The sequence below is a fragment of the Hetaerina americana genome, unplaced genomic scaffold (assembly GCF_022747635.1).
Source record: "Hetaerina americana unplaced genomic scaffold, ioHetAmer1.1.p SCAF_112, whole genome shotgun sequence".
Classification (NCBI taxonomy): Eukaryota; Metazoa; Arthropoda; class Insecta; order Odonata; family Calopterygidae; genus Hetaerina; species Hetaerina americana.
The window spans coordinates 508,786-652,964 of record NW_027286204.1 but is presented as its reverse complement, the minus strand read 5'-3'; the positions used below and the strand labels follow the sequence as shown (position 1 = coordinate 652,964).

Sequence of the window (144,179 nt, the reverse complement as noted above, 5' to 3'; positions counted from 1 at the left end):
GTGGACAGAGTGAGGACACTGCAGAACACAGACCGACGCTTAACCAGTGAAGAAATTGCAGACCAGTTGGGTCTGTCTGCATCCAACGTCCAACGCATTATTTCACAGGATTTGGCCATGCGCAAGGTGTGCGCCAAGATGGTGCCGAAAATTCTGAGTGTCGACCAACAGGCAACGGCCAAATACGGCGTTGCCACGTTGCCGCACCCGCCCTATTCCCCCGATCTGGCACCACCGGGCTTCTTCTTCTTCCCCCTGATGAAAAGACAGCTCAAGGGACGACGTTTTGACTCGATAAAGGCCGTTCAAGAGGCTTTGACGAGGGTCATCAACGGCATCCCCAAAGAAAATTTCCAGCGGGCGTACGAGGAATGGGAGCAACGTTATACTAAGTGTGTAGCAGCTCAAGGAGCATACTTTGAAGATTATTAAGTCGATGTAAGTATATCGTCAATAAAATTCTTGTAAAAAAATCAGTTTTACCACTTTTGGGTGCGACCCTGTACATACTACCTTGATCAAAAATTTCCCGGAATTTATTCAGAAAATTAAAAATACAAGTTTATTCATCTAAATCTATATTGTCCCCTTCAAAGTAATCCCCATCGACTGCAACACACTTATGCCAGCGCTTGATCCAATCCTCGAAACATTTTTTATATTCGGTTTTCGGTATGTCCATCAGTGCTTCCTGCGATTTTTCCATTACTTCCTCTCGGCTGCTAAAACGCGTTCCCCGTAATGGTTTTTTAACTCGATTGAACAGAAAGAAGTCACAGGGAGCCAAATCAGGTGAATTCGGTGGCTGTTGGATGGTATTTGTTGCATTTTTCGTCAAAAAATTACGAATAATGATAGCACTGTGCGACGGTGCGTTATCATGGTGCAAAATCCACGAGTTTTCTGCCCACATTTCTGGTCTCTTTCGGCGAATTGCTTCACGCAAACGTCTCATAACGCCCAAATAATACTCTTTGTTTACTGTCTGGCCTTCTGGCAAAAATTCATGATGCACTACACCGTTGTAATCCATGAAAACCGTCAGCATTGCCTTCTTTTTTGACTGAAAACGACGTGGTTTTTTTGGTCTCGGCTCATTTGGTGAACGCCATTCACTTGCCTGATGTCTGGATTGCGTGTCGTACTCATAAACCCACGTCTCGTCTCCAGTAATGATCCTTTTGATGAATGTGGGATCGGATTCAGCCTCGCAAATCATGTCTTTTGCGACGTCAACACGGTCTCTTTTTTGCATGAAATTGAGGTCTTTTGGCACCAACTTTGCTGCTACACGACGGAAACCCAAATCATTAACCACAATGTCTTGGGCGGATCCATAGGCAATGTTCAAGTCCTCCGCTATTTCTGTGATGGTTAATTTGCGGTTATTGACCAACATTTCTTTTACTTTATCAATTTTTTCACCGACTTTCGATGTCGATGGTCTGCCACTGCGTTCATCATCTTCGATTGACTCACGACCACTTCTGAACCGCTCGTGCCACTGGTAAACGACCGTTTTTTTTAGAGAATCGTTGCCGAAACACTTTTCCAACATTTCCAACGTCCGTGCGCCACTAAATCCGTTTTTTACGCAAAATTTAATACAAGTTCGTTGTTGCAAATTTAAATCCATTTCTGAAATTGTAAAAAATCGCCAACACACACAGAGATAGATGTACTCTTGGCTACGTAACATTTGGAAATGTCAAGTTATGACACTAAGATTTAAAGGGAATATCAACAACAGATGTACCAATTTAACAAAAAAACAGAACTCAAATCGGAACGATGGGAGCGCCACACGGTGGTTATTCCGGGAACTTTTTGATCAAGGTAGTATGAATGTCTGTAAGTTGCAATGGGCTTTTCATGGATACATACGACTCTATGGTTGTGAGTTGACTCGCATTTGTTAGTGTTGCGTGTGGTTTTTATTCCCTTTTACGGATGGTGGACGAACACCCCACGCCACACGCCCTTGTGGGTTATTCTGTAGATGTACTCGTATATATGTAATTGCAATATTCCTTCACGCATAATTATTTCGAAGAAATAATTATGCGTGAAGGAATATTGCAATTTTTCTTCTTTCGAGGAGGTGAATTCGGAGGTGAAGCGGGTCGGGGCGCATTTTAAAGTTCCTTTAAAGTTGAGCATTTGCTCAATGGATGGAGCTACCTCCGTAGTGGTAGGCAGTTGCCAAAGTTTGAAAAGGATATAATTATGGGAACAGAGAGCTGGTTAAAGCAAGACATTTTGGGACAGGACAGGAGATTTTCCTAAAGGCTTTAAAATTTCCAGAAGGGAGAGAGAAAATAGGATTGGGGGAGGGAATTTTCATAGCTGTTAAAGATATTCACGACAGCAAAAGTGAGTCTCTCCCTTATAGCGACATAAAAAGCGTATGGTGCTCCATGGAAACCATAGCTCGAGAAGAGGATACATTTTTGCATGCTACAAAATCCCTGATCCCGAAGAAACATCGACTTCAGAACTAGAAGGAGAGGTCGCTAGTTTGAATTTCCATTTCAATGAAGGAAAAATTATAATGGGAGGGGATCTTCCATCCAGAGACAAGAAAAACTATAGCTCCATAGCAGAAGGTAAGGAGAAGTAATCATGCGAGTCGCTGCTTCGTGTGTTCACATTACATTCGTTTAACCAAGAAGTACTGACAACAACCAGATGAAGAAATATTTTTGATCTATCAGCTACAAATTTATCAGAAGACGTCCTCGAAGGACTTAGTGACCACAGAATAGTGTAAGTTAAAATTAATATGATATTTGAAAAAAAACAGAAACTCCAAAGAAAGATTTACTCATTTGCGTTGGCCGATGACGAAGGATTAAGGCGTGAGCTGTAGCAGTCTTGCGGTTTTTAATTTTCCACAGACTATATCACAGTACAAGGCGTTTCACCGCCTTTTGGCTTCATCCGCAAGTCGGTGAAACGCCTTGTACTGTGAAATACAGTCTATGGAAAATTGCAAACTCATTTAATATGGACATCAAACAATTAACGCGAAGTGAAGACTGAGAGTGCAAAGTATATATTTGTCTTACGGTTCATTTAAGGAAAGTAGTAGCAGCAGAGAGAGAGAGAGAGAGTGTTAAGATGTGGACTTGTAGACTTGTACAGCCCACACTTTACTCGGCGCCACGCGGTCTGCAATAGAAAAACACATGCGTATTAAATTGAAAAGTGACAGGACGGAACCAGGACGTCAAGCATTGAAACGGAAAGTAACATGGTATTCAAATATGAGGAGATGAAGCAAGGAATGGAACAATGCATTTGCAGGTTAATGGATTGCAAGGAAGTTGATTGGAAGGGACTGAATTGAACTCATTCTTTTGGGATTAATTCGTGGCATTTTTCTCAAGGCCTAGAGATATAAATCGCAGTGGCTCCGCCTTCGAGTAGAGCGGAGTGGCTCCTTGGTATAAACGGTAGTGATTGCGCAATTACACTCACTAAAAGTATCTACATCCACGCAATGCCTCGCAATCCACCGCAATGGCGTGTGGCCGGGGTCACAACCCGTAAAATAGAATAAAACTAACAAAATTCTGGCATTGGAATGAATGGCTCGGTACGCGAGGCCGCCAAGAACGTGCGCTCTAAGAAACGGACGTCTCGGTAGAAAAGGCGGACGAAGCTATTTTCTTTCCAATTTCAAATGATAAATACCACATTGTGATATCAGATGGACGGGAGGGCAATTGATTATTTCTGTCAAATCTTTTTGTGCTTTCATAACATTTTTCGTATTTCTGATTCTCGAGAATGACGTAAGGGCATGCGTTCACACAGATATTGCGGAGAGGAAAGTGATATGCCGTGGAGAGATGTTAATTACTAAACGTGTGATTCACTCTCTACGTCATAAACTAGTAATGGACCATTGAATAAATCAACCCTGTGGTACAATAATTAAAACCCTCCACTGACACGTTTACGGTCGCGTGGGAAACAGCGAACGGAGCAGAAAACCTTATTTGTCGATCGATTAACAAAGTTGAATTGACCTCGCATGGAAGTGAAGGCTAACCGTGCTTATGAGGTGTCGTATATTCTCCCTGCTTGTACACCAGTGGCGGGGACCGCGAGTTGCATGTCCACGAATTGTCAGAACTTCCCTTTCTTACGTTCCAGTTCTGTATGACTCGTCGTGCTATGGTGGAGGTTTGTCGTATGAGTGGTTGTGGTTCATATTTATTCCCTCAAAACTATTTTATTTGTTGAAATTAACACTTGTTTTGAACTAAGTCTTACGCTAGTATGTACGAGGGTAATCCCAGAAGTACCCGACGCAACAAAGAAAACACAAAAATTTGGAAAAAAACGTATTTATTTTTCAACGTAATCTTCTTTCAGCTCGATACACTTTTCCCAGCAATGTTCAATAAGTTCGATACACTTTTTATAATAATTGTTGGAAAATCTTTGACCACCGAGCCATTTTTTTTAATTTTGCGAACAAAAAATAATGCGAGGGGGCCAAATCTGGGGAATAGGGTGCATGAGGTAGCAATTCAAACTTTAATTCATGAATTTCGGCCATTGCAATAACGGATTTGTGAGCTGTTGCATTGTCTTGATAAAATAAAACTTTCTTCTTAGCCATATACGGCCGATTTTGCTTGATGTCTTCGCTAAAAACGTTTCAATAAGTTCGCATAATACTCGCCGTTGATGGATTTTCCTTTTTCAAGATAGTAATTGAAAATTATCCCACGCGCATCCCAAAAAAAAACCGCCACCATGACCTTGCCTGCAGATGAAACGGGCTTCGCCTTCTTCGGAAACCCTTTTGAATCCATTGTTTTGATTGTTCCTTTGGCTCGGGGGTGAAGTAATGGACCCATGTTTCATCCATGGTTATGAAACGGTGCAAAAATACTGCTTTTTTGCTGTGAAACTTTGCTAAACACTCAAATGAAACATCTTCACGGCACTGGTTTTGCTCGAGTGTGAGCACCCATTTTGCACACAGCTTTCCCATGTCCAAATTTTCAGTTAATATGCGATGTACCGCACCTTTTGAAATGCCTACTATGTCTGCTATCTTGCTCACTTTCAGACGACGATCATCCAGTATCACTTCGTGGATTTTCGTCACCGTTTCTTGAGTCGTCACCTCATTTGGTCGACCAATGCAATGCTCGTCTTGACAGCTCGTACGGCCTCGTTTAAACTCTGCTACCTCAATATTTTACTATTGTAAATGAAGGAGCAGACTCACCCAGAGTATAATATATTTCAGCCTTTATATTGGTTGGGCTGAAGCCTTTTAAATGAACGTATTCTATCAAATAACGATGACCATTTTTTTCCATTTTCACAAATTTACTGAAAACGTTCACTATTGAAGGCTGCCAAACCAATAGTATACAACGTAGCGTCTTCAAACTTGAAAAATATGCTTTATAGAGTGCATACTTTCTAATTGGGTGATATTTTTTAAAGAACTACCGCCAACTCTAGTTCAGGCCGGGTACTTCTGGGACCACCCTCGTACATACATTTTTATGTTTTTTGATGTTTTTGCTGAAAATGGGTTTCCCATTTCTTTCTCTCTATCTTATCCCCCCCTTATCCCTTACCCACCCCACCTGATGTTTAAACCCCCTGCCACACACCTTTTTGTTGAATCGCGGGATATTTATAGAGATGAGCAATCGATGATCGTATTCTTTGGCCTCGACTCAGTGGTCAATCGCCACTATCCTGGATAACCTCTACAATACTTCCGTTTATTTAGTCGCTTTGACGTCTGCTACAACTTGTTGACATTGCATCTCATATTTCTTCGGGCACCTTCCTCTCTGCAGATTTCCCAGTTGCCAACACTCGCATTTTGACGACCAACCCTCCGTTGGGGGAAACCTAGATCGATGATCCCGATGAAAACGTTATAAGTGCTGTTCATCAGTCAGAAACACGACTTATACTTTGTTCTATTCCGTCATTGCGAATCACTCTCGATGAATCAAAATCCAACGAAATAACTATAATAATCAGGCAAATTTACTTTCATAGATATGGTATCCCAGAAAATAAGTAGAATAAATTGGGGAAAACTTTATTGTAGATCCAAGTACAATTTACAGTGGCTCTTCAAAAGAGCACCACTCTTGTGCATCAACACACTCCGAAGTCAGCGCCTCTGCCACGCCTCTGGTACGCCTCCTGGAAGGGGTCGATGGGAATCTCATTCAGGCACCTCGTCACGCCTCTTTTTCACATAATCCATTGGTCCAAAATGGTACCAAAAGGAGTTGTACTTGGGTCGCACTCAAAGACCCATGTCTTGTCACCATTTACCACCTATTCTATTAAATTCGGGTCACTTTCACAGTGGTCCAAGAGGTCCAAGGCAATATTGTCACTCAAGCAGTCTTCCGAAAGCGACTTGGGGACCACCTTGGCACACCTTTCTCATGGCTAAATCTTCCGTAAGAATACAATTCCCGGTGGTTTTCTGAATACTGCACTCTTCTGTTGACATCCTGACACTTGGGGGTCAATCAGAATTGAGCAAAAATCTCACTTTTTGTACGTTTTCATCACACACTTTTGTTGATGGATGTCCACGGCATTCCTCATTCAGTCAACCTCCTCGTTACCCTCTCAGAACATCCTGTGCGGAAGCAGAAAGCAATCACTTGGGACATTTCTCCATCCATCCATAAGCATCCGTAACCATGGATATAGTCTCCGAACCCGATTTTCCAAGCTTAATGTACAATTTTATCGCCTATCATTGCTCCATGGAAAGTGCATCGTGAATTTGTGCCGCGACCCTTGAACAGGGGTTCAGCCCAGTAGCGATCCTTAGACTGTAACGGCCCGCAGACAACTGACGCGGGTCGTGTCGCTTTCCCAAGATCTCTCACCATTTTTGCCACCTCAAGTTGTCCCACTCCAGTCATCCGCTTCGCCAGGAAAAATCGTTTAACTTACTCTTTGGGACAGATCCTCTATATTTATACCCACATTCTGTACGTGAATAGCATAGAGCATAGAGCGTGAGCATAGAGTCGGTCACACACTATGCTCACATATTGGAGTATTTCAGCATGGAGGCAAAGGCTATTTTTTTCCATAAAATTAATCGCCAAAAAAATGATAGCCACGGAATATATCCGAATTTTCAGGGAAAAGGTGAAGTCGCGATGGGTAAGTCGTGTTAAATCCAGGTGAATGTTGCCTTCAGGTACTCGAACATTTAATAGACCTGGACGGACTATTTAATGTGCCATATAATGCTCAATCATTCTTCACTCAGAATATGTAGAAAGTGTAAATGAATTGATTTATAGGCACGCGATGCGAGTGAGGTTGCTCACCCTGAAAGGTACAATTGGGAAAATATTTTCAACTGACTCCTGATGCCGTTTCAATGCATCTTACATATTGACGATGGCATATTCTCAGGCGTTTCAGCTCAACATGGAGTAGAAATGGCTTCCTGAATGTATAGGGAATAGCGTGGGAATTACAGAATAAATTTGACCCCTGATTGGGACATTACGACCCGTTTCCGTTCCTCGGGTAACTTTACTTTGAAAAGGTCAAGACCAAGGAGGAAATAAAACAGAGGTCATCGGAAAGCCGTGCAATCGTCCCGTGATTTTAAGTGAAATCAGGAAGGCAGGAGCAAGAAGGGCCGTGAAAGACGTGAAGGGGAGCAGGGGCGGGGGTGGTTAAGGGGAAGCGGAAAGCGTGTGTCGAGGTAAATGGAGTGGAGGGTGTTGCTAGGCGAGAGGCGCCTAGTAACACCCTCCGTTGGCGCCTACCTTCCTCGCGCCACCGCATGACCACCACCTTCCCCGAATGTCGATTCTCCCCACCGGGGGGGGCCTCCCCTGGGGAGATGCCCCATCGCGAGCCGATTCCCTCGGAGACTTAATCTCGGACTCCCTTGCGACGATTGCGGGCGAGAATCGTTTCGTCCCATCTCTCTGCGATTATGACATCCCTTCCTCCCTCCATTCAGTGGAACGAATAGTCGACTTTCTCCCCCATACGGAAAATCGATCGACAGAGCGGCGATGGGTAACTACACGCTTCCACCTTCCATTCTCGTAGTAGTAGTATTTAGGGGAGGCGGCCGACAGATAAGGTCATTTGCGCCATAGGGGATGGGCAGGAAAGAATGAAGGGTGGGGAGAGACCCGGCGTCGTCATTAGCCTTAAGCGTCTTAACGAAAGGCGCCAAGAGGTCCGCAGCTTAACGTCCCATCCGACGGACGGCGTACTCACTCAAAGTGCTCTCCACAAAGCACCTCAAGTAGGGATCGAGATACCTCTGAAAAATATTCAACACCGTCGGGATATGAACCCGCGCCCTCTGGGTGGGAAGCCAGTACGTTAGCCCTCGCACCATCTCGATCCCCACCTTCCATTTTCTCTGCTTTTTACAGGCTCCGGAAAGTTAACCCTTCTTTCTGCATTCATAAAGCCGCTTCAATGGTTAGGATTCCCCCGTACATAACCACACGTCACTTTAAGGTTTTCACAGATCTTTTTTAGGCGTCCTCACTCAACGCCCCTCCTCCTCCTGAAAGATTCCTCGCCTTAGGCGGTTTTTTCTCTGCAATCTTGATACTTCCAATATCTTGACCGAAAACACCTCCAAGATAGGATAACTATTCTACTTGCCATAGTTTTTGCTTTTTCACATTGACGCTCAACTTAATTTTGAACTTAAACTAATTTTCTCTTAAAAAACCTCTCGACCAGTGTATTATGGTTGCGTTGAATCTCATCCCACAGCTATCGCAATGACTTTCTAATGCACCCAGCAATGAATTCGAAACCTTGGCGGACTGGCTAACCAAAAATTGGTCACCCGCAACTTGAGCATAACCCCTCCGGATGCCCCTCGGGCATCCTTTGGGAATGCGAAAACAAGAGCGACGCGACCTACCGCCGCTTCCACTTCTCCACCCACCTCCCGTCGACCTCAAAATTGTACGAGAGTCATCCGGAAAGTAGTACCCGTTCGTGCCGCATGAAGTGCTGACGACGCGAGTAGCCGCTGGACGAGGTCAGATAGCTTCAGTGGCTTGTCTGCCTTCTCTGAGCCAAGTTGCGTGACGCTAGCATTGCCTGTGTTGTTTCTGTGATTGTTTACAATGTTTAAAAAAATTGAGAACGCCGCCAGTTGTGAAGTGAGGGCAGTGATTAAATTCCTCAATGCAAGAAACGTTCGCCCATGTGATATTCATCGCCAATTAAAGGAGGTGTATGGAGACAATGTAATGGACGAGTCGTCTGTTCGGCGGTGGTGTCGCAACTTCAACATGGGGAGGGGGAACACACACGACGATGAGCGTTCGGGGAGACCGTCTGTCATTACAGACCAACTGGTGAGCTCAGTTGACGAATTCGTGAGGAACGATCGGCGCGTCACAATTGATGACATCTGTGAGCATTTTCCCAATGTTTCTCGAACAATTGTTCATGAAATTGTTAAACACCATCTGCATTATGCAAAAATTTGTGCAAGATGGGTCCCTCGCGTATCTCAATGAGCTGGCGGCGAAGGACTATGCTCGTAGTTTATGTGAAAGCATCCAAACAGACACTAAAACACGATCTCGTGGTAAAAGAAAATGCATCATGCGAAAAGCCTATACTCTTTCAAATCTAAAATGCCATGCGAATATCTTGAAGAAAATCCAAAGTCATTCTGGTGCTGCGTTAGAGAAATACAGGGTAAACGTCCAGCTGTACATTCTTTGAAGACGGAAAACGGCAAACGCATTACGGAAACCGTGAAAAAGGTAAATATTTTGAACAAGTTTTTCTAGAGCGTCTATTGTAAAGACACAAACGCACCATATGAGCTTCCACACCCAACCAGGGAACACATGAGCGACATAACAATGATCTAGAAAGGAATAGAACATCAGTTCCGTATTATCAAATACCACATAACAAAGCACCAGGACCGGAAGAAAAACCTGGTAGAATATTTAAGGAGTTAGATGAAAATATTGCCCCATTTTTAGAAATCGTCTTCCTAAAATCGATAGAAGAAGGCTCAGTGCCTCGCGACTGGAAGCTAGCCCACGTAACTCCCATCTATAAAGGCGGTGATAGGGATAGACCAACCAATTACCGACCCGTTTCTTTAACATCGATTTCATGTAAAATATTAGAACACACAATCGTAAATAACGCTATGAGAATTCTCGACAGTAGGAAGTTACCAAGCCACAACCAGCAAAGGTTTGGGAAGAGAAGAACTTGCGAAATGCAATTGGATCTTTTTACTCACGATATACTTTAATTATTTATTTATTCGGTATTAGTCCGAAAACAGCACATTTTGGCCTTTACATCGAACTTTTTAACAATGATAACAATGGTCACATTTACAAACACCCAAGCCCTAAATAGAGGGAAACTCACCCAGGCGGGAATCGATCCCACGACCCTTGGAATTGCAGACGAGGACGTTACCCCGCCGCCACCGGGGTCGGCGGCGTGGAAGGGGAGTAAAAAAAATCCGCAGGTGGAGGCAGTATTTCTGGATTTCAAGCATCATTCGATTAAGTCCCGAACAATAAACCATTACACAAACTTAGGCGCTATTGTTTTAATGAGATAGTAATAAAGTGGATTAGATACTTCTTGTCATATCGCAAACGAAAGTAGTCACCAATGGGTTGCGCTCAATGCAGGTGGATTTTATTTATTTTTTATTTAAGAATTTATCGTCGCATCTACGTGATTGTCCTGGTGGCAACGGTCAAGTGTGGTTCACTTGCCAAAATATTGCCAACCGCACCTTTATGGGCTAGGTTCACACCGTACGAGTGCATAAAACGAACGCACCGTCCATCGCCGCAGCACTCCGTCCATAATCACGCCCTCTTCCTTCAATTTCATGAACCGTTCAAAATCATGCACCGTTAACACATCATTCGCTTTTGCAATACAACTTCTAACGCCGTCCACAACACACACAAACAATATTTTAATGAGTACAATAGCATAATTCGAGGGGGGTTCAATAAGTACCCGTGTTAGAAATGAAGAAACCATTTTTTCAAAAATTTTTTTTTTATTTTCAACATAGTTCCTTTTTAGACAGATACACTTCTCCCAACGTGACGGCCATTTTTTTAAACCGTCCAAAAAATAGGATTTGTCGAACTCTCCAAAATACGCCTCTGTCTCGGCGATAACTTCCTCATTTGAGCTAAATTTTTTTTCCGCGAGTCATTTCTTCATGTTAGGGAATAAGAAAAAGTCTCAGGGAGCCAAATCGGGTGAATACGGGGGTTGTGGCAGCAATTCATAACGTAGTTCATGCAGTTTGGCGGCGACGACTCTGGATGAATGTCCTGGTGCTTGTTGTCCACCGTGAGCAATCGCGGCACTCATCGGGCCGAAAATTTTTTCATCGCCAACTTATCATGTAAAATATGAATTGCCGTTCCGGTCGACACACCCACGGCCTCTGCTACTCTGCGCACTTTCGTTCGTCGATCAGCGAGAATCATGGCGTGGACTTTTTGAATGGTTTCCTCGGTAACCACGTCTGCCGGGCGTCCTGGTCTATCCTCATCAAGAACAGATGTTCGCCCACGTTTAAATTCGTTGAACCAATATCTAACAGTGGTCATAGATGGCGAAATGTCCCCATTAACAGCATCCAACTTATCTTTTATCTACTCGCATTTCTTCCCATCCAAAAACAAAAAAGCGAATTACTAAACGATACTGCTCTTTTACCATCTTAGCGAAAATCACGACACACATCTTACTCAAATGGCGGCCAAATCCAAATTAACATTTAAATCAGTCTGGAATTGGTTCCACCGTGGTTCGATAGATGGCAGCACACGATGATAAGATAAACTTCTCTCAGGAACACCCTTTGTCGTCAAACACGGGTATAAATTGAACCGCCCTCGTAATCAGTGATGAATGAAGTTTATCACCCAGTGGCTGCCTTACACTTATTCTTAAAACTCCTAAAATTGGATGGAAAGGGCTCGAACAAACCTCCTGGAAGCTGGCTCCAATCAACAATTGTTCTGTTTAAAAAAGAGTATATTTTTCTTATTTGTTTTTCTGCATTTTTATTTTTAAATGTTTTTTCCCTTAAAATTTGGCTATACATCGCGTTTAACCTACTCATTTTTATTCTATTTTTCAAACTCTCCCATTTCAGTGTATCCAACATTTCCGTAACACTATCAGTTCTTGTGTACCTTGCAACATCGGGCATCCCACAGGGATTTTTAATTAAATACCATTGCTGATATAAATTAATTATTTAAGCTCACGCGTTAATAGCAACCTAAAGATATTTGCGAACGACATGGTGGTGAACCGGGGAATAAGGACCCCAGTGGATTGCGGGCTCTATCACCACGACAACGCGCCAGCTCATTCGTCTCTCAGAACTCTTGTGGGTTTTGAGCCAAAACCCTTTGTGCTTGAATCACGCTACTCACCAGACCTGACTCCGCGTGATTTTTCCCTGTTCCCCAAAATAAAAACCTCGCTCAAAGGAAAAAGATTTGCCGCCATTCCAGAGAGAGAGTAAAAATCGACGGAGGAGCTTATGGCATAGGGTAAACTGCAGAAAAAACTGGTCAACATTTATAAACGATGATGAATTTCGGCTCTGCTTTTGTGTATTTCTGCAACTTATGTTCAAAATAAAATAAAACACAGCTTGGGAAAAAATGTTCACTTTTTAACTATGAAACATTAATTCCATCGGTACGTAAGATTTGAATAATGTCTCCGAACATAGAGTTGCTGGATCCGCCCAGAGTTTCATCTTCCTCAATTAGCCTTCTGTACTTTATTAATAAGCAACATAAAAAATAGTATTAAGATAATAGCATGCTAAGTTTAATCAAAATTTTGGTAATGAAAAAAGTTTAAAATACATATTTCTAAAAAATAATTAGTTTTAATAAACGACGGGAGTTTCAAATCACGGAGTCATCTTGAGGTGTGTACACTGAAAGGCAGTTAGCCACGAGTTATAGTCCTATCATTGAAGAGGACTCTTGGAAGTTGACACGGACGAAACTTATGAAACTCTGAATTCCGAGGAAAAGTGCTCCATTCCTATTCTAATTCCTTTCACCACTTCAAGCTGGAAACTTTGGATCTCGCTCAACCTTTTCGTGTTTACGAGTATTCATGCATAGAGCGTCATCCTTAATGTCATTTATGGCAATCCGAAAAACTATAAACGGAAGGGGTTCGCGGAAGGCAGTCTGAATGATCACTAAGGTGGGATGTCCCACCCAAATCCCATCCTCTGAGCTTCTCAGTCGTAGTTTATGTAGATATCATTTCCGTGAGCCTAATGAATACCTACAAGGAAAGGACCTGCCCCCCCTACCCTGATGTGTGAATTTCACACGCCGTATAGGGCTGGGTGAACTCTACCATCACCTACCAAACCGACCTTCGGGTTGATTACTGTGCTTATGGCTTTTTGTAATGAATAGCTATTAGTGGTGGAAACAATTTATAAGTTTATAACTGCAGAGATTATTTCTCCCCGATACCTGAAATTATCTGCCAAAAGGCAATGCTTACATAGAGAAGCATCTTTAATACAAAAAACAGCCGAAAAAGCCTTTTCGATCAAGATACTCAAATACTTGAAGGAAGAACTTCATTGGGAAAACAAAACCAAAATAGAGTGGAAATATAGTCCGATCAAATTTAAGTGCAGAGGATTTTCGCTCACAAGTTTTCTTAATATTAATTTGCACAATATACACGTTTGTTGGTTGTCATGGGCATCACCGATAACGGAATAAAAGAAAAAAGGCATTCGATAAAGAACTGAATTCAAAAAATCATTCCTATTTTCTGGGGGAAAACTTCCCGGATGGAGATGAAAACAGTTTGCCACGGAAAAAATGGTTTGCGACAGAACCGATGGACCTTAGACACTGCCACGATCGGGAATCCGCTCTCATAACAATTCCGCATTCGGTGTTTTGTGAGTGCTTTTATAAAACCTTTCATCGGTACATCTCCTCATATTTAATCGGAATTTTGGAAATATTACCTTGGCTTGTATACTGCTTCATAAAGTATTCACATTTGATGTATTTTCTCAAATGATTGCAGTCTGCTTATTGTTATTTAACTAAAATCAACCACAGATTTAAATATTTCTTTAGGAAAACTCAAGAGAAAAACAACGTTCGATATTATATTCTTTAAATAGCTTCATAAAGAATACTCTTAAGAATTGAATAGAAAGTTAAACGCGGGCGTTAAAAGCGCATCGAATTTTAGATCCCATGAAGGTGGTTGAGGGGACGGGGGTGTGAGATGGGGGTGGGTGGGTGGGTGGGTGGGTGTAGGGGGGGGGGATTGTCGCGGAGGGACAATAGGCGCGAGAGCACAAAGAAAGAAAGAAGGGCCCTTGGCTGGCAAAAACTGAATGGCGCGACCGTCACATAAGCCGAGGAGAGGTGAAACCGAAAGGCTTTGAAAAGAGCCATTTCGCGTTGTTTTTCGCTGCATTTGCTCGTTCTAACAATTGCAATGGCACATTGGGGGCAGGCGAGAAGTGAGGGGTCATCCGCACCATTAAGGATTCTTAAGGGCGGTCGTTGTTTGGAGAGAACCATGGAGGGGTGGGGGTGAGGAGGGGAGAAAGTGATAGGAATGGCTGGAATGGGAGAGGCACCAAGGTGGCACCGAGTGCGCCGACGAGAGCAATGACGTCGCGGTTGCGGGAGCCGAGATGGAAACATCAATTGCGCATTTGGTGGAGGCACGTGGCCCGAATTGATATATTTCACGTACGGGGAAGGAAAATTACTCTCGTACTCTAATGCAGTGGGGCTGAGCACACAACAATATGGAAACGGGTTGAAAGCGGATTAATGAGAGCGGGCGTAAAAACTTCGAATCCAATAAAAGGTTATGACCATTCTTTTAGAAATGTTTTTTCTTAAATCAATCAACTTCATAAATTTACCTGCATGCCAATTTAAATAAACCATGCAAATTAAAAACAGTTCGGTACAAGAGGGAAATCGGCTTTCCGTTCATACCGACCAGTTCACCAGGCACGAGGGTTATATTTTAAGTTATCTATGTTTGTTCATAAAAAATATACTTGTTCAAAAGGTTTTGTTCACTGTACTCCCTTCAGAGGGTGTATTCAGTATTGCCTCATTTACTTTTATGAAGGTAATTTCGAACATTTCCACTGTCGTAGGTGACGATTAATGATTACATTTCCCCTGTCTCGGAATGGTCGCCCCGTTCCGTCTCGGAGGTGGAAATGTTACGCTGCTCGCCCGGAGATACCTTCGCGTGCTCAATATTTTCGCAATAATAGATGAGACCATTTGGCTCCTCAAAGTAAATACTAAACTACTCAAGGAGAGAATGTGTTATACGCTTGTTAATATAAAAGTCTCCTTGGGTCTACACAAAATCATTTGCCAATTATCAATTCTTTGGATAAATTATGTAAGGAAAATATTAGGTGTTTTGATTGAACTTATTTTTTCTGAAAGGATCTTGATAAACGTCATTGAGACTGGCTCTTTCAAAACTTAACTTTAAATTTCACGATTTTCTTTCAAGTCAGGGAAATGTTAATAAAATCATCCGTGTCACTGAATGGGCAGATTGTATTTTAGGCCTTGATGTATTCGAGGCTTGCCGGACCTGCTCCTCAAAAATACATTGCATTTTTCGTTCCATATTGGGTAGCCATAAAATGAATATTGATAACCCACGGCCAACTCTAAATAATTAATCTAATTCTATGGTATGAAGCTCTCTTGATGCTGCTAGGGAAGCTCTTTTTCCAGTCTGAGTTATTGAATTCAAATAAGATGCTTCTTACTATTTCGTTTAAAATGCTAAACCATTATTTGAAATTCATAAAAATATTCAAGTAGTAGGGCTGAGTCGATAAAAAGAAATTGCGCACCAACTCCGCATACACGTTACTCATGGCCATGTTTTCGGTTACAAGTCAATGCGCATCTCTTTGAAAGACGCCAAGCTCATCAGAAGCCATGCAAGCAATTAACCTACGATCCCTGTCCAAGAAAGCATTCGCTCATCCAAAATTTTCGTCACTTTTTGAGGTCGGATGGTGTCCTGAATATTAGGCGTCTTCAACATCTTCTCTACCCTCCTCCAAAACAACTTGGCCTACTCAAAAAAAACCCGATATACCAATGGTGCTATCACCATAAGTACCCTCGAGCATGTCGTGAATCTCTTTCCCGGTTTTGCCCAGTTTCACGCAAAATTTGATGGCGTAGCGCTCTTCCAATAACCGGTTCAAGACGGAGCGTGATGAGGTCACATTGTAGAGGTTTCGCAAACAAACGATCTGCACTCTGTAAAGGCTGTTAGCCAACTGCCACCGGCCTCCAACCTTTCCTGAGACTTCTCTCCCTCGAACACAGCCAGAGAAACCGACGCCCATCCGTCAGTCTATCCGGGAAAAATGAGTCCTACTACTTTTGGGACAGACTTTATAATTACTGGATTGATCACGCAAGAAAGTGGTCTGCAAAAATCACTACGGTGAAGATATGCATGCTTTTCGTTAAAGTCCTGCGAAAGAAAGGCTTTTCTATTCATCGGAGAGTTACCTGTTAAGCCATCAAATGTAAGATTTGGCGTTTTCCCGAGGGACGATTTCAACGAAGTCTGCTCGAGCTTTCAACCGCGTCAGGGTGCTCACTGACGACATCTCGAAGACTAACTCTCGAAGATTTTGATACCAGCCTCCATTTCTGCCGTCCTTATACATACTTTTCCCTTTCATGGACTACCACCTTAACGTGGTGGAAGGGCTTGTGCGTTCCGATGACCCCTAGGGCTGTGCTGGCGGGAGAAATGATAATTGCTCCTGGTATGGTCACCCTTGCCAGATAGGTCGAAGTGAAGGAGCGAGACGAAAGTCAAACGCCTTCCAGATGAGTGTCTGGAAAGGAAATAATGGGTCTGGGCAGGGAGCCGGGAACTATACAATAAAAATGGGAATTTATTTAGAAGGGATATTGAGGGCTTCAAACGAAACTATACGAACTGTTAACAGGAAAAAGAAAGCGTGGATTACAAACGAGATTATTAGATGTATAGATAAGAGTAGGAGATGGATGAATGTTAATGCAGCTTTGTAGAAAAAAGTACAAAGAGTTGAATAATTGATTGAAAGGGGTAACAAATAAAGCGAAAGAAGCTTGGTGGAAGAAGCAGTGCGAGGCCATGGGAAGTTTTCAGAGAAAGGGTGAAATTATGACGTTATGTAGGAAGGTTAAAACGCTATGAGGAAGTAAGGAGGAAAAAATCGTGCAAAAAATCAAATATAAGTCAGGAAAATTATTAAAAAAACAGGGAAGAACGATGGGAAGAATATCGAGAGAAACTATATAGTAGAGACATTAGACCAGCAAGCTGAGACATGACATGGATGATGATAGCTAAGGTCCGGGTTTACGCAATGGCGAGATATAAAGGGAATTGAGGGGATAGAAATGAAAAGTGGTCATCCAGCTGAACTACTTAAGGGGATAGGAAATCGTGGGAGGAAGAGTATTTTTCGGACGATTTCTGAGTATTTAAGAGGGAGGAATTAGGTGGGAATATTTCGTCAGATCGGCGTTAGTTCCCATCTCAAGAAAGGGAAAGGCTACAATGGGTGAAGACTATAGAACAATAAGTTTGATATTTCACGCATCTAAGGTGACTCTCGGGATGACCAGTTTGCGTTCAGAAAAGGGAGAGGCACGCGTGATGCCATTGCAGCAATGAGATCACTAATCGAGAGGAATGTAGAATGCAATCAGGACGTATTTTCCTGCTTCGTAGCTTTCGAAAATGTGTTCGATTCGATTGAATGACTTTCGTAGTAGTATTTAGGGGAGGCGACCTACTGCTGAGGTCATTTGCGCCATAGGGGATGGACAGAAAAGGATGAAGAGAAACCCGGCGTCGGCATTAGCCTACTCTTTACCAAAGGCGCCAAGAGGTCCGCAGCTTAACGTGCCATTCCACGGACGCTATACTCACTCAAAATGCCCTCCACAGAGCACCTCAAGTAGGGATCGAGATACCTCTGAAAAATATTCAACACCACTGGGATTTGAACCCGGGCCTTCTGGGTGGGAAGCCAGTACGATAGCCACCGCACCCCAGGAATGTCGTATAATCAATGAATGTATTGCAGAAAATAGGAGTACATCGGAGGGATAGGAGAAATATTCGCACCTGTTTCAGGCTACTCGGGTGCGAGTGGGGGGTGGAGTTTCCATTATCACCCATGATTTTCATTGGATGTTTTATGCATTCATTTTTTGGCCCCGTTGATGCGCTGTTGTCATACCAGGTTTCCAGCGAAAACGGTGAAGGCTGGTGGGCTGGAATTGTTTTAATGGAGATGTGCAAATGACAGGCGGTGAGCGTCGCTTTTCGGTCGCCGTCGTAACAATAGAGAGAGAGACGGCTGAGTTCAGTGACGACGCAATCTACTGTGAGTGACTGGTGTCCGATTGGCTGCTGCGCTGTGTGCGGTGTCGGCAATGGGCGCTTCGGACTCTTTCAGTGCATGGGAGTTATGGTAACATTTCTAAAAAAGAACTTGGTTTCATACAGACGAAATTTATTTGCCATTTATTTCCTAGAAAAAACTGATGATGATTATTTGGTGAGAGAGCTGTGAGACTAGATTCAATCAGTGGGCAAAAATTAGATTGGATAAACACCTTCATTTCATACAAACTCCTATATCTCTTTTTCCAAGAGCCTATGAATAATAAAATAGTCATTTCTCCTCTTGGAATCGAATGAAACGTTAAAAACTTCAGTCCCAACAAATCGCCAGGCTCTGATAGAGTCCTTTCCCGCGTATACAAAACGATGACATCAGAAATGGCTTCTAATTTGGAAATCATAACTAAATCGTCCCTAAATGATCACACGCTTCCCGAGGGCTGGAGTGCAGCCGAAAAAACCGAATGGCCTGTAGAAATGAGAGGAGGCAGGTCTTCCATTCGCCCAATCATAATGCTGGAATTACTTTCAAAGCTAATGAACTGCAGGAGAACGATCGAAGTTAAAAATTCAAAGAACTGCGGGAGATGCCACGACAATACCTTTCAACGGAGTTCTCGGCCGGGCATCATAGGATCCAGGTTCGAATCCCGATCAAGGCAATTAGTTTTTACAATTTGAAGTATTTCCGAAGTTAATATTGTTGGCATTTGCTTTGCCTCCGTCATCATCGCTAAATTTGAGGCTCATAGCTACTTGGGCCTGAAGTCCCACGCACAAATATAGTATAAGTTACGAACTAATGCCGAGGAAGGTTTTTGCTATCTGTTGGCGCCAACAACATTCTTTCAACAGTATGACCTAATAATGAATCTAGTTTTACTGCTGCATTACATTCGGATATACATGTATCACATGATTACATATTTTCTTAGAATTTCAAATATTTTCGCGTCGAACTCGATAATTTTTCAACATTTAAAGAGTAATAACTACAGATATTTGCTTTTCGAAATGCTCATCAAAAGAATGCCGGTACCACCGGTAAGTTTGATATCCCCCGCTACTACAGTTGTTCTCAGGATCATAAAAAAGGATAGAGAGTAAGGCAAATGATTACTTGGGGGATGATCAGTTTGGGTTTAGAAAGGGTAGAGGTACGCGTGATGCCATTGCAGTAATGAGATTATTAATCGAGAGGAATATGAAACACAACCAGGAGGTATTTGCCTGTTTCGTAGATTTCGAAAAAGCGTTTGAGTAATGAGTTTGTTGCAGAAGATAGGAATAGATTGGAGGGAGGGTCTCAGACTGCTCAGGTGCGAGTGGGGAACGGGGAGTCCGGATGGGCAGTGTTAGGAAGAGGTGCAAGGCAGGGTTGCCCATTATCACCATTGCTGTTCAACCTCTATGTAGAGGAAATGATTAAAGAGGCATGGGAAGAAATGGAGGTAGGTGACCAAGCTTTAGTTTGTCAGTCAGCCAAGGGGTTGCAGGCATTGCCGAGCGAATTGGAAATTCAGTGCGACAGGTATGGGAAGAGAATCAATATTAATAAATCAAAGGTTATGCGATTTTCTAGAAAGAAAAAGGCTAAGCTAAACATTAAAATAGGAGGGCAAAAACTACAGCAGGTAGAACAGTTTACGTATCTCGGAACTGTTTTGGGCCAACACGGTCAAAGTAGTAGGGACGTAAGAAGAAGAATTGAAGAAGGCAAAGAGGCTTTCACAAGGATGAGGGAGTTGATGACGGGGACGTTGAGAAAGGATTTTAAGAAAAGACTCGTAAAAACTTTGATATGGAGCGTAGCTATGTGCGGCTCGGAAACGTGGTTATTGAAGCAGGAGGATAGACGTAGACTGGAGGCTTTTGAAATGTGGGTGTGGAGAAGGTTAAATGGACGGAGAAGAAAACAAATGAGGAAGTACTTGGTATGTTGGGCGAAGAGAGGGGTTTGTTGGTAGAAATCCTATGGAGGCAGGTAAAGTGGATGAATGGGGTATTGACCGGCAGCGGGATGTTGACGACTGTAATAGAGGGGAGAATGTTGGGAAAAATAGGAAGGGGAAGGAATAGGAAAGGGATGTTGGACGGGATGAAGGGAGGATGAAAGTACTCACAGCTGAAGAGGGACCTGATGTAGAGTAGGATATTGTGTTTTGCTAGGGTTCGCAAATTATTTAATTAGTAATTATGTCCATCCAAAAACCTACCTTCACCAGTAGATTACCTAATAATAATAATAATACCCCCGGCCACACGCCCCCCGGCGGATTGTGGGGTATTATTAGATGTATATGGCCGGAGGGCCCGGGTTCGATTCTCGGGCCGCCTCTCTGGGCACCGCCACCTCTAGCTGGATTGTGTGAAAGGCAGGAGCTTGAAACAATTTTCTATTACGACATTTTAGAAATCGAGTTTGAACGTAGATCGCGTTCAATGAAACCAATAGCTAATAGAAATTCCGTCTAGAATTTAATTTTATCTACCTTGAGAAAAATAATTCGTTTTGAAAATGGCGAATTATCAAGAAGAATGCACGCGTTAAAATTAAACTTGTTCTATCGTGAGTCCCGTGATGGATTTGAAATCTCAACCCTGGAATGAAACACTTGCTTATTAATAACGATGATTGTGCATACGATGAAGTGCCAGTTCAACAACTCTTTATATATTCCAAAACAGTTGAAAATAAGAATTATTTTGCCCAGATTTTCGGGATTTGGAAGCACTGATTCGGAAGAGATTCGGGAGATTCGGTGTTCCTCCCGAGAACGCCGGCGAAGTACGGTGCTCCCCCCGTTCCCTTCCCGCGAACCCTTGGCCCTGAACTACATCGGGTGCAGGGAAACGGTCGGTCGCGCCATCCATCACCCGGGAAGCGCTCGCTCGAGCGGGCGGGAGGGGTCGTCGCTAAAAAGTTGAAATGCGTGCGAGCGGAGGGTGCGTATTTAATCTCGCGTCTCCGACTCCCACTCCACCAAGGGGGGGGCGATGGCGCGGAAGGGGTGGTTGGGGGGGGGGAAGGAGGGCCCCGCCAGGTGCGCCTTGGGGCCGGCCGGGGATCGACTCACAGAGCGGTCATCAATCAAGCTGTCTCTCCCCGGGGCGGAGTTCTGCACTCAATAGGAAGAGAGAGAGAATGGGCGGGGCAGGAGGGGGAGGTGAGGCCGCACGATTTTCTGGGGATATGGAAGTGTTTATTGACGTATCGAATGACACTGTAATCAATTCACTCCGGATTACACCACGCTTGATTAAGGTCTAGCCAGTGAGAGGAAACACTTGCAGTGAGGAGGGAACGGAATGCGTCGGCGGTAGGCGCAGGGAGAGGCGTGGTAAGAGATTAGGGTTCAAAAGAAAAAATTCGCCTCGGGGAGAAAACTAAAGATCTGTTCTAGGGAAGTCACTGGTTAGTGTCTGACAAGTGGATTAAGCAGCACAATAAACGCATGGCAAATGCCAGGAGAGAGATTTAGGAACAGCGTGATCAACTCGCACAGTTTCCAGGGAGGGTATGTATACGAATGCGGACCACAATGAAGTTATCATGAAGTTCAATGTAAAATGCATGCAATCGTGAAAAAAGAAGAAGTGTAAGAAAATGGAATTGAAGATATTGGGCTGGGGCAGAAAAGGATTATCAGGAGGCAGTTATCAATATTCTGGTTGAGAATTAGGAGACGCGTACCGTAGAAGTCATGCGCAAATATCTCACGCATGAAATAGAGAAATTGGCGAACGATGCAATTGGAACGGCCAATAAAGAAAGGGTTAAGCAACCATTGGATTACAGGAGATAGGATTTGGACAATGAATGGAAGAAGAAAATGGAAGAGAGCAAACACAGATTAGGGATAAGAAAATACCATAGCCGAAGTAAAAACTTAGACGTGAAAGTACGTAATAGGGAAGAGATAATATGACGCAACGAAAATGCGAGGGTAGGGAGACTTCGACAAGATACGACAAAATGAATGGGTGGGATATGAAGAAAGATTCAGGAACTTTCTGCATGTATGAAAGGCATTACCGTTTACACTTTTAGATATGCAACGGATAAAATTATATCGAAAATAGAGTCTAAATGGATAGAAAAAAGGAGAAATGTGTGGTAAAATAAGAGGTCAGAAAGTTGGAAAAAGAAAGGGAATATTATGTCAATGGAACCTTAGAACCAGGAGTACTTGGCAGCGAGATAATAATAATATTCCTTGTAGCTTTAATCGAGATTTTAGCAAATTGGAAAGAAAGTGTTTTTATGGATTCATTCGTCGGATTGTGAAGGGGAAATGACGCCAGAAGATTATGCCATTGATAGAGATCCCAAAAAAGGGGAAACAGCAGTTAACGGAATTAGGATCAATGGAGAAGAGATAAACATTCTGCGCTTCGCCGACTATATTGAAATGATAGCAGAAAACTAGGATGATCTTCGAAGGTCACTAAACGCATTGGAACAAGTTCTACAAAGATACAACAGGAAAATAAAAAGACGAAGGCCATATTCCAAGTATGGGGAAGAGTGAAGAGGAATCCAACAGTCACACTGAAAGGACAAAAAATAGAGCTAGTGGATTCCTTCACCTATCTCGGAAGCACCATCACATGGGACGGAAGAAGTACTTCAGGCATCAAGCGAAGATTGGCTCAAGCTAGGAGAGCATTCACAATGAAAAGACACTCGTAGTATGGGAGAACTATAGGACTATAAACACGCGGAAGAAGTATTACTTGGCATGTCATCAACAAAATGATGGAGAGGAGAGAAAAAGAGACGGAGATAAGTTTGAATTAATCAAGTGGATGGACAAGCGTGATACCATGGGAATTAGTATGCTAATAGAAGGTAACGTAAGTACAACCGGGATGTAAATATCTGTATGCTTCGCGGATTTTGAGGAGGCGTGCGATAGATAAAGCGGAGAACAATTGATGAACATTTTGGAAATTGCGGGATCAGACAGGAGAGAGACGTCTGGACTTATCCGAAACGTAAACATGTCTCAATATGAACAGGTGCGGATGGCGAATGGGGAGTGGCCGGCAAGGAGTAAGGTTGACATACCAATTTTTCACGTGTTCTTTTTATTAAGCAATTATTTTTACTATACATGCAGATAATATGTTAAGGGAAGCGTGTGGAGAGCTGGAGGCAGGGTGAAATGGGTCAGTCTTCAATTGTTTGTTTTGCGGATAATTAAGTGTTAGCCAGCCAGGTCAGCTAAAGCTACCATCGCTGTTGAGCGCATTGAATGACTAGAGTTTTGTTTTGGCAAGAAAAGTCATTATTAGCATGAAAGTTGATGGACGTAAACTAATGCAGGTCAAACCCCGAGCCTGCCTCATTTGGCCCATTCGTTTATTGTGCTTTAAGGCAACGCAGATAAGGAGAAGGTTGAAGCGGGAAGTGGAGGGGGTAGGCATGGAGTGGCGGGAGGGGAAAGCAATCATCGAGGACAGGTTAATCCTTTAGCACTGTTGAGCCCCGGAATAACAAATTAACGGAGAAGATGTGGGATCTGTCGCGTTTTCATCTCAGCGCTGCTTGCACTTTCCGGGGGGGGGGGGGGGGCTATGTTAATGGGGAGGGGACTTATGAGGAAATGGCATAGTTTGCGAATACATTCCAGAAGAGAATGACCTTGTTGCAAATATGGTGACCGGGGAGTAAGAGACCTAAAAAGGAATGGAACCTTCTTCAGTCCTCTCCTTTCTTCCTTTCTCTACATCTACATAATACATACATCTACATATTTTCATGTGGTAGTGATGTTTCACATTCTTGCTTGTTGTGTCCTGGCTTGCGTGTTTTAGGATGGGGTGCAGTTTTTTGTGGTTTTGCGGTGTATGTGTTTGCATGAGTATTGGATGGAGGGATTTTTGCATGAGTGTGTGCGCTGCTGTGGGTGTAATTTTCCGTGTTGTTTTTTGCATGTGGTATTTTTCGTTTTTACGGTTGGTGACCTAACACCCCCCGCCACACGCCCTTGCGGCGGCTTGCGGGGTATTATGTAGATGTAGATGTAGATGTAGAATACCCCGCAAGCCGTCGCAAGGGCGTGTGGCGGGGGGCGTTAGATCACCACTCGTAAAACAGAACAAAACAACTAGCAAAGAAAACGGCAATCATGCCGATCTGCACCCATAGAAGCGTATACATTCATGCAAAAACTTTTTTAACTTTTACGCATGCATACGATAACACCTTAAATACATATGCTCATGTACCTACGAATTTGCCTCATGTCTACGCAGCGATTAATCGTGTCCGGCCTTGTAAATCGAATTTATTGACTATTTCTATAATGAATTTGATTTCCCATTATTATGATTCCTAATTTTCCGGGGAAAGAACGAATACTTGTGTCTATCTGTAGGTCTTGATGGTAGGTAAGATTGAGTCCTAAATGCCATATCATTTCTCATTAGCCTTAAGGTAATAAGCCAACGCATCTCTATCGGACTGGCTGTCAATATCCCTATTCACTGCTGTGTCGTCAGTAAACAGGTAAATCCTACTCTTTACTGTGATCATATTATACATCAGTGACTAAGTCATTGATGAATAATATAAATAAAAGGGGGCCTACGCATGCCCAATCAAGTGAGAGAGTGGTGGGCCACTGGCGTAGAGGGAAACCTCTCGCAAGCCCTGAGTAGGTGTGAGTGCCTGCGACCAGCAAGGGTCAAGGCTATTTAGTACATGCAAGCTAGAGAGTGCGTGATTAATTTGCATCCATTTCATTTTATTACGTTCGATTGGTGGGCCGCTGGCGCAGAGAGAAGTCTCTTGTAAGCCCTGTGTGTGAGTGCTTGATAAGGGCGAGGGTCAATGCTATCTATTACACCTTAGCCAGAGCGACTTTAGCTATCGTATTTTGATTTAATCGTTTTCTGTTCTAAACCCCCTATATCATTTTATTTATTTTTATTTAATTTTCATTATTTATTTATTTATTTATTTATCCTCTCTAATTTTCCTCACCGTATCCTTTGCCCAGTTGTAAGAGTACGACTGGGGTTGATTCTTCCCATAATATTCATACGGCCGTAGTTACCGTTCGCTTCATACATCTCTAAAATGTAAACTTAGAATGATTTCGCGAATATTACGTAGTCTGCGATTCCTTTCGATAATCCATCCAGGTCCCAGTTCCTATAATGATATCAGCATCTGCACTCTGATTGAGGTGATGAAATTCAGATTCCTTATATTTTAAACTACGGCATCTAACTACTATTACCAATATCACCTTATAACCGTTTTTCGAGACTTTGATTTTCTCGTTTCTGTTTGAGTTAAGGGTCTTATTTTCGCTATTGTTAGTTTGTTTTATTATCTTGGGAATTTAAGAGTCAAAGACTGATCTGAAGTGATAAAAAGCACTGGATCTTAATTTATTTTCCCGAATATATGGCCTGCGCTCTTTCCTACCAGCTATACCAAACCCTCTAAACGTGTTCGTGTATCCTAATACTCGCTACCAACTGCGATGCCTCGGCCGTATAATGGGCCCCGGAGCCATTAAGGGGTACCCGACATAATTATAAGACAGGCCTCAGATCTACGAAGCCTACTCCAATTGCCCAGCAAAAACCCAACAATCCTGATGATTCATACCCTCTATTCGGCTCCAGATTTACCGGTTAATGCGCGGCACATAGCTGCAAATACTCAAACTTATCGGGACTTTAAACTCTGCCGCCTTGACCTGCTTCACCTCCGAGTGCGTCTCCTCAAAAGAACGCAGAATATATTAAGATCCACGTTCCGAGGCGTCGTTTGTCCCCACATGAGCTACAATACGGAGCTAGGAGCATCTAGAATTACTGAACGACCGCATTTGCCAATTGCGTCGCCTTGGGGACCCCGCCACCGCGTACACACGAGGACAACAAGAATCCAACATCTCCCTCCCGTAGGAATCTATGTCGCCTCGGAGGCATTATCCGGCGGACCTTTGAGTAGCCCAATACTGCGATTCCCTCCCTTCCATCACTCTGATCGTTGGTGGCGCTCTTGGGGTGGGGGTGGGAGCTGCGTGAAATTCAGTTCTATCGTCCGACGACAAGTGATAACTATTGGAGACGTTGAAGGCATCTGCCAATCCACGCCGCAGCACAACCGTTGCCCCCTCCCCGAGAGACTAACCTCCAGTCATCAAATCTACGGAGAGGCACGACAACTTCCTTCGAAGATGAAGCCCGGAGCAGGTCCTTGATCAACCAGTCGGTTCCTTCGGTCGTTGCAGCACACTTATTGCAGTGAGTTTTCGGATTCCCACGCAAAGTTCGACCTCCTTTAGGGGAAGTCACTCCGCCGTCAATCTTAGAGAGAAGCTCCGGGACAATTCTCTCCAATTCGGCGATATGGGGCCAAAGAGCCACGCATTCCCTATCTGTTCGTTCGATGTCTCAGACTGCACAGGTGCGAGTGGGGAACGGGGAGTCCGGATGGGCAGTGTTAGGAAGAGGTGTAAGGCAAGATTGTCCATTGTCACGGTGCTATTCAACCAACGTTTATGTGGAGGAAATGATTAAAGAGGCGTGGGAATCGTAAAATCAGTTAGGTTTGCTGATGGCCAAGCTCTAGTTTCTCAGTCAGCCAAGGGATTGCAAATATTTCTGAGTGAGTTGGAAATACAATGCAATAGATATGGGATGAGGATCAATACAAACAAAACGAAGGTTTTGCGGATTTCTAGAAAAAGAGAGGCTAAGTTAAACGTTCAAATAGGAGGGCAAAAACTATAACAAGTGGAAAAGTTGAAGCATCTCAAAAGTGTTTTGGACCAACATGGTCAAAGTGATAGGGTCATAAGGAGAAGCATTGCGTTAAGTAGAGAAGCTTTCACAAGGAGGAGGGAATTGATGACAGGGGCGTTGAGTAAGGATGTTAAGAAAGATTTTATTCGACGAAAATTTCTGACATGGAGCGTATTTATATACGGCGTGGAAATTTGGTCATTGGATGAAGATGATAGGCGTAGATAGGAGGCTTTTAAATGTGGGTGTGGAGACGGGGTGAGAAGGTGAACTGGGAAGAAATGATAAGAATGAGATGTTAGGTATCGTGGGGGAGGAGAGGGAATTGTTGGGAGATATCATAAAGAGGCAGGGAAGCAGGATGAAGGGCGTATTGATCGGCAATGGGATATTGAAGACTGTAACAGAGGGGAGAATGTTAGAAAAATGAGGAAAGGGTAGGAATATGATAGGGATGTTGAACGGGATGAAGGGAGGAAGGAAGTACTCATAGATGAAGAGGAACTTGTTGTAGAGTGAGATGTTGGGTTGTTATTTGTTAGGAGAGGCAAGAGAACTCTTTGGTGGATTACGTCCATCCAAAACCTACCTTCACCGGCAGATTACCTTTAAAAAACGCCTGGTGACATATTGACTATGCTAACGCTTTTGTTTTTTTGTATTTATTTTTCATTTCATTTTATTTTATTTCTTGCTAGACTCATCCTTGCTTCGTCTCCTCATATTTGAATACCGTGCTACTTTGCGTTTTGAAGCTTTACCTACTTCTACGTTCTACCATTTATGTTCCGTCCTGTCACTTTTCAATTTAATGGGCATGTGTTTTCTATTGCAGACCGCGTGACGTCGAGTACAGCACCCCACACATACTCTAACTTTCTCTGTTGCCACTACTTTCTTTGAATGACTCATAAACCTGCTGCAACTTACACCTTAGTCCTTCGTCATCGGCCCGGTGAAATGAGTAAATCTTTCTTTAGGGTTTCTGATTTTTTCAGATATCAAATTAATTTTAACTTTCTCTATTCTGTGGTCACTAATTATTTCGTGTGTTGCTCAATTAAGCACGCCTTCGGATAAATTTGTGGCGACTAGATCAAGTACATTGTTTCCCCTGGTGGCTGTTAGTACTAACTAGTTCAACGAGTGTGATATGAAACACGAAGCAGCGAATCACATGACTACGTGTCCTTACCTTCTGCTATGAAACTATAGTTTTTCCAGTCTACGGGTGGGAGATTGCAATCCCAATCCGATTATAATTCGCGTATTGTGTAAATGGGAGTTCAAACTGGCGACCTCTTTTTGTAGTTCTAAAGATTGATGTTTCTCCGGAATCTGGAGGTCTGTAGTAGGCACAAATGTAGACTCTTCTCGACCTAGGGTTTTTTCTGGAACACCAAACACTTCCAATGCTACTATTAGGGAAATATTCACTTCTGAATTCGTGAATGTTTTTAACAGCTATGAACACTCCCTTCCCCGATCCTATTTTCCCTCTCCCTTCTGTAAATTTGAATGCCTTTAGGAAAAATCCTCTCGTGTGCAAAATGTCTTGCGATAACCAGCTCTCGGTTCCTATAATTATGTCCTTTTGTTTTATGTTCCTATGCCGGCCTCGGTGGCGTCGGGGGTAACGTCCTCGCCTGCCAACCCAAAGGTCGTGGGTTCGATTCCCGCCTAGGCGGATTTCCCTCCATCTAGGGCTTGGTTGTCTGTGATCGTCTTCAGTATAATGTCTGTAATGTAGGGTTAGTTGGAAGAAGGGATTATTAGTCTCAACCTCGCCCAATTAAGTCGATGAATAAATAAATAAATATAATTATATCCACCTCGGTACTTATAATCACATGGTCGAATTCGGTTAATTTGATTTCAAACTTTGGCAACTGTATACCACAACGTAGATAGCTCCATCCATTGAGCAAATGCTTAAATTATGAATCTTTATATTGCGCCCCGACCCGCTTCGCCCCCGTATTCAGCACCTCGAAAGGACGCAGAATTTCCTCGTAACCGCGGTGCGCTGCGTCGTTTTTCCTTCATGGGCTACAATTCGTAACTTGGAGGAATCAACGTCGATTGCGTCTGCCTTCACCACCGGCGTCACCTGAGGAACCCAACCCCCTGGTATACACCTCGAGTACCACGATCCAACATCTCCCTCCCGTTGGACTCTACGTCTTGAGGGAGTCATTTTACGCCGGACATTGGACCTACTTAATATAATCAATTGTTCCCTCCCTTCCTGTGCAGTGAATTCTTACCCTAGGCCACGCCCTCGGAGTAGGGGTAGGGCGTGCAGATACGGTGGTGCTCCCACTAAACAGCACCTGATACTGGTTGGAAACGGGGATAGGAACTGCCTCCGCAGTGCCCAATCCCCGAAGCAGCGTAACCTTCCATTTACCCAGAGAGACAACCCTCCAGTTGTCCGATTTACTGGGGGGCGACACTCCTTCATTGGGAGACGGGGCACACGGCAGGGCTGCGATCGCCCATCCACATTCCGCATCTAGGCGAACCCGTGCAGCCCTATTGGCGTGATTATACAAGCGTCTACAGGGTGCGGCGCTTGACTCCGGCCGGACAAGCACACGTTTCCTCGAATGATGTTTCCTGCCCGTGTTAGCGAAACCTTCCCCAGCAGACTTCTCCGAAACATTATACTTAGCCACAATACCGTAAACAGTTGATCTGGGGTACCAGAAGAAGAATCGAACTATTTCTAAATACAACGCCCAGCGCGAACACTTTCGATAATAGCGGCACTTCGATTGTACTCCGCACTTGTACGTAACAACTTCGCTATTTTGAGGTTATGACTGTTTACTAGATGCCTATAGCTGTCAAGAACGCCAATCGCGACCTCCGGTGGAAATACGATATGGCGGGAAACTCAAATTGAAATTTATCCGGATTTAAGCTCTGCATCCCATAATACCCCACCAACCGCCACAAGTGCGTGTGGCTGGGGGTGCTAAGCCGCCAGCTATGCTTGCACAATCCCAACCATGACGCCTCTACACAAATATTAATTTGACCATGCATTCGAATAATGTTAACCACAAGAAAGAAAGTACTTTTGCATTTTTCGGATACCTTGCATGTGTCTTACACCTTTGATTCCGTGTTTTGGCTCATTCATTTAATCCTTTCGTCAATTCTCTTAAGAATCTCCACCGTGACCCATGGCTCCTTAGTTATCTTATTTTTGACAGTTTCTGCCGCTACCTTATGTTCTGTTTTCATCTCGTCCTTTCAGGTCCACTCTCCTTTCTTTAACTCTTTTCATTCCCCGTCCCCATGTTGGTACGCATTAGGTTTTTCTGGGGACCATTTCGATCTGTTACATCGTTCATCGTTAATTTTTCGATCTGTTACATCGTTAATAGAACACAATGGCACTATCATACCCATCCTATTCTTTATTATTATTAAACATTTTATAACAGAGGCGAAAACTCTTGCAAATTTCCACTCACTAAAGATTTATTATTGACTAGTTTCGATGCACTACATATTTTCAAGTGAATCTCTCGCTGTTCAAAGTCCAATAAATATATTAAACATAGGAGGTGGGGTGATCATGGTGTCTCCACGTGGTTGGGAAGGGTTAAGGGGAGAGGCGAGTGGAAAATGCCGAAGCTCTTGAGGATAGTAGGGAAATACGGGGAAAAGTGGGGGGTGTTGGAGATTGAGGGCTTTTAGAGGAGGAGGGATAGACAAGAAGTACGGAGAGTATGGGTTTGCACGCCATGCACAAATGTTCAGGGATTTTGGGTGGATGTTTTCTCCCTTTCCCTAAATCTTTAATCACCCGTCATCTCCCTCATTCCTTCCTACGCTGTGCTTGCATCCCCTTTCTGGTGGTGGATCGCGTGTTATTTGAGCAGACGCAGAGTTATTCCATGCGGAAGGAATCTCCATTGCTATTTCGGAGAGGCCCGGGTGACGCCCCTGGGGTGGTCGGGGAGAGGGGCGCCTTAAATTGACCGAGATGAAATGGAGAGGGGCTCAGGGAGAGGGGGAGGGCTGGGGGACGGAGTTGGTGGCTCCCCGGGAATATAAGGAGACCTAATGAATAATAACAAAGACATTCCGGGCGTCGCAGGGCGTCGGATGGGGGGAAGGGGCGCTGTCTCGTCAAGTTCGCGGCGGGGGGGGGGGGGATGTTTAAGACGCCGACGGGTGGCAGGGCGCTTTTTAAGTGCAGCGGAAGACTGGGGATTATGAGAATAAGGTAATGGAGGGCCTCCCTGTTGGTGAGAGGGAGGGCGGAGGAGTAATGGGCGTGGGTCGGGGGGGGGGGCGAGAACCCTCCCCCCCCCCTGCTTTAAGCCGTCTCTCCTCTCCGGGCACCCTCGTTATGCTAATCCTCGCCCTCCTCTTCTCTACATTAACCACTCTTCCCTCCATTTTAGTCAGGGTGTTGGACTCGAAGCAGGTCCCATTTGGGACTGAAAATGAGAACGGGATGGAGGTTGGGTGGATTCGCACTCTGATCCGCTTTGGAGGTCACCTGGAAGGTTTTTGACCTCCGGCAGTTTTGAACGTCGGTGGACACCCGCTCGAGCACTTGTCGAACGGAAAAACAGTCAAAATCTGCTCGTCTCAATTGCCAAATGGACGACCCTGGGTTAATTAGTGCTTTGATGATTCTGTTAAAGCTATTTAAATGTGTGTTTTTCCCTTGAAACTCTGCACTTTATGTTAAGATTTTATTACATATCGTTTTTTGTCGTTGATTAACTGGTTTACAATAGAAGGTGGTGACATCTATTCATTTAGGAAAAAACGCATTGGGTGGTCAAAAACTTATTCCTTACATTTTTCTTTACAGAATCTCGGTACTCACCTAATTCACTTCGACGATACCTAATGTACGAGAGTGTGCTACAGCTGTGCTCTCTTCCGACTGGCGACTTTTGCCAAGGACTTGGACATTTTGTAATTTTATAATAACTTAGTATGATCACCATTGGGAAAATCTCTACTGGCATCTTTTATTATTGCGTGGCGCACCCTTTGGTTGCAATTCCCGCACTTCTGCATTAAACCATCGAGTTTTTTTAGTTTGCTCTGTTTAATGAGCCAGGTATTGACTTTGGCATTGCTGGAACGACGACTTCAAGGAAGTATTTGCACACTGTCTCACCATCGTATTCGTGGCTTGATTATTCCGGGATTTGGTCGGCTCGCTTCTAATGCCAACGTAATCGTCCCTAATGATGTACTATTTTTATCTTTTGATGGAATTATTTAGGAATAGAAATTTTGCAGATTAGTGCTTACCAAGAGCAAATGCGCAGCTTTGAAATTTTGGGACAAAAGAAGTGGCGAACAGGACTTAAATTATGAAAAAGAGGGTTTAAAGCTAACTGCAGCCGAGCCTTTTTCGGTGAACACGTATATCAGGAGAATATGCGGATCCACCTTAGAGAAACTCGGCTTCATTAAAAGGGTGGCGGGGAAACATGAAATCGTGAATATTACTTTTGCGGATTGAATTCCTTTCCGTGATGAAGGAGAATTCAGCATGTCCAGCTTTATGACCACTAAACCCCTCTACTTTAATCACATTTAAAACATACTCCAGCACGTTTTTTCTAAAACAATATAATAGATGTACTTCTGATCAGCGATGCCACCAATTGATGCTGGGAGTTATTCGCAAACACGGTATGGCCAAAAGCTATTCACAGATGTTTTTTCTTTTTTTCCCATTTTAAAATTTGAAACGCTCCAATCTCTCGAGGGAAGATAGAAATCTCCTCCGATTATCACATTACGATCATTACATTTCGGTAATGCTTCGTTGTCTGCGATTTATTTCGATAGCCTGCTCTCCGTTCGTATAATGACATCAGCATCTGAACTCCGATTGAGGTGATGACATTCAGATACGTTATATTTTAAATTACTAGTTTTAACTTCTGTCACCAAGGTCACCTCTCATTCCTCTTTACCATTCGTCGAGGCACTAATCCTTTTGTTTCTGCCTGAGTTATCTGTCGTTTTAATGCAAGTGTTTTTTTGTTTTATTATCTTGGGGAGCTGATAGTCACAGTCTGATATAAAGTGACAAAACGTGCCGTATTTTACTTTATTTTCCTGAAATGAATGGCCTCCACTCTTTCCTAGTAAATACGCTGAACACTCGGAAAGTACATATTTGCGAGTCCTACGCTCCACCCTGCGACTGCCAACTGCGATGCCATGACCCCTGACATCTGGGCCCTTGGAATTGACCCCTGGGACAATTGAGGGGCTCCCGACAGGATAAAGAGAACAGGTCTCAGATCCACAAAGTCTGCTCCAATTGCCCTGTGCAAAATCCCCGCAACCTATGATTTAAAATCACTATACGACTTCAAATGAGCCTTCTAGAGCCAATATGCCGCACGATGCCACAAACTGTTATATGTACTTGAACCTTGAACTCCAATCGACCCACATCATCTCTGAGTGTATCTCATAAAGGAGCTCTTTTGATCCACGTTCCGAGGTGTCGTTCCTGCCTTCGTGAGCTACAATCCGTAGGAAGGCGCAACCCGAATCCCTGACCGCATTCATCACCTGGGGAATTCCGTCGCCTGGTGTATTGGACGACAAGAATCCAACATCCCCCCCCCCGTTGGACTCTGCGTCGCATTAAATGCTACCTAATGCAACTGCAATGCAGTTCACTCCATTTCACTCATCCCCAGTGAAAACAGTGGAGGTATCTTCGGGGTGTGGCGGAAAAAGGAAAGAAAATCCTTCCTTTCTAAATATCACACGAGAATCATTGCAACCAACTTGCACACTCAAGGTCACCACAGGTACAGGTTAGGATAAATAAAAGGAATCCGGGTTGCCAGACATCGTTGAGGAGAAATGGAACAAAGCAGCCAGAAGCACGGTACCCAGCGTCTTATGGTGTGTGCAACACTGTCAATGCCTGCAGATACTAAGAGCATCCATATAAGCACTTTTAAAAATAAGTATAAGTTACCGGCGAGCTTCTCCAATCCTTAGGGGCTTGGCACTCTATGGCACAATGTGAATTAAACACTGGCCGAAATAGGAATTATCAAATTGGCTAACTGAAATGGAAAGTCAGGACTCAATGGTTTCTCAAGGTGGTAAACTGATTTAAAGAGTTCTCCCCTTACTTTTACGCCAGCCTCCATCCTTTTAATGTATCCCTTTTCATATTCTACTCATTACATTGAAAATAATTGGTGAATATAGACGTTCTTGTGTCTTAAACCCAGGCCTAGCACACTTCAATCGCCATCAGTAAATTTGCAATCTGAGGCATGCACCAGTTACGGATGAACTGCCAATCCCTCCACTCACTTCCTGCAAAATTTCATCAATTGCGCCCAATTGACCCTTCCGGACGGCTTTTTCAGATCCAGAAAGATTACATTATTTGGTTATGCTCTATGTAACTTTCTGCTTGGTATTACTATGGCATGCGTCATCCTCTTTCTAAATCCAAACTAATCTTTGCTAAGTACACATTTTCTCTTTTCTCCACCCTTTGGTGGATTTTTCTACATATCGCCTTTGAAGAGCTTGAAATCAAAGTTATAGTCCAACAGGCATCATATAATCCTACTTTTCCTTATTTTGGAATGGTATCGACATTGATCAAGCAGTCTTTCGGTCCAATTCCTCCCTCATAAATGCTACGGACGAGCCCATGAAAGGCTTCCATATCCATTTTTTCATCATATTGTTTATCTTGACAGGGATGTTTTGAACTTGAATTCACGTTTTCAAATGCAATCCCTTCAGTGCTTTGCCTATCCCGCAGTTTGATATTCCTGGTCCTAAACTATCATTATCGATGCGACACTCTTCCTGTGTACGCAATTGCTGGCCTATTATCTTCAGTATTCAGCTCCTCTTTTCATTCTTTCCATATTTTCAACTACTACTTCTTCGAAAAAGTATGCCTCTGTAAACTCTCCACATCTCCGAAGCGACCTTCCCACCATATATGACTTTTACCCTTTTTACATATCACCTCAGTCTGTCGTTTAGCTCTTTACGCGAGGGTGAGTCGAGGGAAAGCTTTAAAACTACCCTACAGTTTTCAAACAAAGCGCCAATATCAATTTTCATTTCCCACAGGGATGGCCTAAAACCGGCAGCATGATCCCAGAACGTAAAAATGGTGTGATCATGGCCGCTTCACTTTCAACATGCACCACTGAGAAACTGCGAACTCTCAATCGTTTATTTTTATAAATAAATCGTTTATTCTTATAAATTGGAAGGACGTCTCTTAAGCAGTGATAATGTTGGAAATGTATTATTACCCCCATCGTACTAAGGTAGTGCCAACAAAATTAGAGAGAATAAGTGTAGAACAGATAAATTTAAAATTTCAATTTTTCCACGATCGATAAGGGGTCATAATAACATTGTCCGACCGCGGTAGGGTTATATTCGGGTAAAATTATTCTGGTGTGTATTCACCCCCTGCCACACACCTTGGTGGTGGCTTTTAGGGTATGCACAGAAAACTAAATATTCTTTGGTAAGGGGTGTTGAAATACATCTAAATTAATCGACGAATGAAAAGTGAGAATGATGATTCGCTTATTCTTCCACTTTTACAATGGTGCCTCGACTGGAAGTTCTTCATGAGTGTTATTTCCGTATCACACCCCCCTCGACCAGGTCAGCAGGGCCCTACCCCTACTCCGAGGACACTGCCGACGGCAAGACGTCAGCAGACGGGAAGGGAGGAAATAATCATGATAGGTAGTTCTAATGTCCGCTCTGTGATGGCCCCATTGAGGAAAGTGCGCGCCGCGTGGGCGTCGACCAGCGGGCGACCGCGTGGTGTATACCATTGAGGAGGAGGCTTAAAAACAAATGAACAGAACAATAATGAGGTCAATCGGAGAGAATGGGTTATGATAACAAAACACACAAGGTTAGTGAAAGAGCATGCAATTCAGAATAACTAATTATTCCCTAGACCCTGAGGGTGTCAAGTGGAATTTTTGCTATCTATAACCCTGCAGTTGCTATCCCGTATTGTCCGAGGGAAGAAGGAGACCTCGAGTCCGCTAGTTCTGGCGTCTATTTCCCGAATTTTACATACATGATCCAAGCGACCAATGCATGTTGGAGTGCGAATAATTTGCGAGACCTCGGCGCTGAAACATGCGGATCTGAATTTATTTAGTAATTTAAACTTAGCATTGAATCGTCTCTCTTCTAATGATTTCCACCCCAACTCCATAAGAATTTCAGCGACGCTTTGCGTTTTATCGTAAGATTTTTTTACAAAACGGGCTGCCCGGCGTTGAACCTTCTCAACTTCCCGGATGAGGCCTTTTCCACTCGAATCCCATGCGCCACTTGCACATTCTAAATGAGGCCTTACAAGAGCGTGGTAACGACGTTCCTTGAACTTGAAGTGTTTGTAAGAAATAGGTCCAATATGCTCTTTCCACCGGTGGACATGCGTACTGCTTGATGGAGGGAGGTACTTCGAACCAATTTTATTATGGAGTTACAAGATTCGCGATCGCGGGTCCCAGATTTAACGCTATTGCTGTCCCAATCGATACCAGGGAGGTTAAAGTCGCCACCAATTATGTTGATACTGTTATTATATTTACGTGTAAAATTGTAAATTTGTTCATTGAAGGTATGAAGTGTTTTCAAATCTGAGTCTGGAGGTCTGTAGAAAGAGCATACATTTATGTTGGGTTGATTGGTCCGCAGTAAGGTGCACCAAACACTTTCTATGTTATTATTTTCAAATAAAACTTGCCTGCTTTCAAAATGACGTTTCGCTGCCACGAAAACCCCTCCTCTGGGTCTTGTACCTCTATCGTGTCGGTAAACTGTGAAATGGGAAAATTCCTTGGTCGTTAATGTCATTGCACAGCCACAGCCCTCTGTGCCTAATACTATATCAGCGGAATGAGTTTGGATTATGTGTTTGAGATCCGCTGATTTGTAATATCTTCTCTTGGAATCGAACGCCAACTAAAAGGCATCCGTCCAAAAAATCGCCAGGCTCTGATCAATACCCAACTTGCGAATACAAAACAATAGCCTCATAAATAGCTCTTTATTTGGAACTAATGTCCAATAAATCTCTGAATGAATCCTTTGCGTAGTAACCATAAAGGAGCCGATGACACGGCCACATTAAAAAAAAGAGGAAAAGATCCGAGTAACTAACGACTTATCTCTATCGCGTCCATCTCGTGCAAAACCTGAAGATTAAATAAGTGTAAGTTCAATCATGAAATATCTAGATTCTCAGAGTTTACTGAAAAAAACCAGCACCACTTCCGGTATATCTTGCGAGACCCAACTGGCACTTTTCGTCAATGATTTCGTCTTAGGGGAAAATAATGTTCAGGTCAATGCTATGCTTCTAGATATGAAAAAGGCATTAGAAAAAGTCCCCCCTGGCAAGTTGCGCCAAAATTTGGGAGGCTTGGGGATAGATAAGTGTGCGGTTGCCTGAATTCTACAATTTTCAACCGGCCGCGAGCAAAAAGTCGTAATAGACGGGGCATCATCCGACAAAGCGCCACATCCGGATTCCCACATGGACGTGTTATCGGTCCACCATTGTTCCTTTTATACACGAATGACTTCGGGTCTCAGGTTTCCAGTACACTTCGTCTATTTGCTGACGATGCAGTGTATGCCTAGGGGAATATCCATTCTTCAAAACAGGGTATTATCTAATGATCTAAATGCAATCCAAAAGTGGTGCAACACTTAGAAGCTAGATATAATTCGAAAATGTTTTGATAAAATTTTGAAGGAAGAGTATTTCGCCAGAGAATGCGTACACCATACAGGGAACCAACATAACAAACGCAGAATGAGTAAACTATTTGGGTGGAACGATGAATGAATACGTTGATTTTGCATGTGGTTTTATTCTCTTTTAAGAGTGACACCCCCGGCCACACGCCTCTGAGGAGGCTTGCGGGGTGTTGGATGTACATGTAAGTATGGATGTACGATGAATAAGGATAAGTCGGGGGGAAAGCACATTCGTGAAATTTGTGGAATAGATAATAAAAAGTTGGGATTCATTATAAGGATAATTTGGAAATGTAATTAGAGACTCTGTTATTTTGCGTTAATTAGGCCCCACATAGAGTATGGTGTATTTTATGATGCCCTCATGAGTAAAGCTTGGTTTTGGAACTAGATCGAGTGCAACGTAGAGCCGCTAGGTTTAGGAATAGTTGTTATGAACGAGGGAGCAGAGTCACGACACTATTGGAAGAATTATGATGGCAGTCACTAGTTGACCGTGGCCTTAAGTCCAAGTTAAAGTGACTGCGTACATTGAGGCATCTGAGGATGTTAAGGACATATTACGGGCCCACACTTATTATGGCAGATCAGATCACCAAAGTAAAATCAGGGAGATTTATTATGGAACGGAGAGATTTAAAATGTCGTTTTTTCATCATTCCATTAGAGATCATAATAGATACGACAGCAATCGCGAAGGAGATATTAGAGTTGTCAGTGTACATATTTTTTCGATATCCTACCTGTTTTTTTATTTAATAGACCCATATTTTTAACAGTAATACCGCATGATTTCAATAAGCATATCCTGTTATTGAATATTGTTGCATGTAAGTGCCTTCTTTTGTTTGAATAACTTTGTTTTTAGTATATGATCAAATTATGCAGGAAGTGTTGCTAAAAGAATTTGATAATTTTCAGAGAAAATCCGCCAGATTCGTTAAAAAAATACTCTGATAAGAAGATGAGTGTCATAGACCTTCGAGAGGAATCAGGCAGGGAGGTGTTAGACTTGCGAAGAGAACAAGCCAGACTTAGAATTTTGGCAAGGTCCAAAACATACGTGATTAACAAAGACACCAAAGGAATTATTATGACCACAATTCATTTAGATAATTTAGGCCACAAAGATTGCATAAGGGAGATGGATATCATATCAATAGATATATGTTCGTTCTTTCCTTTTACATATTCTTACAATCATAATAGTAAGAAATGAAAATCATGATAGAAATAGTAAAGACATTCGATTAACAAGTCAGGACAATATCAAACGCTGCATTTACATAAGGTATATTCGTAGATGAATATGCATGTGTATGCTAGTTGATGGAATATGCATTTACTTGAGTGTAAGTTAAAATTAGTTTTTCATTGATATTTACGTATCTGTGGGTGTGAATTCGTTAGTTTTGCATGTGGTTTATTATTTTTGTACGGGTGTTGTCCGAACACCCCCCGCCACACGCCCTTGCGGGGTGCAATGCAGATGTAGATGTGGGGAAGATCAGACGGAAAATGAAAGGACGGGAGGGTATGTGGCCGGTATTGATCATTTTAGAAATGAATATGGTAAAGAGACTTCGGTTGAAGAGTTGAAAACCTATGATATGGTAATTAAATATCGTTGTGGCGGCTTGTAAGTAACACAATTTTCACGAATAAATCTCTACTATCTGCTCTACGTAGAACGACGTGACTAGAGAGATATTTTAGTTATCATCGCCATACTGACCAAGCATGCCTCTCCCACGCCTGAATTTACAGCCGAATTCAGCTGTTCTTGGAGATACGTCCACCTGCGATCGGGCTTTAGAAGATTGAAGTTGTGGAAGTGGCTGTTTTGTCCCTCCGAGATACCCTTTCACTTCTACCCCTGCAACCCTTTCCTTCCTCAACCGAACCCCTTCATTGAGCCCGACGATATTACTTTTCCTCGTCACACAAAGGTTCTCGGAGGTCATTCCGCCCGGGGGTGCAGTGGTGTGGTGGCCCAAGGGGTGGGGGGACACCCGCTCGATTGGCTGCTGCCACTCATTCCTGGGAGCAGTGCTTCCCTTTGAAGAAGGCCTTTTCGATCCGCTCCCTCGTTGTCGGGAGAGGGAATCAATACGTGGCGCGCGATATCCGCTCCCTGCACTACGCTACACTTAGCGACACTCGCTCCCATCCGAAATACATCTACATCTACATTTACATAATACCCCGCAAGCCGCCGCAAGGGCGTGTGGCGGGTGATGGTAGAGTTCACCCAGTTCTAAGCCCTATTGGCGTGTGAAATTCACACATCAGGGTAGTGGGGCCAGTTCCTTTCCCTATAGGTATTCATTATGCTTACGGAAATGATGTCTACATAAACTACGACTGAGAAGCTCAGAGGATGGTATTTGGGTGGGACATCCCACCTTAGTGATCATTCAGACTGCCTTCCACGAACCCCTTCCGTTTATAGTTTTTCGGATTTCCATAAATGACATTCAGGATGACGCTCTATGCATGAATACTCGTAAACACGAAAAGGTTGAGCGAGATCCAAAGTTTCCAGCTTGAAGTGGTGCAAGGAATTAGAATAGGAATGAAGCACTTTTCCTCGGAATTCAGAGTTTTACATCTACATCTACATAATACCCCGCAAGCCGCCGCAAGGGCGTTTGGCGGGGGGTGTTTGGTCACCAACCGTAAAAGGAAAAATACCACATGCAAAAAAACAACACGGAAAATCACACCCACAGCAGCGCACACACTCATGCAAAAATCCCTTCATCCAACACTCATGCAAACACATAAACCGCAAAACAACTAAAAAACTGCACCCCATGATGCAGCACGAAAGACATCCTACAACACGGAAGCCAGGACACAACAAGCAAGAAATCGAAACATCACTACCACATGAAAATGCACCACGAAACACTCTACCCCCAAAGAGTCTGTAAAAGGCAGGGAATGCGACCAAACGTTGCAGGTAGCAGGAATTTCTCCCCGCGGAGAGGGACGAGGGATTGAAAGGGAGACTTAAAAACAGATGAACAGAACACTAATGAGGTCATTCGGAAAGAATGGGTTATTATAGCAAAACACATAAGGTTAGTGGAAGAGCATGCATTTAAATACAACTAATTATTTTTTAGACGCTGAGGGTGGCAAGTGGAATTTTTGCTATCTATAACCCTGCAGTTGCTATCCCGTATTGTCCGTGGGAAGAAGGAGTCCTTGAGTCGGCTAGTTCTGGCATCTATTTCCCGAATTTTATATGCATGATCCAAGCGACCAATGTATGTAGGAGTACGAATAATTTGCGAGACCTCGGTGCTGAAACATGCAGATCTAAATTTATTTAATAATTTCAATCTTGCATCGAATCGTCTTTCAGCCAATGATTCCCACCCCAAATCCATGAGCATTTCGGTAACGCTTTGCGTTTTATCGTAGGAATTTTTTACAAAACGGGCTGCCCGGCGTTGAACCTTCTCAATTTCCCGAATGAGACCTTTTTCACTCGGATCCCACACGCTGCATGCGTATTCTAAATGAGGCCTTACAAGAGCGTGGTAACAACGTTCCTTGACCTTCGAGTCACTTTTGCCGACAATGCGTCTAATGAATCCCAATTTTTTATATGCTTGACCACAGACTTTACGTATGTGAGTCCCCCAAGTTAAGTCTTTTGTGAATGTGACACCTAGGTATTTTACCGTATCAACTACTGCTAGGTCACCTCCAGCTAATTTGTAAGCAAATCCCGTTGATCTTTTAAAGAAATTTACCACTGAACATTTATTATAATTTAGAGTCAATCCCCAGTTAGAACACCATTTAGTAATGCAATCTAAATCCTGCGCTAGAATAATAGGATAAATAGAATAAAGACTATCTTTGACGACGGGAATGCCACAACATATAAACAACATTGTAATGATAAAAATAACAAACAAAAAGTAAAATATTTCATCCCTATCTTTAACCTTGCCGACCCCGGTGGCGGCGGGGTAACGTCCTCGTCTGCCATTCCAAGGGTCGCGGGTTCGATTCCCGCCTGGGTGAGTTTCCCTCCATCTAGGGATTGGGTGTGTGTAAATGAACATTGTTATCGTTGTTAATAGTTCGATGTAAAGACCGAAACGTGCTGTTTTCGCTCTAATACTGAATAAATAAATTAATAAATAAAACCTATGATAATGATGATGATGGAGGTCTGTCGTATTAGCGGTGTCGGTTCATATTTACTCCCTTCTTTTTGTTTAACGAAGTGTTATGTTATTGTGTGACATTGCAACTTGGCTTGAACTTAGTTTTGCGCCGTATATTTAAATATGCACGTTTTTTGGAGTATTTGTTGAATGTTTTTTCCCTTCCTCTTCCTTATTCTTCCTTATCCCTTGCTCATCCCATCTGACGCTCACATCCCCTGCCACACACCGCAGTCATCGCAGGGCATTTATGAAGATTTATCATGTTTTAGGTACAAAAAGTTAATCATTATGATTTTTAATGTTCAATGTACACAATAGCATTTACATATACCCTTAAATTAATTCCTCTTTTGGCTAAATTCACCGAAAAAGCCTTTGGAAACCATCAATTAACATGAGTATTCTTGACCATTGACCGTGTAGTGCATTTCCTTTCCCCTGATTGTTACAAGGGCTAGCCACTACTTTTTTAATTTTGTTTTGAAATGTTCAGTTACCTTATCAGCTCATCGTTAATTTATGCTCCTTCCTTAGGCCTCTAGACTCAGATGTCCAAATACTTCATGCAATCGACGAACAAATATATCAATTTAAATGTGAAAATGATAACAGCATCAGCATAATTGGTGGCGACTTTCACCTCCTCGGTTTAGATTTGGACAGTAATAAAACTCGGACCTGTGACCGCGATTTTTATAACCCATTATAAAAATTAGTGAAGGGAAACTCGCTTCACCAAGCAGTACACATACGTGGAAAAAATATATTAGACGTATTTCTTACGAACACAACAGAGGGTATTCTGAGTGTAGCTAATGACGTGGGCTTTAGTGACCATAAATCCGTTCGTATCAACTTCGACGTAGATATAAAAAAGATTTTTTAAACAAACAGAAAAATTTATAATTACCCTGAAACAGGCTTTGAAAATGTTTGAAAACTTCTACACTACCCGATTTCAATGAGTGATTAAGTTACGCCAACGTGGAACAACCTTGAACACAATTTGTCAAATTCCAAAGAAACTGCGGGAGATGCCGCAACAGTAACTTTTAACGGAGTCATCCGCTAATGTGCATTCCAATGCAACAATTTCAGAGTGTAAAAATCATTCGCCTTGACTGGGACTCGAACCCAGATCCCTCAATATCCGGTCGAGTGCTTTAGCCACTTAAGCTACCGAGGCGTCCTCTTAAACTCAGAAATTTTGGGGCTTTTAAATGAACAAGATGTTGTGACGAAATACCGTACATACAATGTCACAGGCATTCGTAGTCGTGCGCGAGGCGCCACAGTCCACGAGGTTAAAGCCAACTTTAAACACTTATGGTGTTTTCACTTTGACAAATTCCAAAGAAACTGCGGGAGATGCCGCAACAGTAACAATTTGTCAACACTATGCAGAGAGACATCAGACTTAATCTCTATAAAATACGACAAACCAATTCGCGACCGAAAGTGGTACAATAATGGCGTTAGGTATAAACCCTTCGAAAGTAGAGAATGCTAGTATATGCTAGTAATGCACTCTTGAGCGGGGCTGGCCAAGCTCCTTGAGAGTCCGAGCAATTTTTCAAAATTTGAAATTTTACGCGAGCCGCATTTAAATACGGATTTAAAAGGCATGCAAAAAAGGAATTAAAACATTTTTTTAACATAAATTATATTTATTGAAAACATAAATAAAAGTACCAATTATGTGCATTGAATTTAAATATTAAAAACTAATCACTTTTATTTTAGTTCTCTTGATAATTCATTAAAATTTGGTGAATAATTGGTCACATCACTTCTTAGTAATTCTTTCAGATGCTGCTTAGTTAGTACTGATCGGTGTTTGGATTTCACGAATTTCAAAGTGGAATAAAATGATTCGCATAAGTACGTTGTTCCGAATATTGAAATAATTCGACAAGCAGCCTTTTTTAATTCAGGATACTTCGATTCTGGTACATATTTGCGAAATTCAGTAATCGGCGTCGACTTATATTTTAATTGTAGAGCTGGATGTTCCTGTATCTCTATTAATTCTGATTCTCCAGATGTTTTTTGGGTCATAATTAAATTGGAAATGGAAAACTCACCTTGAATGATGTTATTTTAAAATGGATTCAGGAAAAAATCAAGATACGATTTAAAATATTTCAAGTCTTGAAATCTATTTCGGAATTCCGTCAATATTCCTTCTAGCTTTTTCATATACCCGTTGAGCTTTTCTTGCTTAATATTGGAAAAAAAAATTTTAATTCGAGGAAAATGACAAAATATTTTATTTTTAATGTCCTTTTGAAAGAGTTGTAATTTAGTTTGAACACTGAACACACACTGTGAGAGGTCAGATATAATTTTATCTTTCCCCTGCAATTGTAAATTCAGTATTTGCAAATGTTCCATGTGTGGAAATGTTTTGCAACCACTCGTCATCGTCTAATTCTGGATGGGTTATTTCCTTTTCCTTTGGAAATGCAGTTATCGGATCAAACAAATCGATATAATACGTTGTAGTTAGATGACCATCCAAGAATGCAAAAGAAATTAATGCCATTTGGAAGTTCTTCGTCCTTTGATTCTTCAAGGAATTTTTTGAATTTTCGATGATTTTTTTAATTGGTGCGAATGTTATTTACAATGTGTAATACTGTTTTCATGACATCAAGATTTTTTACATATTTTGTAACGATATGTCCTCGGCGAATTATGCAGTGAATCGGTATGAATTGTGGAATTTGAGAATCATTTCTCAAAAGCCCAATAAGACCGATTTTTTTTACCCAGAATCGCCGGAGCTCCATCAGTTGCATTACTTACAAGTTTTTTAAGAGGCACTTCAATAGTTTTCATCATGGAATTAATTCATTTTTAATATCGACATCGCGGGTTGACTCTTGAAGTGCTACTAAATCTAATAATTCTTCTTTAACAACGAAGTCAGGTGAAACAAAAATCATGAAAACTGCCAATTGCGGAAGATCTGTGATATCAGTCGATTCGTCAAGGGCTCTGCTGAATGCCATACTTCTTCAAATCATTTTTTAAATTATATTCAAGAGATTTTTTAATTGCTGTTCTGCGTCGTTCGGTTGTGTGTCTCGAGATGGGAATTTGCGAAACAACATCGCGCAATGCTGCATTATTTGGATCTAAAACTTTAAGTACATCTTCCAAGTTTTTTAAAATAAACTCTCCCTCTCCATACGGACGTTTTGCTCGAGCAATATTCCAGGCAATAACAAAACTGGCTTCAGCCACATTTTTAGCTCGATTGATAAAGGTCGTCATAATTGACTGTTGTTTAATTAAATTTGATTTTAAAGAAGCAAGTTTATCTGATCTTAATTTGGAATTTGGTAGGTACTGATGGATCATTAGTTTTAAAATGTCGGCGTAAATTGCTAGCTTTATAATTTATGACCGTAGAATTACAAATAACGCATTATGCTTTTCCCTTATTGTCAATAAAAAAGAAATTCTCCACCCACTTATTATCAAAACTTCTATTTTCTTGCTCGTATTTTCTTTTTTTATTTTCGTTCTCTGCGTCATATTTTTAAAAGAACTGGAAATAAATAAATAAATTTAGAAAATAAAAGTTTTTTTAATTATTAAAATAATAAAGTACGCGTTACATACTACGAAACAAATAACAGTCAACGTACCAAAAATTCCAGATTACAAATCATATCCGTCGCAAGAGTGATACAAATTGTTTCCTCCAGAGCACAATGTCAACTGTCCGTTGCAACGAAAGTTTACAGATTCAAAATCGGTCCGGAGTCGGTCAATCACGCCACTGTTTTCGTTCGATCGCGCAGTTTTCGATGAGTCATATCATTCTTAACTTGGACGGAAATGAATTTTGTTACAACGTTGCACTTAATCTTTCATATTTGTTATCAGTAATTTAAAAGAAATTTTGAAACACATACGGAAAGATAATAATTAAAAAAAATATAACAACACAAAAATGAAAAGGGAACCCGGGTACCTTCACCGAGAGCCACAAATAATCCTTCAAAGAGCTGCACGTGGCCCGCGAGCCCCCCTGGTTGGCCCCCCTGCTCCAGAGCATTGTTTCCCAAACTTTTTCGAGCCACCGGCCCCTTGGATCCATAAACCTAGACTCAACAACGCCCCCAATCGAAAGCTTTAAAATAATAAACAATATAATAAAACAAATTATCCAAATGAGGAACATTGAAATAATTAAATTAAAAACAATGAATGGTCAAATGTTTACTTAGAACTCAATGGATGTATAGTTTTCATATCACATTCATGCCAAAGACTTAATACACAATAAAAGGAACTTAGATGAGAATATAATTTTTACAAAAAATAAATTATCAAAATAAATAATTTTCAGAATGATTTTATTATTATAAAAACTTACATGTGCAGATAGACAATGCCAGGTGGCACACAAGTCCCAAGTATTACAATCAAACTTGCCTCGGAAAAAAATAATATGACATATCATGACATGAATCAATATCACAAAAGATAATAAAAAAAGCAATCAGTAAAAAAAATGCAACTAAAGGAACCTTCCAAAGATAAATCTCTAGTACAAAAGAAGAAAATCCCCGTCTCATTAACATCAGTTTCCCAATCAACAAGAAAAAATAAATAATTCTACATCTACATCTACTTAATACCCCGCAAGCCTCCATGTGGCGGGGGGTGTTAGGACACCACCCGTAATTTAGAAAAGAAAAAGAAAAAAAATCGCATGCAATAACCACAAAAACATATATCAACTTAAGCTATCATATATACATACATACACACATACAATTACACACAAAACATCAATCAAATTATTACATAAATTGTTTACATCTTTTCTTTAACGCATTTACCCTGTTGGGAAAGGGCTCGAATAGTTTTGCAGGTAAACTGTTCCAATCAACTTAATGATTAATTGTTAATTATTTTATTAAGAAAAGAATTTTTTATTCGCTCTTGTACCCGGCATTTTACCTTGAATTTGTGATCATTTCTTCCAATAAAATTTGGGTTCCCCGCCTCTTCCCTAAGATCTGCCCAAGCTTTCACTCCCTTCAGAATGCGGAACATTCCACAAAGTCTGCTTATTTTTCTGCCAGTTTGTAAAGATTCCCACCCCAGCATTTTTAACATGTCAGTCACGCTCTCCATCCTCCCTAGTACAGATCGGGCAGCCTTTCTTCCAATACCCTCCAGTTTTGTAACATGTCCTTCTTCGTGAGGGCCCCATGCAAAAAGAGATTCGCACTCTAAAATTAGCCTTACCAAGGTCTGATACGCATTTTCCTTACTTCCTCTAACGCTCCCTTTGAAATTTCCCAAAACCCAATGAAGGGTTTTGAAAGCTTTATTAACAATTTATGAAATTTTTATGTCATTCTTTACTTAAATTAAACAATTATTTAACATCAACATTTTCAATCAATTAAAATAGAATAACCAATCATGTTTTGTTAATTAGTTAAACAATTAAGTTGCCATTGATTATAGTTTTTCATGGTCTAGAACTCATTCAAGGTGACTGACTTTATTGCTAAATTTAATAACATATTTCCATCAAGTAAAGTTTTAATGGAATGGATGGGCTTGATGAGCGCATACCAGGTTTCCAACGTCCAGTTTAATGTCATTCAGCAGGAGTCTTAAATCACCGCGTTCACAAACCTGAATTCTGTTTCTCTGCTTGGAAATGAGCTGAATGACTGCACTAAAACCACTTTCCACCAAATATGAAGTCGGAAATGCAAGAAGGTTTTTTACTACATTCCATAATGCAGGATAACGATAGGAAACCCCCTTCTGTAGCCAAAACTCTTGATAATTTATCATAAACTTTGGTTTCAGTTCAACGTCATTTTGTAGTCAAAGACAAAATGGCAATTAGTTCTTCCTCTAATGCTCCAAGTGTCTCAATATTTACAAACGAATTTATCACCCAGTTTGGAATTTCGAACGAAAGGCGATTCTTAAATCGCTGCATCATATTTCCTCAGCAAAGCAGCAAAAATATAATTGACTATAATTTTTTGTGTATCGGAAGCATTAGCTCTAGGCTTTTGGACTTGAAAATAATAGAACAGGATACGTTAATAGAATATTAATGAAGGTCCTTCTCCCATCGAGTCATTATTGCTACTAGTAGTATGCCGAGCAGAGATAAGTTTAGACGAGTTCTGAGTAGTATTTCCCCATACACTTATAAGCATCAACAAACCATACGAGCAACACTAAAAAAATAATTAGATCCACAACCTTTTTGCCTTCTCAATTCTATCCTCGTTCCTACTTTTCTATCTCTGGTTCCTTATTGTCCCCTCTGGTTATCGTAGACTTGAAAATTCAATTTCCACTCGACATAATCTCCAGCATCTATGCACTTTACCTCCTTCCCCTTCAACGCCACTAAAGCCAGCCAGGACTTTGATCACACAAACCTTAAGAAGTGTACGTGCGCCTGAATTCCGGTAACACGCCCGTACACCACCGTAAGCTCGGCAGCTCTTGAACATAATCGATTTGGAACATCCCTGGGACGAGTAGCCAGAGTAGAGTTGTAAAGGGGGAATGCTACCACGCCTACTGAGGAACCGAACCCCGAAGTGGAGCACACCCCAGAATCAGCACAAGCATCAGGAGCCATCAATCGAAAGGAACTGCGGGAAGGAGTGGGTTGAAAAATGAAGAAGTACCTTTGCAATATTCCCCCATTCCCAAATTCAAGAAAGAGAGTGGGAATGCAACTGGAAAGCTAACCACACGCAAGAAGAGAGGGAAACGAAAGAAAAAAGATCGCGAGGAATGCAAAGTCGCGGATAGATTGGGATTCGGTTGCTCACCGAATCTGGACAGGCATTAGATTCAAGGTGTGGAGATGGGAACCCTGGCACGAAACGGGTCAACGAACACAGTCCCACTGTGAAACAATATAATGTTGCTCCGGAAATAAAATGTGTATAATGAACTGTGCGAATGCGTATAATGAACTGTGCAAAAGAGATGAAGGGGTTGGAGACTAGGATCACTCTCTGACTTGGCGAGAGAGGAAAAAGGAAGGACCAGGGTGACTTTGAAGAGGACCGCGAGCCGACTGTCGCACAAACGCCGCTCAAATTTAAACCGCTAACACGCAGTTGTTAAAATGAGACATATTTATTAGTTTTTTCAACGATTTATATTGTTAATACACAGTTAACCAAGTGCATACTCCGAAAGCAATGCATGTTCTTAATTAATTTTGTAAAAGTGACACAACAAGCAAGAGACACTAAAGAAAATGTGTGATATCCATGTACATTCCCAATGTAATGCTAACTTGAGAAATAACTGAAAATTTTGCAAGAGGCATACGCCAAAGCGGGTACCCTCACTTCGTTTATAAAATCATTTGAACCAATACCAATAAAAGAAAGTCCTGCGCCTTAGAAGTCTCCGATCTATGATTGTCTCATCTACGGCCAGTTGTCAGGGGACGGCCAGGCAACTAATCCTGCGCTCCCCACAAATCCCTTTTTACATATTGGTCACCGTAAGCAATTCTATCTAAATCGAAAATGATAAAATTATTTCTAGACGACTTCGCTTTGCAGAAATTAGACAATAACAAAATAAAAATAATTTGGTATTTTATTTCTTTCAAATGATGCTTTAGTCAGACGTTATTATTCTAATTATCTCTCATTTTCTATTAAAATTTTCTTCTCAAATAACTAACTACTCTTCTGGTTCGTCTCCTGCGACGGTGAGTACTCCATGCTAAACTTACGAGGATTCCATGTATTTCTGGATAATCTCATCACTTTCATGTTTCCGTTATTTGTTTTCATCTCACACTTAACACAGCATTTCTGCCATTCGCTAAGCAAAAAAATGGATCGAAAAGGAAAAACATATGGGAAAACGTTGGACTTTTATAAAAAAAATATCACAGAATAGTGTGGGAAAAAGCAATGGGATTTCGACTGCATCATTAGGAAATGAAGGCGTCGCTGGAATCCTCATGCCCGGAGAGCAAATCACCGGCAACCCCACAGCGTCTGGCTCCAGATAAAATCAACATTGGCGAAGAACACTTCGGCTCGTCGCTCCCTTTCGCGCTTGACTCCGTGTTTACACAGTTAAACTGAAGAGTCCAAGAAGGGACGCACACGCGAGGATTTTTGTGAGAAGTTCGACAAACCCTTGCAGAGCACATAACCCTCACCCCCCCCTCTCCTCCCCGCGACCCTCCCCCGCCAAGGATAAGGTCAAACAATGGAGATAAATAAGTACGTGAACATTGTCCTCGAGCCTTAGGATACCCTTAAAATTCACGTCTAATCAAAGACAAGCCACAAGAGAGGGCAGACTTCAGTTCAGTTAAAGAAAAGAAAGGATCTTACGTAAATGAACGATCACATTTATTAGACACAACTTGCGCTTTTTGTTCATCCTATTCTTTCTTCAGGGGAGAGCAACGTTCCAGTGGACGCGGTTTTTCAAGATTTTTACAAAGCCTTCGACAAAGTACCTCATGGTAAACTACTCGCAAAGCTAAAAGCATATGGAATAGATAAAAATATCTGGAGTTGGACCAAGAACTTTTTGAATGGTCGGGTACAAAGAGATGGATGGAGTGAAGACATAGATAGAGTGAAGTCAAATGCAATAGAAGTTACTTCATGTGTTCCCCAGGGAAGTGTTATCGGACCTTTTTTATTCCTACCCTACGTTAACAACATTGACTCCGTAGTAAGATACCTTTATTTGCCGACGATGTAGCGGTTTACCGTGATATCCGTGAACCTGAGGTCACAGCAGCTTTATCAGCTGACCTTAATGCTATACAACGCTGGTGGGAGACTTGGCAATTAGAATTAACCTTTAAAAAGTGCGTAATCATAAATATTTGGAAAAAGAGCAATTCCCTCCGGAACGCCCACTGTATTGGGAACACCGAAATGGAATGTGCATGTAGACTGAATAAAATACCTAGGCCTTACCCTCACTCACGATCTCTCCTGGGTGAAACACATGCGGGGAACGTGTGGACAAGCTAACAAAAGATTAGGATTTATTAGAAGAGTACTCGATAAATATGATGAAACGGTTAAAGAGAAATGTTATTTTTCGCTGGTGGGGCCTCATTTAGAAATAATATGCTGTAATCATTTGGGATGCTCACGAAGTTGAATTCATTGCCGAATTGGTTCGCTTACAGTGTAGAGGAGCTAGATTTGTAAAACGTTGTAATGATAAACTTAGTGGCGTATCAAAAATATTAAAGGAGATAGGCTGGGAATCACTCACGGAGCGAAGGTTACATTACAGATTAAATCTCTTGCATAAATTGGAAGGGCGTCTCTTTAGCAGTGATGTTGAAAATGCATCATTGCCCCCATCGCAATATGGTAGGAGAAACCATGTCAGTAAAATCAGAGAGATTAAGTGAGTAGAACAGAGAGATTTAAGATGTCGTTTTATCCACGAACGATAAGGAATCAGAATAATGTCCAAAACTAATACGTGATTTTCCTGTTCAGTTTTTGCTGACCTTGAGCAAAGCCATTTTTGCTAAAACAGCAGAATTCGTCAAAACCAATAAATAACATTCGCAACATTCCGCTACGGAGCTAAAATTTTGCGTCACCAAAGGAATCAGTGCCCTGGTTGATGACGTGCTTCATAAAGGACACTGTCTCAGGTTTAACTACGTGGAAGCCCGCCATACTGCAAGGAACGGTTCAAAAAACCTCCAATTCCACCATTCATTTACACATTTGGTTTCGCCCTGATGATGATGAAGGGCGTCAGCGAAACCGTGGTCGCCTGAGAATGAATTGTGGGATTGCAGAGTTTTTTTTAACTATTCCTTGGAGTGCTTAATAAATTAAAAGCAATTATATTATGAGAATCAACATCCATTAGAGAAAAGGAGGCAATAATATGGGAAAGTAAAAAAGGATTAACAGTTTTGACAAAGATTACTTTAACTCAGCCCCACTAATGGGGTAAAACATCAATTTCTATTAAGATAAAAATTTCTAAGAAGGCAACGGGAAGCTATTTATTCACTCATTCTCCGAATCAAAAAATGCAAATGTCATCACGGAAAATATTAGATCTACTTAAAATTTATAAGAAATAACGACTAAAGACACGTATAATCTGACATACATCTTCGTCGTTACACCTCGGAAGGTAGACTGAGTTAAAATTAATTCAAGCAGCATCGACGGCTACGATAAAGTCTCAACTTCCCTTATATCCAGCGACCACTTGAACTTAAATGCTTTACAATGATCGCTCTGCAACTATTTTTTCGAGATGCGTTCGTCGTACTCGTCATATCATACGGCCGGCCATTCTATGTATATTCAAACACTTTTGATTGTGAAACAAATAATTTGGATCAAATATTTATTTCCCGAGGAATTTAAGAAAATGGTCTGCACGAAGAGAATTAAATTACATAGAGTTAAATTACAAATTGAAGATCTTGCATAAATTGGAAGGGTATCTCTTTAGCAGAGATGTTGAAAATATATTATTCAACCCCATTCTAATGCGTAGGAGAGAGCATGTTAGTAAAATTAGTCAGTTGAAAAGATAGATTTAGGTTGTCATTTTTTTCACGAACTATATTATTGTAATAACGGGGATTATAATAACATAGTCCGACAGCGGTAGGGTCATGTTTGGGTAAAATTATTCTGTTGTATATTCACCCCCTGCCACACACCCTAGCGGTGGCTTGCAGCAAATATAAATAAATAAAATAAATAAATAATATAAATAAATAAATAAATAAATAAATAAATAAATAAATAAAATAAATAAAATAAATAAAATAAATAAAATAAATAAAATAAATAAAATAAATAAAATAAATAAAATAAATAAAATAAATAAAATAAATAAAATAAATAAAATAAATAAAATAAATAAAATAAATAAAATAAATAAAATAAATAAATGAATAAAATGAATAAAATGAATAAAATGAATAAAATAAATAAAATAAAAAAGATAAAAAACATAAATAAAATAAATAAAATAAATAAAAGAGAATTATCACCGGTGTGATCACCTTGGAGTTCTGCGGGGATCACGTAGGGCTTGATACCTGGGCCACTCCATCACGATGCTCCTTCCGGTCGAGACGGATTGGCAATGCGGACGTGCCGCGGGCTCGAATAGGTAAGAATAATGGATGAAGGTCCCCTGCCCATGACCCCCTCGGCTATTCCTGAGCGAACACTTCAATGGTACCACGCCACCATGATGACCATGTGTTCATGCCATCCTCGGAAGTATCTCACCATGGGTCGTGCCAAGTCCTCGAGGGGATATCTTCTTCGCATTATATGGATACGCATCTCGTTTCGGCCGAGCATTCCTCTTCCTTAGTCGAGAGGGCTCCGAAGGCGAGAGGTGTTCTTTTGGCACACACAAGGTTCAGCGAGAGCGGGGCTGTGCGGACTGAACAATGGCTTTGTTGACTCGGCGTCAGGTCCGTGGGGTGGGGACCGAGGCTCAAGTGAATGACTCCGTTCCCCTCGGGCCGGGAAACAACTGACTCGCCCAAGGGCAGTATTCGGCCGCTCTTTGAGAAGCCATTCGCAAGGGCCCATACCCTCAACACTGTCACACCCCCCCCTGGTCGACACAATGCCACTCGGCCGTGGACATTCATGAGAACGACTCTCCACGAGTGCCAAGTGAACAATGAATTGTGTCCTTCGTATTATTCCTGAAGGAAAGGGGAGAATGCGGCCGATTCCACGACTTCAGGGAACAGGTGGCATTCTGGAGACTAGACTAGTTGCTTGCGTGTTCAAAGTTATAAATATTTGTTGAAATTAATGCGAAAGGCAATTGCATGTGTGATTATCTTAGAGCAAAAACCGTAACGTAATAGCGGGGTGAGCAAAAGAGGACAAGTTAATCTGCTAATATAAAAATTTTTCAGGCGGTAAGTGGTGAGACGCTAGAGCACTTTCGATTAGGAAAGCGTATTGACGCCGCCGCAAGAAGTCAAACGAGCTGGAACTGAAACGTAGCCTGAATTAAAGGGCCGAGGTGAATTTGAGCGGAATATTACCGCGGGCTGTCCCATCGCATCTCTCTCTCTCTCGCTGACCAACGATTAAAAAATCCGAACGGAGACGCACTCACGAATTCAAAAAGAAGCCTCGAAATGATGGCGACGAAGAGCGCCGCTCGAGGGCAGCACTTGCGCGTGTGACCAGCACGCTCTCCATTTGTCATTTTTTAGTGGTCACTTGTGTCCTGCAACGCATCTCCCTTGCGTCTTGAGCTCACTCCCGAGACTCGGCTTGACCGAACGCACCCGTCTGCCTGAAGCTTCCCTTATCTGAAGCAACTATGGCATTGATTTTTTTAGTGCTGTGTACTATAAATACCCTAACTATTGGGAAGCAGTATGGATAGTGTTTGTGCCGTAGATTTTTGTGCCAGTGTGGTGGTAACAGTAGGATTTAAGCTCACACCTAATTAGCAATCTCAGATTATTTGTAAATTACACGGTGGTGTTCAGGGACATAAGGACCCCAGTAGATTACAGGCTACCCTCTACCTAGACACAGCATCGGATTGTTACAAGGAATGGGGACTAATACTTAGCGCAAGCAAATACGCAGTTATGAAATGTTGGGACAAAAGAAGTGATAAGCGGGAGATGAATTATGAAAGTAGAGGGTTTAGTGTAATCTAAGTCAGGACATGTCAAATATTTGGTGGTAGTTGTAATACCACGCCTCTCATTGGGAGCACATATCAGGAGAAAATGTGGATCTTCTTTAAAGAAACTCGACTTCATTAAAAGTGTGGTGGGGTAAAAGATGTAATGCGAAAGCAAAAGAGAGGTGTTATTTCGATCTAGTTAGTCCAGATTTGGAATACGGCGCAAGTATTTGGTATCTTTGGGGGAAAATTTGGCAAAAAGAATTGGATAAAGTTAAGCAAAAATCCGCCAGGTGCGTCAAAAAATGTTAAGTTAAGAAGACGGGTATGACAGGCATTTAAGAGGAATAAGGCCGTAAATCGCTTGAGATGTGAGCAAGCAACGCCAACTTACTTACTTTAAGCAAGTTTCAGAACAACCGTGTTTAAGGATGACACAAGGGAATGATTATGGCCCAGCCCTATTTGGGTAAGTTTGACCAAAATGATAAGATACTCCAGCACAAATAGAGAGAACTATTTTCTCTTTCCCTGGGCGATCAGGAACCATAATAGTAAGAAATCAAGGTCATAATGGTACTAGTAAAGACATTCTATTTACGTATAAGAAAGGACAAGATTAAACGCTTCGTGGACTCATTTGAAGGTGCATGTTAGTGTGTAAGTCAGTTGCTGGTATATGTCTTTGCATGTGTTAATGTAAAAATGGCATTTGCATGAATATACATGTATACGCCTCTGCAGGTGTAAATGGGTATGCATTTTTTAGTTTGTTCTGTTTTACGATGGTTACCCAGGAGCTCCAACCGCACGCATTCTCCCGCTGAATCCTCAGAAACAATAAACTAATTACTAAGACAAATTTAGTCAATGCATCTTCCACCGTAGTGGCCCCACGTACAACATATGACATGTTACATATGACACGCAATATTCCAATACCTCCTCCTACCGACAAATACCCAAAGATCAAATCCCCCACTCAAGGAGGAACTCGTCCAATTTCTCCCTTCCAACGGGCCCAATGAAGGTCTATCTCCTTCAAACATCACCCCCCTTTCCCCTCCCCACCCACGCACCCCTCATTTCGATATCCTACCGAAGATCCAGTAACCCAACAACAATCCTGGGCGTCCGTTTTACCCTCCCGTAACTCCCCGACGGGAAGAATCTCTGCATTTGCACGAGGCCACTGTTCTCAGCCGATAGTCCACTCCCTACCTTCATTCATTCAAGATTCATACCATTTGCTTGAAAGGCTAAAATCAACCTCCCTCCCTCCCACCCTCCATATACCGATATTAGCATGACCACCATTGATGCCACATCACTTTATGCATCCATTCCCCATTCAGAAGGTCTCTCCGCTCTTCTATACTATCTCTACCAACACCCTAGGCCACAAATACCCGACACTAAATTTCTCCTCAGCCTTTCCGATTTCATATTCACCCGGATACATACCTGTATACGGTTAATAAACAAATACATATAATTAATAAATATATACATATATATATACACACACACACACACACACGAGGGTCATCCGGAAAGTAGTACCCGTTCGTGCCGCATGAAGTGCTGACGACGCGAGTAGCCGCTGGACGAGGTCAGATAGCTTCAGTGGCTTGTCTGCCTTCTCTGAGCCAAGTTGCGTGACGCTAGCATTGCCTGTGTTGTTTCTGTGATTGTTTACAATGTTTAAAAAAATTGAGAACGCCGCCAGTTGTGAAGTGAGGGCAGTGATTAAATTCCTCAATGCAAGAAACGTTCGCCCATGTGATATTCATCGCCAATTAAAGGAGGTGTATGGAGACAATGTAATGGACGAGTCGTCTGTTCGGCGGTGGTGTCGCAACTTCAACATGGGGAGGGGGAACACACACGACGATGAGCGTTCGGGTAGGCCGTCTGTCATTACAGACCAACTGGTGAGCTCAGTTGACGAATTCGTGAGGAACGATCGGCGCGTCACAATTGATGACATCTGTGAGCATTTTCCCAATGTTTCTCGAACAATTGTTCATGAAATTGTTAAACACCATCTGCATTATGCAAAAATTTGTGCAAGATGGGTCCCTCGCGTATCTCAATGAGCTGGCGGCGAAGGACTATGCAGCAGGAATACAGAAACTTGTCACACGTTATGACAAATGCCTTAATTTGCTTGGAGATTATGTTGAGAAGTAGTTTAAAGTATCCTCTTTCAAATCAAATTTTTTATGTTTGTTAATATTTACTTTTGTGTCTTTATTTCACGAACGGGTACTACTTTCCGGATGACCCTCGTGTGTGTGTGTGTGTGTGTGTGTGTGTGTATATATATATGCATAATAATACATATGTATATATACATATATATTCATACATATATTTATTCATACTCGCATATTTTTTTAAATGAATTAATGGAAATTTTTTAAATAGATCAAAAACGTCCCCCACCTAGCTCCGGTGGCGGAGAAGGCGAAATGGCACAGTGCTTACTCACGAGTTCTTCATCTGCTACTTCGGTTATGATATTCTTCATTTCCTTCCATCGTCCTTCTATGCTAGTCGCTTTATTCCTTCTATTTTTCTATCAATGGTCGTTCTGAACATCTCTCAGATCTGATTTTCCTCCAGTGTATTTTGCGTTCTATCGGGGTTCCTGTGTCGCTTTCTTGATTTTCTTGTATCCCAGATGGCTGTCCATGACCTCCAGGTTATGATCGCAATTTACATCTGCGCCAGGGTAACGCTTGCATTGCTAAAAATTGGTTTCTGTATCTCGTCCCTGTCAATTTGGTAACTTGCCCTGCCCTCTGGCATCTTTCAGCTGCATCTCCTTCTACGACGTTGCTCGAAGAGGGTGTTTGCCACTACCATGCTCATCTCGTTGCAGAATTCCATCAGTCTTTCTCTCGCGGGGTTCCGTTTCCCCAATCCAAACTGTCCCACGCTCCTTCCCTCACGGCCCTCCCCAACCACAGCGTTCCAGTCTCCCATAACGATTAGGTTCTCCTTCACCTTTGCTGCTCCTAAAACTTCTTCCAATTGCTCGCATACTTCTATTTCCTCTGAACGGCTGGATGTTGGCATATAAGGTTAAAATTTCTAAAATGTGAGTATCGTTTTGGGTGTTATCTACTTTATTTTTGTGTTCCCTTGTGCCTTCAAAATATCAATTAGCTCTCGTGAGGCTTCTACATTATATATATATATATATATATATATATATATATATATATATATATATATAAACAAAGATGTAGATTTTTAAACCATAGAGACACAAGGAAAGGACACTCACAATATGTTGTTTTGACGGTTTCAAAATCTACATCTGTGTTTTTATACTATATATTTGTGTGTCACCGAACAGCGTTCCATTATATATAAATATATATATATATATATATACACACACATATATATATATATATATATATAATGGGCTGACACAATATAACACAAATAGAATAGAATAACAACATTTAAAAGGACACTCACACGGCAAATTGTTCGAGCTTTCGGCGCTCTCAGAGGCCTTCTTCAAGTGAGACTGAAAATATGCCGTTGCTGTGGAGAGGGAAAAGAAGTATGGGCGGGGAGGGGAGGTGTGGAGGGAATGCTGGGAGGGAAATTAAAGATGGCGGTTAAGGGTGGGAATTTTGAAAGAACGGAAAGCTAATATGTAGGCGGATTCACGAGTTCTCACCTCTATATTGGTGGCTGAACCAGGTAGGGATTCTAGGATGCTGAGAGCAAAAAGCTGGTCGAATGAAAGGTTGTGGGAATTGGCGTGTGAAGGGATAGGAAGAGAAGAGAGTGAGGCAGAATTGCAGGAGTACTGGTGATTATTCATTCGGATGAATAAGGGGGTAATGCATACGCCTATGTAAAAGGAAGTGCAATGTTCGCATGAAAAAAGATAAATAATGGTTTTTCAGAGGCAATTAGCGTGGGAACGAGGTGAGGGGGCAATGAGGGGATGTAGGGAGAGGGGAGTAGGCATAATAAGAAGACAGGTTTTACATCGGGGGCGGTTGCAAGTTGGGGAAATATTGGGAAATTTGTCACGGGGGGGCGCCAAAGGGTTGGTGGATCTCAGAAGGTTTTTGAGATTGGCGAGTCGTCTGTATGCGATAGATGGGCATTGGGGTAGTAAAGATGTGGTTGCGTCATTGTCATGTAAAATTGGAAACAGTTGTTTAAGGAGGGTTTCCAGTCTGTGTGATCCGGGGAAATAGGTGGTGCAAAGGTTGAGTCCTGCGTCAGATGTGGGCTTGTTTTTGTATGGTGTGTGTGGTCGGGTGGAGCGGTGGATTTTATTTTGTAGGGCCTTTTCTGGGTATCTGTGTTTGAGGAGTGCAAGATGTAGATTGTCAAGGTATTTGTTGAGAGTGGCTGTGGTGTTGCAAATTCGGTGTCCGCGGATAGAGAGATCGTTAGGAATCGAGCGTTTCGTGTGTTGAGGATGACAGCTTGTGTGGTGTAGGTATTGCTGATGGTTAGTGGCTTTGATGTTTACTGAAGTAGTGAATTTGTCCTTTTGAAGTGAAATATCTGTATCAAGAAAGGTGATGGTGGAGTCTGAAATGGAAGAGGTGAATTTAACAGTGAAAGATGAATTTAAGGCGGATAAGAAATTGTTGAGAGAATCAGAGCCATGTGTCCAGAGAATAAAAATATCGTATATGAAGCGGACCCAGAAAAGAGGTTGGAAGGGTTGCTGTGACAGGAAGGTCTCTTCGAGATGGCCCATGAAGAGATTGGCGTATGATGGTGCCATCCTCGTTCCCATTGCTGTGCCTTTTGTCTGTAGGTAAAAACAATTTTGGAAAGCGAATACATTTTTAGTTAGGACGAAAGTGGCAAGATTGAGAAGAAATTCTGTCGAGGGGCGCTGGGGTAGGGGGCGTAGAGAAAGATAATGCCGGAGGGAGGATAACCCTTCTGCATGGGGAATAGAAGTATAAAGTGAGGTAATGTCGATGGTGGCCATAAGTAGGTTGGGTGTGGAGGGAATAGAGACAGCATTTAGACGGTTGAGGAAGTGGTATGTGTCTTTCGTGAAGGAGGGCAAGGAGAGTACAAGTGGTTGTAGGTGGTGGTCAAGTAATGCGGAGATTCTTTCGGTGGGAGAATTGTAACTGGAAACTATAGGACGACAGGGGATGTTGGGTTTGTGTATTTTTGGGAGGAGAAAAAACTGGGGTGTTCTGGGGTTTGGCGGTGAAAGTAGGGCCTTCTTCTGGTCCGGAGTGGAGGAGAAAAGACCAAATTTCGGTTTGGAAAGTTTGTGTTGGGTTTTGGTTAGAGTGGTAGAGGTGGATGTATCGTTCAGGTGAGCGAGGGCTTTGGAAATATATTTTTCGGTCCGAGATGTTTTCTGAAGGATTGATTGTAAACTTTTTCGATAAGGAGACGTATAAAATTTTATACGTCTCCGTAAGTATTAAAGTATTAAACGAAGAGGTAGGAAGAGGCGTAGTCAAAATAGAGCAGGTAACGGATAGATTATTACTAGTAGAGATAAAAGCAGAACCGACGAAGGATCTCAGGTTTTCCCGGCGTATGGTATTCAATAGGTTCTCTTGGGTTTCCCACCAGGTCAGGTTGCAGTACACCGACGGTTCGAAGGCTTACCCTGCCATCGTCTTCAGGGTGAGGACTTCACCCTAAAGCCGATTAGTAATAATCTATCTGTTACCTGCTCTATGTTGACTACGCTTCTTCCTACCTCATCATTTAATAATATAGCAACCCCTCCTTGGCTCTCGTCCCCGCCGCTGTATATTATTCTGTAATTATCACTCCAGTAATTCCCGCTATTCTTCCATCTCACCTCGCATAAACCTAAAATATCTATATTTCCCCTTTCCATCTCTCGCTTAACATTCTCTAATTTCCCTGTCCTCATCATTGTCCTAACATTCCACGTTCCTATTCTAACTAACTTGGTCTTCCTCTCCTGAGTCTACTGTCCTGCTACTGCCGGTTTTCCCTTCCAAAGGTTTCGTGGGATGACGACCGCGGAAGCCTTGCCTCCCCAGCTGCCGGGCACGACACACGGCCGATTGGGCCGAGCCCCGTAGTTGCCAGGACTCAAAATCTCTATATTGTCCATAATTTAAATCTTGGGAATGATAATTGAGGTGGTTTCCCGTTGCCTTCCTCAATAGTGTTTTTAACGTGACACCATCACTTACTGGCCGCCCCACTGGGTTTAGACGCCATTGCAGCCGCCTCACTGAGGAACAGACGCTGCATGGACTACCTTTCGTCTGGCTCCTAACCTTCGACCTATCTGGCATGGGTGACCCTATCGGGAGCAATTATCGCTCCTGCCAGCACAGCTCTAGGGGTAATCGGAACGCACACGCCCTTCCACCACGTCAAGGTTGTGGTCTGGGGAGGGCCCGGGAGGGTGTTTATATATATATATATATATATATATATATATATATATATATATATATATATATATATATATATATATATACACACACGAGGGTCATCCGGAAAGTAGTACCCGTTCGTGCCGCATGAAGTGCTGACGACGCGAGTAGCCGCTGGACGAGGTCAGATAGCTTCAGTGGCTTGTCTGCCTTCTCTGAGCCAAGTTGCGTGACGCTAGCATTGCCTGTGTTGTTTCTGTGATTGTTTACAATGTTTAAAAAAATTGAGAACGCCGCCAGTTGTGAAGTGAGGGCAGTGATTAAATTCCTCAATGCAAGAAACGTTCGCCCATGTGATATTCATCGCCAATTAAAGGAGGTGTATGGAGACAATGTAATGGACGAGTCGTCTGTTCGGCGGTGGTGTCGCAACTTCAACATGGGGAGGGGGAACACACACGACGATGAGCGTTCGGAGAGACCGTCTGTCATTACAGACCAACTGGTGAGCTCAGTTGACGAATTCGTGAGGAACGATCGGCGCGTCACAATTGATGACATCTGTGAGCATTTTCCCAATGTTTCTCGAACAATTGTTCATGAAATTGTTAAACACCATCTGCATTATGCAAAAATTTGTGCAAGATGGGTCCCTCGCGTATCTCAATGAGCTGGCGGCGAAGGACTATGCAGCAGGAATACAGAAACTTGTCACACGTTATGACAAATGCCTTAATTTGCTTGGAGATTATGTTGAGAAGTAGTTTAAAGTATCCTCTTTCAAATAAAATTTTTTATGTTTGTTAATATTTACTTTTGTCTTTTTAATTCACGAACGGGTACTACTTTCCGGATGACCCTCGTATGTATATATATATATACAGGTGTCCACCGGGTTCGTACCGGTACCGGGTTCGTCCGGAAAATAAGTGTACTGAGCTCAGGAAAAAAAATTTATTACACTTTTACATATCTCAAGCTAATATTCCTCAAAAGAGGACCCTTGTGAGTCGATACACTTGTTCCAGCGGCGTTCCCATTCCTGGAACGCTCCCGCGAAGGCATCATCGGGAACCTCTCGAAGACACGTCGTCACGGTCTCTTTGACGGCGTCCAAAGTCCCGTATCGCGTTCCTTTCAAACTCCTCTTTATCTTCGGGAACAGAAAGAAGTCCGGTGGTGCCAAGTCCGGGCTGTAGGGCGGGTGCGGCAGCGTTGCCACGCCGTGCTTGGCCAAGAAGTCCGACACGACAAGCGCGGTGTGAGACGGCGCATTGTCGTGATGCAGCCGCCAGATGTTTTTGATCGCTGGCCGGACGCGGGCGACTCGTTTTCGAAGATTACTCGATTTGGAAGCCTGTCGAGCACTTGGACGTAAAATGCAGCATTTACAGTTTGTCGTTCAGGTATAAATTCGTAGTGGACGACTCCCCTTTTGTCAAAAAAGACAATGAGCATCGCCTTGATCCGAGATTTGCTCATGCGAGCTTTCTTTTGACGGGGTGATGATGGGGTGTGCCACTCCGCACTTTGTCTCTTCGACTCCGGGTCGTACTCAAAGATCCACGTCTCGTCACCCGAAACAACGTTCTCTAAAAAATGTGGATCATTTTTGCAGTGATCCGCAAGTTGTGTCGCGATTTCCAAACGATTGAGTCTTTGGTCATCAATGAGCACTTTCGGCAACAACTTTGCACAAATTTTTCGCATCTGTAATTGCTCCCTAATAATCTCGTGCACTATTGTTTTTGGCACATTACACTGCTCTGCTATCATCCGAACACTAAGACGACGATCAGAGTTCAGTACATCGCGAACTTTTCGCACATTTTCGTCGGTGAGTGTCGTTGATGGGCGTCCAGGCCGTGGTTCGTCGTCGACCTCTTCTCTGCCCTCCACGAACATCTTGTGCCACCGAAAGATCATGTTTCTGGACATGGCTGACTCCCCGTAAGCCTGGTTAATCATACCGACAGTTTCGGTAGACGATTTCCCAAGCTTTACCGCAAATTTGATGGAATAACGCTGCTCCAAAAACTTCGGCATCGCGTTCCGTGACGTGGGTCGAGCGTGGAGGTTCGCGTTAACAGAGCTCCTCACTACACCACAGCTCAAAGCCGACTGCCTTTTTCAGCGTCGCTTGCCAACATATCCCCCTCCAATCGCAGCCCGTCAGAGCGGTGCTGGGTGCGCCTGGAGCGGCGGGAAAAAATCAGTACACTTATTATCCGGACGAACCCTGTATATATATATATATATATATATATATATATATATATATATATATATATATATATATATATAAATCTTCGAAATGGAACGCTCTTCGGCGACGCACAAATATATAACAGTCAGCAGTCCAACGCTCTACCCACTGGACTACCGCAACCCATATATATATATATATATATATATATATATATATATATATATATATATATATATATATATATAAACAATAATATTAATCCACTTTTCGCCTGCAATGATGTCTATTTTGATCTATTATCCTACGAGGAATAGCAACATGTGTAAACCATTCATTCTGGTGGCATTAACCCCCGTCTAGCCCCCCGTTCATGCACGGCCTATCTCGGTGCTGGCGGTGGTCATTTGCATAAGTGCTTGTGGTTCATTTTCATTCCCACCTTTTCCGTATAATAAAGGACTTTTTTACCGGCCGAAATTAGGACTTGTTTGAAACTTAGTTTTCCTCGAGCGTGTTCGGGATATTCAAGTCTTTTCGGAGTTTTTCAGGTGAGTGTTTCACCCGTTAATAATCCTTTAAAAACCCTTCCTCTCCCTTACCCCTTATCACTACCACCTGGTGCTTCCACCATCTGCCACACACCTTTTGTTGGATTGGGTGGGTATTTATGTATATGGAGCATGTATAAATGTAGATTTATCCGTCTCCTTAATTTATGTGCGTGTTATGATCTACAATAGAGTACGTGGGGCCTGTTATATGCATGTCTTTCAAATTCTCAAATAAGCCATCTGCCTCAAATCTACTCGGTAAAATTAACCAATCCAAAAATTGTTTCAATCCAAAAACTTCTTCAATAATGTCGGTGTCGATGAACCTGCGGTCAACGAGTTCCTCTTATCCTTATTATTTCTTCGGTGTCGTGACACTGTTACCTTGTTCATAAAAGCTTTTCACATATCTAGCTGCACTACGTTACATTCGATCTAATTCCAAATCTAATCCAACGTCATGATAATCCCATTCACTCACGACATACTCTTCTCGTAGGTGGGGCTTAGTTATTGTAAAATAGAAATCCTCTTTAATCCTCGCATTAAAATTCCCAAGCATTCCTTTTGTGAATCCTATTTGTTTTCTATTCCGCCAGTTTATTCCCTCCAAGAAATATCCTTAGTTATAGTCACACCCAAATATTTTAGCGATCATACGTTTGTTGTTATATTGGACAACTTTATCGTATAAATGTTTTCGGGTTTTTCTCCACCAATTCGTCCAATTACATTCACTCAAATTAAACTCTAGCTCCCATGTCTCTTATCACATTTTGATCGCATTTAGGTCATTAATTGAAATGGTTCTATATATTCATGACTGGATATGACCCTATTTGTAAGTCACTGCATAGGCAGCAATCAGACCAAGTTTGCTGGAACCTGAGAACTAATTCCATTAATTACTTTAAAGGGACAATAGCCGACCGATATCGCTTCCTTGAATGTTCGCGTAGTCGCTGCTTCATAACTCGAGTGGAGTTTAGACCGCGTACTCATTGAAATCACCTGAACGGCCATACTCTGGAGTCACGCACAGCAATCTTTATGAGTCAAGCTTTGTATTGAACAGTTACCATAATTAAGGGATTCCTGATGATACGCCGAAAAATGGCCGCGAATCGTAACAAAGATAGAATGAAAGACGCAGTGAACTGAAGCCATTCGCCGAAGAAAGGTCCTGGGAAGAAACCAAAATAGGGCCTTCCGTTCGAGGGCCGCCTCCCAGCGGCGGGGCGCGTTCCCCCCGCCGCGAAGGGTGCGCACGGCTGCGCGGTTCAGGGATCGATTGTGTTGACATCTAAGGGCCGGGGAAGGGTTCGGATTAGGCAAGCCGCCTTCTTTCCCCCCCCCCTCCCCCTGACACCACCTCACTACACGCACGCACATACGTCCCACTGCACGGGATCCAAGCACATATGATCCATGACTGATGCGACGATGGGGATTTGGGATCCTCCTCGTCCCAATCCCCCAAATCGCGGGGGGATCCATTCATCCGTGGGCCAATCCCGGGAGGGGAGGGGAGGGAAGGGGGTGACCTCTTTCCACGACCGAGGGTGGAGGGACGCGCGTGGACAGAACTGGACTCACATTTGCAAACACGTGAACGATGGCCATTTGTGCCGAAGAAGAGACGAAGCCTCTCCTCTCTTCTTCGAGCCCTTCGGATTCTTCTCTATTGCAACATGCGAACGCCAATGCAAAACGACTGTGACAGAAGGTTAATATGCAAACTATACAACGACAAAGTATAAATGAAACACTGGGTGTATATAAATATTACACCAATGCCAAGTATTTCTCTGAGACTTGAATCATTATTATGGGATATTCTATCGGCTACGGTCAGTTTTACAGAGACACATTTTACTATACACAAGTCAATTCCCTGGTCTCACTAAATAAAACAAGACCTGACACCTGACACAACATGACACTTGTCTCCATCTCCCTTCATCCCGTCCAACATCCCTATCCTATTCCTGCCCTTTCCTCGTTTGCCTCACATTCTCCCCTCAATTACAGTCTTCACACTACCCTTCCCTAATAAATACGCCCTACATCCATTTTTCTGCCTCCTTGTGATTTCCCCCAAAAATCCCCTCTCCTCCCCCACCATATCTACTACCTCTCCATTTTGTTTTCATTTCGGTTCATTTCACCTTCTCCATTCTTCTCCTCACCCACATTTCAAAAGCCTCCAATCCACGCCTATCTTCCTGCTTCAGTGACCATGTTTCCCGCCGCACATAACTACGCTCCAAGTCAAAGTTTTACTGAACCTTTTCTAAACATCCTTGCTCGACGTCACTGTAATCGACTCTCTCCTCCGTGTGAAAGCATCTTTCCCGAGTGCAATTCTTCTCCTTATTTCCCTAATACTTGGACCATTTCGGTTCAAAACACTTCCGATACACTACAGCCTGATATCCCGCAAAACCTAACAGAAAACTAACGAAATTCTTCAACTCCTCTCTTTATGTCCCCACTACTTTGGCCATCTGAATCCAAAACAATTCCTATATAGGCAAACCTTTTACGTCTGCTGTAGTTTTTGTACTTAAAATGTAATCTCTTTTCTCGAAAACTGCTGGACATTTCAAAGAAACTGCGGGAGATACCGCAACAGTAACTTTTAACGGAGTCATCCGCCAATGTGCATTTCAATGCGACAATGTCAGAGTGTAAAAATCATTCGCCCATCAAAATTGTTCCCGGTCAAGGCGAATGATTTTTACACTCTGACATTGTCGCATTGAAATGCACATTTGTTTTGTTTGCATTAATCCCTCTCCCACACGACCCATTTGCCTTGAATGCCTTCCAAAAACCAACACTATGCACCATCTCCTTATATCGGGCGCAAAGTCGTCACAATGAAAAGTAAACGCGTATGAAAATGAAATGAATGCAACCAAAGCTAATTAAAAAAAAACTGTTGGAGAGAGCGTGACTGTAAATTTCAGCGGAGTCATCAGCTAAAATACATGTACAGTTCGCATATTACAATGTAACGGGCCTCTTATCCGAGGATGTTAAAGGTACGAGAGGCCCTGACACAATTCGTTAAATCAGATAACGCATGTAAAACCACGGAGATAGATAGTAGGACGGATAGATTTAAAATGTCGTTTTTTCTCCCCGTACCGTTAGGGATCTAAACAGATATGACAGCAATCGCGTAGGAGATAATTAGTTACAGAGATGCTCTTTGCAATTTTCCACTTAATAAAAATTTATTTTCGACAAAGTTCGAAACTTTTTAGGAAAATAGGAGTTAGTAAATTTGAGGAGGAGGAGAAGAAAAAATATTTAGGAAACTTGCAAGAGTTTTTGTTTCCATTATTATGGAACAGTTCCACCATATCACACCTGAAACTCTAATTTATATGAGATAATTAATATTGGCAGTGTGTACATTTTGTCCATATCCCGCATGCATTTAAAATAGATTCATTTTTATTAAATTGTTTCCGAATGAGTGGAATACACGTATCCTAATATTTAATTATGTTGCATGTACGAGCACATAAGGGTCTCCTTTCGTGTGATTAACTTTGTTCGAGTGCACGATCGAACTGAGTGATGTCTGCGTGGAGGTGTAATACATTCACATGCGTTATTTAAATGCTGTTGTTTCCTCGTGCCATTCGATATCAAAATATGTACGTATAACCGCAGGCGCAAAGAAAATAATTAGCATTGTCAGTGTTTATGTTTTGCCAATATCCTGCAAGTTTTTTATTCAATAGATCCAACTTTTCAACACCTCTCCCACACGATTTTCATATACGTATCATGTTATTGAATATTATTGCAGGCAAGTGCCTTCATTCTCGTGAGTATCGTTGTTCGAGAGCATGATCGAACTGCCTGATACCTGTTTACGTGTATGTTCAACAGGTTCCCAAACTTTTTGAATTTTTTTTTAAGGTAATCTACCGGTTAAGGTAGGTTTTTGGATGGACACAACTACCAAACAAATATTTTATTACTCCTAACAAAACACAAATTCCATCATCCTACTCTATATCAGGTCCCTCTTCATCTCTGAGTACTTTCACCTCCCTTCATCCCGTCCAACATCCCTATCCTGTTCCTTCCCTTTCCTCGTTTGCCCAACATTCTACCCTCTATCACAGTCTTCAACATCCCACTCCCGGTCAACACCCCCTTCATCCACTTTTCCTGCCTCCATAGGATTGCTCCCAACAAACCCCTCTCTTCGCCCAAAATACCAAGTACTTCCTCATTTGTTTTCTTCTCTGTCCATTTCACCTTCTCCATTCTTCTCCACACCCACATTTCAAAAGCCTCCAATCTACGTCTATCCTCCTGCTTCAATGACCACGTTTCCGCACCGAACATAGCTACGCTCCATATCAAAGTTTTTACGAGTCTTTTCTTAACATCCTTACTCAAAGTCCCTGTCATCAACTCCCTCCTCCATGTGAAAGCCTCTTTGCCTAGCGCAATTCTTCTCCTTACGTCCCTACTACTTTGACCGTGTTGGTCCAAGACACTTCCGAAATACGTAAACTGTTCTACCTGCTCTAGTTTTTGCCCTCCTCTTTTAATGTTTAGCTTAGCCTTTTTCTTTCTAGAAAATCGCATAACCTTATTTTTATTAATATTGATTCTCATCCCATACCTGTCGCACTGAATTTCCAATTCACTCAGCAATGCTTGCAGCCCCTTGGCTGACTGACAAACTAAAGCTTGGTCATCAGCAAACCTAACTGATTTTACGAATTCCCCCCCAACTTTCATTCCTACCTCGAGTTCTTCCCATGCCTGTTTGATCATTTCCTCTGCATACAGGTTGAACAGCAACGGTGATAATGGGCATGGTATTCCTATTGCCGCTACCACAATACTAGAGTTAAAGTAATGAAATTTTTACCTCGCATACATTAAACACTTGGCTAATAATACAATGAATTAAAATTTTGCAAAACAATGATGAAGGATGAAATTCTATGATCAATATTCGTACCTGCCCTCTTAAAAAATCTCCTGCAAGACATGCTACACACAGGGCACCTAATATGGCGTTCGACAAAGCCACTCGAAGGAAGTCACGCCAAAAGTTGGGAAGCTACGGAATAAATAAGAGTGTAAAAGACTCGACTCATCAGTATTGAACAGGTCGTGAGCAAATGATCATTATAAAGGGTGTATCATTGGCCACGTTAAGTGCCTCATCGGGTGTCCCACAAAGAAGCTTAATTGGTCCACTATGGTGCCTTTTATACATTAATGACTGCGGGTATCATGTTTCCGGTACGCTTCGTCTCTTTGCAAATGATGCAATTATATATATAGAGACATATCCATTCTCGAAGACAGGGAATCCTAATCTACGTAATGACAGAAATGCGATCCAAAATTGGTATGAGACTTGGAGGCTAGAATTACATTTGAAGAAATGTGTTTCGATAAATTTTTGGAGGAAATGTATTTCACTCGAAAACACACTAGACAGGGTACCAATAAAATCAACGTAGAATCAATAAAATACTTGGGTGTTACAATTACTACGGAAATATCCTTGGGAAAACACATTGGAGAAATTTGCGGAATAACAAATAAAAAATTAGGATGCATCATAAAAAGGATACTTGGGAAATGCAATGAGAGGGTCGAGGAGCTTTGGCGATTTACGATCGTTACGTTTACTTTAGGCTTGCACTGTACTTGAAAAGATGTCCAAAACAGGAGTCTGGAGTGAGGCAGGTGGGATTTTGTGGAATTTTGGTGCACTTTGGGGTTTTAGCGATATTTTTCTCCGAATTTTAACAAATCATTCTGTATTGTTATTGTGTCTTTGTTTGTCCGCAATTTGTTATATCTGTGAATTTTTTTATATAACATGTGTGTTTGTGCTGCTGAAATGCTGTTATATCTACGAATTGATATTTATACTCGAATGCCTCTGACGTAATCATAAGAAATCTTTTACTTTTGGGAATAAATAACAGCAATGGAAAGACGCACCCAAAAAGCCACCTGCTCCCCCCTCCAGAACTGAACAGCAATCATCCCCTTCTCTTCCTGCGCAGTTGAGCCCCCCACCTTGGGGCAGCGAATGAGCCGCCTGGGGACCGCAGTGGCCCGCGTCGAGGGGCAGGTGGGCGCCGACGCGGAAGGCCATAGGGCCAAGAGGGGCCTCGGGGGCGTGGGACGCGGGGCGCCCCCGGGGCTGGTGTCCAGGGAGCCGGACGAAGGGGGGGGCGCGCCACCCTCCACCCCTCGGCCCCACCACGCCCTCCGGCACCGCCACCGACAGCACTCGCGCCACCGGGTCGACGCCTCCCCTCCGCCGCCCGACGACGGTGACGCGGGGGCGCGGGGGCAGTGGGTGCCCCTGGGTTCGGCCTCCACCTCCCCGGCCTCCGCCCCCGGGCCGCCCCTCGCCTCCTCGCCGAGGGACGGCCACGCCGCCTGCTACGGCCCCGACCAGGTCGTGCTCATCATCGCCCTCACGTGCGCTCTCAATTTCGCCTGCATCTTCCTCGTCATGGCCTTCGTGCACATATGCAACCGAAACCGCAAGTGCGCCTCCACCGGGTGAGTACCCCGCTGCTCCCCCCCCCTTGGCACGCGAAACCATCGGATGAACTCGGAGGCACCATCGGCCTTATTGTCATAAATGCAATTACACTGAAAAGCTCAGAAAATGATCTCAATCCCTTTATAATTTGCAAAATTAATAATTTTAGAACTAAACAAGGCTTGGAGCCAGTTGACCCCGTTCTCATTTATATCGTATACCATCTGATTTTTGGATTCAAATTCTCACGAGGGAACTTCACAAAGGGTTTCTTCAAATCTAAAAATATAGCATCACCTTAGTGTATTCCCATCCTCTCAGTTCAGGGTGTTATAATAATATGACCCAATTGTGTTTCGCAATATTTTTTTCTGGTGGTTACGGCGGAGTATGTTTCAACCATCGAGAGAGCACATTGTATATCTCTGCAAATATTTAACGGATAGCCCAAGATGTTCTAAAATTTGGAGGGACATCGATGTTGAGAAAGCTGTCGCTAATTACCTCCCCATCGCCGCCTTTGTTGAGGGGGTAATGTGAGCCAACCAGCTTCCATGTGAAAATCGATTTTTAATTTCATAACGTGCGACATCTTCCGCATGTATCTCCGGAATTCAATCTTATGAACCAGTGGCTTCCCTCTTATCATATAACTTGGATCTCATTCCCTATTCCGCCCTGGCGAAGCGTTAAAGACTCTCGATAGCAGTTTAGAGTTGTGAATGACTCCTTTTTGCGTATGAATATATTTGCTCAAGAGATTTCGAAATAAACTGCATAGAGTGCTGACCTCATTTTCCCTGCCTGATATCATTTTCTCATCTTTATTCACTTAAAATCATGTGCCGTTGGACATAAATTGTGCATTTTTCTTACGTACTCATGTATTTACAATACTATTTAGGGTTATCTCAGAATATTAGCAAAGAAATTCGCTTTTGGCGTTATGTAAGACTTTGATCATAATTAATTAATTTTTATCAAATGATATGACAGTGTCTTCTTTGAAATCATCCGATATTCATTATTGACATTTAAACAATTTCTATCTTTTGGGTGAAACCTCCTTCGCCTCATTTTACTGTTCCCTCTGTATCAGCGTGAATTGTGAGAGTTGGCCGCCTGGATAACTGTAACAATTACTTCATTCCGGGTCCCATTGGAATTTCTTGAATTGAATGCATAAACTTTTGCGAGGTTATTCACTGAAATCACGAATTAAACAAAAAAAGTAATCAAGGAGCAAGACGTAATAGCAGCTGAAGTTCGAAGCCAATGACTCAGCTGAGGTTAGGATAACTGGGCGATCTGAGAAGGGGAGTACGCGATGGAACCACGGGGGAATTTTATTACCGAGCACTCTTTCTGGCTAACCACGTACGACGAGGGAACAGCGGGGGTCGCGAATCCATTTCCATGGGGAGGGGGTGTAAATGCAGTTGCGACGACCGGCGATGAAGAGCGGAGAAGGACTTGGGGATTTCGATTGTGGTGGCTGACAACTGCCAATTGCAGGCATTGTTCCCTCAGTTCGGTTTCTAAGACGGACATCGATGCCAAGTGATGCTGGAGTCGGATATGAAAGAGGTAAAATATGAGGTGAAAAAGGAGGATTGGGGGAGGGGTTTGAGTAATGGAGATACCCTTTGCCGCGAGGCCAGAGAAGGAATGAATCATCGACATACGAGAAAGATTTCTAGTCCAAAGAGAATTCAATTAAATGACACGACAAAAATAGTTTTCACACCAAGAAATGTATACATATACATGAAATGATTACCAGGAGATGGAAACATGAAATACGTAATATAGATTCACCAAACACCTGGCTCACAAACAACGAATGAAATTTTATATGGTACTTCACACGGTTTTACTTTTCATGAGCAGAGATAAGCAAAGCATTTAATGATTGGCGGAGATCTGTGACATCACTCAGGTCTGTTAAAAGTTGTTCCGGGCGCCCCTGCTAGGAGAACTGTGGGAATGCGCAGTCACGGATCCCCGCTTTCTCTTGACCATCCCTACATCAATGCATATGGGTGGATATGTTTTCCTGGAGTGGAGTGAGTTTGCCAGTCGCCCTGATGGCGGAGGAGTGAGTTGATGAATCAGGGACACCTACTTGTCTAACTGGAAAATCGCCTTGAAACATGGGGGCCTTCAGTAATGACCAAATTGAAGAGGGCCACGACACACTCCAAATTCCATGTGTGAACGACATTCCATGAATATGTTTTTGCAAGACGCGATAACTGGAGAACCAGTGAGAACCACTAACGTTAATGACTCCAATTTCACGCTTACGACACAATTCCGTAACTTATTAATGGGATAACAGATATGGTACTCTATGAAAATGTCAGGATAAAAATAGTTTTTACACCACCAAGACTTTTTATTTTTTAGAGAGGAATAATATCCCACTTTATTATGATGCCTTAGCGGCCGACTGTGGCAATGGGACTTACCAAAAAATGTTTCAATTTATCTTAGAAAAACTATTAAACGTAAAATTTACTTATTAAAACCACAGGTATTGCAATTTTCCACTAGATAGATACTATCTAGTGGAAAATTGCAATACCTGTGGTTTTAATATGTTACGCTTCCACCATATCACGCCTGAGACCTCATTGAGTCATATTTTCCATAATAAATCTATCATAGATATGGACTCATATCATTTGAGAAATTGCTCTGGGGGGGACTTCAAAGTAAGCGCTACCTTTGAAATCCTGAATACGATTTTTTCTTCGTGGCCACGACACTTTCCCCTATTCTGGGCAAGGAGAAAAGAAGTGTTACGAAAAAAGCAAAACGCGCTTGACGCAGCGGGAGCGGGCTCGCTCGGGGATTGACCCCCTGTCGCAGATTGCATCGGAGTGCGTCATTGATGCGATTCAGTGCAGTTCGATAATCCAAAGGAAGGCGATGCTTTGCATTTTGCGCGAAAGCTGCCAGTATTTCCCTTAATTTTGAACTTGATTCGAAACATATCAATGCCCAAAAATATCACATTCTATTCTTTTTTGGAGGACAATGGCGAAAGTAAATGACATTTAATCCTACACTTGATAACAAATTAATTAAGTTGCCTTCAAGAGGCTACTTATGGATATCAAGATCACCCGAAAATTTCCCCCTAGATATGCCACGGATATAGCGTGTACACACACACACATTTGAAGTGAAGTTCTCGTTCTCCTGGTCCCGTCCCAAACTTCATCGACTCATTCATACATTTCATTTATTTTACTTAACTCTTTCTCAAAGCTTTAATTGGATAAGTTATCCGAGAATCATCTCATAATATGATGCTGTTTTATAAAATTTTTATTCCCTGGATGTCAACCATTATTTCATGAGCTACTGCATGATTTTGCTTGCGTAGCCGCAGTAATCTATGGATTTATTTGTCCATTGGGAACATCAGTCAACTCTGGCTTCTGGGGAAGCACTGAAACGCTGAGCAAAATACCTAAAGACCAGTGGGAATAGATCAATATTTTCACTCTTCTGCGATGATTCGGATGATTTCGCCCCTTTGAAAACGAGGGATTTCAATGATTTGCGAATAATGGGATTCAATGAAAAGAGAAAACCCAGATGGATTTGATGCATTTAAAAATGATGGCAGTCCAACCTTAAGCCGCCGAAGGGGCGTGTGGCGGAGGGTGTTGGGTCACCATCCACGAATATGAATAGAACTAAATGCAAAACCAGCATATTAATGCAAACCTACGCCCACAGAGGATTCCATATGCATGCGAAAACCTTCTCAAACTACACGCATGTACATAAATATACCATCAATCAACGTACACATGCACAAATAAATTTAGTGAAAACATACCTAATGACGTAGAAATTCATTTCTTTTGCTGATGGATTTTGCGTCCTTTATGGCCGCATATATGTATAGGATGTATAGGAGTGATTTCTCCTCCAGGTCAGGTGCCACGTGGCTGGTTGGCGTGGAAACATAGGCTCCATGTGCCATAATTTTTAATTTTTTAAGTTTTTTTAAATTATTAAATACCCTGTCAGCCACCGCTAGGGTATGTGGCATTGGGTGAATACGCACCAGGCTAATTTTGACCTGAGTATGACCCCTACCGTGGTCTTACAGCATTTATCTGATCCCTCATCGTTTACGAAAAAAATAACATCTCAAATTCATTTGTTCTACAATTGATCTCTCTAATTTTATTGATATGCTCTCTCCTACCGTAATACGATAGGAATAATAATATATCTTCAACATCATTTCTAAAGAGACTTCCTTCCAATTTAGGCAAGAGTTTCAGTCTGCAATTTAACCTTCGCTCCATGGAGTGATTCCCAGCCTAGCTCCTTTAATATGTTGGATACACTACTAAGTTTATCATAGCAACGTTTTACAAATCTAGCTCCTCTAACCTACTCTGCACGCGATCCAATTCGGCAATTAATCCAACTTCTCATCTGGATCCCATTTAATACTAGCATCGTACCATAAATGAGGCCTAACCAGTGAAAGATAACATTTCTCTTTCACCTTTTCATCACATTTACCAAGTACTCTTCTAATAAATCCTAATTTTTCGTTAGCTTGTCCGCGCATTCCCCGTATACACTTCACCAAGGAGAGGTCGTGAGGAGGGTTACGCCTAAGTATTTGCTTTAATGCTACCTTTATAAATTTACCTGGAATGAACATGATGACTGCTGAGCGTGTGATTTTTAAGGAAGTGATTACAGCTATCTCCTGTTATTTCCCATCTATTCCGTAGTCCGCTATCTTTCTTAAAATTTACAAATTAACTCTGCAGCAGCAGGCAGTCATCATTTTCCCCATCCCTCAAAGAGTAAATGTTTCATTTCTCTGAGCTTCGTCTTTCTGACTGGTCGCAGTGAAAATTTGGCGTTTACTCGTACTGGCCTGTATTCGCGGATTCCTGTAAACAACAGATGGGAGATTAAAATCTCTCATCTATTATAATATCAATATCGTGGTTTTGGAATGAGAAAATTTTGATTTACTGGTCTAGTTCTAGTATTGTCGTCCGGTGGCGTATAAAATCCGCTTGGACCGATTCTTTTTGATTCACGACTTCAATTGAGTATCGAACACTTTTCAAACAGTCACCTGGAATTAACGTCACCCTTCCAACTCAAAAATAGTTAACTGCAACGAAGACAACGCCCCCGGTTCTAATAGTATTTACTCTGCCGTTTCTGTGAACGGAAAAGGCAAAAATGTAAATTTTTTGAGTAAATTTCACCATGGGCAATATCAGTGGATTACCAGCGTTCATTTCCAATTATTATGTCTGCGTCTGTGCTTTGAATAAGGTGATGAAATTCAGCGGCCCTTTTTTTAATTAGATGCTTCCTTTGTCATAAAAGTTGCCAGAATATTTATCGGGGGTTTATTTCTTATTATTATCGAATCCCTTAATTGAACTTCCCGTCCGACACAACACGATTCACGTTAAATGCCTCATTGCATGCATCTCTAGCGTCGACCCAAACTTCATTTAAAGAAATATTATTTGGCAAAGAGGACTTAATAGACCCACTGGACTATGACTCACCTGCACATTGACTTAAACCAGTTCTTAAAAAATTCTACAGGGATCGTATGTGTATCCTTCCAGCTACACACGTAGCGACCTGCAACGAATTTCGGAGTAGTTCAGAGAGTTTCTACACGATTGTACGTATTTTTCCAGCTGGAGGTCAGAGGAGGAGACCCCGATATCCCGGCAGGAATGACGCAACCTCTGATGCCTTCCCCTCGGCTCCAAACCAGATGTCCGCGATCAATCCTTCGGGCAAGTTTTAAAAATCGAAAGCGTCATTTCAACCCCCTCGACGCCTCTTATCTGATTCACTTTTGAGTTCAACTCTTTCATGAAATGCAGAATTTTCCACGATTCGTGGTCAAAAGTATCGTCGACGCCTTTGAAGCAGTAAGCAGATGCGACGATGTAAGTGAAGCGGAAATTAAATCTAGGGTGAATAACTTCCGATTACTCCGGCTCAAATACTTTTATTTAAAAGAAATCTGTTCAGGAATGTTTAATTCATGCGTATTTTAGCTCGTTTTATCCAGGAGTCAGAGATCGGCTGCGGATATATGTGGGGGAGGTGATGTGGTGCCGGGCCCTCACGTTACCCGGGCCAACTCCTGTCCCCGTAAGACCATAAGACCACGAATTTCCACCAAATACCGCGTTTGGGCGGGGTTTAGGACGCTATGATTAAGCGGCTTCTGTCCAAGTAGCCACGGGATAACACGGAATCAGTTTCATAACCCAACAAACATATTTAGAAGGCAAGCTCGTTGACGCCGCTAGTCGGGCCAGATGAAATCCATTTATTACACACTTATATACCACAAATTTCGTCTAAAAAAAATAAAAATTCAAAATGAGTCTACAAAAACTTTCTTTCGATCCATTCCTAAAACCCGCCCAATGAAACCTAGCTTCTTTAAGGCTTTAAGGCCCCCGCACGCATTCTTCCAATGAGTGTGCACATGAAATGTTAGATTCTCTCTTTTAAGCTGCTAAATCTGGGCCCCTCTCTGGTGCACGGCCTGCTCCTCCTTGCATTCATACAAAATTTCAATACTTTGCACTATTCGTGATGAGGCCTTACCCCCCTCATTCCTTACTCCACTCCGATATCTGATTCAAGTCAAAGGTGTTGCTCTTAAACTGCAGGAGTCCTTACTTCTATACACATGACTTTAGCTTTCGCGAAGATAGACTGTTGGTTTAAGTTTGGGTGGATGTGTTGATTTTCCATGTGGATCCATTCTCTTTTACGGGTTAATGACCTAACACCCCCCGCCAACCGCGGCTTGCGGGGTATTATGTAGATGTAGATAATACCCCGCAAGCCGCGTGTGGCGGGGGGTGTTAGGCCACCACCCGTAAAAGAGAATGCAACCACATGAAAAATCAACAAATCCATCCAAACCTAGACCCACAGCGGCGAATACATTCATGCAAAAATCCTTTCATTCCACAAGCATGCAAATACATATACTATCAACTGACAAACAATTGCACCTTAAAATGCAGTAAAAAATTTATCCAATAACGTGCAAGTTAGAATTTGAAAAGTAAGAAGGCGGAATTCCACTACCACATGGACTTACAACGTACAACGACCTCTTCCCCCAAGGACACATGTAGGGAATGCATGCCAACACTACAGGTAGGCTAGCGGGAGGCTCCCCCAACGGAGAGAGACGAGGGATGTAAGGGGAAACTTAGAAATAGGCAAAGCAGAGCAAGCAATACGGTAACGAGCACTACATCATTCAATGGCATTCGATATGCGGTCATGCGGGAAGAAAGGGTATTGACAGCAACACACACAAGGTTAGTGGAAGAGCATGCATTTAAGTAGAATTAATTATTTTTTAGACGCTGAGGGTGGCAAGTGGAATTTTTGCTATCTATAACCCTGCAGTTGCTATCCCGTATTGTCCGTGGGAAGAAGGAGTCCTTGAGTCGGCTAGTTCTGGCATCTATTTCCCGAATTTTATATGCATGATCGATGCGACCAATGTATGTAGGAGTGCGAATAACTTGCGAGACCTCGGAGCTGAAACATGCGGATCTGAATTTATTTAATAATTTCAACCTTGCATTGAATCGTCTCTCTTCTAATGATTCCCACCCGCAACTCCATAAGCATTTCGGTGACGCTTTTCGTTTTATCATAACAGTTTTTTACAAAACGGGCAACCCGGTTCGAACCTTCTCAATTTCCCGAATGAGGCCTTTTCCACTCGGATCCCATACGCTACATGCGTATTCTAAATAAGTCCTCACACGAGCGTGGTGTGTGACAACATTCCTTGACCTTGGGGTCACTACTGCCGGCAATGCGTCAAATAAATCCCAATTTTTTATATGATTGCCCGCAGACTTTACTCGTGTGGGCTTCCCCTGATACACAATGGTGACACAAGAGGCCATTACAATGGGAATTGTTCCTCGCGTGCGATGGAGGGAAGACGGCAGGGGAGACGACAGACCTTGCGAGGGGAGGGCGGAGGGAGTTTGGCGGGAGGAGAGGCCGACGAAGGGATGAGCGCGCTTTAGTGGGCCCGGGAGGGCAAGAGGGCCCTCCCGCGGATCAATGCCGAGAGCGGGGAAGGGCCATGTGCCCCGCTCCGTCCGTCGCCTCCTTCCGCCGGCCGGGATTGGAGACGGGAGTGAGGGCAGGGTGCGGTCCTCCCTCGGGACTCTTTTGGCGGAGTATTCCAAGCACAGATGGGGATAACCCTCATTGTGGGAGGAATGATGGAGGGAATGGGAATGGATGAGTAAAAGGAACACAGTACCGCCCTTACACTGCAATTAATCACTGCCGACTGTTCTCCATTAATAGCAATTATATCTGTCCCCATGTCATGTTTGTTCATTTCAATCGCGATACGTAGAATCACAATTGAAATTCTACGCTACATATTCGAGTCCACTTCGTCAAAGCATTTCTCCAGATCAAGGAATGATAAGCATGTCCGTCAGATGTTCTTGCCCTGCCAGATACCCTCAACTGAAGGCAAAGAGCTAGAATAGATTCCCTAGGAACTGCATTTCATCTTAATTCTATTCGGCACTCATTCACTCAATCTTCCGTTTTCTTACACATTCCTAGGCCAATGAAACATGAAAACATCTTCGATGAAAGTGTCTTCATTTTCATTACTCTGAATACATCCGCCATTTTCAACTGTGGGAAACGACGAGTACATTCTCCTTCAATTTCGTCGTTAATTCTCTACTGATGTTTGCATGTATCTATATATATATATATATATATATATATATATATATATATATATATATATATATATATAATATATATATATATATATATACATATATATGCCTTCTTAAAGTAAGACAGGCAGACTTACTTGAAGAAGGCCTCGGAGAAGGCCGAAAGCTTAAACAATTTACCGTGTGAGTGTCCTTTTGAGTGTTACTAGTTTATTGGTGTTCTATTGTGCCGTCCGAATATTACATTGCTCGTGGGAGTGTTTCACTATAATCGATATATGTACACATGACATCGATAAATGGACACATAAATATATATATATATATATATATTTATTTATTTATACATTTATTTATATATACATAAAACCATAAACACATTAGTCAACCCCGAAGGTCGGTTTGGTAGGTAATGGAAGAGTTCACCCAGTACTAAGCCCGACGGCGTGTGAAAATCGCACATTAGCAGGGTCGTAAATATTTCGGCCCTCTCAGAGGCCTTCTTCAAGAGAGACTCTCTTGAAGAAGGCCTCTGAGAGGGCCGAAAGCTCGAACAATTTACCGTGTGAGTGTCCTTTTAAATGTTGCTATTCTATTCTATTTGTGTTATATTGTGTCAGCCCATTATTGTGCCGCTCGTGTGAGTTTTTCCGTACAATCGTTATATACGAGGGTCATCCGGAAAGTAGTACCCGTTCGTGCCGCATGAAGTGCTGACGACGCGAGTAGCCGCTGGACGAGGTCAGATAGCTTCAGTGGCTTGTCTGCCTTCTCTGAGCCAAGTTGCGTGACGCTAGCATTGCCTGTGTTGTTTCTGTGATTGTTTACAATGTTTAAAAAAATTGAGAACGCCGCCAGTTGTGAAGTGAGGGCAGTGATTAAATTCCTCAATGCAAGAAACGTTCGCCCATGTGATATTCATCGCCAATTAAAGGAGGTGTATGGAGACAATGTAATGGACGAGTCGTCTGTTCGGCGGTGGTGTCGCAACTTCAACATGGGGAGGGGGAACACACACGACGATGAGCGTTCGGGTAGGCCGTCTGTCATTACAGACCAACTGGTGAGCTCAGTTGACGAATTCGTGAGGAACGATCGGCGCGTCACAATTGATGACATCTGTGAGCATTTTCCCAATGTTTCTCGAACAATTGTTCATGAAATTGTTAAACACCATCTGCATTATGCAAAAATTTGTGCAAGATGGGTCCCTCGCGTATCTCAATGAGCTGGCGGCGAAGGACTATGCAGCAGGAATACAGAAACTTGTCACACGTTATGACAAATGCCTTAATTTGCTTGGAGATTATGTTGAGAAGTAGTTTAAAGTATCCTCTTTCAAATCAAATTTTTTATGTTTGTTAATATTTACTTTTGTGTCTTTATTTCACGAACGGGTACTACTTTCCGGATGACCCTCGTATATATATATACATATTAAAGCTTCTTTAAAACTGCAGAAGAATAAAACGCAAGAATTTCGACGGAACTGTCATCAGGTTTCAACAAAGACAACAATTGTTAATCTGGTTACGGCCGTGTCGTCGAAACGACAAAACTTAATATGAGTGTCCTTTATCTGTGTTTTAAATGTTTTAATAAAAGTGTTTATTTAAATAATAATACATAAATGGAATGGCATTCATTTGGCTCTGTATCGCCTATCAGCATCCGGACCTCAATGTCGTTCACTGATGGGAATGACCTGAATAGTCACTTTGTAGAAGCGATGTATATCGGAGAGTTGAATACTTTGTTTTTCCGCATTAGTTTTGGTGTGCGTGGCCTTTGTTTCGACTTGCAGGGTCTTGATCACGACTTTGTAAGTTGAAACCTGGGTCTCGGTTGTTGCAATAGTTGTGGTGAGGAAATTTGTTCTTTTCCGATTTTTTGTCAATTCCACCTCCTCCCTCTCCCTCCTTCCCAATCTCTGCTCCCCTCTAGCCTACTTCTCCTGTCCCTTTCCTCTCCCCCAACCATTCCTCTCGCCCCTCCTCCGCCTCCCGTTCTCCCCTTCCCCTGGCCCCCTTCCCTTTCTCTCGCACCCCTCACCTCTACTATTCCAGCAGTCATTATTTCTCTATCTTCCGATGAAGACGGAGCGGAATTCCGACGAAATGATCAAGAAATAACGTGTGAGTAATCTTTTTGTGCTTCTATATTGTTTGTTGCTGTCCAATTTATTATATATATATGTATTTATAACACTTTTATATATATATATATATATATATATATATATATATATATATATATATATATATATATATATATATAACACTTAGCACTAGTGGACACAGACAAAAACATACAGAAACACACAAAAAAGAGACTCACTATTTTTCGAGTTTTCGGTGGTCGTGGCCACCTTTATCAAGGAAGAGAGGGACAGAACTGAAGGGAATACGAGGGCTGGAGCGATGGATGGAAGGGGAAGGTGGGGAGAGAATTCCGAAGGGATGGGTTTGGAGGGGCAGCGTTAGAAGGGTGGGGAAAATGTAGAAGGTGATGGGGGTGGAAGGGGGATGAAAATATATTTGGAGCAGGGTAATTAATGCCTAATATTGATCCTGGCCAATTCCAGGACTCCAAGAGCCAGATGAAGGATTGCTATAATGTTTAGAGTTTCAGTTGAGGATCAGAGGGTGGGAGGGATGCTATGATAGATACACTATAGCATTTATCAAAGGGAGTGTTGTGTTCGGAGGTGTGTTTGGGGATAGGGAGCATATCAATTAAAGAGGAATTTTTTCATGAGGCTCGATGATTATTAATTCTGATATTGAGGGGTGTTGTGCACTGCCCAATATAATAGGCAAGGCAAAATAGGCACTTCAGAAGGTACACTACATTGCTAGGTGTGCAAGTAGAGGAGGGAATTGGGAGGGAGTTAAAAAGCGGGTGGGAGAGGGATGGCATTTTGGATTTGAAAATAGGGCATGTTTTGCATCTAGGTTTATTGCATGGCGTGGGAGTGGTTTTGGGACGGTTTGGGGATTTAAGGAGTGGATTGGTTGGTTTGAGGAGATCGGATAGGTTAGCGGGCCGTTTGAAAGTAACAGAGGGACATTTGGGAAAAAGGTTGGCAGTGGCATTATGATTTTTGAGGATAGGGTAGAGGTCTTTTGGGATTGATCGTAGAGATTCTAAGCCCGGGAAGTATGTGGTGCAAATTGAAAGAGGGTGGGGTTCCGCGGCGGAGGAAGGTTTTGGGCTGTAGGCATGTTTTCGGATTCTTTTGTTCAGGAGGGATTCGGGATAACCTCGTTTGAGGAGGGAACAGAGAAAAACGTAAAGTCGTAACGTCGTAAACATAGAAAAAGCAACAGATAGAATATTAATAGTAGAGATAAAAGTAGAACCGACAAACTTTGTTATTATTCAAGTATACATACCACCGAGCAACCATGCGGAGGAAGAGGTCGCTAGGATATGCGATCAATTAGAGGATAATCGCGTGTATTCCTGCATTGAAACATTTGATAGTGATGGGGGATTGGAATTCGACGGTAGGCGAAGGAAGAGATGGTGATGAGGTGGGGGACTACGGTTTGGGCACAAGGAATGACGGCGGGGAGAAAGCAGGTGAGTTCTGCAGGAAACAGGGCTTAATCATCACCAACACTTCGTTTAGACACCACAAATGACGCCGGTATACATGGAAAATTCTAGGTGACTCAGAAATGTATCAGCTAGATTAAATTCTGGTTTGGCACAGGTTTAGGAAGTGTGTGATTAGTCAGCGGTCCAAAGGTCGCCAGTCTCGGTCGCCACCGTCGCTGGGTGGACACCCGCACCATTATATGACGATCGCCCATATACAACACCATTTCCAGAGAACCTCGTCGACTTCGATTCATTTACACTGGTTGCTATACCATACGCAGAGGTATCGCATTGATTTCCTAATGAGATTCAGCAATGGTAATAATCCTTTGGTTGACTGGTTAAACAAAGTTTGATCATCCGAAAGTATAACTAATGCATTTTTTGCCAACTTCAATCGTTGTTCCGGTTCCACCAAGACCCCTTTCATCAATTCCTCTCTGTACAACTTTAAAGCACGGGTATTAATGGGCAACCCTGTTCTCCCCCTTAATATCGACGCCTCATCCGCTGCTCGCGTCTGAGCAGTCTGAAGCATGTCCAGGTGTCCTTCCAATCTCCTCGTATATTCTGAAATATGAGTATGTTCGTTAAGTATGTATATCTAACTAACTCTGTCTGACGCCACCAAGGAATTCACAAAGCTCCCAAACTCGTCCTCGTTGAAATCTACAATCCTCTCTCTCCTCCCCCTCCCTCTCTCTCCCTTGCCTATTTCGAATCATGCCTTCCTCTCCCCTCCCTGAACCCTGACCAATCATCCCCTTAGTAATCATTTACCCTCCTCGCCTTCATTCAGTTTTTCGTCGTCCAAAGATCTACTTCAGCTGTGCGCGCAATCAAACCCATTGACTGTAGTTCTACGCACGGCCTCGTCTCCATTTTTAGGGATGGAAATTAATATCGATTTGACAACGCTGCCCTGCCAACATTCTTTCATCTTGTTTATTTCCCGAAGTAGTTTTTTTAACTCAGTTAATTATTAAGTTCTTATAATTTGCTCTGCCAAGGCCCGAGTATACATTATTTCTTCTCTAACTTAACGTTCTAATCATCCCTTCTGTGATGAATGGTTTCATTGATTGCTCTTTACATATTTATTATTCCTATGGCTTCGTTTTCGGCTTATGATAAGCTCACACCCATCTTCTGCTGTACTTAAATCCTTTCCTCTCACTCAGACGTCTTTGACTCCCACCTGGTGTCCCTTGCTTTCGTCCCGATAAAAATATCTAAATTCATTACCTCATTCGAATTTCCTGTTTCACTTTCCAGAATCTGACGAAACACTTCATAAGTACCAATTTATGATCTGAATTAGCATCAGCTCCCGGGGAACGGTGCGAATTCATCACGATGTTTCTAAATCAGTGTCAAACCATAATATCGGTTAACTGATACTTCTCCGAATCCCTGGGCATTTTTCATGTATCGTATATTACCCACGTCTATTCGAGTACTTTAAAACAAGGCTTTGTTATAATTACACCCCATCTCATTCACTGAACAGACAGTTACAGACGGTAATTGAAGTATGAAATAAGGTTCGAAGGCTTGTCTATTCTACGCAGGGTTCAGACTGACCACGGTCTTTCCTTGGCCATTTTCAACCTCAACCTTTTAAACGTTCCCCTTCCCCAGGAGTCGAACTCTGATTTCCAACCCGTCCTTATAAACGAGGTACCTCGTCAGCAGGAGTGCTTCACGGGGAACTAACAAAGTGTGACTGTGCTCTTGAACCTGAAGGTTCTCGTTTGATGGCGACGCATTGAGAAGGCCGCAGAGGCAATAATCAGGGAGTGGATGGATTACGACACAGAACACACAGAGAGCAGGGAACGGCTCAAGTAAACCAATTTTAGGATTGAAATACTGGCGGTGATGATGCTCACATTCGCTTCGAAACATTTTAAGGCTCCTGGACCCGCTTTCCAAGCTGTGTTTCTCGTTTCCATGGCGACGTTGTCTCTTAAATTTCAACGGCCACCGCGCAATGGGTGGGCAAAACCGAGGTCGGAGGAGCGGCAGGACAGCAAATTCGATTCGGACCCTCCCAGCCTGATAACGGGAGAGAAAGTTGGTAGCCTCGCATGAAGGGGTCGCTCGAAAACCCGGTTCCGATGGGGTAACATTCTTATCTCACTCAAATTTGCTCTCTTCTCTTCGAGAGAAATAATCAAATACACCATCTAAAAGTAGCCTTCTTCTGCGGATGCTTATAAAAACAATGTTAAATTGGGAAGAAAAAATTCAAGAGGTTCACGTCTTTCATGTCAATGGCTGGTATTCTCCCCAATAAGTACCCACGTTAGTTGAGGGCTCCAGAGGCCATCCGCTAAATTTACAGAACCTATCCCTTGTTGGCCAATATCAGTTGCAATATTGGATTTGCTCGGATTACACCAAAATGCCTCCTTTCACTTTTTGAAAAAGAAATAAACCAATCCCATTTTCTACGGTAAAATTTTCAATTAGTCCAATTTTTAAATGCATTCGTAATATTTATGAAAATGACCCCGATACCCAATTTGATGCCGAATTTGTGACGGCGGATTCGCATTGGGTGGGCAGAAAGGAATTATAATCAGGAATTGGTTCCAGGCACCACTTACCGGAAGTATCCCCCGCCCCACCCCCTTTCCCCTGCTGCGGTCTCGATCTGAGCCTCGGCGATGGGAATTCCTCCGGAGTCCTGATCACTTGTTGCAGCGGCGAGCTATCCGTCACTTCGGAGAGCCACCGTGGTTGTTGTCCTCACCGTCTTTATCCGTGAAAGATGGACCATCCAGCGGCTCTCGGAACGCCTTGCTCCTCCGATGGTAACTACCAACGGAGTGTCGGTGGCTGTCCAAGGGGGAGGAGGGGGCTGGCGGGAGGGCAGAACAGACCACTCCCCCTAAGAAGCGAACGACGCCTTCAAAGGTGGGAAGAGGGCGGGCATAGTCGCTTACTCTTCACTTCAGACGCACTCCAGCGTCACTGCCCTCTCCCACTCGAGCAATCAGTTTCGGTGACTCTGATGCTGGTCGCTCGAGCACCTAGGCACATAATCGGCTGTTGGCCAATTTCTTTTTGCGATGGCCTCCTCCTGCTTCCCGGCCGAAGCGAGGCCAACCCCCGCCGCCCGCACACAGGGCGCTCCACTGCATTCGACTGCGTCGGGGAACTCCTTCCGAGCACTCTGCCTCGGCTCGCCATCACTTTTGGGGACGAAAAAACGATCTCTGACAGCAATTTTAGCGTCCTTTTTTTTAATATCACCCTCCTATCGATTTTTCCATGAACTTTCCCATCTTGTCTTAATGCTTGAGTTCTTCTTGAACAGCCTCCATTGATTTTTCTCTCGGGACACCCATATATTTTCTGTTTAATGGACCCCTTGACGCGGAGTGCGCGATGATTTTTGCTCGTTTTCATTGGACACTGAAATTTCTTTGGAAATTGTTTTGGTACCCCATTTATGGTTCTGGCGCGATTAGCTGCCGAAAGGTCGCATGTCTGTAGAATCCAAACTCAATTTCCAACAACCTCGAGGGCCAGGATCTCGAGGGCAAAGAGGTTGCTACCGAGGACGCAATGTGCGCACGACATATGCGCATTCAGCATTAAAATCTATGACGGATTCGGGGGATTCGCTCTTGTTGATTTACATCGTCTAAACTCAATCTTTTGTGCGCATTATGAAGAATCAGCAAAAAAAAAGAAATTAAAATAAAATGGGATACGAGAAGAAAGGAATACACCTCGCTACCCGAAGCAGCGGAAAAAAACCGTCCCGCGCAACGGATTGAGGGAAATGTTGGGCACCTTAAAAGGAGAAGTGACTCAGAAGCGTGTCTTCACTCCCAGCATATTCAACACGGCGGGGTTTCTTCATCCGTCGCGTGGATGGACCCCTCTTTCAGCTCATCCCCAGAGACATACATATAGTATTCAGGAAAATCCGGCCAGGAGACGCCGCCTCCAGACCCCAGCATGACACCGTTTTCGCCCTAGCATACCACGCGATGGAATCTCTGAAATGAAGAGGGAAACCTTCACCAATTGCATGATGCAGAAAGTTTCAGGAAAAAGTATTGTGTATTTAGCATTTTTAAATTTTAGAATGACGCAGCATTTTGGTTTGTTTTAAGAGTATCAATAAATAAGGAAAAAAATATTCGCCTCAGTTCATATATATTCTTCCAAGTTTCATTTCCCTGGAGAAACGGCGGCGCACGAAGCAGGAAGAGTGAAAAACACGGATATCATGGTACATCTACTTGGGACATCCTAAGCCACCACGGGGGTGTGAGGCGGGGGGTGTTAGGTCACCCCCCATGAAAGAAATAAAACCACATGCAAAACCAAATCATGTTACCTCTACACAAATATTAGTTAGATCTTGCACTCGATGCATTTTTATCGCAGGAAAGAGAGTACCTACAGGAACACTATTCAATCATCGGATACGTATATTCAAATCATGCTGTAGGGCTATTAAAAAGATGAGTCTACTAAATAAAAAGAAAAGCATGCAATATATCGACAAATATATACACTATTAATTCTAAACATCTCCTACGCTATTTCTGTAATGTTTATTTTGATCTGTACTAGTTAGAGGAATAGACGACCTTTTTAACTCGATGCGTTCTGCTATCTATCTCCCTAATTTTACGTGGGTGATCTTGCGTTGGTTACTATCTACCATAGTAAGTGGTGGACTATAATATATATTTAACATCCTCAGAGAAGTAACCTACCACAAGCTCACGCAGTAAGTTCAATGTACTTCCTGTATTTACTGAAATTTAAGCTGTATTTTAACCTACGGTCAACTAGTGGCTCCCATCTTAATTCTTCCAATATTGTCGTAACACTGCAACCTTATTCACAATAACTTTTCAGAAACCTAGCTCCTCTTCGTTGCACTCGATCTAGCGCCTAAGTCTACTTCACGAGGATCCCACACACTTGCGGAATACACAAGGTGGGGTCTAACTAACGTGAAATAACAAAGCTCCTTGACCCTTTCATTACAATTCCCATGTATTCTTCTTTTTGTGAATCCTAACTATTTATTAGCTATTCCGAAAATTTCACGAATGCGTTTGCCCTAGGATACATCCATAGTCATCGTCACACCCAAGTTTTTACCGATTCTACGTGTGTTATCGCATTTGCGGTCCTGCCTCCCGAGACCTTAGGGGGCAACGGTCCCGTTGAGGCCGAGTTTGGCAAATGCGGGAGACATTCGCAAATTCGAATGCTCGGAAAGAATGGCGGTTTGCGTGTCTGATGTTTCAATAAGCTGAACGGAGTGAACTTTACTGTTTAGTTCAACCCTTACACTGGTATCGTTGGAAAACGTTCTCGGGGGGGAGGGAGGGGGGGGGGTTTCCGAGCTCACTGCTAACGTATTTTCGACCGTAAATAAGACGACGCAAACATCAACGCCTCGCTCTCCCGAACAACACATTCGAAGCAAGGGCATCTGGACCAACGACCAGCGGTTATGGGACCCGGACATAAAACATACATGAAGCTATTTAACTGGGCATTCAGACCATAATTACTACCCACATACGGGAGCCCAGAAAATAATATGGGTTATTCCATTAGGAGACTCAAGAAATGTAATAAGCCGGCAATATTTCTTTATAGTGTGTGGCATTCTGTTGATTCAGAGCATGACTGCCATTCGCGGTATCTGTCTTCCACTTTAAGGACAATCTGCGAGAGAAGAATCTGGCTTTTCGTTTTCTTTAGTTTCTTTCTTCAACCAATTAAGGGTGGAGACAAAATATCGGGAAATATTTCTGCGACGAGTGTTGCTCCTAGGGTAACGAAATATTTTTATTTATTCCTTACGCCTCAAAACTGAGGAAATCTTATCAGCACACTGAAAAACTTATTTTTAGCAGAAACTTAAAAGCCAATAATACATTTTAGTGCGTTTGCATTTTTGACATGAACTTCCTGATGAATTTATCACAGGAGTAATAAACTTTTTCAGGGAGGAATTCAGATCGTGTTCAACGTGTGGCGAGTGCCCCCTCGTGAAGGGCAGAAGAAGGCATTCACGGAAGGTGGCCCCAAAATACTCGGTACCGCTGGAATGGCAGGCGCCACCTGGCACGGACTGCCCCGCCCTCTCCCTTGGCAACCGATAGCCCGCCGCCGCGTGCTTCCATTTACATACTCGTGTATCTTGGTGACGGGACCGTCACCGAGGCCATGACCACGCGCCGCCGCGCCGGTTGGGGCGAACGGCCTCCGACCAATCCTTCGTTTTTCCTCGCGGGCGGGACACAAGGAAAAATGGCCGAATTTTAAAAATATAATTTGATTCCTGAAGAAAAAGATATTGCAGTTTGGTGAAGGTATCATAGAGAAATCCATTTCATGAGCGCGGGACTAAATATTGTCATGCATCGCCGGGACTGTCACGTGATCCAGCATGCATGGCCTCAAAAGGGAAAAACGACTACCTGATAAAAATTATCCGAGGGCTTGTACGTTCGACTCATGTATCTCACTCACCCTCATCCCAGTGTTTGCATAGTCATAGCGAACAAGCGTAACAAGCCAATACGTATTTAAATAAAAATGTCTTTCAAATCGTCCGCAGTGATACTGCGAAATATTTAAGCAAGGCGCCAGACTAGGCTCATTACGACAAAATTACGCATTTAGATAATCATTGAAAAGCGATTGGCGAATTAGTTAGTCCTTATCATAATACAATATCAATATACATTGGAGGCAATGGCTCTGAAGACACGAACCCGATGTTTTATGAGAACGTATGGCAGTGCCGCAACTTTCCTTTCGGTACTAACGCTAATCTTCGATATTAACGACCCGAGGGCCAACTTACTTGCGCAGCGGCATCAGACCATTTGCCTTCGACACAGAGATGTGCAAATAAATGGTGACCCCAGCTGATGATGGAAAACCTACACTAAACATACCTCGATTATGGAAAAGATTCAGGGAGTACGATAAACTGTCAAACAGCACGACTCATAATCAGAGTATGAAGAAACATCTTTATGGGAAGAGATTTTCGTCATCAAAATCGGTCCAGGCGAACTGAACGTTTTCTCTTTCAATGGTTACCGCTGTAACAATAATGGAGTTGTAACGTATCAATGCAAATTGAACCTCGAAAAGTAATATCTTTAATTTCGATTTGCAATACATTTATTTTTGGGTTAACCATCGTACTAATTCCGAGTGTTTGTCTGAGCTATGGGTAACCCTGCTATAGTTATAGTAGAATGTATAAGTATTTGTGTGGGTGTAATTTGCGAGGGTTTTTGTATGAATGTATACATCTAGATAATATCCCGCAAGGGCGTATGGCGGGGGGTGTTATGTCGCCACCCGTATACTCCACTGTGGGCGTAGGTTTGTATGGATGTGTTGATTTTGCATGTGGTTTTGTTATCTTTTATGGGTGGTGACCTAACACCCCCTGCCGCACGCCATTGCGGTGGCTTGTGCGGTATTATGTAGATGTACTATGGCGTGTGAAATTCACATATCAACAGGGTGTCAACAAGGTGGGCTGGTTCCTTCCAAAGCGCGTTGGCCACCCAAGCTTTGTGATTTTTCGGGTATTAGATCTTCCTATAACCGGCACAGGGAAAGTAACTGGCCCCCCTTATTACCCCGCTGTGTGAATTTCATATGCCGTCGGCCCTAGTACTGGGTGAACTCTATCATCATTAGATGGGTGCCTCGTTTTCTCTGGAGAATGGAGAATAGTGAACGTAACCGTGTGGTCGACTCGGAGGCAAGTTTGGCGCTTTTCCGTCGAAATCCTGGCGAGTATCTGCGTCGATTCATACCTGTGTACGAAACATGGGTGCACTAGTCCACTTCAAAGACTAAGGAACAGTCGAGACAGACGGTTTCTGCAGACGAAACGACTCCGAAGAAGGACGTCTTTCCTGTTTTATCCTTCAGAATTGAACGCCTTGGAAACTGCCAATTAAGCAGGCCGTTCCTAAATCTGTGCCTAACTATAACATCATAGTATTACTAATACGTTCCTTTCTGAATCACATAGCTGTTTGCAAGTGTACCTACGCCTGTTTTTGGGTTTATTTTAATTGCTCGTTATGATTAAACCTTGTCTATTGTGCAGTTCTATTAGTTATCCTACCCGGGGCTTTCCGGAAAAATTAGCGCCCTTTGGAGGAAATTGGCGTATTTCTATTATGAGGCGCTGGCATGGGCCTCCGCGGCCCGTACCGGTACACGCGCGCGACAGCAGAACAGAAGACGCAGGAGGGGAAGACCAAATTAGTTAGAATAGAAACGTGGAATGTTAGGACAATGATGACGACAGGGAAATCGAAGAATGTTAAGCGAGAGATGGAAAGGGGAAATATAGATATTTTAGGTCTATGCGAGGTGAGATGGAAGGATAGCGGGGATTACTGGAGTCATAAGTATAGAATAATATACAGCGGCGGGGACGAGAGCCAACGAGGGGTCGCCATAGTATTAAATGAAGAGGTAGAAAGAAGCGTAGTCAAAATAGAACAGGTAACGGATAGAATATTACTAGTAGAGATAAAAGCAGAACCGACGAACATGGTTATTATTCAGGTATACATGCACCGGAGCAACCATAAGGAAAAAGAGGTCGATAGGATATACCATCAGCTAGAGGATATAATCGCGTGTGTTCCCGCAGGGAAACATTTGATAGTGATGGGGGATTGGAATGCGACGGTAGGCGAAGGAAGAGATGGTGATGAGGTCGGGGCTACGGTTTAGGAACGAGGATTAAACGCGGGGAGATATCAGTTGAGATCCGCAGGAGACAGGGGCTAGTCATCACCAACACTTGGTTTAGACACCACAAAAGACACATGGATAAAAAGAAAATGCCAGGTGACTTAGAAAGGTATCAGCTAGATTATATTCTGGTTAGACACAGGTTTAGGAACAGTGTGATAAATTCGCACAGCTTCTTGGGAGCGGATGCGGACTCTGACCACAATTTAGTTGTTATGAAATGTGTAGTCCGTTTCAAAAAGATAAGGCAGGGGCGGCGGGTTAGAAAATGGAATGTAGAAGCATTAAATGGATTAAAAAGGAAGGAGTGCCAACAGGCTGTAGAGGACATCATGGAGGATGGTAAAGAGCTAAGTACTATCGAAGAAAAATGGGAATGTATCAAGAAAGGGTTGTCTAAAGCCGCAAAAGACACTATTAGAACCGTTAACGCTAAAAGGACTAGGAAACCATGGATCACGGATGAGAGGGGAAAATGGAAGAATGTAAATACAGAATTAGGCAAAATGAAGTACAAAGAATTGAACAATAAACTGAGGCGGGCAACAAATAAAGAAAAAGAAGCATGGTGGAAGACGCAGTGCGAGGATATGGAAAGTCTGCAGAGGAAGGGTGAAATTAGTGCCCTATACAGCAAAGTTAAATCTTTATCGGGAAGTAAGAAAGGGAGATCAACGATAGCAGTTAGAGATAAGGCGGTTAAGGTAATAGTTGACGCAGGGAAGATCCAAGAGAGATGGAAGGAATATATAGAAGAACTGTATAGTATGGAGCTTAGACCAACAAAGTTAGACAATGAATAGGAACATGACGTAGAGGAAGACAGATTAGGTCCAGACATACTAGACAATGAGATAGAAAGGGCATTAAAGGGCATTAAGGGAGATGAAACTAAAAAAGGCCGTGGGGGTGGATAACATTCCCGCGGAACTTTTAAAATGCTTGGGAAAATGTGGGAGGAAGAGGCTATATGGGCTGATCCGTAGTATTTATGAGGAGGGAATCTGGCCGGAAGACTTTGTGAGATCAGTTTTAGTTCATATTCCGAAAAAGGTAAAGGCTACATCATGTGAGGACTACAGGACGATACGTTTGATATCCCACGCAGCTAAAGTTGTTCTCAGGATCATAAACAAAAGGATAGGGAGTAGGGCAAATGATTACTTAGGGGATGATCAGTTTGGGTTTAGGAAGGGGAGAGGTACGCGTGATGCCATTGCAGTAATGAGATTATTAATCGAGAGGAATATAGAACATAACCAGGAGGTATTTCCCTGTTTCGTAGATTTCGAAAAAGCGTTTGATAGAGTGAATTGGGAAAAACTAATGAGTATTCTTCAGAAAATAGAAATAGATTGGAGGGAAAGGTGGCTAATCCGCAACCTGTACATGTCTCAGACTGCTCGGGTACGAGTGAGGAACGGGGAGTCCGGATGGGCAGTGTTAGGAAGAGATGTAAGGCAGGGTTGCCCATTATCACCGTTGCTGTTTAACCTGTATGCAGAGAAAATGATTAAATAGGCATGAGAAGAACTGGAGGTAGGAATGAAGGTGGGCGGGGAATTCGTAAAATCAGTTAGGTTTGCTGATGACCAAGCTTTAGTTTGTCAGTCAGCCAAGGGGCTGCAAGCATTGCTGAGCGAATTGGAAATTCAGTGCGACAGGTATGGGATGAGAATCAATATTAATAAAAAAAAGGTTATGCGATTTTCTAGAAAGAAAAAGACCAAGCTTAACATTAAAATAGGAGGGCAAAAACTAGAGAAGGTAGAACAGTTTACGTATCTCGGAAGTGTTTTGGACCAACGCGGTCAAAGTAGTAGGGACATATGAGAAGAATTGCGCTAGGCAAAGAGGCTTTCACAAGGAGGAGGGAGTTGATGACGGGGACGTTGAGTAAGGATGTTAAGAAAAGACTCGTAAAAACTTTGATATGGAGCGTAGCTATGTGCGGCGCGGAAACGTGGTCATTGAAGCAGAAGGATAGACGTAGATTGGAGGCTTTTGAAATGTGGGTGTGGAGAAGAATGGAGAAGGTGAAATGGACAGAGAAGAAAACAAATGAGGAAGTACTTGGTATGTTGGGCGAAGAGAGGGGTTTGTTGGGAGCAATCCAATGGAGGCAGGAAAATTGGCGGAAGGGGGCATTGACCGGCAGCGGGTTTTTGAAGACTGTAATTGAGGGGAGAATGTTAAACAAACGAGGAAAGGGAAGGAACAGGATAGGGATATTGGACGGGATGAAGGGAGGAAGAAAGTACTTAGAGCTGAAGAGGGACCTGATGTAGAGTAGGATGTTGTGTGTTGCTAGGGGCTACAAATTATTTAATTATTAAATACGTCCATCCAAAAACCTACCTTAACCGGTAGATTACATAATAATAATATATATCACACACACACACACACACACACACACAAATACTCCCCTAATTTCTACTGCGAATGTGAGAGGAGATCCTGAAAACCCTGATCGACATAAAATAAGAGGGCGTCCGTCGTCATTTCACTGCCGGGTGAGTCATGCTGATCCGTGGGAAAATTTAGGGTCAAAACAATACCCACCCGTGAGAGTATCGTTTTAGTATATTCCACATTTCCAAAACGATACTTCCGCTCCGCGCGTAATAAGTTCTCGAAATGGGAAAATAATGTGCACCATGCAACTTACAACCCGCAGCAAAATGTAACATTAACCCACCACCGACATTTTCCATTCTTCAAATTTATTTCCATATCGATAAAAGAATGCTTTAGTGGTATCCTGAAAACAGTTGTTTACTAGGTCTGTCCCGAAAGTGGTATGACTTATTTTTTTCCGAATAGACGGACGGGCGGGTGGCGGTTTCTCTGGCTGGGCTCGAGGGAAAGGAGTCTGAGGGAAGTCTGGAGGCCGGTGGTAATGTGTCTGGGAAAGAGACCCATGACAAGTCCGAGGCAACTTATGGTGATAACGCCACGGGTAGATCGGGTGTTTTTGAGCGGCCCAAGCTGTTACGGGAGGGGAGGGAAGATGCTGAAGACGCCTAACGTTGAGGATTCCCTTCTATTTACAAAAGTGAAGAAAATCATGCAAGATTGAAGGCTTTGTTGGACAGTGATCGCATTTGAAGTGTTCGCATGGTTCCTGATGAACCTGGCATTCCTAAGAGTGTTGTGCATCGACTCGTGATCGAAAACATGGACATGAGAGAGGTGTGTGCGAAGTTAGTGTCGCGAGTACTCTCGGACGAACAAAAGGAGACTCTCGCGCGGATCTGCCCAGAGCTTCTCGACCATATGATGAGTGAAGATCCAAATTTTGTAGACAAAGCCCCATCAGACTTCTTCCTCTTCGTCCTCCTCAAATCCGTGCCGAAAGGATATCTTTACGGCTCGGTGGAAGCATTACAACGGGCCGTGACGGGGGAGCTAAGAAGTAAGTATTCCGGGCGCCGCCTTCCAGAAGGCGTTCGAGTCGTGGAAAACCCTCTGGCAGCGGCGAGTGGACGCACAAGGTTGCTACTTCGATGACGTTTAAGTGAACGCATCAATTCTGGCCACAATTTTTTTAATTCTGCTCAGTTCTAATACTTTTGGGACATACCAAGTATGCTCGTTTAGAAAGCAAGATTTTCTTTTGCTGTTTTCGTTTCATGAGACAATCACAACTCTACACATGCATACGAAGAACATCATCTGCATTCTCGCAATACTCCGCAATTAGCCATGAGAGCGCGTGGCGTAAGTATATCACTTCATATCAAGCCGCGTGCATTCAAAGACCAATTCTCGATATCCCATCGACACTACAAGTGACCATTCGTGCCGTGTGCGCATAGCAAAACCAAAATATTTGCGGAGATCACCGCGAAACTCCGTTCTCTTATCACATAATTTTTCGGAAAGGTTTTGATATTGATTTGGCACATGTTATACGTAAGGTAATGTTTTCCGAATACAGGGAAATGGTATTTTTTGTATTGCCATGGGGAATGAAGAAACGAAGGCGTAATCATCAATGGCGCGACATCGCACTGTTTGAGCGTCGCCTTTGGCCCATCGGCGCTGGTTGAAGGGCCCTATTTTTAGAGGTCGGAGGCATTTCCGTGATTAGTATCGGGGGGTGGGTGGGATGCCGCTAAACTGGGTCATCAGCTTTTTCGAGGAGTTAGTATTTACCACCGACTAAAAGATTTTGGCAAGAGGTGGAGCGAATATCTCCCAATCAATACGTGGCTGGTCAATACATTTTTTGCATTTTATAATGTAACACCATGTTTTCTTTTGATTTGTTTGCACAAAAAATTTTAATTAAAAATATCACAGTGTTAAAAAGAACATATTTCGGGAAATAATCAGAAGAGAAAGACTATTAGGCTAAATAACAGTCGAGAATAAATATCCTTTATTTTTCTCTATCGATTCAAATTTTCCCAGGGACACGCAGAAGGAAATATTTCCTCTTAGGCTTGCGCTTTGGCCATTTTTCTCTTCCCGAGACATTGCCGTTTGCCCCTCGTTGTACGCGCCCGCGTTCCCACCGTAGCAGTGAGGTACAAATGAAAGTGAGACGCCTCCTTCGACGACGCTCCAAGTGGCCCGGGATGGGAGACATATCGAGGGATTATGCAGAGCGCCCTCACACGAACGAACGTTCAACATTTCACGAGATCGACTCGACCCGGACAGGGGGCGGGGAAAGGGGTGGTGGCAGCGGCGGTTCCTCAAAGGACGAGTGCTTCCTGATATCTCCGCCCCCCATCCCTCCCGTTGCCAAGCCCCTAGTGAGTAGTGTCTCTCCCCTGGGGAACCAGTTGAACCAGCCTCGTGTGAGCACGTGCACTCGGGCGACCAGGGACTCGTTTACAAAATCGATATGACATTCGCGCAGTCTGACTGCATTAGGCCCACCTGCCCTACGCCCAATTCTTTCCTCCCCGACACGCATGCCCTCTCTTCTCTTGAGAGAAAGGTGCTCGGGTGGTGACGGTCGGCCCACAGTGATTTCTTCTCACTCCGACGAATTCGACAGCAGCCAGGTCGGGGAATGATTGCCCGGGGCGTGTCCGACGCCGATTTGTGATTGACATGGCCTTGGAGGCTTTCCTGTGCATACTTACAATGTGCTCTGTTTATCGTTTTGTGTGCTGGAGGACCATTTCTTGAATATCGAAAAATGATTTGACCATAACTTTCCCAGCGTAGACCACCCCTTTGGCTTTCTTGGTGTGTTAGTGCCGGAGATATACTTACATACTAGATCTTTTCTGTTTGCTCTCCGCATCATAATGATGTTGTCGAGTTTCATCTGAAGTGATAACCTTCGAGAGGAACTCTTCATTCTCTTGTCCCACCAACTTCATCAACGAACAAGAGCGCAGGCGAGCGTCCTGTCTTCAAGGCAGTCCCGCGACGCACCGCTCACCAAACGCACTCCTGCTCAATTTTTCAGCAGCAAACGTGTGGCTGGTAACCAATGAAATGCTCGATATTTCTAAAAGTACTGCTATCGATATTCGACGGTCTCTACTCATAAGCTGCAGCTGTGTTGTTGTTCAATTCAATAAGAGAGTAGTGGCTGAGCAGCTCCAGGTCGGCATTCTTTTTAAATTGATCTTCTCCCCTCTTCAAATATCTTCAGTCATTCTTCTAACTGTGGCAAAGGAATGAAGAGGTTCTCCATAAATTCTCTATGATGGAAGCTAGCCAATAAAGCGGCACAGCTCCTATCAGGTCACGGACATTTTGAACCCTATCTAAATAAAATAGGTAAATCAAAGACTAATCTATGTAGTACCTGCCAAACAGAGGACAACACTAAATAGAGAAACACAGAATAGAGGAGAGCCTACAGTATGAAAAACCCAGACATGAAATTTGGCACAGCATGGCTTCAAAGAAAATCGAGATGCGTGAGATTGTGCTATTTTGCCTTAAGCATAACAACGACCAATTATTTAAAATTGTGCAACAAATTTTGATAATTGAAGCATAAATACACGAAATGCCTCCTAATAAATGACATTCATTAACCTAATCAAATTAAAAATTAAAAATTGGTGTTGGTTTCAATGTGACTACATCACCGTCAGGTGACCTGACGGTGATGTAGTTACATTGAAACCGGTCGCATTAATACATTTTATGTTGTGGAAAATATTGTCAATTTTTAATTAATCATGATATTCGACCATATCATGATTAATTATTATTAGTCTTAAACGCCTCTCTTTATTCATTAAGTTATCTTGATCACAGGTTAAATTATTGTATTTGTAAAAACGAATTGTTAAATACAATGTAGAGCCTGTTTATTGTAAAAATAAAACTGTACGCAATTGTTATTTTAAGTTAGCATGCATAAAGAGCACTGTAAATCTCAAAAGTTGGATAAGTCAGCTTTTATGCTTTTTAACACCACGATTGCATGTGTTGAAAATATAACTGTTCAGTTAGTTTTCAATGTGTGTTAATGTCAAATGAAACAGTAACATATCTGGCGTATTTCAGAAATCCGACGGGTTACTCTTTAATTGGTAACAATATAAACCATTACACACAGTAATCAACCCGAAGGTCGGTTTGGTAGGTGACGGTAGAGTTCACCAAGTACTAAGCCCTATACGGCGTGTGAAATTCGCACATTAATAGGTCTTAAGGGGGGCCAGTTCCTTTCCCTGTGCCGGTTATGGTTTCCCAGGAAGATACCTGGTGCCCGAAAAATCGCGTAGCTTGGGTGGAGCTGCAGGTGCCCAGAGTGCCTTTCCCGGGAATCGAACCCGGGACCCTCCGGTCAGTAGTCCAACGCACTACCCCCTGGACTACCGCGATCCACTTCGCTAAATATTGTAAACAGGGCAATCACCGATAGTCTTAATAACCCATCATAACTTTTATATTTCATACATTACTTTATTTTGTGTGTTAATATAACGTATCCATCTGTAAAATTTTATTGCATTTTAAGTAATGCAGGGGAACTACGTAAAGCGAAAGCTCGAATCCTCTTATAACATGTACCCTTTGTATCTGTTTACAAGTGATAAACAAGGAAGGTTTGTATGGAGAAGACAGTGCCTCCAATCAAGCTCTTCCTTCTTTAAAAAAAATCTCTCTATAACATTTTATAGGCCTCGGCGGACGTTGGTGACAAATGAATGAGAAATTTACCAGAATGCGTCGCGCGTTACCTCCGTCGTTGCTGTAAGCGAGCGAGTGAACATGTTTCAATTTGCAACGACTGCTGCTGACGCAATACGAGAGAAATACTTATGAAACTTGTACCATATATATATATGTAATACATTTGAAGCTATCATATGTAACAAAAATAATATATTTTACCTTCACATTATGCGAATGAAAAACGCACGATTATATCTTTCTTGAACAGACCTCATGCTGCTTCAATGAGAAATTGGACGTTTCCACCGTTAATTATATAATACATTAGGATAATCAATGGTGTCTTGTTCTTGTACTATAGTTAAATTGTAGAAATTTCCATATTTGATGATATTGTTTAAGCAATTCATATGTTTGCAAAAAGGATTCTCACTCGGAGATGAGCATTGCATTCAATGCATAGGAAGGCCACATCCACCAGCTGGTGCTTTCCGGTGAATCTAGGACACAAATAACTATTCGATCTGAAATATCTGCACCCAGGGCATTTGTATTGGAGCACCGTGGCTCAATCGTACATTACATTTTTATGATCTATTCTAAAGCACTGAATGCATGCGAGTGTTTTCACCATTTTAAAACACACACTGTTCGATGGCCTCGTGGCTGTGGGAAGCGATGATTTGTGAGTCGAAGGCAGAAAGTGAGTGCTTCGCTCCAAAATGCATTTCGTGACCTTGAAAAAAATGAGACTCGCCAATGCTTTCCGCCAAATTATTCGCCGCCAGTCAGCCGGTGGGTTGGTGTGCCTGCCTTCACCGCACAATTCACCTGTGAGAATTCAAGTTGTTTACTCGGGGTGGAAATAGACGTGTTCCCTCAACTTACGGCAGGCAAGAAGATAAGAATAGGGCGAAATATGAACGGAGGAGATATTCGGTAGAAATGCGAAATTGAAAAGGGAGTTGGCTGGCGGCCGATGTGTAGAGAGGAGGCGGGGGGGGGGGGGGGGGGGAGGGGAGGCGGGGGGGGGGGAGGGGGGGGGGGAGGGTGAAGGGGGGGAGGGACCAAAACACTCGCTCTTTCCTCTTTTTCTCGCATTAACTTTAGTCTGACAAAGCCAGACTCATCCGAAGTGTACAGTTGTGTTCGACTCGCATACTATTCCACAGGCGGAAGGGGAGGAAGGAGGGTGGATGGCCCCAAGGGATCGGGGTGGGGCTGTTGCCCTGTAAGGGAATCCCTCGCCTTCCCTTTTGCGCCTTTACTTATGCGGCGGAATGAAGGAATTTTGTGTGACAAAATCCATTGCTACAAAGATGATGTATACATTTCAGAGACATTATGTGGAGCTGAATAACGATTTAGTTTAGCACACGTGGTTATGTAGAGTAGAATTTGTGTCCGGTTAAAGGGCATGTCACTATGCAGTGGTTTTTAATTTAAAATTTAACTTGTAGACTGCACCTACACGCGCGCAACCGCATGGCATTTCCGAGGCTGGGACGGAGAATTACGGCAGCCGCATACGTCTTCGTCCGCCCGTCCGAGGTGAGCGAGGCGGAGGTGGGCCGTCCCGTTCCGACCCTCCCGAAACACACCCCCACACACCCATCCCCGGCCCTCACTCCCGTCGCCCCCTTTCGCATTCTTTGACTCACGCCCTAAGGCATCCCCCCCCCCTAGTGCCCCCAAAACACGCATTCCGTCCCTCGAGAGACATCCCGCACATTCCTGAAATTCACACACAACTTACACGCGAGGGCGACCCATTCCCTTCCTTGCAAAATGTGTGTTTTTTTGACAGCCCGATGGAAATAATATTAGAGCCGATTCATTGACGACATATAGCGGAGATTAGGAGATCATCGTATTGACACATATATTGTAATTTCTCTCGTTTAAGCTAAAAAAATAACTAAAAATGATACCAAAAAATACAAAAGACTTACGTCGAAAAATGGAACATTCCACGCAGTTTACCTTTCATTGCCGGGGAAGCATGGCAATCGGTGCAGAAAAATCATTCAGGGGGGGATGAGTAGCAGGTTACAAATTGGCGCCGGTTCAAAAGTAAATATTTGGGACGCACGGGATACATGGCATAAGTAACAATATCGGTTGAACACTCATTTGAAAATGGAAAAACGTTCACGAATGTGGTAAGATTATGAAACATAATCACAGGTACCCCATCTTTGTGTGCCTATGTTTAATTAATTGTAAATAATGTAATATATACGTGTACATATAATAACACACTAGTGTGTGTGTTTATATATATAATTATATATATATATATATATATATATATATATATCCCTCCCCGAACTACAACCTTGACTTGGTGGAAGGGCTTGTGCGTTCCGATGACCCCTGGAACTGTGCTGGCGGGAGTAATAATAATTGCTCCTGGTAGGGTCACCCATGCCAGATAGGTCGAAGGTTAGGAGCCAGACGAAAGGTAGTCCACGCAGTGTCTGTTCCTCAGTGAGGCGGCTGCAATGGCGTCTGACCCCAGAGGGGCGGCCAGTAAGTGATGGTGTCACGTTAAAAACACTATTGAGGAAGGCAACGGGAAACCACCTCAATTATCATTCCCAAGATTTAAATAATGGACAATACAGAGATTTTGAGTCCTGGCAACTACGGAGCTCGTCCCAATCGGCCGTGTGTCGCGCCCGGCAGCGGGGGAGGCAAGGCTTCCGCGGTCGTCATCCCACGAAACCCTTGCAAGGGAAAACCGGCAGCAGCAGGACAGAAGACGCAGGAGAGGAAGACCAAATTAGTTAAAATAGAAACGTGGAATGTTAGGACAATGATGACGACAGGGAAATCGAAGAATGTTAAGCGAGAGATGGAAAGGGGAAATATAGATATTTTAGGTCTATGCGAGGTGAGATGGAAGAATAGTGGGGATTACTGAAGTGATCAGTATAGAATAATATACAGCGGCGGAGGCGAGAGCCAACGAGGGGTTGCCATAGTATTAAATGAAGAGGTAGGAAGAAGCGTAGTCAAAATAAAGCAGGTAACGGATAGATTATTACTAGAAGAGATAAAAGCAGAAACGACGAACTTGGTTATTATTCAGGAATATATACCACCGAGCCACCATAAGGAAAAAGAGGTCGATAGGATATACGATCAGTTAGTGGACATAATCGCGTGTGTTCCCGCATGGGAAGAACTGGAGGTAGGAATGAAAGTGGGCGGGGAATTCGTAAAATCAGTTAGGTTTGCTGATGACCAAGCTTTAGTTTGTCAGTCAGCCAAGGGGCTGCAAGCATTGCTGAGTGAATTGGAAATTCAGTGCGACAGGTATGGGATGAGAATCAATATTAATAAAACAAAGGTTATGCGATTTTCTAGAAAGAAAAAGGCCAAGCTTAACATTAAAATAGGAGGGCAAAAACTAGAGCAGGTAGAACAGTTTACGTATCTCGGTAGTGTTTTGGACCAACACGGCCAAAGTAGTAGGGACGTAAAGAGAAGAATTGCGCTAGGCAAAGAGGCTTTCACAAGAAGGAGGGAGTTGATGACGGGGACGTTGTAAGGATGTTAAGAAAGGACTCGTAAAAACTTTGATATGGAGCGTAGCTATGTTCGGTGCGGAAACGTGGTCATTGAAGCAGGAGGATAGACATAGATTGGAGGCTTTTGAAATGTGGGTGTGGAGAAGAATGGAGAAGGTTAAATGGACAGAGAAGAAAACAAATGAGGAAGTACTTGGTATGGTGGGCGAAGAGAGGGGTTTGTTGGGGGCAATCCTATGGAGGCAGGAAAAGTGGATGAAGGGGGTGTTGACCGGCAGTGGGATGTTGAAGACTGTGATAGAGGGTAGAATGTTGGGCAAAAGAGGAAAGGGAAGGAACAGGATAGGGATATTGGACGGGATGAAGGGAGGAAGAAAGTACTTAGAGCTGAAGAGGGACCTGATGTAGAGTAGGATGTTGTGTGTTGCTAGGGGCTACAAATTATACGAGGGTCATCCGGAAAGTAGTACCCGTTCGTGAAATAAAGACACAAAAGTAAATATTAACAAACATAAAAAATTTTATTTGAAAGAGGATACTTTAAACTACTTCTCAACATAATCTTCAAGCAAATTAAGGCATTTGTCATAACGTGTGACAAGTTTCTGTATTCCTGCTGCATAGTCCTTCGCCGCCAGCTCATTGAGATACGCGAGGGACCCATCTTGCACAAATTTTTGCATAATGCAGATGGTGTTTAACAATTTCATGAACAATTGTTCGAGAAACATTGGGAAAATGCTCACAGATGTCATCAATTGTGACGCGCCGATCGTTCCTCACGAATTCGTCAACTGAGCTCACCAGTTGGTCTGTAATGACAGACGGTCTCTCCGAACGCTCATCGTCGTGTGTGTTCCCCCTCCCCATGTTGAAGTTGCGACACCACCGCCGAACAGACGACTCGTCCATTACATTGTCTCCATACACCTCCTTTAATTGGCGATGAATATCACATGGGCGAACGTTTCTTGCATTGAGGAATTTAATCACTGCCCTCACTTCACAACTGGCGGCGTTCTCAATTTTTTTAAACATTGTAAACAATCACAGAAACAACACAGGCAATGCTAGCGTCACGCAACTTGGCTCAGAGAAGGCAGACAAGCCACTGAAGCTATCTGACCTCGTCCAGCGGCTACTCGCGTCGTCAGCACTTCATGCGGCACGAACGGGTACTACTTTCCGGATGACCCTCGTATGTATATTTTTTTTCGTTTAAAAATGGGCATAGTAAACTTCGGGGGATACATTTTTAAAGAAATATTTTTCCACTCCCGGTGCACCAACAAGTAGGTTTTTTTCAAAATATTGTAAGGTTTTTATAAGTAACATTATCCTCTTTGATTTTATTTCGTGATTATCGGTGATTTTTAATTTTTCTTCGTATATGGGGAATAATAATTGGATGTATATGTGTGGTAAACTTTTTATCGAAACTGGATTTATATCATCGTACATTGTATATGGATGCATTACTCCATTCCTGAGACACTAATTAGCACATATTGTGATAAGATGCGGCGCCGTTTATCAAAAGTTAAAGAATTCTCGTCATTCATTCCTTAAGGGAAGGTGGAACGAAAAATTATGAGGGACGCAAGTTATTTTCTTCTATCCCCACTGCGCGCCATTGGGGCGGTTGATCAGGTGTACTGTAAACAATATTGTAAATTTAGTTTACTTGCGATTCGCCCCTAAGGCACAAGGATCATTTTCCACCTGTGCCCTAGGGGGTGGAGGCTATTGTATGTTGCATGCCCACTCGGTAGTGGAACTTCGCCCTCTTACATTTCAAATTCTAGTTTGCACGTTATTGGATACATTTTTACTAAATTCTAAGGTGCATGTGTCTGTTAGTTGATATTTTATGTATTTGCATGCGTGTATGTTAAAAAGGTTTTTGCATTAATGTATACGCCACTATGTTTTAGGTTTGCATAAATATGTTGATTTTGCATGTGGTTTGTTTCTCGTTAACTGGTGGTGACCCAACAACCCCCGCCATACGCCCTTGTGGCGGCTTGCGGGGTATCATGTAGATGTTGATATATCCATTTTTTGGCTGTTGATGATCCTGTCAGCGTCTTCACGGAGTCAGCGAAATCACTTTCGCCCTCCCGCAAATGATGTTCTCATTCATTGCAATTGCTTTTCGTTTTTCCGCATGGGAAGCAACATGGTTTGTAATACGTAAACGTTGCATGGATTACCTTGTCACTCCCCTTGAAGTATCGTTTATTTTGTCCTCGTTGCACCGATTGCAATCGTATGTGAATGCAAGATCAGCCGCACTCACAACTCAATCTCGCTCTTCAATGATTTTAATTTTCGTTGCTACAGCTATTTTTATTCTCTTAAAAGGATATTTGACAATATTTCACAATTTTTCGACTAACATTTATAAATTACTACTTTGAAATCTGGATAAATTGCAACGAAATCCGACCATTAAACTCCCCATAAATCATCGAGTGTAGGAGGGCAAGAGTTATAATGACGCCTATTGGTGGCAGCGAGGCTAATTGCGTCAAGTTGGGGAGATGTTTTGATACTGGTCACCCTTGCAATGAATGTAAAGTCTGGTGCACATACGACTACAAGCACTAAGCGTTAGACGACCTCAAAATCAGCCGATTGAACTCTTCTATAACATCTGACCTCGCGTGAGGAGAAATATGCGCGCAGGCTATGCCTTTTAGGCACCAGCATGTTCTGTGAAATTGAAATAAGAATGCGTGCATAGTAATGGATAATGTCTGAGGATTGATATTTCGGTTCAGTTAGGCTCCACTATAAATGATCGAGTTAGGCTCTGCTTTTTTTGGGAGTGACGATAGAGTAATTGTTTAAATTGATGGAGAACGTCTAACCTCTTGACTATTTCTGTGGCGAATAGGTCGATATCATGTCGCTGGCTGGCTATCGGATCTTTAACCTTCTGAATGAGCCGGAAGATATGATCGAAAGCGATAAGATATGGATTAGGGTCACGGATTCAGCTAATGAAAGTCCGAGACTTGAGATTTGATTTATGCAGGACAAAAGATTGGCTGGGGGAAATGAGAAAATAAACGGACATTTTTTGACGATTAATATTTCATTTAATACACGGCGATTGGCGAACTCCCACCTCGCGTAATGGAGGAAAAATTGTTCTCGTGTGGCCCACCCAGTTTGAGGGTGCCATACCTGCGGATCCTTTGGCTTTGTGCCAAAGGAACCAAAAGGGTCTCCGAAGGGTGACCCGATTGCAGGCTGGACGACGGTGGAGGGGTTGGGGGGGAGCGAAGGAGGGTGGCCGCTGGGGAATGGGTGGCCGGGGTGGAGGCGACTCGCGACAAGGAGGGGCCTGGGGGCCGGCGTTGCATGCTATGGTTCCGTTCCACGTAGCGCCGGCGCTCGGGGTGGGCGTTGGCGAGTGTACGTTTCGACGGCTTCTTCCTCCTCCTTCTTCGGCCAACGTTAGTCGGAGTGACCGCCCGGGTGTCATCGCCCTCCTGGTCGCCTTTACCGTCGCGGACGAAGGTCACCGCTCGAACGCGTGTGGTGCCGAACCGCTCTCGACATTGACATCGTAGAAAATGGTTGGATACGCTGATTTGCCAACGACGCAGTGGCTTACGTAGATATCCGTAGTCTTTAGGGTAAAGTAGCTTTAGGGGATGCCCTTAATGCAAAACTTACCTTGCTGGAGTACCACATGGTTATGAGAAATACAAACATTAAGAGAGTGTGCAGTGATGAATATTTGGACGGGGAGTTATTCCAACTCGAGCATCTACTGTATTAGGAATACTCATTTTTATTATTATTTATTTTTGACAGGCCATTGGCAAAGTGTCGTAAAGGACGGAGTACAATCGGACACCGTAAGCGTACTATCGGGTGTACCCCAAGTAAGTGTTATCGGTCCACTATTGTTTTTTATGCATAAATAACATCGGATCTCAGGTTTCCAGTTAACATCGTCTATTTCCTGACGATGCCGTGATATATAGGGAAATATCCTGTCATTAAGAGAGTATCACTAGCTAACCACCTAAATGCAATTTAAAAGTGGTTGCGAGGCATTGGGGCTACTAGCAAATTTGAATAATGCTCACCATATAAGATTTCAAACGAGCCAACTGGATTGCAGACGAGAAAGGAAGGAGCTCACCGAGGTTGTGTTTTTTTAATTTCAACTTTGAATAGCCGATAATGAATTCTCAACTCCTCCACGTCTAAAAAATTGGCCCAAAATAAGCAATTCGTATATTGGAACAGGTGCCAATGCGCGAGGAACTGCGTTGCAAGGCCTTGGGACCGCTGCAATAGACCAAGGGCATTGACAGAAGAGAACGATGAACAGCCACTTCCAAAACGGATACGGCGGGACAAAAAACTAAATGCACAAACACAAAGATGCTGTAAACTGAAAAATAATCAGGGACACTCAGCTCAACCAAAAATTAGCAGAGGGGACAGTGAGAGGGAGGCAATCCAGGGGTGCAGGATTCCAAACGCATGCATGCCTCACCACTGTCCGAGCGAATTGCTGCGCCCGATGCTCATTTAATGCCGAGTCTCATCTTACAACACTCTGATGCTGTCTGCATTTTGTGCAGTACGAGATATGTTTTCAATCTTCTCTTTGCATCCTCTTCTGCCACCAAGACGAATATAATGTGTCCGGCGTTTCTTAATTGTCCTTGATACAATTTCGGTTATATATATATTATTATTAGGTAATCTACCGGTTAAGGTAGGTTTTTCAATGGACACAACTACCAAACAAACACTTTATTACACCTAACAAAACACAAAATCCATCATCCTACTCTATATCAGGTCCCTCTTCATCTCTGAGTACTTTCTTCCTCCCTTCATCCCGTCCAACATCCCTATCCTGTTCCTTCCCTTTCCTCGTTTGCCCAACATTCTCCCCTCAATTACAGTCTTCAACATCCCGCTGCCGCTCAATACCCCCTTCATCCACTTTTCCTGCCTCCATAGGATTTCTCCCAACAAACCCCTCTCTTCGCCCACCATACCAAGTACTTCCTCGTTTGTTTGGGGACGATTTAGGGACAATAAGAAATAAATTAGTGACATCAAACAATACCATTATGGGGCAAAACTTTTCCCGATAGTATCTTCGCTAGTTCAAGTGAGTTTTTAATTCCGTACTTGGATGAAAACTTCGAATTCGTCTGAATAAGGTGTTTGTCTTTCTAAACAAAACAATTTCAGGCTCAACTTTGTGGAATTCCTCCATGATGAGAGTAAAAAAATAAACCTTGCACTTCCATAGTTTCGATGCTGTGAATCATCATCTCCTGATGTCGTGTGAAGTACAACTATTGAATCTATATGTGTAAGTGCGAAGTTCCTTTTTTTCACCCTTTATCTTTGTAGCCCAAAGGTGGTTTGGGTCGGAAACATTAGAAACCACTGGCCTAATTGGGATACTATTTTTGTGGATTTTTGACAGATTAAAAATCTGGGCGCAGACGGATTCATTTGCATGATGGCTTCTTTTCCCGAGGACACTGAACATGGATTGATAGAGATTTGGCACTTTTCCTGAAACCCGGGAGATGGGTCCTTTTTTGAAACTAATGTTTGGTTTTCGGAGTCGAACTATTTACATTTCCCAACGCAGTCGTTTCAATCTGATGGCCGACTCCCGCGTTTCCTTCATCTGCATTGGAAATAACAAGGTCTTCCTCCTTTGATGTTGTTTCCTTGATGGGCACCAAGTCATCTGAATCCTTCCGATTCCTTAAGTGTCATGTCTGATGAGTGTATGTACGTTGGCGGCAATGGAATCCATGTCCAAGGCGATGCGTTCATCATTCACGCCGGTGGTGTCCTTCAGCAGAGCCAAGGCTGAGTCCATGGAAAGATATCTCGAGTCGAAACGGGGATATTAGGAAAAGAGTTAACCTTCTGCTCGGCAATCTGAGCTCTTGAGGCTTGAAATTATGTTAAGATAAATTAACCTCTTTGTCGCTACTTTTATGAGGAATTGTTGATGGGGCCTGATGGGAATGAGTGACGGAAGTAAGATTTTTTGCAATCACTTTTCTTTTCCTAAATACAATTTCAGCTGCCCTTGTAGTAGTATTTAGGGGAGGCGACCGACAGCTGAGGTCATTTGCGCCCTAGGGGATGGATAGGAAAGGATGTGGAGAGAAACCCGGCGTCGGCATATGCCTTTTCTTAACGAAAGCCGCCAAGGGGTCCGCAGTTTAACGTCCCATCCGGCGGACGGCGTACTCACTCTATGTGCCCTGCACAAAGCACCTCAAGTAGGGATCGAGATACCTCTGAAAAATATTCAACACCGCCGGGATTGAACCCGAGCCCTCTGGGTGGGAAGCCAGTACGTTAGCCCCCGCACCATCTCGATCCCCTTCGATTCCTACAGTCAGAGAGCAATATGTGGTTTTGAAGGGAAACGCTAAGGTGCGGTGGCTAAAGTACAAGCTTCTCACCGAGAGGGCCCGTGTTCAAATTCTGGAGACAAATAATATTTTTCAGTGGTTGCCTACATGAGAGGTGCTTTGTGGAGTACGACGTCCGTCGGATTGGACGATAAACTGCGGACCCCTCGGCCCCTTTCGACGTGAGTAGGCTGATGCTGACGCCGGGTTTCTCTCCACCCTTCCTCCTTTCTCATCTATCCCAAAACGGCGCAAATGACCGTAGCTGTCGGTCGCCTCTCATAAAAAAATGGTCTTGAGCCTTGGTCATCCCTCCCCCGGACATGGTGGTCCAATTCCACTCGGGTACGTCGAGATAATCAAATCCGCCGGAATATCTCTTTTTCCCGCTCGACCCGCCGAAATGGTTCAACTCGTAAGAATCCGTGAATAACGAAAGAAATTCGGCTCGCCCCCCACAGTCGTTATTTCCGCATGATGGCGGGAGAGGGCCTTCGGGTGTGTTAAGAGGAAGGAAGGCCTTTCTTTGAGGATGGCAGCAGAGGTGTCCTTTCAACCTCAATAAAAAGCTTGATTCCACTTGGACACACTCCGCCGCTTCCCCCTTGGGCAAATGCAAATCCCTCCCCCTGGACATGAATAACCATCAAGAAGCATCGTCCGCCGGGACCACTAAACCCCTCCCTCCACCCCTCCGCCCCATACCTTAAAACGCCCGCCTTCTCGGCCCCTCCGCTCTCTCTCCTGGGGCCGTCGCCTTCCTTCACTCCTCCCCCTTCGCAGTTCAACCCGCGTCTGCACGGCAACCCACATTCCCGTTGCACCTCGACGAGGAGTCGGTTGCGATGGGGTCAGAGGTCGCGCGGACGGGGCAGGGCACCTCTCGCCCGTTCGTCATTGGAAGGGCCTCTCTTCGGCGATATTCCAACGGATGGTGTGAGGTGAAGGGGAGAGGTGACCGTCCGGACAATATGACTGCGTCCGAACGGGAGAAAAGGAAGCGAGCGAAACCAACACGTCAGGGGGAGCCATTAAACTATGACCAAGGGGTGATTCCAATTCCCGTGTAGAAACAAAACCTTTCGAATAATTGTAGACTTGTACGCACTAAATGCTGATTTCGAAATAAAGTGTATCCAGGCGACGTTGACGCTTGGTTATTCTATTCCAATTACGAATGGCAATCGTTCGAAAAATCTTTGTTCTGACGGGATTCACTCCTGTTTTTTCATCATTCAGGGTCGATTAATACAATTTGGTTAAGCCATTGCCTGATACCTCCATTGCACCGCCTTTCAAAACTAATGGCGACTCCAAAATCCTCCGTCGACTCATACAAATCTAATAACAAGGACATTTCACTGCGCCAGTTTTGTAGAAACGTTGTCACACTAGATTAGGTTTTCTCGGGTCTTCCACCGGGTCAGGGGTTTCATATTGGCCAATATGGAACCCCTGACCCGCAGGAAAACCCGAGAAAACTTCATCAAGCAAATACGCCGGGAAAGCACCAATTCTCGCGTTTTCACACTAGTTTTTTCCGAAGAACGTTTGTTTCATACAATAAATAAATCATTATACGAGTATAGTATGAAAATGATGATAGTAAACGAAATGAAATATTTCTTTAAACTTTTTTCTGAAATCGTAAACATTCATAAAATAACTCAGGCCATGATCCACGGATACAAAGAAATATGGCGAAGTACGTAAAAATGGATCGACTGGAAGTAGATCATTAAGTACTCGCAAGTATGGATGTTTACACGTGCACGCACGTACAAAAACGCGCTTCAATTGTCAGCAAAGGTGCACAGAAGTGAAGACGAATGCACAAAATACGCACGAATAACTTAAAATGTTGCCTCTAGAATATTTCGATGCTACTACGACCGCCTTACTCTCCAGAAGTGATGAGCAGGAGGGGCGGGAGGGGTGAGAGGAGTAGGTTCAAAGAACGTTGGGGTGGAGGAGAGAGTTGGGGTGGGGCGTTGGGGTGGAGGAGACGTCTTAGGAGCACTTACGGGGAAATTATGGTTGCTGAAAGCAAATGCCAATTCCATTTTCCAATTCCATCTGTACATGTCTCAGACTGCTCAGGTGCGGGTGGGGAACGGGGAATCCGGATGGGCAGTGTTAGGAAGAGGTGTAAGGCTGGGTTGCCCATTATCACCGTTGCGGTTCAACCTGTATGCAGAGGAAATAATTAAAGAGGCATGGGAAGAACTTGATGTAGGAATGAAAGTTGGCGGGGAATTCGTAAAAATTCGCCGACCCCGGTGGCGGCGGGGTAACGTCCTCGTCTGCCATTCCAAGGGTCGCGGGTTCGATTCCCGCCTGGGTGAAACTTCCTCCACCTAGGGCTTGGGTGTTTGTGAATGTGATCATTGTTATCGTTGTTAATAGTTCGATGTAAAGGCCAAAATGTGCTGTTTTCGGACTAATACTGAATAAATAAATAAATAAATAAAATAAATAAATAAAATCAGTTAGGTTTGCTGATGACCAAGCTTTAGTTTGTCAGTCAGCCAAGGGGCTGCAAGCATTGCTGAGTGAATTGGAAATTCAGTGCGACAGGTACGGGATGAGAATCAATATTAATAAAACAAAGGCTATGCAATTTTCTAGAAAGAAAAAGGCTAGGCTAAACATTAAAATAGGAGAGCAAAAACTAAAGCTGGTGGAACAGTTTACGTATCTCGACAGCGTTTTGGATCAACACGGTCTAAATAGTAGGGACGTAAGGAGAAGAATTGGCAAAGAGGCTTTCGCATGGAGAAGAGAATCGATGACAAAGAATTTGAGTAAGGATGTTAAGAATAGGCTCATAAAAACTTTGGCATGGAGCGTGGTTATGTACGTCGCGTAAACGTGGTCGTCATTGAACCAGTCAATCTTTCATAGTAAGTCGGGGCCTGTAATACGTGAGAAAAACAAATTTTCACTTTTCCACAGACTTTCCCACTTTTTAAAATCTGTGGAGTGGTGCTAATTTCTTTTTCTCATTATGAAGAACTTCCACTACATCTGACCTAAATCTATTGAATGTAAAATGCCCTTAACATCCTCAGATGAGTAACCTGCCTCAAATTAGCGCAGTCAATTAAACTTGTATTTTAACCTACGGTCTATTACTAGCTCCCATACTTTTTCTTCCAATAGTGTCGTGACACTGCTACCTTTTTCATAAAAACTTTTCAGAAGCCTAGCTGCTCTACGTTGCACTCGATTCAGTTCCATCAGTTCTAATGCCATTGTAGAAACTACACAAATTTCTCTCAGCATTTGGGGCTATCGGGCAGTCTTTTACCAATAACATTAAATGTTTGTGTACAAGTGAAAATCAGTTTAAGTATAACCTATCCACTAAGTAACTTGGGTATTTTTAATGTTTTAGATTGTTGAAATGGCAATCGTTTTACTGTTGTTCTAGACAGTTTATGTCTTTCGAGTACGCCATTCATACGAATGTTAAGATGTGCTAAATGACAACAAATGCCTATGTCAAGTATCGCTCCAGATCAAGGAAATAGGAATAATAATGTTGCTTCAAAAAAACAATATGGGCATTTATTATCCATGGGTTAGTTACTAGACCTAGTGAGGTTGGGCGCAGTCGCTGATAGAGCTGCTCGGCCGACAGGTGCGACTCGCCGCTGCTGTTCGCGGACGACAGCGACTGCGAGGCGGACTTGAAGGCGGCCCTCTCCTCTTCCCCGGACGAGAGTGACCACTTCGAGGAGGACGCCCTGCTACTCGCCAAGCGGCCCTTCCCGCCCTGGAGACCCTGCGCAACCCTCCTCGGGGCCGAGAGGCGCCGGTGCGGCCCGCTGGCCTCGTCGTCCTCGTCCGGGGCCCTGGGCGGTGGAGCGGCCCACGCCGCGAACCTCCTCCTGCCCCCGGCCGCCTTCTCCATGGAGGACCTGCACATCCTCGAGTGACGCCGAGGCCCTTGGAAGGTGAGCACCGGCCACGCCCCTGACACGCCGGGGGAGGGCGTCGCACCGACGCCCGTCCCTTAAGTCCGCTCCAATAGCAAACATCCCGATGACTGCCACCGTTGTTAAGGGGCGTGGGAGATCATCTCATACAACAATGATAACGGACAGATTCCATTATACAAGCAGTCCAGATATCGATCATCCTCTCGTAAATACTATGCTGACCGAAGTAATAAGTAGACGTACATTTCAATGGTTGTCTCTGACTTAAACAGCGAAAACAATACTTATTTCTCGTTTGATCTGGATGTTACAGTTAAACCTTCAGCGTGAAGAGTCAATATTAAGCATCAATTTCGACATATCTACCACGCGATCCTCCTAAAAGGTGTGTGGCAGGGTGCGAAACATGGTTTATGAAGATAATACGTAATAAGACGTAAGTTTGATTGAAATTAACATTACATTAATGGCATTTATCAGGGAATAATTTGGTCGGAAGATTTCGCCAGAGCACTATAAGTTCCCATGACGAAAATCAAAGGCAGCCGTTTTTGAGGAGTACGGGACACTAAGTTTGATTTGGCACGCAGCTAAAGTGGTACTCAGGGTCATCAACAAATGGATGAAGAGCAGGGCAAATGATTACTTGGGGGACTTGGAAAATTAGGGTTCAGAAAAGGGAAAGGCACGCTTGATACCATTGCAGTAATGAGTTGATTAATACAGAGGAACATTGGATCAATTATGATGCAGTTCCTCTTACGTAGATTTCGAAAAGACTTTTCATATAGTACATTGGGAAAATTAATGAATATCGTATATTGCAGAAGATACAGGAATAGGAATGCATGTCTCAGACTGCTCAGGTAACGAGTAGGGGACGGAGAGTCCGTATGGGCAGTGTTAGGAAGAAGTGAAAGGCAGGGTTCGACACGTAACCCTGCGATCCACCAATAAGGTGTTTGGGAGGGGGTGCAGGCACCACGTGTGAAGGGTAGGTGATAAGGGAGGATATGGTAAAGGAAGGGAAAATATTCATTAAACATATATCACATACCATGCCAATTTGTACACATGCTGTACTAAGACTTTATTCAAAACAAGGGTTAACTCAACCAATAAAGTACTTAATTTTCACGAGGAGAAAGGGAATAAAAAGGAGCCTAAATAATTTATTCGACATGCCTTCACCATGACAAGACAGGTAATGCAGAATTGAAAAGTAAGAATGGGAAAATCTACTATTACATAGACATACAACTGATAGCCCCCACCCCTAAAATCACAGGATGCTTGACACCGCTGTAGGCAGCGGACGGCGTGCGGTCTCTCTCCCACAGATGAAGACGAAGGGTGGAAGGAGAAGGTTAAACACAACAGTAAGAAGCGGACGGGAAGGGAGGGAATCATTACGATAGACACTTCCAATGTCCGCCGTATAATATCTCCGGTATTGTCTGTGGGAAGAAGGAGTCCTTGAGTCTGCTAGTTCTGGCATCTATTTCCCGAATTGTACGTATGTATGTTTATATATATATATATATATATATATATATATATATATATATATAAACATAAACACAATAATCAACCCGAAGGTCGGTTTAGTAGGTGATGGTAGAGATCACCCAGTACTAAGCCCTGTACGGCGTGTGAAAATTCACACATCAGGGTAGGGGGGGCCAGTTCCTTTCCCTGTGCCGGTTATGATTTCCCAGGAAGATCTGGCACCCGAAAAATCACTTCAGCTCGGGAGGAGCTGCAGGTGCCCAGAGTGCCTTGCCCGGCAATCGAACCCGGGACCTTCCGGTTAGCAGTCCAACGCTCTACCCACTGGATTACCCCGACCCATGTATATATATACAGGTATATATATATATATATATATATATACATATGATCCAAGTGAACAATGTATGTTGGTGTACGAATAATTTGCGAGACCTCGGCGCTGAAACATGCGGCTCTGAATTTACTTAGTAATTTAAACCTAGCATTGAATCGTCTTTCTTCTATTTATTCCCACCCCAACTCCATAAGCATGGAGTTCCCACTCATCTACCACTCTCACCTGATAAGAGTAATTCATGCGTAACAAGTCCTATTTGGGTTTCGCATGAGCGGGTTTTCCTGAATTCGTGCTGATCGTTGCTTAAAAAGTTAATGTTATCAAGGTATTTCATTATTGAACTGACAATTATGTGCTCTAGGATTTTGCAGCAGATAGAAAAAGAGAGATATGGGTCTATAATTACTGAGAACCCCCTGTCACTACTTATGGAAATAGGCGTTATTTACGTGATTTTCCAATTCTTAGGAACTTTGCATTCTGTGAGGGATTTGTTTAATATGTACAACTTTGAGATCCGAGGCGATGTTGGGAGCTAAATGTTTCAACACCCTAGTCGCCATATTTTCGGGACCCGGGGATTCGTTGGTTTTAATCTCTTTGAGCGATATGGCTAAATGCGCTCGGCACAACACTCCCTCCCCTTCCTTGTTTTTATCAAGCCTATCCGTCCATCCCTCGTCCCTCTCTTCGTGTGTGGGGGGAGGGGGGGGGGCGTCTCACGCCGTCCGCTATCTGCAGCGGTGTGTCGCATTCTTTACCTGTGACTTTAGGGGCAGAGACCATCATCAGTTGCATGTCCATGTAAGAGTAGAATTTCCCCTTTTTATCTTTCGATTCTGCATCACCTACCTTGTTATGGTGTTCGCAGACTGCTCAGGTGCGGGTAGGAAACGGGGAGTCAGGATGGGCAGAGTTAGGAAGGGGTGTAAGGCAGGGTTGCCCATTATCACCGTTGCTGTTCAACCTGTATGCAGAGGAAATGATCAAAGAGGCATGGGAAGAACTAGAGGTAGGAATGAAAGTGGGCGGGGAATTCGTAAAATCAGTTAGGTTTGCTGATGACCAAGCTTTAGTTTGTCAGTCAGCCAAGGGGCTGCAAGCATTGCTGAGTGAATTGGAAATTCAGTGCGACAGGTATGGGATGAGAATCAATATTAATAAAACAAAGGTTATGCGATTTTCTAGAAAGAAAAAGGCCAAGCTTAACATTAAAATAGGAGGGCGAAAACTAGAGCAGGTAGAACAGTTTACGTATCTCGGTAGTGTTTTGGACCAACACGGTCAAAGTAGTAGGGACGTAAGGAGAAGAATTGCGCTAGGCAAAGAGGCTTTCACAAGGAGGAGGGAGTTGATGACAGGGACTTTGAGTAAGGATGTTAAGAAAAGACTCGTAAAAACTTTGATATGGAGCGTAGCTATGTACGGTGCGGAAACGTGGTCATTGAAGCAGGAGGATAGACGTAGATTGGAGGCTTTTGAAATGTGGGTGTGGAGAAGAATGGAGAAGGTGAAATGGACAGAGAAGAAAACAAATGAGGAAGTACTTGGTATGTTGGGCGAAGAGAGGGGTTTGTTGGGAGCAATCCTATGGAGGCAGGAAAAGTGGATGAAGGGGGTGTTGACCGGCAGTGGGATGTTGAAGACTGTGATAGAGGGTAGAATGTTGGGCAAAAGAGGAAAGGGAAGGAACAGGATAGGAATGTTGGACGGGATGAAGGGAGGAAGAAAGTACTCAGAGATGAAGAGGGACCTGATATAGAGTAGGATGATGGATTTTGTGTTTTGTTAGGAGTAATAAAATATCTGTTTGGTGGTTAGTTGTGTCCATCCAAAAACCTACCTTAACCGGTAGATTACCTTAAAAAAAAATATCTGTCGCAAAAAGGGGGGGTTCATTTTTATTCCCCTTTCTTCACATGACAAATAACTAATTTATTAGTTGAATTCACCCTTGTTTTGTCTGGGTCTTCCTCCAGCATAGATACAATGTTTTTACGTTCCTTGATGGATTTTTACCAAATATTTTTCCTTTTTCCTTTACTCTCCCATATCCTCCCTTGTCCTCTCTCCACACCTAGTGCTCGCACACTCTGCCATACACCTGTTTGGTGGATCGCCGAGTATTTATGTCGATGTCAAAGTGTGTGAGGTCGCTAGGGGATTACTTCGAAAGGGACTATTCTGTCCCTTTCGAAGTCTCATTGTTCTAGTTGGGCTATTTTTCACAAAATATTCCATGCCTAGATAATTTCCGGACCGACGAGATAGCAGGAATTTCACTTGCCACCCGCAGCGTCTAGGGAATAACTAGTCTGACCAGTATTTTACTTTCATCCTTGCATTTTACATTGGTCGGATACAGCTTAATCGAACTTGTAGCCCTCAAAGTACATGCCTTGGCTGACGACACACCTTTGCCATTGTTTCTTCGAGCTCTCGAGCCCTGACTGGTGAGCCGCCTCAGGGATCCTCTACAGGTCTGCCGTACATTAGTTTTAATGTCGGCAATAGAGTCGAATCGGCGTCCTTTCAAAGTTGATTTTAACTTTGGAAACAAAGAGAAGGTTTTCAGAAACTATGGCCCGGTGGTGGCGCGATCAAGGAGTTCCTGACCAATGTCCACACGTTTTTGTCTCTGTTCATCAGTCAGCACCCGCGGGACGAATTTTGATGCGACGCGCGTCATGCCCATAATGTCTGCCAAATCGTCTGGCAGGATCCAAAACTAATGTTCACTTCTTCGGCTATCTCCCTAACAGTTGAACGGCGATTTGCCAGCACCAAATCGTTCACCAAATTGACATGGTTGGGGTCTTTCGGAGTGGAAGGCCACCCCGTTTGCGAATCTTTTGAGGTTCTGCCCGATTTAAAACGACCGTACTACTCTGACTGACTTCGACTCATAGCTTCATTAACAAAGGCTTGCTGAATCATTCCAAATGTCTCCGTAGCACTTTTGCCAAGTTTGAAACAAAATTTCACGCGCCCACGCTGTTCCTCTAGCTCCCTCATTGCTGCCGTTGTACGCGGCGACGAACAGGTTAAGACACGTACCGCTGCTGCTGCGTAACGACTCGACGTACACCAACGCAACACCTATCTTTTTAGTCGTCAGATATGTCGCCAAATGGCGCACTGTGTTTTGTTTCGATTCGTTGAACGGTTGGCACAGAATAAAATCAATCCGGTCTTTTTTTGATCACACCTTGTAAAAATTGGCAATTTTCCACAAAATAAAATTTAATTCGACCGGTTTCAATATAACAGCATTATCACCAGGTAACAGTCATCACTCAGAGTCCAGTATATTCACTGATTGATTATGATGTAGTTACATTGAAACCGGTCGTATTAGATTTTGTAAAAAATTGCCAATTTTTAATATATCATGATATTCCACCATATCGCGCCTGAAACGTCTCCTTTATTTGTTAGTTTGGAAGGTTTCCGCAAGAATGCCAATGGATTTATACGTTTTACCATTGTCTTAGTGAATGTTTTTCCCTATTTCCTAACCACCTAAAAACACTTCCTCCCCCCTACCTATCTTACCCACTGCTTGCAACCCCTGCCTCGCACCGTTTTCATGGATTTTTGGGTAGTTATCTAGATGTAAATCCCCATGGGGAAGATTCACACCTCAGATCAAATGTCAAGGTGTATCATAAAGAAATTAACTACTCTTATAGCGTTCAAATGATATTATTAAAGTTTATTTTCATGAACCCAACTCCAAATTCAATTAACTTGTCGGCATGATATTTTGAAATGAGTTTATTGCCTCTTCAACATCTACACACAATTTAACATTTTTCTAGTGCATGATTAAACTTACATGTGTGTAGAGGTTACATGATTGGGATTGTGCATGCATGGCGGCTGGCGACCTAACACCCCCCGCCACACGCCCTTGCGGCGATTTGCGGGGTATTGTGTAGATCTGGACAATACTCCCGAGGGACTTATTCTTGGCTCACTCTATTCATTCATTTTCCATTACCGGAAGACTTTTTTTATCAAGTGTTTTGTTACAAATGTCTTTTTTTTCAATTATCCAGCCTTCCGGGAGCTGAAGTTCCGCGAGTTCGCACATTTAGGAGAGAGGCGCTGACCCCCAAGAAGCTGCCGGGCGCACCCGGGGCCACACACACGCACGCACGAGGGGGAGAGTCGCCTCTGTCGATCCACCCTCCCTCCGAGTCTTCACACGCACGTTTTGGCGCCGGCGCCGTGGCCATTCTGCGAGGGATACACCACAATTGCAATAATGAATGTTGCACTGATAAAACACCTAAAATTAATGACTGTGGGCCGCATGACATGATACATGGCTCTCTTTTAATCCCTTCTTTTCTTCAACGAAATCAATTTGTTTGTGTGTGTGTGTGTTTATGTGTGTGTTTTGCTAACTCCTTTTTGAAAGAGAGGCTACTGATTCCTTTTCGCTAGTTGGAAGGGTCTGATACTCATATCCAGGGTCCTCTATTTGTATTATTAGGGCATTTACCTTTTTAAGGCGATGATTTTGGATTAGGTTGAACATTTTCACGCATAAATACGAGGGTATTCCCTCTCTCGTCTGAGAGCCCGAAACAAAAAGCAAGCTATGCACATGACCGGACAACTCCGGCCTCTTTGGCTTTTTACACCAAAAGTGCACGTCGGATGTCTAGGCATCAAGTTACCTCCGATTGAACAGTGGTCCACCGAAGACGGATGCTCAGTGATTGGGAATCTTCTGGAACGACGGTACGAATTTGACGAAGTGAAACACGCATCTCTGAATCATCACTTAGATATAATTATTTTTGTACAACCTGTCTGTGATAAGAATATTGATAATACATGGGTTAGTTGGCCTATAATTAGAGCTGTTGATAACTAAATTAATATAAATATTAACTTGGTCGTCTAAAGTGTACACAAAAATGAAAATATTTATTAATTCAAGTGTTGTATCAGAGGCAGATATTTTTAATTGGATGTTTAGATATATATTATAACTAATATATAATGCGCCATGAGGAATTTTTAAGTGCACAAAAGAAAAATAAACAAGAAATATGTATGAAGAACCTTGTAAATACATATCAGAATAAATATAACAAAATGAGAATATTTTAAGAAATGTAACTCTGGCCTTTATCTATTTGCAAAAACCCCCACAACCACATTTTATTCTTCATTTATCCCCGAGTTCAACAAATAAAGTGATATTATTAATTCCTGGGACATTAAAAACAACAGTTTTGAGTTTCCAGCAAGAGATTTTTGATTACGCTCAAATGGAAATTCTGAAGGCTCGTTTTGAGAGTTCAATCGATTGCGACAGCATGGCTGACCAATGACTTCAACCGAAAGTAGAGTAAAAATTGTCATTTTCTAGGGCAGACATTTGGCATCATGTTGAGATATAACGACCACTAAGGTGTTGCCTTAGTGAATGTCGTCTGAATAAAATACACTCTTCGCTCTGCAGGACGATCTTATCCCGGTTCTTTTTCTACAAGAATTGTATAAAAAGTATCGGTCACAATTTTTCCTGACGTGTTCGTGGACTGCTGAATCCAGACCGTCGGTTGTTAAGTGTGCTCGTGACCGCAGATGTCGTATGATAGGTATTGATAAGATTACAGTTCACACCACTATCACTGTTAATTTGGCGATACGGAAATATGGGCTACACTCTTCCCGAGGGTCTATGGACGGATGGCCAAGAGCTGGGCCGAGTGTCTGCTTGCGAAGACCTTTTACAACGACATCGCGACGATTCCCCAGCCCCCTTGAAGTCTAGACTTGGCACCAGCTCCAGACCAGTTCCAATTCCGAAAAATGAAATCCTCCCTCAAAGGGCACCACCATGGGACCCTAAGTGCCGTCAAATAACTTGTACGCATACCCTTAAGGACATTCCGGAATTCGCATTCCAGGGAGCCTTCGACTCGAGGAATAGCCGCTGGCGAAAGTGTTTCGGCGCTCAAGGGATGTACTTTCGAGAATTTTGAGGCAATGCAGCTACATCTGAAATAAATCTATTTTTTCCTAAATTTTTCCCCATAGTTTTTTACCTATCCTGTATTTGCCTCCATGGCTTTTCCCGGAGGACCTGAAATGCGAAATATCACAACACTGACGGGGAATACGAAGTCACTCAACTGTATCTCGGTCGTTCATTGGTTAGTTTCTCTCCACCGCCGCCTTTATTCTAGATGGTAGTAATGTGAGCTCTTCAGCCTAATTCCTTCAATATTCAATCAGGTACACGGCTTGTATGATGATGCATCTCGAACTTTAAAAATATTGTCCCTTTGAATTTTTTTGAAGAAATTGATGAATTCATCACTGAATTTAGTGTAAGACAAAGCCAGTCAAACCGTGAATAAATTAAAAATGCTGAATTATAATGCTTCGGGGGAATATACATTTATAAATTACGTGTTTTAAGTCAATGGTCGGTGACGAATTCGCCTATCTGGAGCGCATTGCATAATCCGGGCCCGTCCCGACTCTCGTCTCAACAATCCTCTGGGTTTTCCTCTCTTCCATGACCCTGCGCACCCTTCCCCTAACCCTGCGGTACTCCTCCACCCCCCTCACCCCCATTGAACACCCTGGTCCCGCTCCCAAAACCAAGAGCGCAGACCTTGCACCCACTCCCAGCGCTCTGCGCCCACTGCCCACACTCAGGGTATCCTCCTCCCAGCGCACCCTGTCCACGCTGCGTCCCTACCTCAATCCCTGCACCCCCTCTGCGTCGCCACATGGCGGACTTTTCAGGGTGGCGTGAATCCTCGGGAGAAATGCAAATTTGTGGCCAATGGCAGGGAGTGGAGGGTGGGGCGAGGGCACTCTGCGCTGCCGGTGTAATCCCCCGAGGGTGTTGTCCTCCCCCCCCCCATCTCCTCAAACCACCCCCCCCCTTTCCTCCCCCCTTCCTCCGGCTCTCGCGCGACGAAGGCGTCTGCTCCCCTTTTAATATCTTCCAATTATCGATTTGGAGCAGCGTGCACAAGAGTGGCCTCCCTCCAAGGGCGGCTCGCCACCCCTTATGGCACGCCGCCACCCTCTCTGGCACGTACTTCCTCCGAGATCGAGCCTCCTTGATTGCCTTTCCAATCTCACCGCATCTGCCACACGTTCCTTTTCGCACCCTATCACCAATCTGCACCCGATGATGCAGCGGTATTTTGGAGAATCTGGAAGAGATTTATAAATTAAATTAATGGGCCAAATTTTGATTTGAGCAAATATCAAATCTAAATAGGGGAAGGATCAAGCACAAAATGGGCGTAATGGATCGTGCATCAAAGGATTTCAACTGAAGTATTAAAAGAAAGTGATGATGGTGTTTTTTCTTAGTTTTCCCTCGGAAAAAAACTTCAAGTTCAGCTTTAATGTTTGTAAAATGTCATCGGTAGCATTCGGTGGATCTCCCAAGTTACTTTGAAGGAGTTGTGGAAGCAGCCTCAAGCTTTAGCCCTTTCGTTCTCCAGTTCTCTGAATCAAATCGACATAAATACCCCGCGACCCACCGAATAGGTATGTGGCAGGGGATGCAAACACCAGGTGGGAAGCGTGAACGATAATGGAGGATTTGGGAGAGTAAGGGATAACGGAAAAATATTAAAAAACTATCAAATCACGTACAAATTTGTGTCAATGCTGGAGGAAGACTTAATTCAAAACAAGAATTAATTCACCCAATAAATGAATTACTTGTCATACGAAAATATGGAATTAAAATTAAAGGCAATCACATATAGTATACGACGGGCCTCCACCGTAGCAAGACAGGCCAAGTATAACTGTACATTACGAAATGGAAGTTCTACATTCACATGGACGTGTTAGGATACCACCCGTAAAAGAGAGAGTAGCTACATGCCAAGCAGACAAAAACATGTAGATTCACAGCCTACACAGATGCATATATTCATACAAAACTTGGCTTGCACAAATGCAAGTACATAAACAAATGAACCCATGCTGCTTCCGGGAATTACCGTCGCGTAGGTGAGTTGATAAGACAACTGCTTCGCCCCCAGTCCTGGAGGAGTCTTCAGGTCGAAGTGACCTGCGTTGGGGGCGAAACAGTTGTCTTATCAACTCACCTACGCGACGGCAATTCCCGGAAGCAGCATGGGTTCATCGGATAGACGCCGCGGAAGCCTAAGGAGAACACACACAATTAACTAATAAACATGGAGACCGTAAAGTAGGCAATGCCACTGTATAATAGGTATAGTACATGGCATTTGGAGCTACCAGCGCCAACCGAGGGTGCCGCAAATCATCGAGTGGTTCATGGCATTTCCATAATCTCCTAGATTGCTGAAAATTTCGACAGGCATTTGGCAGTTCAAAATTCCCTTAGGCAAAAGAATGTATTCCAACCAATATATATATATATATATATATATATATATATATATATATATATATATATATATATATATATATCCGCATAATATCCCGCAAAACGCCTCAAGGCCGTACGGTGGAAAAGTTAAGTCACCAACCATGCTTGCAAAATAATGACATATCTCCATAGATGTCAGTTCAATCATGCCCTCGACCACAGTCAACCACTACCCCTACACCTGCATAATACCCAGCAAGCCTCCGGAAAGGTGCGTGGCAGGGGGTGTGTGCGCACTAGGCGTGTACAGCAGACGAACAGATTAAGACACGTAACATGCATGTGACACCACTGCAGGATGAAATCACGGCATTCAAGTGAACTAGTAACCACTTATCGAACTGAAAAGGAATAAACATGAAACCACCACCATTTATAGCCAAATCATTCAGCAAGTACTTATTTTTACTGTTTAATAAAGCAGCAACTACTTTAAAGGCATACGTACGTATGTATTTAAAGCATGCAGAGACATACACATGTGCTCAAAGATATATGACTATTCATACACTAAAATATATGCAAACATTCGTATACGCAATTGCACACGTACATACATTCAAGTAATGATGGTTCTACTTAATTCCTGGTTAAAATGAATAGTAGCTGTGAATAGTAATTGTTTTCGGAATAAACGACATGTTAAACCTTTTCGTTGAAAAGTCGATCCCTCTTATCTTGAATGAATGATGTTGTCTTTCATTGTAATTTGGGTTTTTTAAATGTGATGAACGTCTTCGGAGAACTGACCAGTATCAAATATACCTAAGAGATTCAGTCTAAAATTTAATCTTAGTTTTTGGAGGGGATGCTACTCCAAATTTTTCTACAATTTTGTCACACTACTTTTTGCATCATAAACTCCTTTGATAAATCTTGCTGCCCTACGCCACACGCGATCTAACTCTTTTATCAAATCTGACTCATGAGGATCCTAAAAAACTGGCTGTATATTCCAGGTCAGGTCAAACGAGGAAGAAGTTACATCACCCTTTCACTTTCTCATCGCATTTTCCCATTATCCTCTAGACGAATCCTAAAATTTTGCTTAACTTCTCCACACATCTATCAAATATGCTTACCCAATAAGAGATCATGGGTAAGAGTGACACCTAGATCCCTCATGGATTCTGCATTCGTAGTAGTAGTAGTAGTATTTAGGGGAGGCGACCGACCGCTGAGGTCATTTGCACCATAGGGGATGGACAGGAAAGGATGAAGGGTGGAGAGAAACCCGGCGTCGTCATTAGCCTACTCTTAACGAAAGGCGCCAAGGGGTCCACAGCTTAACGTCCCATTCGACGGACGGCGTACTCACTCAAAGTGCTCTTCACATACGGCACCTCAAGTAGGGATCGTGATACCGCTGAAAAATATTCAACAACGCCGGGAGTGCATTCGTTATCTCGCTATTATTAGTGCTGCAAGAAATTTGGGGAGAGCAATTTGTTTTCCAAAAGTTTCCAAAAAAAATAAATATTTCAACATTTAATTCCAAATGCTATCCACATAACACCCAACAAGTGGCCGCAATGGCGTGTGGCGGGGGGTGTTATAGGTCACCCGCCATGCATACACAATCACAATCATTACACCCCTACTCAAATATCAGTTCGATCATGCACTCGAACAAAGTTAATCACGCGAAAGAAGGCATGTGACAATGTCTAGTGTCAGAAAATAGTCAAATTATAATGGAAGGGTGTTAAAAATATGAGTCTGTATATGAAAAACATGCAGGATATCGATGAAAACTGTGTAGTATGTAATACCAATTCTAACTATTCCCATCCCGACTGCGACCATTCCTATTTTGATCTCAAACGGTTCGAGAAAAAAATGACATTTTCACTCTATCCGTTATGCCATCTATCTCCCTGATTTTACGAACGTGATCTGATCCACCAGAGTGAGTCGGGGCCTGTAATTTGTCTCTAACATTCTCCGATAAGTAACCTGCTACAAAAGTGCGAAGTGAATTTAACCTGTATGGTCAATTGTAAGGTTGGCCTATGGTCAACCACGTATTGTCTCCAATCGTAATTCTATTAAAATGTATGCATGCCGGAGTCCTGAGGACGATGACCAGGTCGCTTTTTGAAGCGTCGGCAGTAATTAAGACAACAACCCGAGAGGAAGACCCGAGAGGATTTCACTTAACATACCTCAAATGTACGCCGCGGGATGTATAAGTGCGTTATAGATTTTAAGGACATATTACAGGCCCCGACAAATTATGGTAGATCAGATCACCAAGGCAAAATCAGGGAGATTTAGAGTAGAACGGATAGAGTCCAGGAAACTGCGGGGAATGCCGCGACAGTAACTTTGCGGAGAGTCCTCCGCAGATATGCATTTTAATGCAACAATGTCAGAGTGTAAAAATCATTCGCCTTGACCGGGATATGAACCCGAATCATTTAAAATGTCATTCTTTCCTCGAACCATTAGCAATCAAAATAGATATGACAGCAATCGCGTAGGATATAATTAGCATTGGTAGTCATAACAGTTTCAGGTTTAACTTTGTGGAATTCCTTAATAATGAGGGTCAAGAAAGAAACTTTGCACTTCCACAATAAAGATTTAATATTTCGCGACCATGGTTTCGATGCTGCGCGTCACCATCAGGTGAAGACGATTCGCAGCATCGAAACCATGGTCGCGAAATATTAAATCTTTATCGTGGAAGTGCAAAGTTTCTTTCTTTACCCTCAGCATTGGTGGTTAGTATATATTTCGTTGATTTCCTGCATGTTATTTTTTAATTGAATAGACCCATTTTTTAACAGTTTCTACGGCATTATTTGAATGTACCTATCCTATCCCTGAATATTGTCGCATTGTGAATAAGTACTTTCTTTCGTGTGACTGACTTTTTTCGAGTTGACGACCTGCAGAGGTGACGTGGTTGGGATTGTGCATGTAAGGCTGGTCACCTAACGCCCCCCGCCACACGCTTTTGTCGCAACTTGTCGAGTACTGTGTAGCCAAAGATGTAAAAGTCAATTTTGTTAACTTTGGCATTTGATTCCCACTAGGGAGCTAGCTTTATCCTCACGCATTATTTTGTGATATCCCTTCCCGATGCTAATTACTCTTGGCAATATTTTTGACAGCTCCTTCTCGTTCACTAAGCCTTTCATTGAAATTTCCGTCATTCTTTTTGTTTTTTTCAAAATGAAAGGCCTGCGGAATTCTTGTCAAGTGAATTTCCATTAGTCAACCCACCCTACAACCTGCCAATTAGATTGAGGAGGGGTATGACCACCGGTTAAGCGCCAACCACGACGGTACCCTGGAAGGGGGATGGGCTGGGCGGGTCTAGGGTCAAATGGATGGCAGAGGAGTGAGTGGTGAACCGGTGAAAAATGGGGCTGGCTCTCGCAGGGCTCCGAGGAGATCCCTTTCTTCTGCGGCTGCACTTGACTCAAACTGCGTGAAGGAAACACGAATCCTTCGCATCTATCAGGGGCTAGATTCACGAGGCGAATCCTACGATGAGTCCTATATTTTACTGTTGAATTCGTATATTCTATCATGTAGGAAAGTTAAAAGTGCCCCATTGCCAACATCAGCCTTCACAAAGTTGTACATTACAAGAACCAGTAAACTGGCTAGTGGGTTCCATAAACTGGCCCCTGTTTCTCAATCCATTTTTGTATTTCTGTCTCATTGCTCCTTATGTATAGTCGATGATTTGATTGGTATTTTCCGCCCATGAGCTCAGCCAACCAACCAAGAGGAAAGATATCAACCAACGATACCAACGAACCAAGAGGAAAGATATCCGCCTCAGCTCACTTGAGCTGAGGCGGATATCTTTCCTCTTGGTTCAACGTCACTCCTGACTATCGCCCCCTCCGGACCACTCACTACTTTGCCTCGGCTGCGAGACGAATCGTCCTCCGCTTCGGCGTTCCTCTGGGCTGCTTCGATCGCTTGACTTACGGGAAGGGCGATCCTCATTTAATACTCACGTATTCCATTCCCTTCGGGCCGAGGGACCCCCGTCACAGCCATACGCACAATCTCTCATTTGGGGCCCTCCTCCACCCATCATCCTCCCCTCTTTTATCTTCCCACTTAGTCACTTTAGAGCTCAAGGGGAGGATTTTACGCCTCGCGTCACCACATTTTCGATTTAACCGGATTTCGATTGAAACGCGGAATTCATCTTCTTTCGACTTGAAGGGAGCGGAAGAGAATTCAATGAGGATTTTAGAGAGCTAAGAACTTAAAAAAAATGGTGAAAAATACTCCAATCCCTCTCTCAATGCCCAGCAGCTATTTCCAATCCGAAGCGCAAGATGATAACGGTCGTTACGGGCGACTTCGATGAGGGCGGTTGTGCGGTGGCTATTGAATGGTTTTTGGTTCTTATGCTGAAGAACATGGTGCATTGGTCAATATTAAAATTGGGGCAGAGTTGATGCTGGGGGTTTTGCGACATTGCCTGAGGAAGGAAAGTGTTGGAGGAGATATTAGAGCAGACTCTGTTGCGGAAGAGAGTTCGCGACGAGTATGGAGCGAATTTAGCACCGGACACGGTTGTAGTATGATGCCGGAGGAATTTTTCGAATTTGGAGTGCATTGAGAAGTGGGCACGAGTGGTTTTGAGAATATTTGAAAGATTTGCATAGAAAGATAGAACGTTTACATGTTATTTGAGAGCATTTTGAAAGAAGTATGGCGGTGATTTTGTTGTTGGATAAGTTGGGGAAAAGAAATTATAAGATGCAATTTAGAAACTGCAACCCAGGGAAATAGGTGGTCAAAACGGAGAAAATATCCTACTTGCCATTTTAAGGGGGGAAACTAGTGTTTGAGAATTTATCGTGAGGGAGGGCGTGTCAATAAACACGTCGGACAAAAGACGCATGGCGCCTGGAAAGGAATTTGTTAGGGGAGTCGGAGGTATTGCAAATTCGGCAACCACGGACAGAAAGGATACATAGGAAATAAATGGTTTACTGTGTTAAGACTGACGAACTGCTAAAGCGTAAATACAGTTTTTGTTGGCATATAGGATGATTTCATAGGAGAAAATGGTCGAGGGAAAGTAAACTGGCGATGATGCATCGAGAGCAATGGTAAAGCTTTAAGGAATTTCATTCCATGTTGCCAAATGAGAAAATATCATTATTATACGAGCTTAAGTAACTCTGTAACTTAGCTTAAGTGAGGGTTTCAGGCTGTGCTGTGAGAGAGAATTTGTTCAAGAGGGTCGAGGTAGGGATGGCCATTAGAATGATTGAATGACCTTTCCAATGACACATCCTTTCGTTTGCTACTGGTGGCTTTTTTTAAATGAGAAACGATTGCGTACTAGAATGAAACTTGCAAGTTTTTTAAGGAAATCTGCTTGTGAGAACTTGTGGATTGGGTCATTTGGAAAGGATATTTTGGAGGGAGGTAAGTCATTCTTGCTTGGGGTTTACTGTAAAGAATGGATTACATCAATCGAGGCCATTACCGTGTATGTATTTTTGGGAAGGGGATCCAACTGAGCATTTCATTTCGTCCATTTTAATGATTGATGGCTCGAAATGGGGTCGGGATTCCACGAAAGCGAAAATTATTCCTGTGAGCAGCCGTGGGAAGAAACAATGGGTCTTCGAGCATTATTGAACCTGTGAATTCCTGGAATATGTGTGGAACTGAGGGACCCTAGGATAAGGCAGGGAGAGATTTGACATACATTCACCAGGACCTCTAGTCTTTAACAAAGTAGGTGACTTCTTTTTGATAGTTAGGGTTTGGCAGGAGGTGACGTCTGTGAATTAGGAGGAGTCGGAAATCTGTTCCGCTGACCTATTTCATATGACCCGTGGGGCTGAGGGCTTCAAATGCGGAGACTATTTGCGCTAAAGTGATGACGACGCTGGGATCGCTGATGAGTTTTTCACCGCGAAAGACTTAGTGGTGGATGGATTACTTTTGCCTGTTGAAGAATTTCCTCCCACCCGTCTCCGGCCTCGCGAACCCAATTAAGGACAATAGGATGGGCTTACACTTGCCTCTTTTCAAATAGCTTCATCCCTCCGTTTTTTCACCGTCCTCCTCGGCTGATCCCTCACTGTCCCTCTCCCATGCTAATGCCCCGTATCTCCTCCCTCCCCCGCCCTCCCTCCTCTCCTGACAGGCTCCTTTCATCACCCACCCCCCTCGCACTGACACCAGAGGGGGCAAACTCAAAAGAAAGCTCTCCAAGGTGCTGGGGCCACGGACACTGCTCGAGCGCATTTTGGTCGCATAGGTCAACAGCCGTTGTTAATTGAAGCACCGCTTGGCGTCGCCGCCAGGAGCAAGGCTGGCGCATGTATTCGGCTTTTGAATGCCAAAGGAGATAGCCCAAACCGAAATTCATCGTCAATAAAAAGCAGTTCTCAGGTTTAAAGTAAGCATCGTCTATTATCTGACGATGCCGTGATACATGGGGAAACATCCAGTCATGAAGATAGAGTATCATTATCCATTGACCTAAATGCGATCCAAATGTGCGAGTGCGAGCCATGTGGGCGAGAATTAAGTTTCAATAAATGTGTTTGGATAAATTTTTGGAGGAAGAATATTTCACCCAAAAACACTAACCAAACAGGGAACCAAAATAACAAACTAATAATCGGTATAATACTTGGATGTAACACTAACCGAGGACAGTCAAGGGGTTGCAAGCATTGCTTAGTGCATTGTAACGGCAATGAAATAGGCATGACGTTAGAATAATTGAAAAGGAAACAAAGGTTATACAGTTCTGGAGAGAGAGAGTGGCTAATTTAAAAACAAAAATGGAGACTATAAACCGGAGCTGGTGGAACAGTTAACCTATCTCAGAAATATTTTGGAATAAGATGGGTAAAAAAAGTTGGAGCATAAGAAGAAAAAATGCGTAAGGCAAAGAAGCTTTCAAAAGGAGGATGGAATCGATGACAGGGACGCTGAGTAGGTATTTTAAGGTAAGGCTCGCCATAACATAGCGCGACAATATGGAGCGTATTTATGTACGGCGCGGAAAGATGGTCATTGAAGCAGGAGGATAGACGTAGATTATAGGCTTTTGAAATGGGGGCGTGGAGAAGAATGGAGAAAAGGTGAAATGGGCCGAAAGGAAAATATTCGAGGAAGTATTATGCAACAATTTCAGAGTGTAAAAATATTTTTTCACTCTGAAATTGTTGAATGCGTTAATGCATATTAGCGGACGACTCAGTCAAAAGTTACTATCACGGTATCTCCCGCAGTTTCTTGGAATTTGAGGAAGTACTACGTACGCATGGTGGGGGAGGAGAGGGGATTTTTGGGAGAAGTCATTAGGAGGCAGGAAAAATGGATGCAATGGATATTGATTGGCATTGTAATGTTGAAGACTGTGATAGAGGGGAGAATGTTTAGCTAACGGGGAAGGGGCCGGAATTGGGGATAGGGTTGTTGGACGGAATGAAGGCAGGGGGAAGTACAGAGAGATGAAGAGGGGCTTGTTGTGGAAAGAGATGCTAGGTTGTTTTTTGCTAGGAGAGGCAAGCACAAGTCAATGTATTGCTGTCTAATTTCAAAAACAAGTAAATGTATTGCTTTATAATCTATATAACCAGGCTGTTTCTATCCAACTGTAAGTTGTAAAATAGCAGCAATAAAAAAACCACAGTAATAATGTACTCACTCTCGACATTCGGAATACTAGATAAACACCTTGTGGGGTTTTCTGCCCCCATTCGGGGACGTCCCCAGGGAGCGGGTCGGGGGATGCTCGGCAGATATGCAGGGTAAGTGGGAAATAAATGGAATTGCACCCTCGGGTCGAAACGGAAACCAAAATCCAGGCGCAACTGTACCCACAATGCACCGCTATCCGCCCCGTGTCTGTTTGTCATGATAGGGACGGCTATGCCTGCGCCTGGCAGTAGGCACTAAAGGCAAAAAGTTATGTATGTTGGAGATTAGGAGCAGGGTAATCCTAGGAAGAGAGCCGCCACCTGGGGATGCGCTGCTGCTGGGCACGACGGCATGGTCACCACCAGTGACAGGGGTGCGAAAAGGCGGGCCCCTGTCGGGAGCCGGAACACCGCGCCAGAACGTACTGCAGCCGAACAACCCCCCGAGGGCTCCTCCGTCTGTTAAGCGACCCCGAAGGTAAGCAAGCCGCGACGGCGAATGGGATGCAGTGATGAAATGACCTAACAGATCCTGTGCATCTCGTGCGTTGCTACTACAGAACTCCAGAAGGAGAGCGCATCATAATAAGCAGGAACTAGGTAACTTTTCTGTAAATACGTGTATATCCGAACTCTCTCATCTCTAAGAATAAAAATTAGCTGATCAAACAGTGTAATTGTTAAAAGCAATGGAATCCCACAACCCATGCCGCAACAAATGAAGGATGAAATTCAAACATAAATGAACAAACACTCCATTTTCAATTACACCCATGATATTAACAGAATATATCATTTAATCCAGCATTAACGTAAAAAAACCCCACGGAGAAAAATTCAACTGGATTCATTGGAAATAATGTCAGAAATATCTGGAGAAACAGCTATATTTGTTAACTAGACTGAAAATCTATTCAACCAGTGTTATGAATTTTTTAACAGTTCAGATTCAGTAAAGAGACCATAGAACAAAAGCAAAATGAAAATGCATGGGGAAAAAGGCATCCGTAATGAGCTCAATACACCATAATCGCCACCAAAATCACAAAACAAACTTCAATATCTCAACCTCATAATATACTGTGCAGCTGTTACAACACTTCAACTAAATAAAAAAGTACAACTAATCCCTTGTAAAACAAGCAAAAATTTCACGACACATAAACCAGCTTGACTGACTGGAATGGAAGGTAAAGTCAAGGATTAAAGATTAAAATTTGGTGAGGTGATTCAAACTATCAAGGGTATTTCAAGGATAGCAAAAAATGAAAATCAATCACTGATGAAAGGTATTAAAGAACGCAGTATGATAACATTCCCGGACTCCCTAAAACAGGAACCCACACCATACTGGAAGAGTCTACAGCGTTATATAATAAATGCAGAAATAGAAAAGCACACAATATGCTCTTCAAGCAGGTCCAAATAAATCCACAGCGACCTTGAAAAATCATCGAATACTGCAGGCATAGAACATCTATCAAATCAAGATTATTTTTCTGTGGGAGATATCGTAAAAATTGAGCAAAAAAACCAATCGAACTCGAGGTTTTGAGGATTGGTCGCCTCATCAGCCATTTTTGCAAGAGCCCTTGATTGCTTAGCCCTCATTGCGCCCTCATGCGCTGGGGCATGGACCTGCTAAATCTTTCCTTAGCCCTCGCACTGCCCTCTCGACTCAAGAATTGATGACCGTCGTCATCCGCACGCATACTGCTCAGCGGACTTGGTTTCCCGTAAGCGAACGATGGGGGGGGTGGGAGTGGGGGGTGAAGGGGACCACTCTTGTACCTCCATAAGGCTCAACATATCTGCTGCGCTCGACAAGACCGTCCGCCCGGCGTCCCAACTTCCGAAGTGGCGTTTGCGTGGGGGGGGGGGGGGAGGGCAGCTCGGGTGCCCCGAATGTGCCCGGCAAACAGACGAGGCGGAAGGCCTCTCGCGCCCCGCCTCTCCCCCTGGCTCCCCCGCCCGCACTGCCGGCACCCACGACCTCCCCTGAGTGAAACACATACGATGAATTTGTGGACAGGCTAACAAAAAATTTGGATTTATTAGAAGAGTACTTGGTAAATGCGATGAAAAGGTTAAAAAGAGAAATGTTATCTGTCGCTGGTTAGGCCTCATTTAGAGAATATGCTGCTAATGTATGGGGTCATTCATGCCCAAGTGGGAGTGGAATTTCGGCTTCTTACTTTCCAGATTCTAGTCTGCACGTAATTGGATACATTTTTACTATATTCTAAGGTATAGGTGTATTTTGGTTGATAGTACATGTATTTGCATGCGTGTATGTTAAAAAGGTTTTTGCATGAATATATACTCCACTGAGGGTTTAGGTTTGCATAGATATGTTGATTTTGCATGTGGTTTTGTTCTCTTTTAAAGGGTGATGGCCCAACCCCCCCGCCACACGCCCTTTTGGGATACTTTGCGGATGTAGCTGTAAAATGGAAAGCGGGATATTCAGGGAGGACTTATCGGGGAAAAGGCAGATCGATAGAGTCAGCGATTTATGGTGGTAGAATTGCACAATAAGGTAGGAAAAGTTGGCATAGTAAACATAGACGGATAGATCCACTTGTGTAGATGATAGAGTATGATTTTAGTAGAAGTAAATGCGTCACCGAGAAATTGGTCGTGGTGCAGGTTCACATGTCACCAAGAAGAGACCACGTAGGAAGAAACAGTCACGGTAGACAAATATTTTGAGAGTATGATTGCGTTGTCTCTGTGGGAGAAATGCTTAAAGATTATGCGTGATATTGAAAAAATATATATACTACTCTACGGTAAAAGACAAAATAGAGAGAGGTGTGATGGGCACGTTGGGGGAGGAGAGGGTGAATTAAGAGGGGGTAGGAAAAATGGATGCAGAGAGCTTTATGACTGGAGATGGAATAATGAAGATTGCCTATTGAGGTTAGAGTGGAGAACGATGGAGGCAATTGAGGTGTGGAGAGGGAAAGATTTTGACGAAGGATTCGTGCGCAAGTGTGCGTGTCTGCATCGAATGCGCGCCCCAATGCAGCAATTTTCAGTCTGTTCCTTAGGCCATCCAAAACATACCGTAAAGGGTGAAAGAGCCGTAATAATAATTGATATTTCATCCCTAATATTATACCTTATAAAGGTAGTTTTCGGGTGATTCGTCACTTCTTTTTATTTTTAAGTAACTCAAGAACTTCGTATTTCTTGATAGTATTTATTTCTTCATCTCTTGATCACTTATGCCCGTCTTCAAGCAGTCCAAAGAGTGAAAGTGTTTTTTCTGTACTATACTATTGGGAAACAATTTCAAATACCGCAGAATATTCCGAAGAAACTGCGGGAGATACCGCAACAGTAACTTTTTAACGGAGTCATCCGCTAATGTGCATTTCAATGCAACAATTTCAGAGTGTAAAAATCATTCGCCTTGACTGGGATCTGGGTTTCATTCTGGGATCTTGCCTGATCTGGGTTCGAATCCCAGTCAAGGCGAATGATTTTTACACTCTGAAATTGTTGCATTGAAACCGCAGAATATTGTAATTTCAAATCGAAAAAAAAGGTTTTATCATGAAAATTCAATTATGTCAATCAATTTAATTCCTCATTGCATTTAGCTCTCCCCTCATCGGATCCTAAGGTATTCTGCATTCTTACAAGAACCTGAAGATGTAGGTGAAACGAGTCGCGGCGGAGTTAGGAAACCCCCCAGAGATATCTCTATCCATTTGCTCAAATTGTGCCACGCGCAGACCGGAGAGTCACGGTTTGGAATCGAATCGAAGGCAATAATAATACATGGAACGGGGAAACTCTGTCTTGGCATGGACTTGGTTGACTCGCGGCCTGCTCTTTCATCGTGCACGGAACCTCTCAATTGCTCTGGGCTGCATTATGCGGTTGAGGCATCGCAGAAGGTAGCGAATGGGATACAGGGGCATATGAGGAGACCAGCGTTGTACGTTGGTTACATGTAAGTTTAGATCTCGTTTATAAACGAGAATGAGGCCTTGAGTAATTAGCATCGGGAAAGGAAATCACAATGAATTATACTAAAAGGATGAAGCTATCTCCGTAGAGCCATTCAACTGCCCTGGCAAAGTTTGAAAAACAAGATAGCCGCATGTTACCATAAAATAATAAATTTAGAAGTCGAAATAATTATAGTAACCGAGAGCTGGTTATCGCAAGGCATTGCACAGGAGGAGAATTTTCCAAAAGGCTTTAGAATTTACAGAAGGAGCAGAGAAAATACGAATGGAGAGGGAGTGTTCATAGCTGTCAAAGATATTCACGAAAGCGGAAGTGAGTCTTTCGTAATATGTAGTATCATATAAAGCGTTTGGTGCTCCATAGAGAGCCCTAGGTCGAGAAGAGTCTACGTTTGTGCCTACTTCAGCAGACCTCCCGATTCCGGAGAAACATCAGCTATGAATCTAAAAAGAGAGGTCGTGAGTTTGAATGCCCATTGACACAATAGAAGGATTATAATCGGGTAGTAGAGTAATAATAGTAAAACAATTCAGTCTTGTGTGCCCCAAGCTTCCACCGTTGGATCATTATTAAACAACAGGGAAAGGGAGGCTGAAAAGCCACGCCCCCCTCCACCCAACTCCCTCCCCCACCCCGAAGGTGTGCTCACGAAGATATCGTCTGAGGAAGCTATACGAAGATGACGCCCAACGTCGAAACCTAGGTCGTGCCTTTAGTAGAGTTTGTGTGGAATTACAAAGTAACTACCTCTCACTTCACAATGTTGAGTGAATTCCATAAACTTACGTCTGAAACAGCGAAATGATCCCTTCAATTAAACTGTATATACGGTTTCCAATAAAAGCTATATGAGCACAGAAATATTTGTACAACTTGAAAATATCAGCCATTGGAACAAACACCACAGCATAAATTTATTGGAGGTATTATTTATCAATACCATTATTTCATATTTGACAAACACATAGCAATAGTTAGTCCTAAACTAAAGAAAATTTTTAATCAAGTTAAAAAATAATGGCATGTCTCCCAACCAATATTACGATGGTAATTTATTACTACTAGTTTAATCAGCAACAATATGGGTAAATATACCAAACTGCAGTATGGTAAATTTAGAGGTGACCAAGAAAAATATTTTTCACTCACTAAAAAATAGTTTATAACTATACCCTTTATATGATGGTATAAAAATTGCTCCCCTAATTAAATTTTTGTAATTCATTTATTTATCCTGCAAGCCACCGCTAGGATGTGTGGCAGAGGGTGAATACTTACCCGACTAATTTTTACGCGAACAAGACCCTGCCGCGGTCGGACAATGTTATTATGATCCCCTATAGTTCGTGGAAAAAAATGATATCTTAAAGCTATCTGTGGTACAATTCATCTCTCTAATGATAATAATATGATCTCTCCTACCGTAGTACGATGGGGGTAATAATAAATTTCCAACATCACTGCTAAAGAGGCCTCCCTCCAATTTATATAAGAGCTTTGATCTGTAATTCAACCTTCGCTCCGTGAGTGATTCCCAGCCTAGCTGCTCTAATATTTTGGATATCAATGTTTTACAAATCTAGCTCCTCTACGCTGCATGCCATCCAATTCTGCAATTAATCCAACTTTTTGAGGATCCCATATCTTACTTGCAGCATATTCTAAAAAAGGCCTAACTAGCGAAAGATAAAATTTCTCTTTGACCTTTTCATCACATTTATCCAGTACTAGTTCCTTAAACACACGAGCGGGTATTTTAATGGGCGCCGAGTTCTATTCCATTGTATGAGATTTAAATTTTGGGCATTGGTTTATTTGGTAAGCTAGCGGAGATATTTAGTGAGACATCGATGAAGACGTTTTAAAAGAAGGAATTTGAAAAATTGGCCAATTCCACACTGCTGGTAACTCTTTCGCTTTTATCTTTTTTTGAGTAACTCAACTGTTGACTTATTTCCCTTCACCTCTCTGACTTACAACCAAAATGCTTTCTGATTCTCTTTCAAATTTTCCGCTAACCTTTTCCTTTTGAATTCGCTTAACGCTTTCCGAAATTCATTCTCGGCATTTGCCCTAGATATCATATAATCGTAAGTGATCTCATTCCTTTTTCCGCTAAAGAATTCATCCCTAATATTTTTCATCTTGCTGTGAACTAGCTTTTGACGTCATAATGCCTTTCTAACATCCGCATTCTACCATCTAGGTTCCGTGTAATCTTTTATAAATTGACTGGGAATGAACTTGTTGACAGCTGAGCTCGTGATGCCAAGAAAGCGATTCCACGTGCCCTCAGTAGTTCGGTATTTACTACGTATCTTCCGTAAAATTCGCAAATAAACATTGTAACCCGCGCTCTAAGCCATTATAGTCTCTATTTTTAAACATGCTCATGCCACCCTCAATGGAGTTGTTGCGCGCCCGTCCGTACTGGTGGTGCAGATGACCTTAGCCGTACGTCGTCTCTCCTCATAATTACCACTGCCACCGCAATTACGACGCTTGGCGCTTATAATTCGATTCCAGGCAGTAACTTATGGTCATACGCTTTCGTGTCGTTGTCCAGTATTTACCCCCATATGAGCTTACCCTATGATTTCACCCTCGCGTGTACGCTTCCCGTATTAAAATAATAAATTTTTCGGTCGAAGCATTCGGAGGGTACCTCCGTCACTGATGGCCCTGGTGCATCTCGGCCGAGTGTTCCTCGGCTGTGCTCATGTCCGAGGGGCCAAATCTCTATTGCCTGAGGAGTATGAAAATGGAATCCATTACAGAACCAATCGCCTCCCTCCTCTCCTGGGAAAATAAACCTTCGCTTCACGAGAGGGATTGGCTCCGAGGGCCGATTTCCCCCCGGGGTGTGATCACGCCCCTTCCTCCCACCCCCTGCCCGATCCGAGGCGGGTCGAAATAAATCCCGTTCCCTTTTCCCAAAGGGGAGGGAACGCCACGCCATCACCCTTGTTTTACTCTCGTCGTGGTGTAGAGGGGACCGACCTCCCCCCGGTTGGGCGCATTCTCGCCTCCACGCCGAGGAAGCTTCCCTTGCGGGGGCAAAACACGAGGCGACCACCCGCTATTGGGAGTTAAGGGGACCGTCAAATGCAACCAATGATGTTCACTTTGTTCACGTCAAAATTCGTGTTGTTTCATACACTCCATTTTCCAAAGATTTTTCGTAAGCTAGGTATTTGACTGGACTTTATTCTATCGTCATAGAATCTATCAGCGCGTATTTAAGACTTGAATGGAAATCTATGCTTCATGTGCCTTCAATTTCCTTTATTGTTTTATGAGCATTTTGCCTTTCAGAAAAAATAAATTTAAAAAATTGAATTTTTTAAGTTTTTTAAAGTTATATCCGTATTTAAGATCAAACATCAGTCGGGATTCTTATACGAACGCTTCCTCAGCCGCATGCGTAGGAAGTTTTTCTTCTTCACACTTGGAAGTTTCAATATACCTTTCCTATGAGCCCAGTTAACCGCTACTATGTCCCCAAAAACAATCCCAATGAGCCTTGCACGCCAGACGGGGCATGGCGGAACGGCGTCGTACTGCCTTTATTTCAGGCTCGGCGGTTTTCACGCTCAAGCGTAACTATTATTATTATTAGGTAATCTACCGGTAAAGGTAGGTTTTTCGATGGACTCAGCTACTAAATAAATATTTTGTGACACCTAAAAAAACACAAAATCCAGTATCCTATCCTAATCAGGTCCCTCTTCAGATCTGAGTACTTTCTACGACCCTTCATCCCGTACAAAATTCCTATCCTGTTCCTTCCCTTTCCTCGTTTGCCTAACATTCTCCCCTCAATTACAGTCTTCAACATCCCACTGCCGGTCAATACCCCCTTTATCCACTTTTCCTGCCTCCATTAGATTGCTCCCAACAAACCCCTCTCTTCGCCCACCATACCAAGTTCTTCCTCGTTTGTTTTCTTCTCTGTCCATTTCACCTTCTCCAATCTTCTCCACACCCACATTTCAAAAGCCTCCAATCTACGTCTATCCTCCTGCTTCAATGACCACGTTTCCGCACCGTATATAGCTACGCTCCTTATCAAAGTTTTTACGAGTCTTTCCTTAACATCTTTACTCAACGTCCCTGTCATCAACTCCCTCCTCCTTGTGAAAGCCTCTTTGCCTAGCGCAATTCTTCTCCTTACGTCCCGACTACTTTGACCGTGTTGGTCCAAAACACTACCGAGATACGTAAACTGTTCTACCTGCTCTAGTTTTTGCCCACCTATTTTAATGGTTAGCTTAGCCTTTTTCTTTCTAGAAAATCGCATTACCTATGTTTTTTTAATATTGAATTTCATCCCATACCTGTCGCACTGAATTTCCAATTCGCTCAGCAATGCCTACAACCCCTTGGCTGACTGAGAAACTAAAGCTTGGTCATCAGCGAACGTAACTGATTTTACAAATTCTCCGCCCGCCTTCATCCCTACCTCGAGTTCTTCCCATGCCTCTTTGATCATTTCCTCTGCATACAGGTTGAACAGCAACGGGGATAATGGGCAACCCTGCCTTACACCCCTTCCTAAAACTGCCCATCCTGACTCCCCGTTTCCCACCCGCACCTGAGCAGTCTGAGACATGTACAGGTTGCGGATTAGCCTCCTTTCCCTCCAATCTATTCCTATTTTCTGCAATATACTCATTATTTTTTCCCAATTCACTCTATCAAACGCTTTTTCGACATCGACGGAACAGGCAAATACCTCCTGGTTGTATTCTATATTCCTCTCGATTAATATTCTCATTACTGTAATGGCATCACGCGTACCTCTCCTCTTCCTAATCCAAACTGGTCATCCCCTACGTAATCACTTGGATTACTCTCTATCCTTTTGTTTATGATCCTTAGAACAATTTTGTGCGTGGGAACAACAAGCTGCGTGGGATATCAAACTCATTGTCCTGTAGTCCTCACATGACGTAGCCTCTAGCTTTTTCGGAATATGAACTAAAACTGATCTCACAAAGTCTTCCGGCCAGATTCCTTCCTTATATATACTACGAATCAGCCCATATAGCCTCTTCGTCCCACATTTAACTTTACATTTCAATAGTTCCGCTGGAATTTTATCCACCCCCACGGCCTTATTTAGCTTCATCTCCCTTAATGCCCTTTCTATCTCATCGTTGAGTATGCCTGGACCTAAGTTATCTTCCTCTACATAATGTTCCTTTTCTATGTATAACTTTGTTGGTCCAAGTTCTTTACTCTACAGTTCTTCTATATATATTCCTTCCATCTCTCATGGATCTTTCCTGAGTCAACTGCTATCTTACCCGACTTCTCTCTAGCTGTTACCAGAGATATTCCTTTCATACTTCCCGATAAAGATTTAACTTTGCTGTACAGCGCACCGATTTCACCCTTCCTCTGCAGACTTTCCAAATCCTCGCACTGCGTCTTCTACCATGCTTCTTTTGCTTTATTTGTTGCCCCCCTCAATTTATTGTTTAACTCTTTGTACTTCATTTTGCCTATCTATGTATTTACATTCTTCCATTTTCCCCTCTCATCCGTGATCCATGGTTTCCTAGCCCTTTTAGAGTTAACGGTTCCAATAGTGCCTTTTGCGGCTTTATACAACCGTTCCTTGATACTTTCCCATTTTTCTTCAACAGTACTTAGCTCTTTACCATCCTCCATGATGTCCTCTACAGCCTGTTGGCACTCCTTCCTTTTTAATCCATTTAATGCTTCTACATTCCATTTTCTAACCCGCCGCCCCTGCCTTATCTTTTTGAAACGGACTACACATTTCATAACAACTAAATTGTGGTCAGAGTCCGCATCCGCTCCCAAGAAGCTGTGCGAATTTATCACACTGTTCCTAAACCTGTGTCTAACCAGAATATAATCTAGCTGATACCTTTCTAAGTCACCTGGCATTTTCTTTTTATCCATGTGTCTTTTGTGGTGTCTAAACCAAGTGTTGGTGATGACTAGCCCCTGTCTCCTGCGGATCTCAACTGATATCTCCCCGCGGTCATTCCTCGTGCCTAAACCATATTCCCCACCTCATCACCACCTCTTCCTTCGCCTACCGTCGCATTCCAATCCCCCATCACTATCAAATGTTTCCCTGCAGGAACACACGCGATTATGTCCTCTAACGGTTTGTATATCCTGTCGACCCCTTCTTCCTTATGGTTGCTCCGATGCATGTATACCTGAATAATAACCATGTTCGTCGGTTCTGCTTTTATCTCTACTAGTAATATTCTATCCGTTACCTGTTCTATGTTGATTAAAGCTTCTTCCTACCTCTTCATTTAATACAATGGCGACCCCTCGTTGGCTCTCGTCCCCGCCGCTGTATATTATTCTATACTTATGACTCCTGTAATCCCCGCTATCCTTCCATCTCACCTCGCATAGACCTAAAATATCTATATTTCCCCTTTCCATCTCTCGCTTAACATTCTTCGATTTCCCTGTCGTCATCATTGTCCTAACATTCCACGTTTCTATTCTAACTAATTTGGTCTTCCTGTCCTGCGTCTTCTGTTCTGCTGCTGCTGGTTTCCCCTTGCAAGGGTTTCGTGGGATGACGACCGCGGAAGCCTTGCCTCCCCCGCTGCCGGGCGCGACACAAGGCCGTTTGGGCCGAGCCCCGTAGTTGCCAGGACTCAAAATCTCTTTAGTGACCATTATATTTATCTTGGGAATGATAATTGAGGTGGTTTCCCGTTGCCTTCCTCAATAGGATTTTTAACGTGACACCATCACTTATTGGCCGCCCCACTGGGGTCAGACGCCATTGCAGCCGCCTCACTGAGGAACAGACGCTGCGTGGACTACCTTTCGTCTGACTCCTAACCTTCGACCTATCCGGCATGGGTGACCCTACCAGGAGCAATTATTATTACTCCCGCCAGCACAGCACTAGGGGTCATCGGAACGCACAAGCCCTTCCACCACGTCAAGGTTGTAGTCCGGGGAGGGGCCAAGCGTCACTATTAAGTATAAAATTAAGTACATTTAAAAAAACAAAGCCTTCAACTCCCAACTTCAAGCCTCCCAACGCAGTGAAGTGGGAGAAATGAGGGTGAGGGAGTGTGGGGGTGGGTTGGAGACTGGAATTGTTTATCAGTCGATAGCGACGTCAGCAGTTGAGGGGGTTTAACCGACAGGTAACCGGGAGGCAGCGAGGGTATGTGGGGAGGGCTCAGTCGGAGGGCCATGTGAAGAGGGATGAGTTAGGTGAGAGTCATTTGCAATCAACTCAGTTAAATGCAGTTATACCTTCACTTTTTTCCGCAGATCGAGCGTCCATCAACCCAACGCCTGAAATTGACGTCCTTGCGCATCATCGCCATGATTTTTAGATGTGCCCTCACGTTTTCAATCATATGGTTCGGTAATTACTCGGATTTTCTATGTCGCCTTTTTTATATTGGCGTGGCCCGGTCTTTTGGTATAATACGATCACATGGGGATTTATTAAATATTATTTCCAAGTAAGCGGCTGTTTTTGATACCATCGTTTTTGATACCATCGTTTTTGATACCATCGTTAATTGTTTGGGCTGATGGATTTAACTTGCGGTTCCACTCCGAGATAAGACGTTACAAATTTAGATGTAGGGTCATGGTAGCGATCGGATACCAATTCGAACACTTCCGGCGAGCGAATTATTAAAAACGCTATGAAAATAGTGGTTTGGCGATCTAGGTTTTGTGGAACTGGTAATTAGGTTTTCTCTGTTGCTTTTTCGGAAATGCACTTTTGAATTATTTCCCTAAACCTCCATCCAATACGTATGACCAAATTGCTTCAGGGTAATCGTCCAAATATTCACCTAATATTCTATTTTTAAGGTAGGTTGACGCCTGGCGGCATGATTTCCTTGCTAACGCTTAGGCAGTTTAATACGAGTTTGAATAATATCAGTTCGCTCATTGCTAGACTCGTTCTCCTCATTTACCAATCCCATGCACTTGGCTCAAGCACTCCACAACCCGTCATGCCCTGTAGACCCGTCCGGTCTACAGGGCATGTATCGTATTTTTGGGATCTAATTTTTTCAGCAATCATATTGTATTTAAATTTAATTATTATTATTACATTTTCGCTTCATCTTTCGCTCTTCCTAGCTTTCCCCACGAACCTTTCTCATCCCTTCCTTAGACATTTCCTATTTTATTGTGTTCTTTCTCCACTGTAATTTAAATTAAATTAAATTTGTAATAACTTTGTATGCATGTAGGTGCATATTGATTTATACGCGTATATGTGGATGTATATATTTGTTAAAATATGCAAATCTGTGCTTACATCTGCATCTACATACAACCCCGGAAGCCGCCGGAAGGGATTTTGGGGGGGGGGTGGTTAGGTCACCACCTAATATAAAGAATAAAACCACATGCAAAACCCACAAATTCATGCCAATCTACCCACACAAAATCGTATATATTCATGCAAAAGCTTTTGAAACTCACAGATATGCAGATGTCGTTTGTATAAATGTACTATCAACTAACATACACATGCTCCTACGAATATGACTTATGTCTGCGGAACGCCAAATATTGTCCAGGCTTGTACATTAAATGTATTAAATATTTCTATGGTAACTTTGGTTTCATACTATTACGTTTCTAGATTTTTCGGGAAAAGAATAATTATTTGTATCTATCTATACTGGAATCTATCTCCCACATCTTATCTTTGGTGTGCGTACTCTCTCTGTCTATACGTATATGTATTTAAGTATACGTTCGTGTACTGAATGATGTATATGATAATGGGTCAATTGGAAGAAGGAACGATTGGTCTCAATTTCGCCCTAATAAAGAACTATATCTATCAATCCTGTGGTCCTCCTCCGCCTGGACTACAACCTCGGCGTGGTGGAAGGGCTTGCGCGTTCCGATGACCCCCTAGAGCTGTGCTGGCGGGAGTAGTAATAATTGCTCCTGCTAGGGTCACCCATGCCTTTATCTCACGATACACCTGCAAAGCAAAACCGACAGCTACAGGGCAGAGGGCACACAAGAGAACCGCATTAGTTTAAAAGGGAGTATGAAGACAGAAAAATGAGAGAATATAATGACATGGGTGACCCTACCAGGAGCAATTATCATTGCTCACGCCAGGACAGCCCTAGGTGGACATCGGAACAAGCAAGCCTTTTCACCACGTCAGGGTTTTAGTACATGGGTGAGGCGATCACAAATAACTTAAGTTAAAAATACTTGATCCAACGTAATATGAATTCGATCTGAAGCCCGCTAGTCGCGAGCGCAAGCGTGGAGCTCCAAGAAACGTATCAAATTAGAACTTCCAAAATCGCTATTTTACTGCGAATG

General features: G+C 43.1%; 1 protein-coding gene across 1 annotated transcript; it reads left to right on the top strand.

The window, feature by feature from the left end:
* Nucleotides 1–69,864: 69,864 nt before the first annotated feature.
* On the top strand, nucleotides 69,865–119,819 carry LOC139685451 (uncharacterized). Its single transcript, XM_071582472.1, has 4 exons — nucleotides 69,865–69,895; nucleotides 70,222–70,729; nucleotides 112,624–112,939; nucleotides 118,835–119,819. The coding sequence occupies exons 1-3, from the start codon at nucleotides 69,865–69,867 to the stop codon at nucleotides 112,919–112,921; spliced, it is 837 nt and encodes a 278-aa protein (XP_071438573.1). The 3' UTR covers nucleotides 112,922–112,939; nucleotides 118,835–119,819.
* The last annotated feature ends 24,360 nt before the right edge of the window (nucleotides 119,820–144,179 follow it).

Bases quoted from the DNA above. Each gene is read 5' to 3' on its own strand.
- LOC139685451 (XM_071582472.1), top strand. From the start codon at position 69,865: ATGTCCAAAACAGGAGTCTGGAGTGAGGCAG. The intron at 69,896-70,221 runs GTGGGATTTTGT...CTTCCTGCGCAG, and splicing joins AGGAGTCTGGAGTGAGGCAG to TTGAGCCCCCCACCTTGGGG. The intron at 70,730-112,623 runs GTGAGTACCCCG...CTCGGCCGACAG, and splicing joins CGCAAGTGCGCCTCCACCGG to GTGCGACTCGCCGCTGCTGT.